Source organism: Gallinula chloropus (genome assembly GCF_964237585.1).
Source record: "Gallinula chloropus genome assembly, chromosome: 1".
NCBI classification, from domain to species: domain Eukaryota; kingdom Metazoa; phylum Chordata; class Aves; order Gruiformes; family Rallidae; genus Gallinula; species Gallinula chloropus.
Genome location: NC_140085.1, coordinates 64,968,571 through 65,112,749, shown reverse-complemented (window position 1 = coordinate 65,112,749; position 144,179 = coordinate 64,968,571). Strand labels below are relative to the sequence as shown.

At 42.3% G+C, this 144,179-nt stretch overlaps 1 protein-coding gene across 1 annotated transcript; it reads left to right on the top strand.

Moving 5' to 3' along the window:
* Window positions 1–39,883: 39,883 nt before the first annotated feature.
* On the top strand, window positions 39,884–92,008 carry LOC311196175 (ephrin type-B receptor 5; the record flags this gene model as incomplete). Its single annotated transcript, XM_084269684.1, has 16 exons — window positions 39,884–39,977; window positions 51,748–51,812; window positions 55,280–55,976; window positions 69,417–69,572; window positions 71,693–72,031; window positions 81,401–81,525; window positions 82,441–82,603; window positions 83,405–83,519; window positions 86,231–86,286; window positions 86,402–86,521; window positions 86,926–87,173; window positions 88,081–88,296; window positions 89,370–89,519; window positions 89,664–89,857; window positions 90,601–90,756; window positions 91,900–92,008. 16 exons carry the CDS (start codon window positions 39,884–39,886, stop codon window positions 92,006–92,008), a joined length of 3,003 nt encoding a protein of 1,000 aa, XP_084125810.1.
* Between the last annotated feature and the right edge of the window lie 52,171 nt (window positions 92,009–144,179).

Below are 144,179 nucleotides of genomic sequence, written 5' to 3'. Positions count from 1 at the left end.
GGAAGCTGGGAAGGGACACAGCTGGGACAACTGACCCAAACTGGTCCGAAGGGGTATGCTATCCCCTGATGTCATGCTCAGCATAAAGGGGGGGCTGCTGGGGGAAGGGCTGTGCAGCTCCAGTACATTCAGCCTGGGGACAGTTCAGCTTCATGACAGCCCCGAGGTGTACGGTCTGAGCTGCGCGGTTCGGTGAGAAACTGGGTGTGTATCACCGGGTTTGTATATTGTGCTGGAAAGTCCCGTTGTTGTTATTTCTCCCTCCCAGTTAACCGTCCATATCCCAACTCATGAAGTTTGCCTTCCCATTTTATGTTTTCTCCCTCCACTGAGTGTGTGTGTGTGTGGTGGGGGGTGGCGAGGGGGGACACAACGACGACACACACACGAGCGAGCGGCTGCGTGGTGCTTCACTGCCAGCTGGGGTTAAACCACGACACCTAGCATCTTATTTTGGATCTGCAGCGGGAAGCATCACAGCAGTCGTATTTGCCATCGCTAGCTTTGAAATGAGGCCCCGGAGATCAATGCCAAAATCAGCCACGGAAAGGTACGCACTTTGGAGACTATTCGCTGTTCTTTAAGTGAAAGGATACCACCTGGTGGAATGAGTCGGTGCTTACAGGGATCCTCACAGGCGGTATTTCCCACAGTTCTCTATCTTTCCGTTGGCAGGACTGCGTGAAGGGGCACTGGAACTAAGATAGGGATGTCTGTCATTAAACTGGTGACTGTGAAATGCTGAACTGAAAGTATTATCACAAATGCACAAGTTCTTTATCTGTAAGAGGAAGATCTCAGAGCTGATACAAAGAATACCTGTGATAGGGGCCCCATTAATTTGGTATCCAGAAACATATAAAATGTCCATCTGAGGGCATGTAAGGCAATTGTTTTGAAAAATTGCAGCACTACTCTCTGTGAGAGCAGACCATGGGCATTGCTACATCCTAACAGGCTATTATACAAAGCTGCAGCAGCATATTCAGGATAGTGTATGTCCCATGATGCGCTCAGTGCCATGCTCTGACTTGGCTGACCCGTGTGGAGCCAGGAGTTGGACTCATTGATCCTTATGGGTCCCTTCCAACTCAGGATATTCTGTTTCTACGTACCTAGGATACATACAAACACATTTATAGCCATGTCACGTAACTGCACCATTCCCCACAAATTACATGATTATCATTTTAGCCAGTTATTCGGGGATTAATTTTTTTTTGTGACTGAAATTGCAAAATGTGGGGAAGAAATATATAATTAGCAAGGTTAATATTTACAAGAACAAAACATTCTGAGAACTGCTTCAGTAAATACAAATATATTTACCAAAAAAAAAAGTATTACACCTACAATTTAAAAAAAAATTTTTAGGAAAAATATTGCTTTTTGTGAAAAAAAGTTAGTTTAAGTCTCCTAACTATGAACCTGTCAGGGGAAAAAAAAAAAAGCCAAGATAAAATGTAATACAAGTGTCCTTTTTTGTCTAAATTCCTCCAATTTATTTAAAAATCAGTTTCACATTTACCACCTTCCAGTCATAGGTATCAAGGACATTTAACACTTATGCCTATAAACCACCTATTTCAGACTTGTGTTGCCATAGGGTTTTTATTTGAAGAAGATCTGACAATAGCAATTTAATATAATTTGCTTGTTCCAGAACATCTTCTCTGGTCAATTCAATTTTAGACAAGATTTCTGGTGAGGATCAGTTACACAAAGGTTTTTAAGTATGGCTTTCCCCATGGATTTCATCTGTTTCATAGCATCAACAGAGGTTGAGAAATAATGTCTCATTTGCAGAGGTCTCTTAGCATTCTTCATTGATATAATTTTGAATGCTACTATTAATCAGGGCTGAATGATAGCTTTCCTTTCAGGAGATCCCTGACTCATTGATGGTGTCTCTGTTTCAGATCCCTGTACCTGAGGGTCATGGAAGTCTCAGCACAGCACAAGACTATTGCCATTAACATTCCTACTCAGTCCTAGGAGAAGAAACAGGTCACCTGGATTAATCCACACTGCACATGCTTCAAAGAGAAGTTCATGGAAAAGCACACTTTCACAGAATCCCTAGGGACAACCACAGCACCACCAACCAAAGACCCTCAGAGATTTAAAGCTCAAGCATAATGAATATAGAAATATGATTAGTAGTTCTGGGAAATGAAATGAATATGCATGTACTTTTGCTCTCACAACTAACGGTAATAGGTTGGAGAGATTCCCCCATGCATCCAGCGCACAGTAAAGAAGGCCTGCTTTCTAAAACCCAAAAATTGAGTCTTAAGAGTGTTTCTTAACCAACTTTTCCAGTAACACAGTTACATAAAATTATTTTTGAACAGCAAGGCTGTGGGGCTAAAGCACATTGTCTTGTTCTTACTATAGTAAAACTCATATTCAGATAATAAAGCAGAAAATAAAGCTACCTATATTAAAGAACTGTTTAAGTGAAGAGCAGTGAAAATGTTATTTACAGCTTCCTTTTTTTTTCCTACTTGAAAACCTTAAACATTTCTGTCCCTAAAACAAGCTCTGACATATCCATTCACCCTTTTGATTTGCCTTGACCTGAGGGAAGATGGTGCTGCTCCCAGCACACAGCTCATGCTGAGGCCTGATGCATTAGCCAGTATCTGAGCAGGAGCTGAGTGAACAGTCACAATGTCTAAATAAGAATATAAGAACAATCTGTTCCCTGTTCATTAATAAAATCTCAGTGCATAAATATAAGCAGGATGAGTCAGGCGCTGTTCGTCCCATACATAATTAAACTGCTTGTTCAACAGTTCTATTTTCCCCAGGGCATATAAACACTTGTGGGGGGGTGGGGGGGGAGGGGGGGATGGGGGGGGTGCTCATCCTTCTGTGGAATTCTCACTGAGCAGCATTCCTTAGACTGAGGTGGATGAACCACATTCCATACGTCCCTGAAAATGCATATCTTTGAGAACTCTCCCAAGGAGAAGGCAGTTTTACGTTTTCCATGCAAACCCCGTCTTTGAACGTGAAATAATGATGAGCAAAAGTCAGAGGTATTGGCAAAAATCAGTAAAAATCCATCTGATTAACTCAGAATTTCTTTGGAACTTGGCAGCAATTGTGACCTGAAATAAAACTTTTGAGAATACTTTAATAATGAGGGATTCCTTTTCCATCCAGCTTCCACAATTAACAAAAGCTAAAGAGCCTGTATTTATCAGGAAGTAGCCTGAGGCTCTTAGCTTCAGTGAGGATAGGAAGTGCCAGCTGAAACACAGCTCTCCTCAGCTGGGTCAGGGGTGGTGTTTGTGCAGGAGCTGTGCTGACCTGGCTCACTCTGAGGATCCAGGCACCAGTTGCACCTCTTGTGGTGTTGTCCAGAAAGCGTTACCTATTGCTCCTCCCTGTTTCTGGATTTTCAATGCAAAGGCAAAGAGCTCTTGGCTTTTAATATCAAGGGGAATGCAGAAAAAAGGTGTCTTTTAAATCTAAAACTGTAAAACAGCCTTGCTCATTTGTGAGAGTAGTTAGTACTGTATACAGATTCACAACTACCAGATGTATATCTTGTACTATCTGATTTATTGCTCTAAGATCTTTAACTAAATGGTAATTTTTCCTGTCAGCTTTCTCTACTGATAAGATAGGTGCATTGTACTTTGATTCATATTCTTCCAACAACCTGTATTAAAAAAAATTCTGAACTATTGATACCAGGCCAATTCTCACTTCTAGTTTTAAAGGATATTGTTCACTTCTTGCTGGTGACAATTCTGGCTTTAGATTGATTCTTACTTGTTCCATTCTTTTGGACTTTCCTGGAACATCTCTTGCCCAAGCAATGGGAATCACTGCATCTTCTATTTCTTGAGGTATCTCATCCTTTTTTGGGATTTGTACTCTGTAACAGCAAAGCTGTGGCCTCAACATATTTAGATTCTGGGATTAAAATTTCAACATCTCCATCCTTAACTTATTTTCAGCTTGTATCTTCTCAAGCAGGCCTATACAGAATAAAGATTTTGTAGAATTTAGTAAATACAAAAATTGGTGAGTTACCCATTGTTTTCTGAGTTTGAATTTCAAAGGTTTGAAAACAATATCTGGGTCTCACAAGTCCCAGATGCACCAGTAACATTTATACTTCTGTCACTTAAATTTCCTTCTAATGTGTCTAAGACCAAATATGAAGCTCCACTAAAAATTATAACTTCCCCCATTTTCTGCCCTTGGACCATCATACCCAGTATTAGGGCGTCCCAGCCTCTGCTCAGGGGCCACCATCAGATTGATATCATCCTCCTCTTACTCAGAAATCTTCAAACACCTTTGACCTATGCTACAGGCAGAACAACATCTTTTCGAAGTTTTTTTCCTTCTCTTCTTCCAAAGCTAAAACAAGAGGATCACTGGGTGCAAAGTTTGTACCACATTGGTTTTTGCCATTCCAGATATCTTCTCAAAATAAAGAACATATCAGCATATAACAGTTCATCCTATTTTCCTTCTCTTCTCAAAAAAACGTTAATTGCAAGAAAGAATTATAGTTAACCCAACCATTCATAAGCCACTTTCCTCTTCATCTGTTTTACAGAACAGCCACCATTGATCACAATATTTAATCAAATTTTCCTTTGCTGGGTATCCAGCAATCTATGTCCAGTGTTTTAAGATATTCCTCAAAGATGAGTTTTTCAGGATGCCCATATTAAGTATAAATACCAAAACAACTATCATATCCAAACCCCCCAAAACAAGTTCTGATAACCAAACCAAAAGTCAGAGACTGATCAAGACAATTAATGTGGGGACTCCGTTTTTCACCTGGGGGTTATCCAGAATTTCATCTGAGGTAGTTATTGGGGATTCAAACCCCTCCTGAAGATCCTCTACAGCCCAACCCTGCATAGATTTCACTGCCTCTGACAGGCAGGCGAAGAGTACACCAATATTAAAACAATGCCTTAAAACTTACTAGGGGTCTTTCTCCAAGCTCTTTGGTTGGGATTGGAGGTTATCCATGAGAATCCCTTGGTGCTGGATGGAGGTATTGTGATCACACAGATCCCTTGAGGTCTAAAAGCAGTCTCTCATCTGGGTCACCAAAAACTGTTACTGGAAAAGTTGGTTAAGAGACTGTTCAAAAATCAGTTTTGGAGTTTTAAAAAGCAGGCATTCTTTATTGCAGCGCTGGATGCACGGGGGATCTCTCCATCCTAACACGTCATGGTGTCAAGGTCTCCCATCATGACCATCACATCTGGGTCACCAGAAGCTGTTGTCCGAAAAGCAGATTCATTACCCAGTGTGGAACAAGCCAGTTTCCACACACAGAGGTATTGCTTCTCTTCAAGCCTGGGTGCTCAGAGGATTTCCACAAATCAAGCACAACCAAAGTTGGTGCTTTCATTATGCTTACACACAACCATTATACTCCCAGTTACAATTACTGGCTAGTAATTTACATGTAATTATAATAATTGCTGTATCGCCTTCTTCAGTTGCTGCACCTGTGTGAAGGAAGGGTCCGCACCTGGACAAGTCTTCTTGACCTGATGGTGTAGTTTTAATATTATAATAAAGACAGCTCAGTTATGGACTCCTGGACTCCAGATTTCACTGCTAAACTGGCTCTGTGTGTGTGTAGATATCTTGCTTGATGTTCTTGGTGTTGCAGGGCAGTTAGTTTACAGGATTTCCTTTAAACAAATCCCTTTGCTCCTTTTCTCAGCAACCACCTAGAAACAATCTACAATCATTCTTAATTATAGAGCCATTCTAATACAGAGCCATGGTTAACTTCTAAGTTTCATGGTAGATATCAGTATCATGTTTTTACATTTGTTTTCACCTGAAGACAAATCCTCAAAATGAGCTTTGAGATTATTTTTTTCTATGGCTGATCAAAAAAACCCACGTATTAATCAAGAAAACGCTGCTAAAGGGTTTTGAGGTTGTTGTTGTGGTGGCACCTATATAAGACCACAGCTAGTCCAAATGAAATTACTCTTCTCTACAGCAACTTCATTCACTGAAAAAGAAATTGCTGTTGTGGTTTAATGTTGTAATGTTATTTCTGTTTCACCAGCTGCAACTGCAATTTTCCAGTGTGTAAAACCCACAGAGATGTTCTAGGAAATGCACTGCCCTTACAGACAAAAATGTAATTGTTGTACCAGAATTTATCACCAATGCTAGCTTTAAGAAAAAATATGACAATAACTTTAAAAGCATAGCAACAAGGACATTAACATTGAGTTTTTCAGGTACCAATAAAAACAAAGGAAGGCAGCCATTTCTTCCCTCAAAAGAAAAAATGTAAGCCACAAGACAGCCAGAAGCAGCACCCTCACTGATAAGGCCACTGTGCCAAGCAGGTCTGGTGACAATGAGAGATTCCACCACCTACAATTGTGTAAACACAATGTGTTAAGCCAAGTCCATGTCCCATTCATGAACCAAATCAACAAGCCAGAAAACACAAAGGTCAAGACTAGGCACTACCTGACACACAACTCTCACAGTTTTGCATAGCTGGGTACTGGTAGAGAAGGCGGGGGGGGGGGGGGGGGGGGGGGGGAGGGGGCTGCAGAGATGGCTCCTGAAAGAAGAAGCTAGAAGCTCTCTGCAGGCCCCAGAGACAAATATTGGCCAATTCAAGGCCAGAGTCCTTGCTGACCAAGGCCAAGCCAATCGGCGATAGTCACAGCACCTCTGGGAATCTCATTTAGAACAAAAAAAAAAAATGCAAGCAGCTGTATTTTGCCACCAGAGAAGGGAGTGAGAAGATGTAAGAAACTGTGCAGACACCAAGGTCCATGAAGGGGAGGGGAGGAGGCATCCCAGGTGCCAGAGAGAAAGACCCCACCTGCAGCCTGCGGAGAGGCCCCAGGCTGGAGGAGGTGGAGACATACAGGAGATGCTGTGACCCACGTTGGAGCAAGCCCCTGCCAGCACTTGCAGCCCATGGAGAGAGACGGAGACACAGAGATGAGCGAGATCCGCACCAGAGCATGTTTGCTGTGGGGGAGAGTGGTGACCCCATGGTGGACTGGGACTGAGAGACATTGTGATTTATGACTGCCTGCCATAGCAGTGACCCACGTCAGGGCAGCTGGTGAAGAGCTGAAGCCCTGTGGGAAAGGACTCATGTTTTGTGGAGGACTGTCTCCCATAGGTGGGACCCCACGCTGCAGCAGGGGAAGGGTGTGTGGAATGAATGTGCCCCTGGCCAAGAAGGAAAACAATTTGTGAAGAACTGACTGAAACCCCCATTTCCCCATTCCCTGCCCCTCCCCGTGCCACAGTGGGGGGAAGAAGGGAGCGAAATCATGACTAAAGGGAAGTCTGCTAAGAGGGGAGGGGTGGAGGGAGGTGTTTAAGATCTGGCCACACTTCTCATTACCTGACTCTGGTGTCACTGGGTGAGTAGTGCAGTGCTATAAATTAGAGAGTTTTCTTTCCTTTATTCTGTGTTGAGTCTGTTTTGCCCGTGATGCTGATTGTGGAATGATCTCTCCTTATCTCAATGATCTGTCCTTATCTTAACTCCTAAGTCGCTCAATATATATTTTCTTCCCTGTCTAGCTGAGAAGGGGAGTGATAGACTGACTTTGGTGGACATCTGGCCTCCAGCCAGGCCTAAACCACCACAATAACTTAGACATGGAGTATGTGCCTGAAGTTTGAGCTTAAATACAGTTCCTGGAGCAACGGACAGACCATTGTTAGAGGGTGCAGGTGAGGTTGTTCAGGGAAACTTAAGGACCCTGACTGTCTTGGTTGAAAGATTTACATTCCAAGGAATTTCTAAATTTTTATACACAATGGTTGCATACCTCTCCTTCTACTAAATGGTACTCATGTGAAGCATCAGCTGGAGGTCAGTGTAGGGTGATGCCCCTACCTGCAGTTTTGGTTGTGCTTTAGGATGCTTGAAAGTTAAGCAGCATGCTGTTCTGCCCAGCGGGTGGCACCGTTCCATTACAGAAATGCAGAGTGGAGTCCTCTGGCCCTGACACGTGGGTTTTTTTTTTTTTGAATCGGCACACCTAAATTGCGTGCTTTATGTTATTTTATGCCAACACTGAACGAGAATTCAGTGCTGCCTTGAGAGAATTAAAGAAATGCAAGACTGTCCACATATTATCTTTAGCTTCTGAACTCCTGTATGCAGATTTCAGCTCAAGGAAAATGTTATTACTCATTCTCAGACACCTCCACTGTCTCTCTCTACTCTCTTGGGATCCAGTTCAGAAGTATAGTCCTCTCTACAAGTTCTTCCTCGATTCTTTTTCCTATCTTTTTCACAGATATTAGTCCTCTCCATTCACATTCTGGACTGTAATACATACAAACCTGGTGATAAGAGGGTGGAGAGCAGCACTGCAGGAAGAGATTTGCGGGTTTGGGTTGATGGCAAGTGGAACATGAATCAACAATGTGCCCTGCCAGCAAAAAGGCAGCAAATAAACACAAAAAAGAAGCTTACAGAGGGTGGAAGCAAGGACAGATAGTCTGGAAGGAATACAGAGAAACCATCCAAGCAGGCAGGGAACAGGTTAAGAAAGCTAAATCTGTGATAGAATTAATTTTGGCCAGCTACTTCAGGGACAAGAAGAAAACTTTCTGTAAGAATGTCAGTGATAAAATGAAAGCAAAGGAAAATGTGAGCACCCTCTGGAATGAAACAGGAAATCTGATTCCCTAGGATATGGAGAAGGCTGAGGTGCCCAATGACAGGTTGCTGTGTACCGTGCAAATAAGCAGTGAGGGAGTGTGCCCAGCATTTAATGGTGTCCACTCCTCAGAGGAAGACCATGCTCCTGGCACCCAACAAAATGGAAGTGGGTACTCAGTGGGAGCTCCCATGGCTGGAGGTGGCTATCCAGGTCATAGGCTGCCAGGAATGCTACATATCTTCACTGGTAACAGGGGGCAGCTCTGAATATGGCACAGCTACAAGATGAAGTAGTGGAGCTCAGGGAGGAGATGAGCAGATTGAGGAGTATCAGGAAGAGCGAGACAGAATTAGACACATTTTATCACAACCTCCTTGCCACAAAAACAGCACAGCAAGCAAACCTTATTAGTAGAGAAAATGATTCCACATGCTCTCAGCTAAATTCTCAGCCTTCTTTCATTGTTACAGGAGCACAGACAATGGGAACAGGTCCCTGCCCAATGAAACAAACAAACCAGGTGTGTTCCCTTAAGAACCACACCACTCTGCAGAACAGGTATGGGACCCTGCAGGACAAACCAGCTGTTAGTGAGGAGGATAACTCCTGAAATACAGAAGTGCCACTGAGGCAAACTCACCCTAAACCAAGCATCAAAACTGACACCAAAAAGAAAAAAAGATGGGTCATTGTGGGTGACTCCTGCTGAGGGCCCAGTTTGCGGACCAGACCCACTTCATAGGGAAGTCTGCTGCCTCCCTGGGGCCCACATAAAGGATATCTTGGCTAAACCCCCCCACCCTGGTGAGGCCTTTGGATTATTACCCATTTTTGTCTTTCAGGTGGGTAGTGATCAAGTGGCAACAAGAAGCTATAAATCGATTAAGAAAGATTTCAGGGTCGTGGGGCAACTGTTTAAGGGTTCAAAAGCGCAAACTGTGTTCTCCTCCAATGGCGGTGACAGGGAATCTATAGGTAGAGCCAATAGGTCAATTTGCATTTTGGGACTGGTGTCATTGGCATGGCTTTGGGTTTTTCAATCATGGGTTGCTATACAGGACACCAGACCTGCTGACAACAAATGGGATGCACCTGTTCCAGAGGGGAAAAAGGATTCTGGGGCAGGAGTTAGCACAGCTCATTGGGAATGCTTTAAACTAGTTTTAAAGAGGGTAAAACTGGGCCTGCTAGGAATAAGCCTGACTGGAACCATGCCAGGGTTTGTAGGATGGTGTGCTAGCATCCCAGTTGAGATGAGGGCTAGAGATACAATCAGAAACAAAGAGGCAAGGGTTACTGATTATTTAGAAACCATTGAAACACCTGAGAAGGGTCGCATAAGAATTAAGGCCCGTGCCCACAAAAACATGTTGGGATCATTGGCCCATCTGAAGTGCATCTTTCCCAACACACACAGCATGGGCAACAAACAAGGGGAGCTGGAAGCAATGATGCTACAGGAGAACTATGAAATAATGGCTATCACAGAAACATGGTGAGATGCCTCACATGTCTGGAGTGCCACAATTAATGGCTACAGACTCTTCAGGAGGGACAGACAAGGAAGGAGAGGCAGTGGGGTGGCCTTGTATATTAAGAATTGTTATGAATGTCTAGAACTTGTTTATAATGATGATATGGTTGAGCATGTTTGGATCAGGATCAGGGGCACAGCAAACAAGGCTGATATTGCTGAGGGAATCTGCTATAGTCATTCCAACCAGGACACTGAGGTGGACAAAATGGCCTGTAAACACTGGGGTGAAATGTTATATTTGTCTTCCCTTGTCCTTCAACTTCCCTGATATCTGCTGGAACTACAATACGGAAGAGAGGGAGCAGTTCTAGAAGTTCCTGGAATATGTTGAAGATAACTTCCAGACACAGCTGTTCAGTGAACCAGCTAGGGAAGGTGCCCTACTAGACCTGCTCTTTGTGAACAGGGAAGGGCTAGTAGATGATGTGACAGCTGGTGGCTGTCTTGGGCATAGTGACCATGAAATGACAGAGTTCTCTATTCTTAGAGATACCAGGAGTAGGGACAGCAAACTGACATCCTAGACTTTCAAAGGGCAAACTTTAACTTGTTCAGTAGCCTGATTGCCATAATCCCTTGGGAATCAGTTCTGAAGTGTATAGGAAGGCTGGACACTCCGAAGGCAAAGGAGCAGGCCATTCTCTTGTCCTGTAAGGTGAGCCAGCAGCATAGAAGTCCAGCCTGGCTGAACAGGGAGCTTTGGCTGGCACTCAGGGAGAAAGAGTTTATTACCTTTGGAGGAAGGGACAGACCATTCACAATGATTACAAAAACGTTGTGAGGCTATGCAGGGATAGAATTAGAAGGTCCAAAGCCCAGCTAGAAATGAATCTGGCCTCCATGGTAATGGGCAACAAGAAAAATTTCTATAAATATGTTAACAATGAAAGAAAGACCAGGGAGACCTTTCATCCTCTATTAGATGCAGGAGGAAACAGTGACGAAGGATGAGGAAAAGGATGAGGTGCTTAATGACTTCTTTGCCTCAGTCTTTAGTAATAGGACCAGTTGTATAGAGAGAATCTAACTCCCTAAGCTAGGAGACAGGGACTGGGAGCAGAATGACTCCCCCTCAAATCAGAAGGATATGGTCAGTGACCTGCTGCACCATATAGATCCAAGGGTGGTGAAAGAGCTGGCTTGGGCACTCATCAAGCCACTTTCTATCATCCAGTCCTGGCTGACTAGAAAAGGTACCAGCAGAAATCTGCCAACATAACCCTCTTCTATAAGAAGGGACTGAAGGATCATCTGTGAAATTACAGGCCTGTTAGTTTGACTTCAGTCCCGGTGTAGGTGACGGTGTAGATCATCCTGAGTATCATTATGAAATACATGCAGGACAACTAGGAGATCAGGCCCAGTCTGCATGGGTTCATGAAGAACAGGTAGTCTTTGACCAACCTCATCTCCTTCTATGACAGGGTGAACAGCTCATTGGATGAGGGAAGGGATGTGGATGTTGTCTTCCTCGACTTTAGCAAGGCCTTTGCCACAGTTTCCCACAGCATTCTCCTAGAGAAGCTGGCTGCTTGTGGCTTGGATGTGCATATGCTTTGCTGGATAAAAAACTGGTTGGATGGCTGGGTCCAAAGAGTTATGTTAAATGGAGTTAAATCCAGTTGGCGGCCAGTCATGGGTGTTGGCCCCCAAGGCTCAGTGCTGGGGCCACTCCTGATTAACATCTTTATTAATGATTTAGACGAGGGGATAGAGTGCACTCTTAGTAAGTTTGCAGATGACACTAAGCTGGGTGAAAATGTTGATCTGCTTGAGGGTAGGGAGTCTCTGCAGAGGGACCTAGACAGGCTCAAATGATGGGCCCAAACCAATGGCATGAGTTTCAACAAGACCAAGTGCTGGGTCCTGTACTTTGGACACAACAACCCCCGGCAGTGCTACAGGCTTGGGGAAGAGTGGTTGGAGAGCTGCCCAGCACTAAGGACCTGGAGTTGTTGACTTACAGCTGGCTGAACACGAGCCAGTGGTGTGCCCAGGTGGTCAAGAAGGCCAGCGGCATCCTGGCTTGTATCAGGAACAGTGTGACCAGCAGGGCTAGGGAGATGATCTTGCCCCTGTACTCAGCACTGGTGAGGCTACACCTCAAGTATTGTGTGCAGTTTTTGGGACCCAGTATAGGAAGAACATTGACGTGCTGGTGAGGGCGCAGAGAAGGCTGACTGGGGGTCTGAAGAACACATCTTATAAGGAGAGGCTGAGGGATCTCAGGCTGTTCAGCCTGGAGGAGAGGAGGCTGAGGGGAAACCTTATCACATTCTATAGCTACCTGAAAGGAAGTGGTAGTGAGGCGCGTGTTGGCCTCTTCTCCCTAGTGACTTGCAATAGGACAAGAGGAAATGATCTCAAGTTGCACCAGGGGAGGTTCAGATTGGACATTAGGAAAAAATTATTCACCAAAAGATTGGTGAAGCATTGGAACAGGCTGACAGGGAGGTGGTGGAGTCTCTGTCCCTGGGGTTGTTCAAAAAAGAGGTAGACAAGGTACTTTGGGATATAGTTTAGTGGTTTGGTGGTGTTAGCCTAACGATTGGACTTGATGATCTTGAAGGTCTTTTCCTAGATGATCTTTGAGATCCCTTCCAATCCAAACCATAGTATGATTCTGTGGCTGCACCTTTCTGTTCTGGAGCCATGGCTGTGGAGCTTATGAATTTTATTTTTTCCCCCCTTTGGCAGCTTCAGAAACTCTGTCATTCCTCCTGTCCCAGTAAGCTTCAAATTAATTTACCAAGTTTTAGCATTCAGGTAAAAAGCTGGCAGACAGCAGTCAATTTATCCAGCTGGAGGTAGGTCCAAACAGCATTGACTAAATATACCCAGCATGGAACTAGGCTTATTATAAAACCAGTCGGGCATTCCCAGACAGCTGCTTCTCCTTTCAGTTGTTGCTCAAACCCTGGTCTACAGCATAAATGTCTGGTTTTTATTCTGGGTGTTAGGATTATGACCAGCACTAAATCTGTCTGACAAGTGTGTCAAAATGCTTGAATTGTGTAGGCAGGCTGCTAGAACATGGATGGATAAACAGATACTTATATTGTTGCTCCAGTTAACCTGTCCCTGTCTAACTGTTTCTTCACTTTTGAGACTTCCATGAAAATTTGCAACTGGCCCACGCCAACTGAGGTTAGGATGCAAAGACTAGAATTACAATGGTAAATATTTATTCATGTGCATGAGGTGTCCCAGCCAAATTGGGGCAACCCAAATGTAGTGTATACATGGTTCTTACACCCTTCAAACGTTCAGATTCTACATGATTTGACTGATCACTGACACCCACATCCCTGATTACTAACCACAGTAAAACTCTGCTAAGCAACTATATTTTTACAGCATTCTTGCTGCTTTTCTACTGACCCTGAATACCCTGAAGTCAGTCTTGCTATAATTACTTATCTATGATGCCAGATGATGCTGGGAGGGTTTCAAAATTTGAGTGAGGATGCTAGCATTTTCTTAATTGTCCAGGGGTACATTTATCCTTCTTGGACGGCTCTAAGCATCCAAGAAGCAAAGACATAGAATCACAGAATGCTTTGGCTTGGAAGGGACCTCAAAGATGATCTAGTTCCAAACCCGCCCCTGCCCTGGGCAGGGACACCATTCACTAGACCAGGTTGTACAAAGCCTCACCCAACCTGGCCTTGAACACTGCCACTCTGGCTTCCATGACCTCTCTGGGTGATCTGTGCCAGTGCCTCACCACCCTCATAGTGAAGAATTTCTTCCTAACATCTAACTTAAACTTGCCCTCTTTCAGCTTGCAGCCATTGCCCCTTGTCCTGTCACTACACTCCCTGGTGAACAGTCCTTCTCCCACTTCCCTGTAGGACCCCTTTAAGTATTGGTATGATTGTGAAATTTAAGAAAATATTGAGTAAGGTAAGGCCATTATGTTTTAGCTTTAATTATTAAAGCTATTACTTTTTAGTTAAACTTAGCTGGGCTAGAATAGGCATCTAACTTGAACAGGCAATAATGAATTTATATATATAAAAGTAAAATAGGAAACTAAAATTAAAAGGGGACTAATGACTGTTCTGTATCCATGATTTATCTCTTAGGTAAGCAGTGAAGCAATGACGTAAGAAAATAACAATCAATATGTATGCAACAAGGCAAGTCAGGTCAGTTGGACCTGGATAGGTGGTCAGAGATGTATTTACTCAGATGAAAGGTGAAAAGGACAATGCGAGGAAGACAGTGAGCCTTCCTCCTGAAGACCCCCAAAGACCACCACCAGATGACAGCGCGCCTGCGCCAGAGGGAGGAGACTTCTGTTGATGAATTCTTGGAATTGCTTTGAATAACCCAACCTTGTCTCAGAAGATCTCATGTATATTCATGATTTTGTGTAATAAACATCTGACTGCTGCTTGAAACGGTGTGTGAGTTGGGAGGCGCCAGCCCCCTTGCACCCAGCACTGCAATAAACATACCTGCTTTGTAAGTCTCCCCAAGTTGGGACGTTAGTTTCCGCGAGTCAGGTAGGCCCTAATTAGGTCTCCTTGGAACCTCCTCTTCTCGAGGCTGAACAAGCCCAACTCTCGCAGCCTGTCTTCATAGTAGAGCTGCTCCAGCCCCCTGATCATCTTTGTGGCCCTCCTCTGGACTCACTCCAACAGCTCTATGTCTTTACTGTACTGGGGACCCCAGAGGTGGACTCCAGGTGGGGTCTCGTGAGAGCAGAGTAGAAGGGTAGAATCACCTCTCTTGACCTGCTGGCTATGCTGTTCTTGATGCCGTCCTTATTTCCAGGACTGACCTATCTTTTATCTTCTTTTACTTAGGCAGGAACAATACTAATGTCACCCGTAAAATTTAACTACCTAATGTCAGTATGAGTATAATGTGAACTAATACATATATTAACAATACACTGCCATACTACAAAGAATAATTGACGTAATAGTTAAGGAAGGGAGCTTTCATAACTGATACTCATGCTTAATAGTCATTAAAAATACAGGTGTGTGCATATTCAGTTAATGTAGATTGAGGGAGGGGGGGAGTTTCCCTCTCTGGTTTAGATTTATTTCCATTAAAGCTCAGGAAACAATGCTCTAGGCAGAAGTGAATGATGGCAGAGAAGGAACAAAGCAGAGAACACGTCTGCTCTGTAAGAAGAAACACGCTGTTTATTTCAAGGGAGAACTGAAACTCGTAAGAAGCCTTCTTACTTGTAGAGAATCACACTACTTGTGATTAAGATTAAAAAATAAAGAAAAAAACCCCAAACTCATTACTGTATACTAATGGCTACCAAGAGCCAGTGCAGAGACTGTGAAGCTACAGGGTCTGGTCTTTCACATTCCATCTTGGGCAGCCTCTCAGTTCTTCTGCACTTCTGAGCTTCCTTCTTTGGTTAACTCTTATTAAATTGTCTTTAAGCTTCTGTTTCTATGCTGGGCTTTCTTATGGAGGAAATGCCTTTATGCTTATACACTAAACACATCAAGAAACAAAACAAGGCCATAGTATATGGTATCCAGAAGTAGTGTATTAGAGGGTTTTAACTTACTGATATGCATGATTTAATTTTTTTTTTGAAATCTGTGAAGGAAAATGACTTTTGAAATTATAAATCTGCCCTTGACAAAATATTCTTGAAGATTTTACCAACTGAAAATAGTTCTGCTTCAAAACTGCTTGTCAAACATGTCCTCTCATGTATAAATAGTACCCTCCTTACTCTTTCCTCTGCCTGCTATTCTATTTGCTATTCACAACTCCTCCCTTTCTTCTTCACTTCCCTTTCTTTCCTTGTCTGTCTGTCATAGTCACTGTGTATCTTGCTTTTTCTAACTCGTCTCCCACCTCCCTCACTCTCAGCCTCCTTTTTCTCTCTTTTTTCCTTTGAAACTCTATTCTCCTTGTCTTATCCTCACTCCTTCCTTTTATCCTCCTCAGCTATTATCACGTGGGTGGTTTTCTTCTCTTTGGTTTGTGTGGCCTGACCTGCACATTCCAGTCCTTTTCAAGACCTAACATGTTTCACACAGTGAGGAGATTACATATGAACTGGATTATGATTTGCTGTTCCGGTCGTTGTTTAAATAACTGCACCACCTTCTTTTCCTTTAAAAGTTACGAGATCTGTTAGTGTCTCTGGATATTTGCAATTAATTATTACTTAATTAATCGTGTTTGAAATTCTGTGTCTATAAAATGAGTGTCTATGTAAATTAGAGCACGATTGTCTACATCCCTGGTCCCCAAACTTTTTTGATAATTCACCTCTACCAGCAAAACATTTCAGCATACCCTCCCCAATATACGTGTATTTACTTACACATTGTACAAATATACTATTTAAGTTCTAGTATTTTCTTCCTGTGCCCCAGTGGGTTGTCTTGCACACCTTTTTTTTCTTTATTTTTAAACCTTAATCAAAAGTAGCATGATTTTCTACAAGTAAGAAGGCTTCTTACGGGTTTCATTCTCCCTTGAAATAAAGAACACTTGGAGAGTACCAATACATACCATGTAGCCACTCCAGGTGTGCTGGATTCGTGACATTTAAGATTGACCTGAGAAGTAGTTTGGGACACAGATTATTTCTGTTTCTCTGTTTCTATCACGTCTGAGCTGTGATTGCTCGCGTTCTGAGAGGGGTGAAGTTTTTTCCAGGTATGATGTGATCATCTGCCTAGCAGAAGGAGGTTACAGAAACTGCAGAAGTGTTTGAAGATACAAATGCATGCATTGCAAAATGTTGCAGCCAGGGATATTTAAACACTGCCTTAAAATTAATCCCTAGTAAAGGACCGACTGTCCTCCTACCTGCCACCGGGGGAGATTTTAAACAGTGTCGGGATGTTGCATGTGAGTGCATGCTTGTGTTCCCTTTGCACAGGAACTTATCCCAAACTTTCCCATTCGCAGTACCAGCTCGCTCATGCTTGGCTTTCATTCCTCAAGGAGGAGGAGGAGGTTTTGGGGGGGAATGTTCCATTACAGCAAAGGGGAGGGAGTGTTTCTGCAGCTATTGAACAAAGCAGGTAGTCAACTGGTTTCCCGACCCTGGGGCAATGGTACAGTCCCACGGCTCCTTTCTAGGGGCCAGATGCTCCTCGAAGTAAGAAAACGAGGAAGAAAGGAAAACGTGCAAAAATTTACTACTGAAAGGAGCAATTTTTCCTGAAGCCAGTTCTTTTAGAATGAGGTGGTGGGGACCTGGGGGGTGGTGAGGGAGGAGGAGGTGGGGAGATGGAAGGAAAGAGGTCTGTTGTAATTGGTGTCTAGAGCCCCCCTCTTCCCCCCCCCCCCCCCCCCCCCTCCCCCTTCTCCAAGAGGATTAAGAAAGAAACTATGCTTCCTGGGAAGCTGTAGGTATCGGTGTTACTCTGCATATCTCCAGAACAGCTATAAAAGTCTATGCTGTGTGGAAAGTAGCCCTATCATTTTGAATTCTAAGATGTAGCTGGTAGTACTTCTTTTAAACAGAAGTTTATACATTTTATCATGCAGTGGGGCGTTTAATGTTCATTTGTGCTTCTGTATGTGCACTGGTATTTTACCTTGAAGGGAATCACTTTATATTGTATGTAAGGTGAAGCTTGTACTTCAAACCAAAGGGAGTTCCTTTGGGAGCAGAAGCTTAAAATCCTGCTCTGTGTTATGACAGATTAATCTGCTACTGAGTTTTCATTTGTTTTCTGCTCAGTCCAAACGGACAGACTCTGCTTGCACTGTAGCTCACAGCACGCTCATTTTCCACTGCTAGTTCGTGCAGCTACTGACTGTAGGGAGGGTTATGCCTCATCCTGTAGCGCTTCTCCTTATCCAGCCCACTGACACTGGCAGACTGAGCGGGCAGACCCTTCTTGCACTAGCAGGGGACAGGAGTGACCCAGATAGATGCTTCCCGTCTTTTGTTTCTACATTGGAAGCAGAGCTTCTGCTTTGGGAAAATCGAGGAATCCCAGTTGATTCATCTGTGCCACTGAGGGTTCAGCTGAGGTTTGTTAGTACCTAAAATCGAGGAATTGCCAAGCCTCTCTAACCCTTGATCTTGGGCATTGGGAAATAGAGTGCAACTAACAAGTAAATACGTGCTGACTTCAAGCTGGGTTGCCACAGAACAACGGAAGATGCCGTACAGCAGCATACATCTCAACAAGGTAAAGAGAAACTGCCCACAAGGACCACTAGTGCCCCCTGTTACTCCGGCACTGCCCCACTGTGCCTCCCGGCACGCACCCCGGCCGCCGCAGCCGCGCATCCCCGCGGCAGCCCGGCCGCAGCGGGGCAGCCGAGGCGCAGGCCAGGCCGGCAGCTCTGGCGCTGTGGCGAGGGAAGATCCGCTCGGAAAATCCCCCTCTGAAAAGATGCTGGGCGGGGGAAGCGGGAGGGAGCCTGAGCAGCAGGGACTTGAATCGGGGATGGGAATCGGTGCCGCCCAGTGACCCCCGGAGCCGCCCGCCCCCCCCCCCTCCCCCCCTCGCTCCATCTCGGCGAGCCCGGCCGCAGCGGCCGGCAGAGTCGAGTGCGCCGCAGCAGAGGACGAGGCACCGGGCGGGGGAGAGAAAGGATGGTGACCGCCGCGGAAGTGGCAGGAGAGGCTACTGCCGCTGCCGCCGCCTCCTCCTCCGCCGCCTCCTTCTCCTCCTCCTCAAGAGTGTGGGATCTCGCAGCCCCCCAGCCCCATCGGCCATCGCATGCTGCGGCGCTTGGCTGAGTCTCTGCAAAGGAAAGCAGGTCGGGGGGGAGGGGGAACCAGAGAGAAGAGGAGGGGCACGGCGAGGAGAGGAGGGGAGGGGAGGGAGAGGAGCCCGGAGAGAGGGAGAAGGCAGATCCTAGGATGCGAGGAGGAAAGACTCCTGTAGGAAAGGGATCCGGGGCGGGGAGAGGAAAGTAACGTTCTCGGAGAAGGGCCTGGAGAGAGCGCAAGGCTCGGGACTGCTCGGGAGCATCCGGCTTGTTGAAGGAGGCAGGGGCTGTGCTCGGCGCCGTGGGACAAAGCGGCCGTGGGTGCAAAGCCAGAGGCACCTGTCGCTAGCCCATCGGGATGGTGTAACTTCTTACACGGTGAAAGTGGCCTTTGTCCAACTTTTCTGATGCCGGTCGGCATGGCTCCAGCGGGAAGGTCTCCTGCGAAGACTGCTTGAGTCATGCTGGGAAGTAAAGGGGGCGTTGGTGGAGCCTTTCAAAAGGTATTGTGGCGGGCGAGCGGGCCGGCGGGGAAGGGCATTGTGAGCCTGGCCGAAGAGAGCTGAGGAGAGCCGCGGTCCAGGGTCTTCGGGTCTCTGCCATCCAGGGTGGGGGGAAGACGCAGAACAAACGAGTACTCCTTCCGAAAGGGATTAAAACTCCTAAGCCTGAGGGGGCTTTTTTCCTCTCCTTTCCTGGCGTCTGCTGTTTGAAGGCCGCGTTGCTTGGACTCGGGAGCGCTCAGAAGGACCCTCCACCGAGCCCACCGCTCCTGTCAGGTGGGCAAGGAGAGACAAGCTGTGAGAAACCGGCTCACGGTTTCTCTGCCGACACAAATTGCCCATCAAAACCAGGTTATCTTCCACACATGCACGGTTCGTTTGGCGTGGTCCTGTCGCTTCTCGGAGAGCCACAGTTAAATGCTGCCTTTGAAGCCCGAAGGAGGAAGGTAGGGGTATGCTTGTGTCTGTTCCCGACCCTCGTGGAGCAGCACAAGGAAGGCTTTGTGGCCTTCTCCCTGGGTAGGGTTGGTTGTTGCTCTTGGGAGGGGGGAACACGGACAGATGGCTGTATGAGTGCTTGTGGTGCTGAAAAAACATGTTAACCTATTTTTCAAGGAGATGGTCGTAAGTTACTACTACTCATGCTACAATAAATCTGTGAATGTGGGAGGGGCCATTGTCACGGGTAATTTTAAATTTGCCTTTTATGGATCCACTAAGCTGATTTCACTTACTCTGAAGTTCCTCTTGCCATTACCACATTCATTTGGCTGGGGAGAGGACTGAATATCACCTGCCTTCCTCCCCACCCCCGAGTTCCACAAATAACAGTCTAAAGATGAGAAGCAATCCTCCCAAGGGGCATCCTTCCTTAGCAGTGATTTCAAGGTATGTGCATTGGTGAGTAAGGGGAGTGAGAGGCAAATGGAAGCAACAAAGTTAAGACACTGGGAATGAGTAGCAGCCGGGAGACACGTTTGCTACAGGGACAGATCTGCAGCCTCAGCTGAGATGAACAAGGGATGCTTCCCGCTTATGTAGGTTCTAATCAGAAACATGGAAACTGGATGTGGGTGCGTGTTGGTTTTAGTCACAGCTGATCCACCTGCCCCAAGCCACTAATACATGTTTTAGTGGCTGTGTTTAGGTCTTTGTTCATTCTCAGTTTGAAATAATCCCAAGTGACAAGGTTTCTTTAGGAACAGAAAAGGAAGAGATAATCCACAATCTAACCATCCTTTGTCTTTCATGTTACCTGACCTCTGTGCCGAAAAAAATTTTAAAAATAGCTCTTTTTCTCTGGAAGTTCATTCCCTAATTTCAACATCTTACACCGCTACAGTGTATTTTGCTAGTGTTTTGGAAAGCCTCAGATAACTGCACATAATTGAATGCTGTACTGCTTTGCATGCATGTCCTCTTAACCAAATTACTTGTGCAGTTTTTAATTCCTTGACATGTATGTATGCCTTTATAGCCACCAAATGTTTCTGAGTTCTCTCCTATTTGACTTTCTTGTGCTTGCAATGAGCTGCACAGAAGTGTTTTTATGGCCATGTGCTTTGATACTTGGAAACACGATTACTTTGGGGTGTTGGAGCTCGTATGAAGCAGGATTGTATTCTAATCACCGAAACCCTGCAGAAACGCAGGCATGTTCTCTTGCTTTGTTCTAAGGTCCTCAGTTCTTCCAAGCTGTTATCTGTGGCAAGAACAGCTTGGGTTTATAGAGACTGTTTTAGGAGGGGGTTGGGGGAGAGATGTCTCCTCTCTTTTTCTTTTGCCCAAGGCTGCTACTGTCTTTGCCTTCTATATTTAACTTGCTGCTGACCAATAACACAGTGTAAATGCTTTTTGGGGGAAAGGCAGCTGGTGGTTCCAAGGAGGCAGCTGCTTATTCTCCAGCATGCTTCCCCAATAGGCTGCCAGCCGATGTGCCTGGAGAGAGCTGATCCCTCAGTCCACTGAGAACTGTCTTTATGCCTACACATTCACTGTGTACATTCCTCTCTGCACTCAGGTGCAGATGTCTTCCCCTTCTGCCCTTTGATACTGCATGTGGCATATGCAGGGAATCTTGTAAGGGATCACTATAGTTTCTAACCCTCTACCTTGTGTGTCTCCAGAGACAGTGTAAAATAGAGAGGCTTTGTGGTCAACTCTCCTTCTCTGGATACCTGCACTGTTACGAGACTCATGCAGGCTGTCCTCTGCCCTCAGGAATGCTTCACTCTATAGGTCTGCCCTCCCTAAAACCTTCTTTTCCTTGTTATCCATCCATTATCCCTCAGGAGCCCCTGTGCAGAAGGTTCTTCTAAAGTCCCTACAGATGAGTGCAAATTCAGTACTTTTAGAGCACATTCATGGTTGCACAGTTTATTTCTGTGGCCATGTTGTATATGTTTGCTGTACACACAAACAATAGAATATGGAAGAAGTATAAACTGGTATGTATGGTCAAGCTAGATCTTTATAATGTGGTTTAGCCACCAGAACAGATGTCAATATCACCCCAAAATAGTCTTTGTTAAGAATATTCCAAATCGTCTGGTCTCAGTCATAAACATAATGCTTCTTTAAAAAAACTCAAATAACAAGGCTCATTTATATGAAAAGTTGATTATAGCCTTAGAAGGAAAATGTTGTCATTATTTCCTTTTTTTTGGTCCAAACATGCTTTAAAATGTTATTACTAATACACCTTATTGTTTAAAAAAAAGGAAAATTTGTATTTTATTAGGAAGTTTTATAGCATCCTACAGCAATACAGTTGACGTACTTTTCCCAGCTACTGATTCCACAAATTCAGCAGTTTTCCACCTCTCAGCAATGTTATCGTTCTGCCTGTTAAATCTTGGGCTGGACAACCTTTTCCTTTCCATGTTTGTTCTCTTTGGCAACTGTGCAGTGTCACTGACCTTACAGGGTGTGTGCAAGTGTAACTTACGTGGGGTTTTGTAAATAATTCTGTAGATGATATACAGCAGTAGCCTAGCTCTCTGCCAACTGTGCCATGTAAAGGGACACCAGGCAGGATAAAAAGTCCTTGATTACTTGTGTCAGACACGGTACTGACATGTGAGCAGCAAATCTGCTGGGTAAGAATATGCCATTTCCTGTTGTCACTTTTCTCACATTTGTTTTTATATAAGGAGTTTTAAACTTAACAAAGAAAGCACGTGTTGTGCTTTCAAGAAATATTCCTCTGCCACCAGGAATAGTATTTTATTATTTTATTATTCTATTTTAAGCGTGCTATTGCTGTGATTTAGCCCCAGCTGGCAAGTAAGCACCATGCAGCCCCTCACTTACTCTTCTCCCCTGGTGGGATGGGGAGTAGGTTCGGAAGAAAAAGATAAAACTCAGGGGTTGGGTTAAGGACATTGCTAGGACAGCAAAGGAGTAACAACAGTCCTTACAAAAGAATATACAAAGTGGGTGATAAGTGGGTGATACACAATGCAATTGCTGATCTCCAGAGTCTGATGCCCACAGCTGCTTGTGAAAATTAACTCTATCCCAGCTGAAAACCATGACAACTATTAATATATGTGGTATTTTTTTAAAAAAAAAGTATTAAAAGTATGTACTTAATGGAGGTACTAGCACAATATTTAATATGGAAGATGCCATCTTGTCTCTTAGACAGTCTTCATGGAGGAGGCTGGTGTTCCTGTTGCAGAGGTGCTCCCTGAAGATTGTTCTCGAGACCACTTCTGACAAAAGCAGCTTTGGAAGGCAAGCTTTTTAGTCACTGGTTTCAGTTTTCCTGAAGGAAAATTTTCCTGAGGCCCCTGTGCATTCTGCTACTCAGGGCTTACTTGTCAGGAAAATTTTTATTCAAATGTTTCACATGCATGTACATGTACATGCACATGCCCCTGTATGCACACAGCAATGGGAGGAAAAAAAGTGCTATCCTGGGAGTGGAAAAGGTACTGGATGTTACCAGAACATAGCTTATCCAGTCTGAAAACTACAGCCTTTCATATAAAGGCTGGATACTTACGGTCTTGGTTCACCTTGGGATGGAAATTCTCCCCAGGCCAGACCTGTATATTCAAACATACATGACTTCATTTTCAGACAGGTTTTTTCTTTCTTTTTTTTTTTTTCTCCAAGCTTGCCAAGTAAATGATTCCTCTGCTGATTCTGCAGTTTCCAAGTGCAGGGTTGTTTTTTTTTTTCTCTGTTCCCTGTCTCTGGAAAATATCCAATGTGCCTGAATCATGTAATTAAACCCTGGAAGCTAGAGACTGAGGACTACAAACTCTTTGTACCTTATTTCTGTTTTAGCATACCAATGTTCCTCCAAGTTATTGTGAGGCTTTCAAAGCTCCCTAAATGACATGATCTCTCTCCCACTTACTGTAAAATGCTCACATGATACGAATCTGTTTGGCCCAGCTGGCCACTTCAGAGGCAGTGTGTAGTTTACAGATGCCAGTGTGGTGGCCTTTAGCACCAGCCTTACCTCAGGCTCTCTCAGATCGTGAGGATGTCTACACATGGAAGCAGGGTAGAACTCTCTTATCTTCCTAACTATTCTTTGGGAAGAGTGTGGGATGTCACAAGAGGGATCAGAGAATCATAGGGTGGTTACGGTTGGAAAAGCCCTTCAAGATCTTCGCATCCAACCGTTTATCCAGCCCTACTAGGTCCTACACTAGACTATGTCACTAAGTACATCTAGTCTTCTTTTAAACACCTCCAGGGATGGATACTTCCCTAGGCAGCCTGTTCCAATATCTAACAACACTTTCAGTAAAGCGATTTTTCCTAATGTCTGACTCAACTTCCCCTGATGTAGTTTAAGACCCTTTCCCTTTGTCCTGCCACAGGTTACCAGGGAGAAGAGACCAACTCCCACCTCACTACAACCACCTTTTATGTAGTTGTAGAGAGTGATGAGGTCTCCCCACAGCGTCCTTTTCTCTAGACTAAACAATCCCAGCTCCCTCAGATGATCCTCTTAAGATTTGTCTTCCAAGCCCTTCACCAGCCTTGTAGCCCTTCTCTGAACATGCTCAAGCATCTTGATGTCTTTCTTCTATTGAAGATCCCAAAACTGAACACAGTATTCCAGGTGTGGCCACACCAGCACTGAGTACAGGGGAAGGATCACTTCCCTACTCCTGCTGACCACACTGTTCCTGATGCAGGCCAGGATGCCATTGGCCTTCTTGGCTACCTGGGCACACTGCTGGCTCATATTCAGCCAGCTGCTGATCAACACCCCTAGATCTCTCTCCTCCAGAGAGCTTTCAAGCCACTCATCTCTAAGCCTGTCCATATCCTTCTGTAGAGCCTGCCTACCTTCTGGCAGATCAGCACTTAGACCAATTTAGGTATCATCTGCAAATTTACTGAGGGTACACTTGACAGCAGCAGCTGAAAGAGGGCAGGTTTTGGTTAGATGTTAGGAAGAAATTCTTTACTATGTGGGTGGTGAGGCATTGGAACAAGTTTCCCAGAGAGGCTGTGGAAGCCCCATCCCTGGAGGCATTTAAGGCCAGGTTGGATGGGACTTTAGGCAACCTGGTCTAGTGCGGGTGTCCCTGCCCATGGCAGGGGGGGTTGGAACTAGATGATCTTTGAGGTCCCTTCCCACCGAAAGCATTCTATGATTCTGTGACTCCCTCATCCATGTCATTGATAAAGAGATTAAACAGAACTGGCCTCAGTACTGAGCCCTGGGGAACACCACTGCCGACTGGCCTCCAGCTGGATCTAACTCTGTTTACCACAACCCTTTGTGCCCAACTGTCAGTGTTCCACCCATGGAAATGTATGCCTATCCAAGCCACGAGCTGCCAGCTTCTCTAGGAGAATGCTCTGTGAAACAGTGTCAAAGGCCTTACTGAGGTCCAGGTAGACAATGTCCACAGCCTTTTGCACATCCACTAGGCGGGTCACCCGATCATAGAAGAACAGTTTAGTTAAGTAGGACCTGTGCTTCTTGAATCCATGCTGACTGGATCTGATATCCTGGTTGTCCTGCATGTGCTGCATGATGGCATTCAAGATGATCTGCTCCATAACCTTCCCTGGCACCAAGGTCAGACTGACAGGTCTGTAGTTCCCCAGGTCCTCCTTCCGCCCCTTCTTGTACATGCGCATCACATTTGTGAGCCTCCGGTCAAGTGGGACCTCCCAAGTTAGCCAGGACTGATGATAGATGGTGGGAAGTGGCTTGGCGAGCACTTCCACCAGCTCCCTCAGCACCCTTGAGTGGATCCCATCTGGCCCCATAGACTCGTGTACATCTAGGTTATGTAGCTATGTCATAGCAGTTTCCCCCCTGCACAACAGCTTCCAGGTCCTCCTGTTTATTGCCCAGGCTGTGTGCACTGGCATAGCTGCACTTCAGTTGTCCTAATGGTCCTGGCACCTTTTTGCAGGGAGAAGGCTTAAGTCCTACCTGGCCACTTTTAGGAGCTTGCATGGTTATTAACCCATTGGTAAACTTTGCTTCTTTTCCACTGTATGGACCTCCATCCCCAGCCTCCAGTGAGATAGCAGTCCAATGAATCTCACTAGCACACCATCCTACAAACATCAGCACTTCGCTGACAGGTTTATCTCTAGTGAGTATAGTTGCATCCCCTTCCCCCTTGGAATCTAGACTCTTTCTGTGAGCCCTGCTAACTCTTGTCCCAGGAGACTTTTCCCCCTTTGAGACAGGTGTACCCCATGAGTTGTCAGCAGACCTGGTGATATATAAGTCAATGCATGATTAAAGAACCCAAAGCCCTGCCTATGGAACTAGTCTCAGAGTCAGTCTCCTCTATCCTGGTGGGATAGAGGAGAATACTACTCATGCACCCAATCCCTTAACCAGCTGTCCCAAGGCCTTGAAGTCCCTCTTCATTGATCTCAAACTACCTGATGTAATTTCATCACTGCCCACCTGAAAGATCATTAATGGCTGGTAATCGGAGGGTTTAACTAGGGTAGGGAGTTTTTCTCAGACGTTCTTAGCCCTTGTCCCAGGGAGGCAGCAGACTTTCCTGTGGGATAAGTCTGGCTGTCATATTGGGCCTTCTGTTCCCCTCAGAAGGGAATTGCCCACAACAATGACTCTCCTTTTTTCCTGCAAGAGGCAGTCTTGATGAATGGAGATGATCGATGCACAGTAGACAGCCCTCTGGGCAGATCTTCACCTACCTCCTCAGTTACCTGCTCTTCAAATTCTAGTGCCCCATATCTGTTGTGTAAGAGCAAGTGGAGGGAGAGGGAGAACAGGAGGGGATTCATCTGTTTCTTCGATCAGGGACCTGTCTCCATGCCCCCTCATCACTTAGGTCCTTCTCTTCTATCTGGTGGCAAGAGGCTAGGGGGTCCTCTACTACTTCTGGAGCCTCCATTTGTTGTCTCTTCTTCATGGATGGTAGAGCATGGCTCCACCAGTCTATCTCTGCCTCTCACTCCTTGAAACTCCCTAGCCTTTCTACCTCCTCCTTCAGCTCTACCACGAGGCTGAGCAGATCATTCATCTGCTCACACCGCACACAAGTGTTACTACTGTTGCAGAGATTTCTGGGCAGATTTTGAATCATTTCAGTTTGGAAATTCAAATTGTACTGTTTGTAAAACTGTATGAATTTCGAAATGTTAAATTTCACTCACAGCTAGGATCAATTTCATTCCAGTAAACAGAATCTGAAATGCTTTCTGCATGAAGAAGATGTTAGAAATTATTCCTTCTTGGTTTCGAGCCAGGAAGAAGCTGCTGGAAGCACAGCTGGATTGGAATGTTTGCTGGCAGTTGTCTCCCAGATGGTCCTTTCCGTTGCTAATGACAGTAGGCTTTGAGCAGGCGCCAGCAGCAATGGGAATGCAAATATGTACTGGCATTTTCACTTTTCAGTGAGTTTGCTAATCCCATTCGGAGCATGTGTTGTTCATAACGGGGCCGCCATATCAGCAGTTATTAACTGCCGTCATTATGGAGTAGTTATGTCGAAGAATGTTCATTTAATTACTAGTGCAGAGAGGATCTTAGGGGCCTTCTCATCCTCCAGTATCTAAGCGGGCTGGAAATCCGTAAAGGTGCAGTATGACTCGATTTGAAAACAAACTGTGTCGACCTGAATATAAATCAACGGTCTGTTCAAATCTAGCAGGCAGATGGAGGCCTGACAGGGAGAACTCTCTGTAGTCTGCTTGTGCCTTGGTGTTGTGTTCTGCTGGGACACATCTGTGGAGGCAGATACTGAAGGGTAATTAGTTTTATTTTGGAGTCTTGCTGTAGCACCTTTTTGCTCAGGGCCTCAGGCTGAGTACCCAAAAGACTTGTGTGGGTAGAAATCAGAGTGGGAAGGGGAAGCTTACCCTGAAACTTCAGGAGCTTCACTTAAAATTAGTTTTTAGATTATTCTTTTGAAAAAGGCTTTGCTTCCCCCTCCCCGCCCCCGCAAATCATAGCAGATCAGCCTAGTGGTTTCTACTGTGTTTTCACTTGTGCCTCTGAATGTGTGGTGTTGAAATTGGGCAATCCCTGACTTAATGGCACTCATGCAAATGCTTATGGGCTATTTGTATTGGGCTGTGTGAACCTCTGCCACAGCACTGCTGGTCTGAGACACTGGGTGGAGAGCAACAGAAGCGCTTAGGAGACTAGAGGGGATTTCTGACACGCCATGACTAGTTTAATGGTGACTGAAAAAGGGTTGCTTTGGAGTATCTACAGTACCTGGGAGAACATTGACAGGATCCTAGGCAATGTGGCTAAAGTAAAAGGACTGGCTCAAATTGCCCAAAGTAGATGATGTCAGGATCAGTATTAAGTTGTGCTTTCTTTTAACAAATGTCTGGATAGACTGTAATAAATCATGGTAACCCTATTAATTATGGCATTTAAAAATATAGCTAGGAAAACTTAAAGGAATATACAGACAAAAGTCCTGCAGTTGACTGGGGGCTGTAGGCCAGATGTTGTCTAAATGAAGATGTCCATCCCCCTCTTTTAGTTTCTGTTACTACAGTCTCACCAGCAACTGGGTGAGGGATTACTTTCCTGGCAGAAAATGCATCTTGAAAGTGCTGTATCCAAGGAAAGGAAGTGGTGTGTTGTATTTGCTCCATTTTAGGTGTAATCCTTTGGTTTTGAAGTTGGATTTGGGTGTAACAAGAGCAGTGAGGCTCAGCATCCACACCGAAATATCAATAAGCCTTTGAGACAGAGGAGGGATGATGGGTTCTGAGATTTTTATGTTACTGCTTTCATCTCTGGCATGAAAAATAATTTAAACATGCATTAGAAAGAGATGCTATGGGCCTGAAATATCTTTCTACTGTAACCTCCTTGGCCTTCCCTTTTCCTCTTAAGACATTTTTCTGTTCTGCTGAAGTATTTGTGGCACATAATGTTCCTATTTCCTGAGGGTAGAAACAATGAATTGAAAATGCAGGATGGAGGAGGCGGGAAGACCTGAGAATGGGATTGGCTGCTCTGCAGGCTCTGCCAGTGGCAAGTTCAAATTCTTGCTGGGGCTCCCTAACCCGTTTTCACTATGCTTTGGCTCCCTATGATGCTTCACTGAACTCAGCTAATTGTTCCACCCAGGTCATCCCTCTCTTCTTTGCAGCCTTGATCTCACTTCTCTTCTTCAAGCTGTCATTTCTGCCTCACTGCTCTCTCAGCTGTCTTCTAGACAAAAGCCCATTTTGGGCAACCTGATCTACAAAATCTAAGTGAGAGAGCCTGGTGTAAGTCTTGAACCAGCACAAATCATCAATGCTGCCCTTTAAATAAACAGCTATGTGTCACTGACAAAAGGTAAAAGAACATTATCGTTGAAGAGTAAGTTAGTTATTTCTGAAGTTGAGTAAGACCCTTATATTCTGTGTTCTTGTTGCTCCTTTCAGTCATTTTTAACAGTGAGACCAAGCTACTGTGAGGGAAGGAGACCAAGTCTGAATGAAGGTTATGGATTGTGAGACTGGAACTAAAGGGACTAAAACTGGATAAATAATCTATTTTCTTAAAGTTTTCCCAGAATAAGTTTGAGGTCTCATAGTTCATGTCTCTGCGTTCTTGCTGAGCCTGGAGAGATTGCTACTGTGGTAGGTCCCTCGTTGGCTGTTTCTGTACAATGCCATAACATCTGCAAAAATGGTTACAGACTGACTATTATTACTGTTGGTGTGCAGTTCTGTGGAGTATGGTTAGTTTAGTGCAGGATTATTTCGTAGTGGTTTAGTGCTTAAAACACAAGGCTCAAACTAATGGTGGAACAGACAGAACTCCCATCTAGGCAAGCAGTGGTCATACAAAGATGAAAACTCTGCGTTAGGACTTTTCTCTGAGCCATTTTCTCTCTCTCTCTTAGCTTCCTAGATTTGTGCATATATTTCCACATCAAACGCTCTAAATTACACGCTGGAACTAAAGCTTCTGTGTTGTTCAGCTTGTTGCAGTAAGCAAAATTCAAGTGAATCTGCTTGGCTGAAGATTTCTTTTTCTCATTTCCATTCAGGGAGTATGTGATGTTACAGGCCTCTGTTAGGGCAACCTTATGAACTTGAAATAGGTGTGGGGGTATAATTGGATGGAAGCTAGCTGGTAATCAACTGCTTGGGGTAGGGCCAAAATGGGGGGAGAAGATTTGGACAGCAGGATCAGGCCACTTAACAAGTCAGTAGAGTCATTATGCTTCAGTGCTTTTCTGCCTTCTTGTAGTTTTGCGTGGCTGGGTTCTGGTGGAAGAGGGGGGAGCTGCAGGGGTGGCTTCTGCAAGGAGCAGCTAGAAACCTTCCTTAGGCCAGAGTAAATACCAACTGTGCTCAAGGCCAGACCTCCTGCTGACCAAGACTGAGCCCATCAGCGACGGTCACAGTGCCTCTGGGAATCCCATTTAGGAGGGAAAAAAATGCAAGCAGCTGCTTTTTGCCACCAGAGAAGGGAGTGAGAAGATCTAAGAAACTCTGCAGACACCAAGGCCGGTGAAGGGGGGGAGGAGGTGCCCCAGATGCCAGAGAGAAAGATGCCCCTGAAGCCTGTGTAGAAACCCATGGTGGAGTGGGTGTCCCCCACAGCCCATGGAAAAGGCTGAGACCCCACCTGCAGCCCATGGAGAGACCCTACACTGGATGGAGCAGATGGAGACATACAGGAGATGCTGTGACCTGCATTGGAGCAAGCCCCTGCCAGCACTTGCAGCCCATGGAGAGAGACAGAGACACCCAGATGAGCGATAGATTTGCGCCAGAGCAGGTTTGCTGGTGGAGGAGCTTGTGAGACTGTGGAGGACCAGGGTGGAGCAGTCTGGGCCTGACAGACTGAGGGATGTTCTATGATTTATGACTGCACCCCATAGAAGTGACCAATGCTGGGGGAGCTTGTGAAGAGCTGAAGCCCTGTGGGAAAGGACTGATGTTGGAGGAGTTTGTGGAGGACTGTCTCCCGTGGGTGGGACCCCATGGTGCAGCAGGGGAAGGGTGTGAGGAATGCCCTCCTGCCTGCAGCTAGGAAGGAAAACAACTTATGAGGAACTGACTGAAACCCCCATTCCCTGCCCCTCCCAGTGCCACAATGGGTGTGGAAGAAGGGAGCGAAATCCTGACTAAAGTGAAGTCTGCTAAGAAGGGAGGCGTGGGGGGAAGGTTAAGATCTGGCCCCTCTTCTCATTACCCGACTCTGGTGTCACTGGGTGTGCAGGGCAGTGTCATAAATTAGAGAGTTTTATTTCCTTTATTCTGTGCTGAGTCTGTTGTGCCCGTGACACTGATTGCAGAATGATCTCTCCCTGGCCTTATCTCCACTCCTGAGCCTCTCAATAGATATTTTCTCCCCTGTCCAGCTGAAAAGGGGAGTGACAGAGCAGCTTTGGTGGGCGTCTGGCCTCCAGCCAGGGTCAAACCACAACACTTATTTTACAAAGAAGCTTTCTTTCCTTGCCTCTCTTAACGGGAATAAAAACAGTGATGATAAATAATGGTAATAATTAAATAATTTGAAAAATAAAAGTAGCCTCTATCTGCAAATGCATGCAGCCAACAATTTGAGAACCAAGCTCTGTGACTGCCTAAGGCTGTGAAACTGAATTTTGGAAATGCAACCTTTCACACAGTGCTCAAGAAACATTTGCTGCTGTTCCCTAGAGTTTGCAAATTACCTTTAGTTTTTTTCCTGTCTGAAGCTTTGTATCTTTCTTTTTGCACAGATAAAAGTATGCATGTTAGAGGTAAATTATGCTTGAAGTTGAAAACATCATGTTTGTTTCCACATAGATAAAAGTGCATTGCAAGGATCTGCACAGTTAGACCGAGAGGAGTGTCCTGAGAATATAAAGTAAAATTTCATCGTGCTTTTGCATAGTGAAACCATTTCCAGTAGATACAGCTCTTCCCTTCCCATCAAAGACGATAAATGTGATGATTCATTTTCCTCCCTTTACTTTCTGCAGTCTCCGTTACTGTATGAAAATTGAAAGGGCGTAATTTCTGTATCACTCCAATTCCTATTATTTTGATTAGAGTTTTTACCAAGCAAGTGATTGATAACATACACAACAATGCATTTCTTTAAATTTTTCATTCCCTAACTTTATTAATAAGCTAGAGCTGGGATTTTACTTCCAGATGTTAATGTTAGAAACTTGAGTATAATTACCGATGTTTCTATGAAAAGTACACAAATCACCATAAAAATTGTCACTTCAGTCAAATCTTGTGTGGTGGGAAGAGATTTTTGTCAAGAGCTTTGTTGTACTTAATATGCATGTAATTCAATAAGCAAGCAGCAGAAAAATTCTTATTCTTTAATTTTTTTTTTAAACTGCAACAATTTCGAGAGCTCTGTGCCCATTTTGTTAGGCATAGCACAAACATGATGGGGAGGACTTGAGAGATTCTACAGAAACACAGGGCAACAGGGAACAAATACTGGTTAGGAACACAAACTAGGGTCACAGGCAGAGTTGTGAGGCTTCTCTAGCCAAACATATGTCATAGCAGGGAAGAGATTATTTAAAGAAACACTCTTGTGGCAGCCTGTGTGGGTTGAAAGAGAGTGCAGAGGCTCAGAATCTCCCCAAATACTTTTGGGCTGCTCCTGAAGGGTCAATTGGAAGGGGCCGTTTAGCTGTCTGTAGCTCCCTTTTTTAATTAGCACAGATCTTAGGTACCTACTGAATGATTGAACTCAGTCCACTGACTGTAGAGGTTGTTTTGAGTGACTGTGTTTCTAATTTGAACACCCTATCTGAGCCTCAAGAGCTTAATAAAAATTAATGAAAGTAAACATCTCTTTCCTTTAAGAGCTGTGGAAGTCTTCGCTTGGATCCCACTAGAAAATGTGTAATCAGGGCATGGAAGATCAGCTTCAAGATGCCTGGTGTTTCCATGGTAAACAAGGAAATAAATCCCTGTCTTTGGAAAGCATTCAGAATCAACCTTTGGACTGTCATTATAAACAGAATCTCAAAAGACATAGACACAACCATATTTAGATAATCTGTAAGAAAAAAAATTATCAAACCAGCTAGAGGAAATCTTTTTATCAAGTATGGTGCTGAGGAATAATTCCTTTAAACTTAGTTATATATTAGCAACCAAGGCCTTTCTCTCAAAATTAAATTAATAAACTGCATGGACCATAAAAATCTACAAGGCTTTGATACAAATTCCACACTCCCCTCAGATTAAAAATACCTTAAGTATTTAAATGAAAATACTTAATTTGAAGTAATTCAAAATAATCTCATTGAAGTATAAAAGGAGTATTGAAATGGTTTACATATTTAATTAAGCACTTACCTGTGCTACTCTATGTGCCCCAGCGATACACTGTTTTAAGAAAGGCACATTAACCTCACAGGATTAAACCCTCAAGCCATAAATTATCTGTTGCTCTCCCCCCATTTACTTCCTGTTTGGGGTGTGGAAAGATTTCAGGGAATATCAGTTACTGTAATTATTGTCTAAGAAAGAAGGTAGACAGTATTATGTTGCATTGGCACCGAGTGACAGCCTTCCACAACAGCATAGTGAGCTTTATGCTAGTGAGAAGCATGAGTGCAAGCTGCCAGGGCACCTCAGTGTTGAAGGAGCTATTATAATAGGAGGCAACTGGGGGAAGAGGGGGGAGGAAGGCCTCTTGCTTGATGCATAACATTATCATGGTTCCCTATTTATCATGAATTAGAAGAAGCATTAATTCCACTTTTTGTGCTCTGCCTACATGTGATGAATCAGTGTGCAGCACAAATTAATTGGAATAGCAGTTTATTGACTCTCCCAGATGTGCTAATTTATCTTTTTAATGCCTTTCAGTGAGAGCTCATGCTAAGTTATGACTGTTCCGAGGCGTAGTGCAAAATGTGCAAGGGGAGGAAAGGCTGCAACAGTACAGTGTTTTCTCTGCCCTGGATAATTTTTGAGGTGCATTTATTTTGCACCTAGAGGCTTTGTGTGAGGAAGAAGTATGAGAAATATGGGGAAAATCCATTGAATCAAGTGTTGCAGAGGGAAGCTGTACCCATGTAATGATTTCTACTGTGAAATAGGCCTAGAGGAGTCAGTTAACAATGAAGAAGGAAGAAGCATTGTTCCAGTGGGAGGAAACGAGATGATCTGGAAAAGTTCTCAGGACAGATAGGAAGAATAGAAAGAGTAAATGCTTTTCATTGCTATGATTTCAGCTTCTGTGAGTGGAAAGATTTAAAATACATAAAAGTACTTTTTTGCATAGGGATAGATACAGTGTCAGATCTGTTGCAAGTTCAAAACAGGGATCAGGTAAATTCATAAAGAGACACTAAAGGGAATGGATTGAGGTACACTCTCTGGCAACCCTAGTATTGCATTTGTGGATACTGGAGGGATAGCAGGGGAGTGGAATACATAGAGGCCAGACCTGTAAACTGTCTCCCAAAAGCACCTCTTCCTGTCACTGGAGACACAGGGAAAATTTTGGTTGGATGGACGTTGATCTGCTTTAATGTTCTTTCTTGTGTTTTGAAATGTAGTTTGCACTAATGCATGAAGAATTCTTATTCCATTGACTGCACATTTAAAACCACAAGTGTTCTTCCAATAAGTAAGGTGGTCAGGAGCTCTTGATTAAAAACAGACAATTTTTTATATTGTGCAGACAGGCTCATTGTTTCCATTTGCCTCCATGCCTCCTGGGAATGAGATACTTGGACCAGTATTAGAGTTGGAATTTCCACAGACTAGTCCAGGATGGAGCGTCCTCCCTGCAGTGGCTGAAGCTCCTGTCAGCTTTTAGGGAACAGAATATTGGATCTGACCATAGGTCGGCTGTGGGACTCTCAGTTCCTTCTGTTGCCTCTGGTTTACTCTGGTTTCACAGAACTCAAAGAAAGAACTATATTCTATTCATGGAGATGAAGAACCTGTAAGGCCTTCATCTTTTCTCCAGGAGACTTGTGCAGTGCCTGAACAATCTTAGCCTTTTTTCTTAATCCTAAAGGCATTCTCCTGCAGAACCCAGGCAGGCGCATGGTTCAGATGAATGCTTAACTGCTATCTGATGTCAGGTTCTGCAGGTGGTACTGTCAGAGGGTCATTGTGCATTACTTTGTGATCTGTGGTTATCTATTTTCTGCATACTAAGCTAGAATATCCTGCAGCGAATGTCAGACTAAAGATTTATGGGAGGAATCAAAAGGGTTGGGAAACAAGGGGGCGGTTGTGTTCTTTAAAGCTTAAATCCAGCAGAACCTATGGCCAGCAGAGAATTAATACAGTTTATCTAGTTGTCACTGTTACTTATCAGTCTCAGAGGTACCAGGCAAACCTGGAGGAAAAAAAGCAGCCCGTTCTAAGGAGGTCCCTCTTAGGTTTGTCACGCGCATGACCACCTCCGTCAAGACTCCTATGCCATTGGGGTACTCTAAAATAGTGACAACACAAACCTAGGACTAAATCTGCTTCCCTTCTAATAAAATACATGCACTGGTGCAAGGTAATTTTGAATCAATGCTGTCCTGTTTAAGCAACACTGCTGTTCTGTGGCTCTTCAGGTGTGGTCATTGACAGTGCTTGAACTTTGGGAGAATTGTTTATTTGCATAAGGAAATTGTTGCAAAGATACATTAAATACTTCATGTTTTCCACAGTTTAGACACAGGATGGGCACACAGCAGCCCCTTTTGTGACAGAAATGTTACAAGAACAGGCATGTACAAGTATCACTTGTCCTAGTACATATAAATGTACTATTGCTATGTATCCCTGTTGCGCAGCAGCATTTCCCTGGAGTTAGCTAAAGTATTCCCTCTAACAGACTGAGCTTAGAAAAGGTGAGAAATTACAGCACTGTCTCTGTCTGCTAGGAAGAAACAGGAGGTAAACAGTGCATGTTAAGCCAGGCATACTTTAACATTCACAGCTTTCCAGCTGAAGTGGTTTGTGTTTGCAGTCTTGTGTAGAAGCTTTGAGATGCTGGGCTGTGGTGGTTTGACCCTGGCTAGAGGCCAGATGCCCATCACTCCCCTTTTCAGATGTATAGGGAAGAAAACATATATTGAGAGGCTCAGGAGTCGAGGTAAGGACATGGAGAGATCATTCCACAATCAGTGTCACGGGCACAACAGACTCAGCACAGAATAAAGGAAAGAAACTCTCTAATTTATGACACTGCCCTGCACACCCAGTGACACCAGAGTTGGGTGATGAGAAGAGGGGCCAGATCTTAACCTTCCCCCCACCCCTTCCTTCTTAGCAGACTTCACTTTAGTCAGATCTTAAAGCACCTCCCCTGCCACTCCCACCCCTCCCTCCACCCGCTTCTCCCCTCACTGTGGCACGGGGAGGGGCAGGGAATGGGAGTTCTTCACAAGCTGTTTTCCTTCTTAGCTGGGGGAAGGAGGGGGCATTCCTCACACCCTTCCCCTGCTGCACCGTGGGGTCCCACCCACAGGAGACAGTCCTTCATGAACTTCTCCAATGTGAGTCCCTTCCCACAGGGATTCAGCTCTTCACAAGCTGCCCCAGTGTGGGTCACTGCTATGGGGCACAGTCATAGAATCATAGAATATCCGTCAGACTCTCAGACCCAGACTTCTCCAGCCTGGTCCTCCATGGAGTCACAGGCCACCCAGCAAACCACGTCTGATGTGGGCCTCTCTCTCTCTCTCTCTTATAAGAGCTCTTCTCCCTTGCTGACTGTTTAGCTAACAAACCAGGATTCTTGAAAATACTGGTGATGATAGTATTTAACACTCTTACTGGGATCTTGAACATAATTAAATTGGGGTAATCAAGATACCATGGTGATGGTGCCAAAATAAACCGTCACGATAGGATTGGTGAGTAACATAAGCAGATAACCTGAGACTTCCATCTCCTGTCTCTTGGAGTTTGGTACTGAAGCAAAAGCAATATTTAACTGGTCTCAAATTGTGTGTAAACTTCACTGTTTTACGGGTTTGAATCATTAAAAGACACTTGGATCCTTGGGAGCTGTCATGCTTTTCAGATGTTTTACGATTTTCAGGCCTGCCAAGGAGTTGGATATCATCTGCTAGCCAAGGAAGTAAATACCCAAAAATGGTTTAGAATCCTTTGTGTGAGGGTTGGCATAAGAAGGCTTATCAGCTGGTACATGGCTGGCAAGTTCTGTGTAGCTGGAAGAGCGAGAGGATTTGAAGGGGCTATTTAAGGTTGTTTATTGAAGAATCCCGTGCAAGGAGGGTGTAATACTTTGCAGTTGGATTTGGAGGAGAACATGGGGTAGCCCATTCTGTAGCAAGGAGAGGTAGTCTGTCTGAAAGCAGGTTTGGAAGATGTAATGATCTGAGAAAGCCATGGAAAGGTGGTTGTGTGGACAAGAGAAGACAGTAGTCTAAAAGTTGGGATGGTTTGAGGTTTCTGTTTAAGTAGTTTGATGTAGGGAAGAAATATGAGAATGAAAGAATGAAGGATGAGTGTCTTTGGTGTAGTCAAACTCTGAACACATCAAGTGCTGGGGGGAAGGGCAAGGTCGTATTTAGCAATTTAAGGCCTTGGTACTCTTTAATTCTGAGAGGTTGGTGCTTCCCTCCTACTCTCCCTTAAATGCTTCCATATTGGTCTCTATCCTTCATTGTGGAGTAAGCATTTTTCAATGAGGTGTGGAAGAGACAAAATTTTAAAAATGAGTCACCTTTTTTAACTGCTAAATCAGAACCAGCTTTTTCATTTAGCCACAATTTATTTTGGGCAAAAATAATTTTCCAGTCTAATCCAGACAAAGGCTGTGTGATGTCTCATGATGAGTAGTGCAATATTGCTGGGATACAGGGTCTACTGGGAGGGAGGAAGGAGAACAAGTGGTTTCCTTGGAGCCAGAAACTATTTTGTGTCTACTTCTTGGTTGCAAGGCTTTTTAGTTCTATCCGTTTTGTGGTAGCAAACTGATCTCCTCCTTACATATTACCTGGTAATTTCAAGACTTTGACCTGAGATCCCACAGCCAGACCGTATTTGGGTTCTGTTTCCTGCTCTGCCATGCCTAAGTTACGTGGCATTGAGAAAGTCTGAATTGTGGGCTGTTTTGAAACCTTCTGGAAATGAATGCAGTCCCATTGACTGAAATGAAAGTTTTCTAAAGTTTATTTGACCTCTGTTTCTGCATTTATTTGCCTTCAAAATGAATGTTTAAAAAGTCCCCATCTGTCAGGAGTTGGCTGGCTTAAAAAAATAATAAATGTTTCAGGTGTTACAATGTTACAGATTGGCTGGCAGTACAACTGCTGAGTATTTATGTCTCCCCATAGAATAGTAGTCATGCAGACTTGACTCTGGTATACCTAGCCTTGCATTCTCAGGAAGTCGTCTTCATCCCTGTTCTGGAGAGCACTGCTATGTGCTTGAATAGTTCTTTCTGTAAAGAAGGGGATTCTGATCACTCAGCCTGGAATTTTCCCCTTTTTACAGGTTCATCCAGTGGTGGTATATACGTGCTTAATAAACTAACGTGCAGTACCTTTAGTATATCCATCCTCCCATTTAATATTCATCTTTTCTCAGTTAACTGAATTGATTTTTCCCTTTCCTAATGAATCCTGGATTGAAGTTTTTGCTTCTTCCTGTGGTCCCTTTAGTCTCCTTACATTGTAGTGATGCCCAGGGATCTTTTGGCTCATCTGCGTTTCGTGCTTTACGTTCTCATTAGGGGCGGTGTAAGAGAGAACTGCTGTAAGAACTCCTGGCCTGTAATTCCCCCCCTTCCTTAGTAAAGCAAATCAAACTGTATTCCATTGCATTGTCTTTTCTCGTACTCCCCAGGCTGCTTTTTCCTCTGCTAGGCAGAACTTGCTCAAAACCCCCACTGCTAGGTTTTCAGATAATTGCAGTGAGGCTGCTCCTTTTAATTACGACTCTTCTCTCGCCTATTGCAGCCAAGTTATTGAGCCATTTCTTTACATAGCCTGAGACATTTTTCTTTCTCCTTAGCTACGCTTCACTGTCTCACTGAAGACATTGAAGTGCTCTGAATGCTCTGTGCAAAGAGCACCTAAAGAAACAAAACGCAGCAGCAGCTTTCTGCACATAGCCTACATATTACCATGATATTTCTGTGGTGGGCTGAGAATTAGGCAGAGTGAGCCAGAAATAGCTTACTTAGCAAAATTACTGTGCTGGATTGAACTAATGCAATGCTGGATTAGGCTACATTCTGCTGCCTGACTGTGAGATAAACCTTAATGGTGGCAGTGGGGTTTTGTTTGGATTCTTTCTCACTTAAGATAATAAACTTGGACTCGGGGGCTTTTCCTGGCTGTAACACAGGCTCTGTTTGACCTTAAATATCATGATGTTTGCTTCCTCACTGGCAACGTATTAATGGGAAAATACTGTCCAGCTTCAATAGCATTGTACAGTCATACACTTAAAGGGACGAATGCTTGCTTCTGAAATGCAATTACAGGAGTGTCAGCAGGGCAGATTTGTGTTGTCACGTATGGCAAAAAACTCTCCTGTTATGGCTAGTCCCCTGCAGAATCCTGAGAAGGCAAAGTGTAATTATAAGAGACATAATTTATAAATCACACGGAGGAAAATGGAATGGAGACTTTCCAAGGGGCATTGACAAAGATACCAAGAGTCAGGACTTACCTAAGAATACAGCCTATGTTGTGGGACAGGTTAATCTTGATCTGGGAACCCCACTCTCACTGATGCCATGATTGTCTAAAAACCTGTATACTGTCAGTGTGCAAAACAACTGGGACTGAATTTGTGAGAGGAGGGAGGGGTGGGTATATGGTAAATACTGGGTCTGTGCTACTCTTTTTCACCTTTATCTCAGAAATAGTAAATAATTGAGTAGGTGTATAAAAACTGCCAGTTCTGTGTTATTGTGACCTGATTTCTGTTTCTACTATTTCTACCTTCTGTTTTTTTTTTCTTTACCAGTATTTCTGTGTAACGGCCTCTGTGCTTATATTGGAGAAGATATAAAAACATTCCAAGAATTCCCTGACCGTTTCAAGTGAGTGGCCTGTGTTTTTTGGAGATGGTGGTGTCTGTGGAGAATCTTCATGGATTCTAATGCTGGCATCAGTGCAAGAAGAGTGGTGGGGATGGACTGGCTTTGGATGGTCTGCTTCTTTCATCTGGTCAACTCTCTAGAAGGTAAGAACAGGTTTCATATATTGTGACAACTTAACAAAAAAAGTGTGATCTCTAGTATGCTTATCCTAGTCCAGGCAAGGATTGAGCATGGCTTTCAGTTTGACAGTTGATCAGTCTCATGAGGTGTAAAAAGATACAAGTATTCTTTCCAGTGGGACAGGCAAACCCTCTTATGGAGAACTCTTATTAAACATTTCTGTTAGCTACCTGAGAAGTTACATTCTCCAAGAATATTATTTTTTGTCCCAGGAATAAGCTCCTTGTTTATGCTTCACATGTATTTGACTCTTGGGTTCCTGTTCTTACACCATGTCTGTTTTATGAAACAATCTCTCCATGTTTATGCTGTTCTACAAGGCAGCATCCAATTGGCTGAAATAATGAATTTTTGTCTCTGCTATGAACTTCTCTCATATAATAGACATGGAGAGAATGCTCTGCCTTAACAAGAAGAGGCTGTTTGTGTTTAGCCAGCAGAGGAAGTGAGGGGGAGAGTAGTGAAGACAAGATAGAGAAAAGGTGGGCAGCAGAAAAAAGAGAGGCCAAGAGAACAGGAGAAGAAAGAACAAACAATAGGAGGGGGGTGATGAGAGCTCTGGGAGAGAGAGAAGGGCAGTCCTATTGTGAACAGTTTTCTTGTGTGTTCCAAAAAAGTATCCTTGCAGCTGTATGTGCTCAGTGAACTGCACTGCTTTGTGATGAATGCTCATCTCTTGCATATGTGAAAGCCTCTGAAAAAAGAGAGGAGGGAAGGAATCAAAGGGAGACAAAGAAGGAAAGACCTAGAAGGAGGGAAAGGAGAATATTGTGAGATTTAAGAAAAAGAGAGTGGAGATTGGGAAGAAAAAAATACTGGTTTCCTCTTCTTAATAAAGGAGAGGAAAGCTTGTTAAGGCATCCCTTCTCTTAATAGGAGCAAAATGGAGTGAGTTCAGAGATTAAATGACTGATAAAAGATTATACTAGAAGTTCTTACATCTCTGCACGTCTGATATCTGCTGATTTAAAAATTATTTTACCAAGTACTGTGTTATTCCTTAGTATAACTGGTAGAGGAACTGAGATAAAAAAAAGGAGAAAATGTCCATTCTCTGCAAACATGAAGTAACTCAGTGATCACTCCTGTCAGTTTGTAGTGGTAAAAGAATTTAGAAAATGCTGTGTGATACAGCTTCACAGATCACATGGTTGAATTGTCTGGGTTAAAATAGGACAGTAAAATTCTGCCTTTGGAGATCAAGGTGGGTACCTTGAGCTGAGTTTCAACTCTCAATTCACAGTGAGGGGAGTCAGCACCTTGCAAAGCTAAGTTGCATCTCAGAAGTAAGTATTTGTTGTGATGAAAAAGCAAAGAAGAAATCTGCATTAGGGGAAAGAAAGTCTGGTGATAACTACATAGTTTTGCTTTACTATAGGAGCTCTCCTTAAGGAAGAAAAAGGCCCCTGGCCATTTTGTTGACTTATTATTATATATATATTAGAAACTTGAAATTCAGGTTTCATGTTTACATTGAAGGTCTTTCCTTTTTGTAAGGTTTCTTAGAAGTTTCAGATGGTGTCTAAACTACATCTTGTCTCTAACTGAAGAAGACTGACTGAGAGGGAAAATAAGTAAAGGATTTATCTGGAATTTGAGTTAGATTTTAAAACTCTGATTTTAAATGGCTTTTTGTCTCCAGGTAGGCTTTGTTTGAAGTTTTCTAATGAGAAAAACAATACTGATAAAACCTTAATGTAAACAGTTAAGAAAAAAAGCAGAAGCTGTGGAGAGGGGAAGAAAAGTAGGCAAAGTATTCAAACCATCTTTCTGTGCATTATGAGGAGACCAAAAACTTTAGATGCACCATGCTTTCCAGTTACAAGGAAGACAGTACCCTTTTACAGGGCCTAATGGGAACTTGAACCCTTTAGTGACTCAGAAGTAAAGAAGTTCTTGTAAGCAGTTATTGCAGTTTGGCATGTCTGGGTTCTGGTGGAGAAGTGGGGGTCTGCAGGGGTGGCTTCTGCCAGAAGCAGCCAGAAACTCCCTGCAGGCCCCAGAGAGCAAACACCAGCTGGTTCAAGGCCAGGTCATTGCTGACCAAGGCTGAGCCCATCAGCAACGGTCACAGTGCCTCTGGGAATCACATTTAGGAGAAAAAAGAACGCAAGCAGGCACTTTTTGCCACAAGAGAAGGGAGTGAGATGTAAGAAACTGTGCAGGCACCAAGGCCGGTGAAGTGGGGGGAGGAGGCGCCCCTGGTGGAGAAACCCGTGGTGGAGCTGGTGTCCCCTGGCAGCCCATGGGAAAGGCTGAGACCCCACCTGCAGCCCGTGGAGAGGCACCACACTGGAGTAGGTGGAGACATACAGGAGATACTGTGACCTGCGTTGGAGCAAGCCTCTGCCAGCACTTGTTGAGTGAGAGAGACACACAGAGATGAGAGAGAGACACACCGGAGGGGGCACCTGCTGGGCGGACCTGTGACTCTGTGGGGACCTGTGACTCTGTGGGGCACCAGGCTGGAGCAGTCTGGTTCCTGAGAGTCACAGAGAGACAGTCTATGATTCTATGACTGCACCCCATAGAATGACCCATACGGGTGCAGCTGGTGAAGAGCTGAATCCCTGTGGGAAAGGACTCATGTTGAAGGAGTTTGTGGAAAACTGTCTCCCATGGATGGGACCACATGCTGGAGCAGGGGAAGGGTGTGAGGAACGCCCCTCGGCTAAGAAGGAAAACAACTTGTGATGAACTGACAAAACCCCCATTCCCCCAGTCCCTGACCCTCCCTATGCCACAGTGGGGCAGGGGGAGTGGGGGAGAAGAAGGGAACTAAATCATGACCAAAGTGAAGTCTGCTAAGAAGGGAGGCGTGGGGGGAAGATGCACGTCTCATTACCCGACTCTGGTGTCACTGGGTGTGCAGGGCAGCGTCATAAATTAGAGAGTTTTATTTCCTTTATTCTGTGCTGAGCCTGTTATGCCCGTGACACTGATTGCAGAATGATCTCTCCCTGGCCTTAACTTGACTCCTGAGCCTCTCAATATATATTTTCTCCCCTGTCCAGCTGAAAAGGGGAGTGATGGAGTGGCTTTGGTGGGCGTCTGGCCTCCAGCCAGGGTCAAAGAACCACAGCAATTGAAAATTTTCTTGTTGTTATTGGGTTTTTTTATTGCTTAAAAAGGAATCGTTAGTCAGAACTTCATTGACACAGATCTAATATTTGGACACATGGATTTCAGTGGGAGTGAGCATGTCCAAAATCTTCCACACACAATTTTTAGGCTAGAAAAAAACATGCATGGGAAGCATGATGGAAAACTGTTTTGGAAACAGAAGACATTTGTAAACTTAGCTTCCAGCTTTATAAAAGGAAACAAGATTGCGCAAAAGTTTTCCTTATGATTGCATTCCCTGATGTTTATGGCTCTGCAAGAGTTTTTGAGGTTTTTGTTTGGGAAGTATTTTTTAAGCAACATGCTGGGTGAAAAAATAGACTTTATTTTTCCTTTTCTCAAAAATACATAAAGAAATACATGTTATTTTTATTTGTGTGAGAATCTATGTATATAATTACTGTCTACAGTATATTATTTAACATTTTTGTAGATTAACCTTTCTGAATATAAAAGTTAATGAAGCATAGGGAGGTGGTGGAGTCACCACCCCTTGGGGTGTTCAAGGAAAGGTAGGATGAGGTACTTAAGGACATGGTTTAGTAAGTAACATAGGTGGTAGGGGGACAATTGTACTATATGATCTTGGAGGTCTTTTCCAACCTTAATGATTCTGTGATTTAAGAATGCCTGATGGGCTACAGTTAAAGTAGCTGAAAGCAAGTAATAAGTTACTAATGAAATAGCTCTTACTAGGGGACAGAGTTTTATTTTCAGTGGAATATTGGTTTTGGTTTGACTGAGTTATAAAAGTTTACAGCTGTAAACACAAGTGGAGTTCATTGTGCAGAACTCAAAGTTTAATATGTCCCAAAGGAATTATGTGTTCTGCATGTGAGGGACTGCATTTATTCTACAACAAACTCTCCAGCTTTTCTAAATACCTTCTGAAGTTCAAGATGCAGAGAGGATAATTCTTCTGCATTGGTAGAAACTTTTTGCATTAAAAACATCTCCTTGCAAAAGGGAGTATGTTGGAAAGGAAAAAGTTTGTGAGGTCAGACATTATTATTTCATTTTTTCCCTCTTTTCTAGTAACTGGTTGTCATATTAGTTTATTGAAAATAATATATTGATTGGTAATCTTCAGAGTAAAAAATAACATTAACTTTTATTTTATTATATATACATTTTTTTAAGAAAAGGTTTAAATTAATGTTATTTTACTTCGGGAAAAAAATGGGAAAAGTAACTTTTTATTTCAGTTGTTTGTGATTCCCATGAGTTATTAAAATCCTAGCAAAGATTTTTGATTATGTTCTTCCCAGTTCTTTCCTGACACTTCCATGCATGCCAAAATCTTTGTGACATGCTTGAAGTGCCCAGGGCAGAGGAATCTCCAGCTGTAGTCATTCAGAAGGTGAATGGGATTGGGCTGGATGTGCAGCTTGTTTGTAAGGAGAAGCGTGTCTGGGTTATCCCTTTAGTCTCAGCAGTTACACTCAACATATTTTTTCCCGTAATAAATTACCCCATGGTCCCTGTTCTAGGACATCCCCATTCCCAGGTACGAACCACAGCTCTGTGTTGAAACTGTTCACAAGCTGCAGGCTAGCTCTTGGTGCTTGGAGGGCAGTAGGACAGTAGAGGACACCCATGCTGCAACTGACACTGCTTATATGCAAAGCTAATTAAAGCTTCAAAGAAAGGGAAATAGTATTTTTGTAATATATGGTATCTGGAACTTTCAGTATGTGCTTCAGTGAAACTTTGGTAGACACAAGATTGCTTTTTAGTGTTTATGAAGCAAAAAATAAGCAGGAAAACGTAGATAAACTTTAAAAGTCACATTGTGCTGTCATCAAAAGTAGCCAGTTTGGTGGTAGTGGCAGTTGGGTAAGTTCTAGTCTTGGTAGTGGGTGTTTGCAGAAAGAATCTCTAGAGCTGTAGAAGAATCATTGAATCATAGAATGGCATGGGTTGGAAGGGACCCCAAGGATCACAGAGCACCAACCCCCCTGCCACAGGCAGGGCCACCAACCTCCAGGCCTGGATCTACACAAGGTTGCCCAGGGCCCCATCCAACCTGGCCTTGAATACATACTACATTGTATTACTATGAAAGCAAGAGGTCATAATTCAATTTGATTGCACGTGCAAAGCTGAATCTAAGCATTTAATGTCATATTTTTTAATTTCCTGATGTCTGTGTTTTCTGACATCACCAGAGTAATGAGTGCAACATGATAATGCTGGCAGTTTCCCTGAGATCTAACAAAAGAATAAGGGAGGTAAAGAGGAAAATACATTTTCCTCCTTCCTCCATGCAGATGACACCTTCGGTGTTCTGATGGTGTCACCATTTTGTCCTGACACAGCAAGTAGTTAAAAAACATTATGCTTCATGGAACTCAGTAAATACATGTCCTGTTGGCCCCAAATAGCTTTTTTTATTCGTTGTTGATGAGCACAAAAGTAATACAGGAACATTCGTTGCAGGAGTGACTTCACAATACAGATTTGCCCAAGAAAAAAAAATCACAGAATCACAGAATTGTAGGGGTTGGAATGGACCTCCAGAGATTACTGGGTCCAACCCCCCTGCCAAAGTAGGCTTCCTAGGACAGGTCACGCAGATAGGTGTCTAGACAGGTCTTGAAAATCTCCAGAGATGGAGACTCCACAACCCCCATGGGCAGCCTAAATCATACTCTTTTGTTTCATACAAGTTGGTTTTGTGCATACTTTCTCTTATTAGGAGGCACATTTTATAACTTTGTAGCTTACTTTTTCATGTTAAGTCGTAGCTGAACTTAAAAAAAAAGTGGGATTTTTGTGCTTTTATTTGTTTTTTATACTTGTCTCATCAACTCATTCTTGAAAAATAAAATACTTGTTACTGTTGCATATATCACTAGCCATTGATACATTATTTACTTCACGATGACAGATGTTTAGTTTTTGGAAGATGATCTAATTTATTTAAGGCTTCCCAAAGGTTTCACTGTATTCTGTCTCCAAGTGATAGTCCACATATGTAAATACATTTGTTTGGCTGAGTGATAAAAGGTTCATCCCACACTCAAAGGAGAACAGAGGAGCAATGAAAGGCAGGGGAAGCCAAGTAGCCTAGTAAAAAATAAGCACCCTGATGTGGTGCTTATTCTCTCAGGGCTATCACAGGAGCCTGATCAACCCTTTGAGTGGGAATGGAACCAGTGGAAGTGGAAGTCGGTGGAAGTGCTCTCTGGGGGTTACTGCCACCAGGGCATGGAACTTATTATGGGATGTAGGGAAGATCATTCAGGGCTACTGCAGAAGTTATTGTGGGTTGTTTAGGGGAGGAACCTTAGGTCAGGAAAAGGGAGGTAACAAGATGGTTTGGGGAAGGATCCAGTAAGATAATAGAGACAATAGAGATAAGGAGCTAGTTATGTGTAAACAGGTTGTTGGTCAGTATGCCCGTCAGGCCTTGAACTGCACCCTATCACTACAGTCTGTCCTATTTTCTTATTACATTCATTTTTTACTATTTACCTGGGTGAGGGGGGCTTTATTTTGTGTGTATGTGTGCATACAGATGTCTAAATGCCAGCAACTGGAGTTGAACAGGTCATAGGGGCCCATCAGCCAGTGCTGCCAACAACTGGAGAGCCTGGAATGGATGAAAGTCAAGAGCCAGGAACTGAAGCTGGACTACAGGTCATAGGATCTGTGCATCTCTGATGCCAGCATCTGGAGTGAGTGAGACTAGCTTGTTAGTAGAGTAAGTGGGTTTGTGGAGCCAGGGAGACACCAGAGAATCTGGAGGATGAATGAGACACCTGTTTGTATGTGTGTTTGTGTCTCTGAGTGAGACGGATGGAGGAGGTGTCAATCAAGGGGCTCAGGAGGTACAGGCCAAACACTGGGAAAGGAGACCATGTGCTCTGGGGGGTTCTTCAACAGCCCTGTCTGTGTATTATGTATCTCAGTGTGACCAGAGTTGAGATGATTCAAGTGCCAGCTCCTTAGTAGGCTGAGTGAGCCAAGCAGTGGAGGGATTCAGAGTGTGTGTTCCTGTGTATGTATTTGTATGTGTAAGTGGGGTTCTGTAGGGTGGGGCAGCACTATAGCAACCGACTGCAGGCCCTGGGGACTCACATGTCCAAGTACCAGCAGCCTAGGAGAACAAGAATCCAGGGCCAGCTACTAGGTAGACTGCATGCTAAGGCCAGTTAGTAGAAGAGTCCGTGTGTGTGACTGCATGTGCCTGTGTGTGGACGTGTTGAGATGTCTCAATGAGTGAAGGTGTCTGAATACTAGGAACATGAGTGGCAATACAACCTTCAGGTGGTGATATGTGCAGGTGCCAGCAGATGGAGAGGCCACAGATCCAGAGGTCAGCTACTGGAGACCGAATGCTTAAGTATGGTTATTGCAGGAATCCATATTGTTTATAAATGCATATATATTTCCCACTAACAGATCTTCATCCTGACTAGCCAGAAAGGGGAGCAGGATGAAGCTGTTGGTGGTGCTTTCTGTTTGCATGATTGGTGCATATTTCTGTCTCTGATCTGGCCATGTGTCTATGTGCAATGCCTACGTGTGTGTATGTGTGTGGCTGTTGGGAATACCCGCTCAATATTGCTCTCCGTTGGACCTGGGGACATGCAGCTGCAGCAGACTTGCTTATGTGAGGTTACTGTATTTGGCACAAGCCCAGAGAATGCTTTCTCTTTCCAGCCCTCTCAGAGAGCATTTGCAGTCTTCCTACTGTCTGTTAAGCCAGAGAGCTTTGCTGCTTGGGGCATAAGAAAGCAAACTCTCTGAATGATACCTTTTACACTAGTGCCCTTTGCCTTAACTGCCAGTGTGTCTGTACACTTGGACATACTCAGAATACAACTGGACAAGGCCTTGAACTGTAATTAGCCTGGCCTTGAGAGGGGTGTTGATCAAGATGACCTCTAGATCTCCTTTTCAGCTTGTTTCATTCTGTGACTCTATGGTCTGATCATTCTTGGCATCAACTTCTAAATCCCACAGGTAAAAGGATTCTTTTGCTCTCTTCTCTGAATCAACTTTCTTCTTTGTGGCTGTAGTTTGCCTAGACTTGGGTTTTGTAATTTCCTTCTGCACCACTCCACTGTTAAGACACCGAGGACAAATGTACTTCAATCCAGAAAGCTGTTAGGCCACCTCTGCCTTCATGAAGGATTTTCCAAGGGTCAGTCATCCTTGGGTGAACATATTGCGTGTAACATATTGCGTGTAACACAAGCACTGAAGTGTCTTGCTTGAAAGTATAGGCTAACCAAAATTATGCTTATTCCAAACAACCTGATCTATAATAGCAACTTCCAACCTCTGCCCAGTTGATCTTGATGTGGACGTTATAGTATAGCACAGCCCAAGAGATTACTTTATGGTTTAAGTATAGACTGGTACTAGCATAAGTTTTTTGGATTTTTTTCACCCTTTTTGTCCTGCAAGAACAGAGGACACTGAAACAGGAGTGTAGTTAATTCTGAATTTTGTTTTCTGAAGAGTGTAATGATCCCATTTGACTGCTATAAAATATGATTTTTAAAATTTTATTTTATTTTTTTAGTTTAGGGAAGAGAAGTACAGGAGAATCTTTTATCAGCTATTTTTCTCTTCTTAATAAGAAATTGGAAACTCATTCTTCAAAAATGTTAATTGTTGTCATTTCATGTGTTTAAAAGCCCCCAAATTACTCAGATACCTTGATTAGTCCTCATTTTTAATCCAGTGTGGAATATTGTTATGTTGGTACCCTGAGGTCACTTTAATAAGTGTTGTCTCTAGCAGCATCATGGACTGGCCTCAGCCTGGGGCTGATGTGATCTTGCAAGACCCTTAATTTTGTGCAAGATAGAAAGGATGTAAGCAGCTTTTGTTCCAGGCTGGTAAATTCAGCTGAACAAGTCATTGTTATCTGCACTGAAAAGCAGCAGAACACTGGTCTGGCCTGAGTAACAGAACACTGGTCTGGCCCAGCACAGTGAGGATGTGTTGTGTTACATCAGTACTGATGTAACGTGGCAGAGAGAAGGCTTATACCTGTACGGTGGTATATAGTCATTCATACTGCCAAATTTTTAGCACAGGCATGGGTTTGGCCCATGGCAACCAACCTTCTCCTAAACAGTGCCTAGGCTTGGTCAGAGATTAGGATGGACCAAGGACTGTGCCTGAGACATGGTTTTGATGCAGCCATGCAGTTCTGCCAGGTTGGAGCTTTTAGCCATATTAGCATAAACCCTCAGAATTAGAGAGCAGTCTAAGGGCTTGTTAGATTTCTGAGTGTCCGTGCCAGCACCGTGACCAGGGATTTGATTCGAGGCACACAGCTAGTAGGAACAGGATTAAAAAAAGAGAAAACCAGAAGGACTTTTGACCATTGGTCACCGATTGAGGTTTATGCACAAAACATTCCTGTGTCCTTTTCTTATTTTTGTAATGCTTTCTGCTTTCTATTTACTGTTAGAGGGACAGTTCTGCCTGCTTCAGGCTGCCTGTATCTGTTTGTCTGTGAAACATTCATATGCTTGATAAATTTCTACCTTGCTTACTGGTGAGAAGCTGTCTGTAGACCATGTTTCCTGCTCATTGTGGCAGAGCCCAGGTTGCTGAGCAAATCTCTTTTTCTCTCTTCTCTTTTCCTTTCTCAATTTTTATCTGGCTTTCCATGCCCTGATGGACTTTATTTTCTCCCTGAGTCTCCATGGGGCGATGGTAAATGGGAGACTTGGACCTGATTAGGAAAAATGTTCTTTCTTTGTTGAAAAATGACCTTGTATATTATTCCAGCATATCAAAACCATGTTTGGGAACCCAGTGGCAAAGTATTGACATGACAGTGTGCAACCCCTGTGCGAGAGAGTAATAAACATAGGGGGTATGCCAAGTCCCTCTGCTGCCAGCAGAGCCTAGGAGGGAACTATGTCTCAAGGGAGGCATAGGCCTTTCACAGATGTTTTGCTACTCAGATGAGCTTCTGAGCTGAGATATCCTTTAGTACTGAGCTGCTCAGCATTTCCTGAGGTCTGCAAGGCAATTCCAGTGGAGTTGTGCTTTAGCTGTAACCAGTAGCTCTTTCCAGTTCTGTCAAGCCAGCCTAGATATTCTTGCACTGTCTTTAAAGCAAGGAACTGCATCAGCTCCTCGGGAAGGTCTGAGAAATATATGATCTCCTGTAGGAATATAGGGAATATCAGTTTGGGAACACTGATGAAGCCTGAGATCTCAATAAACTTGCTCATGTAATTGTGGCTGCTTTAGGATGAGCCTAGTCTTTTGTCTCTGATGATTAACGTGGTGTGAATCCCCAGTAACACTGATGTGAATTCAGCAATCAATAATCTGAAAGTAGAAATTATTGAGGATCTCTCCTGCATAAAATAAGGAACAATCGTATCATTAAACTTTTGCAAGGGGATTAATGAATCCTGTTTGTAAATAAGCTGGATGTAGCTGTTGGGTTTTGGCTTTTTTCTGTTTGTTTTTGTTGTGGGTTTTTTTGGTTTTTTGGGTTTTTTTTTTAAATACAGTGACAAGATAGAAAATGAAAATTAGAATAAGCTTACAAAAGAGATTGACTTTCTAGAATTTAAGAAAAAGCAGTTGATATACACAGTATATCATGTTGATATATACAGTAACTATCAACACATCATATCAACCTATTTGGTTGAGTCTTTTTCTTCCCCTGTGTCCTCACTATAAATGTACACAAAAAGCACACATACTTGCATACCAGTAAGTTCCAGGGTCATCTTAGACTTTGACATTCACTTCTGGAGAATAGTATGTGTATGGCTGGGACTATCACAATCTCTTCTGTATTTCTTTGTACCTGAACAGAGAATAACATATCCAAGAGCGCTGAAGACTACTCCCTGTCTACAGTAGTATATTCAATAACAAAGGAAATGCAGACTAGTTATGGGAATAAGCTAGGCCTGTGAAGTTCTCCATATACCCTACTTCTGAACAGTATCATACAAGAGATAATTAATACTGATTTTCTGATAGAATTAGGACTTGTAAGCAGACTTGCAGCCTAATGCACAGCTCCAGAACAAAGTGAATCCATTACAGGTTCAACTGTGTCACTATCCTATACTCCCACAGAAATTTGGCTTCAGAGCTGGAAACAAAAGTAGCTTTGCCTTGCGTCCACATTTACACCTGCAAATATAATGGGCAACCATGGGCTTGGGGAGACTGGCCCACATTCATATAACTTAACTGTGTGTCCCACCCTCTCCTTTCCAAAGAGAGGGTGACCTCATCTGTGCTGCTCGTTATGATAACTCTGCTTCATGCTGTCAGTGTGCTCTCACTTTGCCTGGGAAAGTGTTCATCTGGCCAGAACATTGCCAAGTGACTTGCTAACCATGAGTTAGCATGATTATGTGCCTAGTGCCTCTGCCCCTGTCTTGGCCCTGCCTAATTTACTAGTATGGATGTAGCCTGTCATATGTAATCTTAAAATACAAATGCATATTCAGGGTGCATGGAAGCCCTGTACAAGACATGTTTTTGGAGGGGGAGTGCTTCAGGGACAGTCCTGCGAGGGACAGGAAATATTTTAGCCTGACTTGGGAAAGCACAAAATACTCTTTCTATTTTTTTTTTTTTTCACTCAAATATAAACAGAAATACTTCTGGATACGACTAGAGAGACCTCAGAGATTGGCTGGACAACCTACCCTTCTGATGGGGTAAGTATTTATCTTGTTCTCTTATTGACTGAACCTCAGCTGGGAAGGCATGCATGCAGCTGATGAAGAAAGGGAAACTGGAACCAGTGAGACTTGTTTTGTGTATTTTGTACATATGTACAATTGTATATTATACAAAGCCAGATTCTTAAGAGAAGAGGGTACTGCGTGGGATACTATTGCCACCTCCTTACAATCTTCCTTACACCCTCCTTCAAAAATACTCTTGAGGTCTTCAGCCATCCCTCCACATAGACTAGACTATTTCAGTTGAAGTGATGTACAGTGATCATCTAGCCCAACTGCCCGATCCCTTCAGGGCTGATCACAGGTTAAAGCACATTATTAAGGGCATTGTCCAAATGTCTCTTCAACACTGACAAAGTCATGGCATCAACCACCTCTCTAGTAATCCTGTTCCCAAGTCTGACCACCCTCTCAGTAAAGAAATGCTTCCTAATGTCCAGTCTAAACCTTCCCTGGTGCAACTATGAACTATTCCTATGCATTCTATTACTAGGTCCCAGGGAGTAGAGACCAGCACCTCCCTCTCCATGTCCCCTCCTTCTTGAAGCTGTAGAGAGCAATGAAATCACCCCTCAGCCTCCTTTTGTTCAAACTAGAGAAACCTGGTGTCCTTGGATGCTCCTCACAGGAGACATGCGTTCTAGACATGTCACTAGCTTTTTTGCCCTCCTCTGGATGCATTTTAGTACCTTCATAGAATCATGGAATCTTTAAGGTTGGAAAAGACCTCTTAAGATCATCAAGTCCAATTGTCTGTCCAATACCACCATATCAACTAAACCATGTCCTGGTGTGCTACATCTACAGGTTTTTTGAATACCTTCAGGGATGATGACTCTACCACCTTTCTGGGCAGCCTACTCCAATGACTGACCACTCTTTCAGTAAAGAAACCTTTCCTAATATCCAATCTAAACCTCTCCTGATGCAACTTGACACCATGTCCTATTGCTCATTATTTCACATCCTTCTGAAATGGTGGGTCCCAGAACTGCACCAAGTACTCAAGGTGAGGCTGCACCAACACTGAATCCAACAGGATGATCACCGTTTTTGACCAGCTAGTTATCTGTGTTGGATGCACCCTCAGATGTGGCTTGGCCACTTGGCTGCCAGGGCAGGCTGCTGGCTCATATTGATCTCCTGTTGACCAGCTCCCCCAGATCCCTTTCTGCAGGACTGCTCTCCAGTTGCTCTGCTCCCAGTTTATACCTGTGTCTGTTGTCACATTCAACTGTGCAGGATCCAGCATTTATTCTTGTTAAATGTCATCCCATTAACCATAGCCCAGTGCTTGAATCTGTTAAGATTCCTCTGCAAGGTCTCTTGTCCCTCCACAGAGTCAACAGCACCTCCCAGTTTGGTATCATCAGCAAACTTGCTACTGGTGCATTCAGCTCCTGCATCCAGGTCATTGGTAAATACATTGAACAGAACTGCCCCCAGAATCAAACCTTAAACCCAGACTTAGCTGAAAGAGCAGTATGACATTCCCAGTTGATGTCTGAGAAGTTGAAATCTCCCATAAGGAGATTTCTTGATGTGAACTACTAATCCAGAAATTTTGCCTAATTTGCTGTAGAATAATTCATCAGTGTTACATCCTGGCTGTCTGATCAGAGACACCCACTACAACATCTTCTTTATTTTCTATCCCCCTAATCCCCACCCAGAGGCTGTCAACCACATCATTGCTAACTGTAAGGGCTGTATAATCAAACCCCTCACACACAGTGCAACCCGTCTACCTCAGCTGCCCTGCCTGTCCCTCCTGAGAAGTCTCAGTTCCCTCTGGGAACTGACCAGTGCTTCCAGCACATGCTTTGGTGTACAAGCATTTCAGATGTGCTCCTGAGCCCTCCATCCTCCCAGGAGCAGTGTACATGCTCCCACTAGCATTGCCACCCTCATGCAATGCCATGCCAGCCCTTGGCTTACCTTCAGCTCTTCTGTTTGTATCCTCTTCCCCCACTGATTCTAGATTAAAGCCCTCTCAATTGGTCCCACCAATTTACAAGCAAAGATGCATTTCCTCCATTGAGACAGGTGGATCCCATCAGGTCCCAGCATACCTTTATTCCTGAAGAAGTTTCCATGATCCTAAAACCAAAAGTTTTGATGGAGGCACCAATCCTAAAGCCACATATTGATATCTTGGGGTTGTCTGTTTCTTTTAATGTCTCTCCCTGTTATTGGTAGGATTGAAGAAAACATTACTTGTGGATTTGAATTCTTCCCAGGGCCCTGAAATCTCTTTTGATTAACCTTTGGTGTTTTTATCACACTGTTAGCACCCATGTGAAAGAGTAGGAGTAAGTAATAATCTGAAGGCCATACTAATCTCTTTTGCCATCTGGTGACATCCCATTATCTGAGTCCCAGGGAGACAGCAAACTTCCCTGCAAAGAGGGTCCGGTCTGCAAATGGGTGCTTCTGTTTCACACAGAAGGGAGTCACCAATGATCATGACTTGCCATTGTTTCTGCTCAGCTCTTGTCTTAATGCAGGTCTTGTTGCAAGGAGTTGGTTGATCTGACCTTAGTGAGAGTGCTTGAAAGGGTTACTTCTCTTTTATCTCATTAAGCTGTAATGAAGCTGAAGTGTGACCAGCTGTACAAGCAGAGGATCATCCATGGCTTCTGCCACTTATATGATGGTCAGGAGGCTTTCTCTGTAGGGCTTGAGAATGCTATAAAATCTGCAGATCATGTGGTAACAGCTTACAGAACTCCTGGCTTTACCTATGCATGAGAGGTTCCTATTTGAGAAATTGTTGCTGAACTTACAGGTGAAAAAGGAGGATGTGTGAAGGGAAAAGGAGGATCAGTGCGTATGTATACCTAGAGATCATCATACTTGGTGACTCTTACCTGTTCTGTAAAGCTAGTTGAGAGAGCAAGGAGTTTGTCTTACAGCTCTCTGCAGTAACCTGCTTCAACCCCTTCCTCCTCACACAAAATAGACCTTGCAGCTGCCCTGTAGCGGCCATGCTGAGTTTATTTGTGTGCACCAGAGATGGCAGAGCACAGCTCCATAAAGTTGGGTAGAAGGGACTTGTGCTTTAATGTTTTCTCTGAAGAAGAGTGTTTGGTTTCTGTCTCATTTGTGTAAGTCTTGTCTCTGGAGTTAAGAAATGGGGAAATAGGAGGGAAAAAAGCGTGACTCTTAAAGAGTCTTAATGCCACGTGACAGGTTTGCATGAGTTATGTTTTCTGTCACAGCAGTTCTTACTTGTAGACTGTAACAGGTCTTCTTTATAAGGTCATGCTTTGACCTGCCTAGAGTGCTGCACATGCCATCAGCAGGTTCAAGTCGTGTCATAGACATAACAAGCAAAAGGGAGGGGAAGAAGGCCTGTCTTTTTTTGATGTAGTTGAATGATGAATCCGTTTTTTTTTTACTGTTTATTCTTCCTTTTCTCTCCCATATATCCACTGTAGTGGGATGAGGTAAGTGTCCACGATGACAAGAAGCGCCAGATCCGAACTTTTCAAGTCTGTAACGTGGCTGAACCAGGTCAGAATAACTGGCTGCGCACTCACTTCATAGAGCGACGTGGAGCCCACCGAGTCCATGTCCGCCTCCATTTCTCAGTGAGAGACTGTGCCAGCATGCGTACTGTGGCCTCTTCTTGTAAGGAGACTTTCACACTCTACTACCACCAGTCAGAGGCTGACATAGCCTCTCAGGAACTGCCAGAGTGGCGTGAGGGCCCCTGGACCAAAGTAGATACTATTGCAGCTGATGAAAGTTTTTCCCAGGTAGACAGCACTGGGAAGACGGTGAAGATGAATGTCAAAGTACGGAGCTTTGGGCCACTCACCAAGCGTGGATTCTACCTGGCCTTCCAAGACTCAGGAGCCTGCATGTCCCTGGTGGCAGTCCAAGTCTTTTTCTACAAGTGCCCAGCTGTGGTGAAAGGATTTGCCTCCTTCCCTGAAACTTTTGCTGGAGGGGAAAGGACGTCACTGATGGAGTCACCAGGGACATGTGTACCAAATGCTGAAGAGACAAGCACAACTGGATCTTCAGGTGTTCGGTTGCACTGCAATGGAGAAGGGGAGTGGATGGTGGCCATTGGACGATGCACCTGCAAGGCTGGCTACCAGCCTGTTGATGAAGAGCGAGCATGCCAAGGTGAGAGACCCTTTCTCCGCACCCTTTAGGCAGACCCTTCATTGGTTCTCTGTGTTAGTATTTGGCATTTGCCAAAAGGTGACAGAGCTAGGGGAGTAAGTAATTTCTCACACAGAACGCTCTTTTGACACTTCTAGTGTCTCAGACTAGAGTTGGTGCTAAGAACACAGTTAGAAACTCCACTCAGACCTTAGTTCAAAATGCCACAATAGCCTGTTCAGTACATACACAGGATTAGCAGGAATTGTAACTAGCCAGCACTGACATAGTTCCGCTTCTTTACTGAGAAGCATGGAGCAGAGCTGAGCCCAGAGCTAATACACTCTTCCCTTTTATCTAGTTTGGGCACTTTTGGTAGTGCTGTTGGAACTAGTGATCAAAAAAGAAAGGCAAAATGGCAGCAGCCTGGGCATGGGACAGGGAACATGCATTAGGGATCTGTGGGCCTGACTCAGTAAGACAAAACAGGCATAATGGTATTATCATTACCTCCAATGCGCTCTCTGCCCTGTCCCTCACCTGATCCCTTCCTCCCTCCCCGCCCCGTGAAATGCTAGTAGGAGTAAGTAGAGTAAATTACACATCAGCCAGTAATAGTATTGGGCCAAAATCTGGCCAAGCCTGAATACCCACTGTAGTGTCACGAGTGTCTTCCTATCTCAAGGTTAAGACTGTCCGCTAGACCAAACTGCATGTATTAGTTACATAATTTTGCTTATAATATTCTTCTGGTGCTTCCCTGGCTGGAATCTTCCCTGGTTGGATCTTCCGTGCATCCATGCAAGCTCTCTCTCATCAATGTAACATGTTGCTGCATCACTCTTGGTACTCTAAAACATTAAATGTAATGTGGAACCTTGTTTTGGCAGAATTTTAAGGTTGCACTGTAACTTATTCAAATAAGAATTTGACTGGGACATTGAGAATACAAACATTCTGGTTAACACCAAGTGCAAATGCAGTGGTTGTCAACATGTTACCTTGAATTCTCATTTCATGAAATGATGAGGGTCATGCAAAATAACTTTATTAAAATACAGTTCATTGTGCTGGAGACTTGTAAGGCAATTAAAACTGGTAAGTGCTTTTTATTTGTTTACGCTTCGAGAATAATAAAATTGTGTGTGTATTTTTATGCTGCTTATCCTGAAAGGTATGTAACTGTATCTGTACAGTGCTGCTCCTGAGACTGAAAGCTCCAACAGACAGAATGCAATAGCTTTGTTGTCTGCATCATTAGCATGACTTGTTCACAGGTAAACTGCCAGCCAGTAATTTAGTATGAGATGGTAGTACGAAGCACTTAAAAATATGGATAAAAATCAGGGTTTTAAAAAAAAAATCAATCTTCCTTTTTTTGTCTCATTCAAGGGAAGCTAATATTCCCTTGCAGCCACACTGTCACAGAAGTTGGGGATAGATTAAAATGGTAAATATTCTAAGGAATAGCTGAAATACTGACAGTCAATTAAATTTCAAATCACTGTTCCCATCATTTACTTCCCGAGATTTCATGAGCAGCTTAGAACAGCCAAAGACAATCAAATAATGAAACTTAATGTTAGAAGTTCCTTTTTCTCCTCATGTTTCTCATAAACTCCTCCAGCTTGTTCCCCATTCCTGATCTCTTCTCCTGGTAACAAGATGTTGCTGTCCTGTCGAATGGAGCCATGTTCAACTAGTGTAGTTTCTCCCCTTGGTGTTACTTTAGGTAGAGTCATTTCCAGGACTTCTCCTCTATATGTTCTCCCTTCTCCTAAGAGCAGAAATACTGTGTGATACAGAGTTGCTACAGTGTTCTATATGAAATACAGAACAAAAGCAATAGCACAGGAGCATATTCTGACTGATGATCCTGCAGAGAGCTCTTCTTATTAAGATTGAAGAATAAACCAAGGATAGGAAGGAGAAACAAGGTTCCTTCATATATTTTAGTAGAAGAATGTGTAGGCATTGCCTTCCCCCTCACCATATGAAAGCCTGTGGAGTCCTTCCTGGACCAGCTGTTACTTCTTCATTTAGAACAAAGAATCTTCCAAGAACCATACTGAGCAGATAGATAGAAAGCCCTTTTTTCCCTTACCCCCTGCCGTGAGCTAAGATACTTACTTTCATTAGTTTTGTAAGACTGTCTGCTGTTACTTATCTGATGGCCAATTTCTTCAGCTAAATAGAAGAGTGCCACAACATCTTGTAGTAAGCCCTCTAGGGGATATGGGATTTGGTGTGTGTGGGATTCACTTTGACTTCATCCAAGTAGACTTTTTTCCATGAAAGCAGTCCGAAAGGAGAATGGCAGTTTGCAGAGGAAAAGAGAGGGTTGGAATCTTAGCTCTTTTTCTTTCTGTAGATTTATACACACAGGGTGCTTTGCCTTGTTAGGTTTTCTGCAACTCTGAAGTGTTTTTCAACACAGAAGGCCAGAAACTAAAAGTTCTGGATGATTAGGCCATCCTAGGCTACTGGTTCCCAAAACTCTAGACTGATTGCCTGGTCACCCAAATCTTCTCTCAGATTAACAGATGTGTTACTGAAAATTGTTGTTCCTGGATTCCATCCCCACAAACCATTTTACCGTATAAGTTTCTTGGGATTCACTGCCCACTGCTTATCATTGCCTTTTAGCTAAAAGTCACATGGAATTTAAGTTACCAGATGCTTTAGAAAACAGTACTTAGAATTCATGATCGAATTTTTTTAAAAAATATTTCAAAAATGACAATGCGGAGAAAAAAGGGAAGAGAAATGACTGCTTGATAAAGTGCTTAGCTGACTTCCAAATGAAGAAGTAAGGCAAGCTCTTAGCTTGAAATATTGCTGAAATAGAACTATTAATTTAATAATACAGAGTTTCTCTCTCTTTTTTTTTCTTTCAAGTCCAAATACAAATTAATTCCAAGTCAGTTTTGCCAGTCAAGTTCCATGTCCATTTTTCAGTTCAGTCCCTTCCAGTATGAAGTTTGTTCCATACCACTGAGAATGTGCTGTTTTCTATCAGTATACCCCTACATCTACAATTACTCCCCAGCTACCAACCTGCTGTTTCTGTAGCTCAGAGGGCTGACTTTTCTCCCTTTATCCAGCTTTCATGTCTGAGGGAGAACAGATCATGGGACTATAGGAGCAAAGCATAGATGGAACCGTATTTAGAAGGGGATAGAGTGGAGGGAGCTGTTTCAGTCATGAGACTGGGGGCAGGTCTTTGCATATGTTGAAGTCCCCATGTTGCACTAGGACTGCTGATCCCCTTGTTGGGCATCATATTGTATTGGGTTTACGTGGCAAGGTTCTGGCAGTGGTGTGGGCTAACAGGATGGCCTCAGTGGGAGGAGGAAAAAGGCTGTCCCATGCCAGACATAGTTTTTTCCAGACAGCCCTGCACAGACCCACCACAGGACAGAATTGAGCCAGTTAGCCCAGTGGGTGGTATCTCTGTACAAGCATATGGGGGCAGAAAACGCCACCCAAGGAGAGGAGGAGGGAACAAAATGAGTGAGAAACAGCAGAGGGAACAACAAGGTTGGAGAAGGAGCAGAGGAGGTATGCCAGGTAGTGGAACAGATAGTCTCTGCAGTTTGTGGAAGAGCCCATGCTGGAGCAGATGGATATTTCCTGAAGGAATCATGGCTTGTGGAGAGCCCACATTGGGTTAGGGGAAAAGCATGGGAGAAAAGGAGTGACACTGAAACTGCACACCCCATATCCTACCCTGTGAGACTTGGGTGGAGTAGATGAATTTGGAGTGAAAAGAGTTAAATTGAGCTTGGGAGAAGGGGGAGGAGTAGTATTGGTTTTATGTTTGGTTTTGTTTTCTCATTACTCAAATCTATTTCAATCAGCAATAAATTAAATTACTTTTCCCCAAGCGAAGTGTTTTGCCTGTGATAGGAATTGGTAAACAATCTTCCTGTCTTTATTTCTACCCACGAGCTTTCTCATCCTGTTTACTCATGTCTTGCTGAGTAGAGGGAGTCCTAGAGTGACTGGGTGGGCATTTAGCTGTTTGCCAAGGTTAGCCCACCGCATGGATTTTCCTCACTTCTTTCCCTGAGTGTTTCTGTGAGTACTGAGGAAGATAAAGGTCTGCCTGGCTTCTGCAGTAGCTGTAATTTGCTCCCTTGTAGGATGCAAAGTCAGGCGAGAAAGAGGATTCCATAAAATTGCCCGTGTCCTGTGGCCATATGATGTAGTGCCTTGTGATCGCAGAAGGAATCATGCCTGTAATACTGTATTAATCATGTATTACTGGTAGCTACAGGAGCTAGTCACTGCACATGGCTGTTTTGAGGGCTCATTTGAGAAGAATATTGCATGGTTATTTCTGCGTTATTAAAAGATGCCTTTCCACACCACCCTCATAAACTTTTTTCGGAGTGTGTCAGGCTAAGTAAATGTTACAATTTGCATTAAAGCATAAACTTCAGTAGTATGCTAAAAGTACTCATATACTATTAGCAAAAACAATGCCAAAAAGATGCTTCCTTTAAGACTGTAGAATAATTTACATTGCAGGGACCTGTGACAGTCACCTGCTCCAACCAGGACCAAATTGGTTTAGGTGACTCAAGGCCTGTTCTAGTCTAGTTTTCATTATTCCTAAAGAGGAAGATTCCACAATGTCCCTGGGCAACTGTTCCAATGTTTGACAACACACATGGTGAATTTTCTTTTTCCTATATAGGAGATTGTAATAAGGTATAATAAGAGATTATTACAATTTATATCTGTTGTTGCATTTTCTGCCATTTTGTGCCTATACCTTCTTCACATCCTCCCATTAGGCTGAGGCCTGCCTTAAGTTCCCCTCCTTAGAATGAACAAACCCAGTGTCTTAGCCTCTCCTGAGTAAAGAGCTTCGAGAGAAATGGTTGATAATGTTTGGTGCCCTGTGATAGACTACTTGCTTACATTTTTTCCTTACATATTGCTCCTTTCATCAGCTTCTCTGGCCTTATTCTGCTACATGCATATACATTTTGCTGCCTTCCAAGTAGTTTGCAGCTTTTCCTATCTCCAGTGGTTGCTCTCTACTCAAATTCAATCCTTCCCCCGCCCAAATCTTTCCTCTCATTTTACCTTTTTTTCTTCACACAGTCCATTCTCTGACAGTCCTCCCAATTGCTTCAACTCCACCTCTTACCTAAAAATCCCTTACCAAACAGATCTATCAACAGTGCAGCAGGAAACAGTTCTTGGATTCTTGGTCATGTTGTTTATTCAGTCACAGTTGTTTTGATGCCCTTTTTTTTTCCATTAAAAACAAACTAAACAAACAAGAACCCAGAGCCCCACCCTTCTGTCCTTGTTTGTTTAATTTCCCACTGTATCTCCCCCACCTAAAAAGTTGTAGAAACGACGAAACTCTAGATTAACCTAGGGCCTTATCACTTCATCATGCCTTGCTTCTAACTCTGGCTGATCCCACCTTACTCCACCTTACATGATGCAAGATACATGGTAACAGTTACTGTGGAGTTGACTGCCCCAGTGGGAAATTATTTCCTATTGCCATAAGGCAGACATAGGCTTATTTCTGTGGGGATGGGAAGCAGTGTCTTATCTAAAAATTACTTAGATTTTTCTTTTCTAGCATGTCTTTTTCATGCTAATTATGCCATCTTTCTTGCATTGGTAGAAATAAATATCTAAATAGTTTTACAACATTAATACTTACTGAATTCTTTCCGTTGCCCTGCCCTTTGTAACTGCCAAACTCCATCCTTCTTTCCAGCCTATTCAGTTCCGGGCTTATTCTAGCAGTGCTTCCTATTACCCAGTTAAAGCAAGTGGTATGGCCCATACTAGTTATCTTCTCTTTTTAAACTCCATATTGACTAGATCCATTCTCATTTGGGGCCCTCTGAAGCTCTGTACACGCAATTTTCCCTAGGCCAGGAATTCAGCTATGTCCATCCATCCCTCCCAGTTTGACCCCAGTGTCAGATTTGATACTCTTCATTTTTGATACTCTCGCATCTAGTATGCAATCTTCTTGATCTTCCTGCCCCACAGTACACCTGGGAGCAGAACTTCCATGTAAGAAAAAGAAAGCTTGTCTTTGTTAAGTAGAGAGCACATTTGTGCTCTTCTAAGTGTCTTCCTATGTCCATGCTCAGTTCCAAATCATACCTGGGAACAAAAACTCAGTGTCACCTGTTACATTGCCTAAAAACACTGCTGAGGGTACATAAAGCTCTGTTGAAGTTTCTTACTGGCCTTCTTGGTCCCCCTCTTGCTATATTCTGTTTTGCTCTTGGAAGATTTCCTCTCTGTCTTTATTGTCCAAGTGAGCTTTTCATTGTCTCTTTCTCTCTCTTGACTTCTTTCACTCTTTGTCTGTCCTTTCCCCATTTTAATTTTTGTTCACACATCACACACTCCCCCACCGCTCCCCAGTTCAAGCACTTTTCTCTGCTGGTTTTGGTATTTGTTATTGTTAGAAGTCTGTCAGAAACTGTTCATCTGGCCTCCTCAGTGGAGCTTGTCTCTGGTGAGCAGCCAGACAAATACAGGCAACACAGGGGCAAGTACCGTAGGGAGGAGTGGAGGAAAACTGGTTCAGTGTCTCTAAGATAAGCTGTGCCCAGCTGAACTTTTGTAGCATCCTGACACTGTGCCAAGACCTGAAAAATGACGGACAGGCAGAGGGAAAAGTGCTTGTCTACTCCAAGCTCTGCCTTCTTTCATAGTAACCTTGGCTTGATGGGAAGTGGCAGCTTGCTCTGCCCCCTGAGGTGTTACCTCTGCAACCCTCTGTTCTTGCATCGCATCTTGTGAATCGGTGAGAGCTAAATCTATGTTTTCTTGGAAAGCACTGGGGTCTGAGGGATAATCAAGTCATACTACCCCCAGTGACAGTGCCTGTGGCTTAACTGATGTTGGTGGTTCGTGTGAGGTTTTTCTGCAGGCACACAGTGAAGGTGTTTCAGGAGAAGCTACTCTTGTTTGTGCTTTCTCTGGGATGGTCACAAGATGTTAACGTTCACTAAAGCAAAGCTTGATGGTGGGCTTGTTTCAGCTTGTGAATTTGTTATGATTGTCTCCAGTGAACACGGTGGTCATCTGCAGAGATTGTAGGACCACAGCAAGTGGACATGATGCCATGATCCAAGAAGGGAATGTCAGATACAGGAAAACTGAAAAATCTCACGGTCTGAAAAAAGGGGTCCTTCAGAAACGAATGAGAGATGGATTCTGCCTGTGTGTGGAAAGACAGCAGAAAGCTCACTGTAACTGCTGGAATAAAAGGAAATGGCTTTTGACTATTTAAATCTCCAGGGTTTTTTTTTTCTCTTTCCTCCTAACTTGACCTTTGATGTACTATTTATAGAGTCACTGGACTGAGGCAATGCCGGGAAAAGCTCCATGTCATGGGAACAATTCTTGTTGCCATTTGTGGGCTAAAGTTCTGAGGGTAGTGAGTATTTTAGTGAGTATTTTCGGCAATTTTGGAAAGGGACGAAGGTGTTCATTAATGTAAGCAGCTACCTGCCTGGATGCAGAGGCAAGGGTCATGGTTTAGGTGGAAGCATCTGTGTGACAGCTGCAGTCCCTTCATATGGAGATTATTCTTGAGCTACATGGAGGCCAGTTAGTGTTTATTGTAGTCATTACAGCCTTATTGGCTGAAATGGCAAATGTAAAATATAAGTGACTGTGAATTTTAGGTCATAGTTGTTTGGGTTTTTTTTTTAATTTTTTGCAATTATCTTTTCATTAGGATGGTGGAGGAGATATGAGTCATGTTTAATCATTGCAAATCAGCTTTGCTTATGGTATGCTGTATGATTTCATTTTGCTGCTTTTCTTCGGGAGGTAGAAATACCCAGGGGCAGAATAAGAGTTTCAAATCATGATCCTTTCTCTCTATCTGCCATCCCTTGTGTAAATACCAGCATGAGGTTATAGGTTTATGTAGTCTTTTCTTCATTTGACAACACAAAAATAATCACTGCAGAGAGCTTTCCTCCCAAGTTGCTCTGGATTCCATTGTAGTTCTGTCTGATCCACAGGGACCTGTCCACACATTTTAATTTAGATATTTCAATTTAGATCTCTGGAGGACACCTCCTCAAACCCTGTCCCCCACCACACATGCAGCCCTGCTCACAGTCACCTTGAGCACGTTACTCTGCACTTCTGAATTTCTCCAAGGAGAGAGGCTCCAGAAATACACTTGGTAACCTGCTCCCATGCTCGGTCATGCTTATGGTAAAAAGTGTTCCCCTGTGTTCAGGAGGAGTCTCCTGTGTTTCAGTTTGTGCCCATTGCTTCTGGGCCTGTTATGGGGCACCACTGAGAAGAGTCTGTCTCTGTTCTCTTTGCTTCCTCCCTTCAAGAATTTGTGCGCATTCATGAGATCCCTGGAAGCCTTCCCTTTTCCAGACTATACAGTCCCAGCTCCCCCAGCCTCTTAGGAGACGTGTTCCAGTCCCTTAATTATCTTTGTGGCCCTTTGCTAGGTTCTCCAGTGTGTCCATGTCTCTCTTCTGTTGGGTAGCCTGGAACTGGACACAGAAGACTCCCAAGTGTGGCCTCACCAGTGCTAAATAGAGGGGAAGGATCACCTCCCTCAACCTGTTGGCAACAGGTATACCCTGAGGTCCACTCCTAGGTGCTGACCTCCATCTAGACTTCATCCCACTGGTCACCATGCTCTGGGCTCAGTTGTTCAGGCAGTTTTCGATTAACCTCACCATTGATCCTTCATCCCATTGTCTATGAGGATATTATGGGAGACAGTGTTGAAAGCCATACTGAAGTCAAGGTTATCAGTATCCACTGCTCTCCCCTTACCTACCAAGCCAGTAATGTCATTGTAGAAGGTTCATAGAATCATAGAATCCTAGAATGCCTTGGGTTGGAAGGGACCTCAAAGATCATCTAGTTCCAACCCCCCTGCCATGGGTAGGGACACCCTCCAGGCTGCCCAAAGCCCCACCCAACCTGGCCTTGAATGCTGACAGGGATGGGGCTTCCACAACCTCTCTGGGCATTCTGTTTCAGTGCCTCACCACCCTCATAGTAAAGAATTTCATCTTAACGTCTAATCTAAATCTACCCTGGTTGGTTAAGCCTAAATTGCCCTTTGAGAATCCATGCTGGCTCCTCACATTTACCTTCTTGTCCTTCCTGTGCTTGAAAAAGGTGTCCAGGATTAGTTGTTGCATCATCTTCCCAAGGATCAAGGCAAGGCTGAGCTGCCTGCTTTTCCCTGTGTCCTTCTTGTTCTTCTTAAAGATAGGAGTGACATTTGCTTTCCTCTGGTCCTTGGGCTCCTCTCACAGTCACCAAAGCCATTTTATTAATATTATCAAGAGTTAAAATTACATCAGCCAGATCCCTCTTGGGTGCATGCCCACCAGGGTCCATGGAATGATGTAGGTTGAATTTGCCTAAATATTCTTTCACCTGATCTTCTGCTATGTTGTAAAAATGATACCTCTTAATGGAGACTTTAAGTGACTGTATGTAGCCTTCTTTCATCTGTTTCTTTTGGTCCATAATAGCCAAAATGGCAGAAATTCTATCTTGTCTCCAAAACAGGAGTATGTGAGGACAGAGAAATATTACTGAAATTTGTTTTGTTGGTTAAAAGGCTGCAGTGGAATTTTATTTGTCCAGTTTACTCAGCTGTAATGGAACAGCATACGTGACTGCTTCACACTCATGTTAAATACAGGACAAGGGACTGTTGGACCTGAAGACCTTGGGCAGGGAAGGTATGTTTACATTGTCTGCTACTTTGCTCTCAATGCCAACTGTATCACAGAATCACTTCAGAAACAGGACAGGTCACTTCTTAAATGTGGTTAGTCTGTTTTGGTTTTTTTTTCTGTCTGCTGCTTTTATTGGAAGTCTTTCTCAGAAGCCTGCTGATTTAGTTGATGTAACCATTCTTATTTAAAGCTGCAATTCATAGTAAGGTAACCTGTTTTCATGTTGACGTTGCTCTTCATCATAAATAAACAATTCTTCATTCCACTGACTTTTAAGGTTCTAGGATTACATTCAGAAATAGATGCTGCCTCAGTGAATAAGAGAGAACAGGTAGCAGGAAACCACCTAAGTGTGACAGCACAGAAAGGATAGCACACTGAGCAGTGCTAGACAGGACAGCAGTAACCTGCCTTTGCATATGGTGCAGGCATGTAATGGTAGGCATGGTGCATGGATGAAGAAATTGGTTTTCATTAGGCAGATATGACCGAATAGCTGTAAGCATTTGATCATTACTAGTGTTTGTTACATATAGCTTTTCCAAAGTATTGTCTCTTTATTATTGTACTATACCAGTAGTACGAGTAGATAACGTTGTTATCCATTAGCAGACACCATGTCCCTGTACAATGGTTTGTATTCTTTCTGCATTGGGTGGGGGGGTGAGCGGGTGGTTGGCTTTTATAAGCGGCCACTGAATGGTTCTGGTCAGTTGGAGTGACTGTCCACAGCATTAATGAAATCTGGCATGGCCTTTTAAGCAGTAGATTTGCTCTGCCTTATATAAACTGGCTTTCTTTATGGAGGTAGTAGTGCTACTGGCGTGTTCATGCCATTACGTAAAACTTACAACACTGCACTTTTGGTTAATACCTTTGTCTAAGTCATCACCAGTGTGGCATCCCTGCAGACCTCATCCCTACATCCCCAGGCTCAACTGGGCTAGTTGCTGGTAGACTTCAAAGCATCATGTTGAAATAAATGTTTCATTATTTTAATACAACCATGTTTACTGTGAAATAAATGTTATTTACTAAATACCAGACAAATTCTTCCTCATTCACAGCTTTGTCTAGCTTTCCATATGACTTGCAATTGGTCTAGAGATTAATCTACTTGCATTCTTTAAGCACTACCCTTGTAGAGTAAATATCTGCCGCAGGGGCAAAGTCTGTATCCTCTACAGATTTCCTTTTAGCATCACACAGACTGCAGGCATTATCATTAGCTGTTCATTTTCCTTACCGTGACTAGCAGCAAGGTCATTCATGTCATTTTGAGTGTAGGTGCATCTTCCAGGAAATGTGAAAATCATATTCTACATCTGTGGTTGTAGAGCTTTAAACCGAATGAAAGGGATATAATTCATAAAGTGGACAAAATCTTACTTACTTTTTTTGTGCATAGGAACACAGGCATAGACCTTCCCATGTGAGAATAATTTGATTTTATGCTGGATAATGCCAGAAGAAAAAGGCAGTTGCTCTTTTCTTACCATCATCCATCATGTGCAAAATCACATTCTCCCCAGCTTCCCTTCCCCAGCAGTGTATCACATACCAAATGTTGTAATTTTCTGAATGCTGGGAAGTACTGGTGTTCTGCTATCCAATACCTATCATTCAGTTATCGAAATCCCTTTTGTGGTCTGAGCTGCCACTCTCATCACAGTGCATGTGGAGGTTCGTCTGCAGCCAAGAAGACTTCTGACAGAGATTATGAGTTAAATAAGTGATTCAATGATACGTAGTAATGCTCAATAAATTGATATAGATGTAGTTTAAGAGACAATTAATATAGATTTAATGTAAGGAGAATTTGCTTGTTTTGAGAATAGACAGTATTTGCGTGGTTTGGATTTTAGTAGAATATGAGTGTAACCATGTGAGCTGTTTTGTTAGAGCAGCTGCGAAATTTAACTGTAACGGTAGAATTCCTGAGGAGGAAGGAGCACCAGAGATAATGTGTGATGAACAAGTCTCAACCTCCCATCCCTGTACTCCTGTGCTCCTCAGGGGGAGTAGGTAAGAATTCGTGAGTAAAGTTAAGCCTGGAGAGAAGGAAGGGATGTTTTAAGATTTGTTTTTTTTTCTCATTGCTCTAATGTTCTACTTGGTATTAAATGGGATGCATTTTTCCTAACTTGATTCTGTTCTGCCTGCAATGGTAACTGGTGTATGATCTCTCTCTGTCCTTATCTCAACGTATGGGCTATATGTTATCTTCCCTGTCTAGTTGAGGAGGGGAGTGACAGAGTAGCTTTGGTGGGCACCTGGCCTCTAGCATGTGTCAACCCACCACAGTCCTTTTCCAAAACAGGACAGGCTGGACTGTGGCAGCAACCGTTTCAGCTTTGTTCAGGTTAGCATACCCAGAGTCCCACAGTATGCATCAAAAATTCTACAATGGTGTTTGAAAACCCAAAGCAAAGGGAATTGAACACGTAGAAGTAGGTGGATAGATATGCAAGCTACTTTGTTCTTTTACAGTTCATTGGTTAAGAAAGATGCATTGATGTCCACTCAGCATCTATGTGGGTTAGAAACATTTCAAAATAATTGTTATTGAACATGGAAGCCTGTAACTACAGTCATAACCAGATGGAGTATTTCTGCAGCTTCTGGTGTGGTATTGCATTTTTGAACATTGTATACAATGTTTTTCTCTTACACATTTTTTTTTTTACATAAATTTTTGCTATCCACAACCCTTTGGATTGTTCTGCTTATGGTAGTCACTGGGATGGTTCTTTTAAGCGTGTTCCTTGTGTCAAAGTTTCCTATTTCCTGTAAATGCTCTTTATTGTGAAGTTTACTAACAAAATGTCAGTCCACAAATGCATTTTCACCTGAGCTTGTTAGTCCATAAAACCTGAAAGAGCCGTATCCATTTATGTAGAAATTCAGCTTTAGAAAACTTACATGAACATTGTAAAAGCTTTATCCTAGCAGTTCATTGTAAGAGCCAAGAACCTTCTCTTAGGTAATTTGGAATAGTAGCTTTGCCAGACGTAAAATGCACCATTAACTGCCATGTTGTTAGTAAGCTGAGGGTTTGGGTTTTTTTCATTTTCTTTCCCTGTAGGAAGAATTTCCATCCTTCTTTCATCTTTTCGCATAGGCATGTTCCTGTGTGCTTGCAGATTAAATTTGGTTAAATTAAAAGGCTTTTATGTGTTATTGGGAAGTTTCAAGACCTACAGGACGTCAATAGGACCACCAGTTTGAGTGCCTGCTCCTAATTTTGGTGCAAAAATCAGCTATGGTAGCTTATATTATTTTAAATAATGAAAGCATTAAAAAAAATCTGGGGTTTGTGGCTGTGTTGGGTGAGGAGAAGGAGATGTGGATAATACCTGTTACGGCTATTTCCAGACAGATCACATGACTGTACTGTTGGGCTTCTGTAATGCTAAAGCTCTTTGAGTGAGTAATGAGAAGACAATTATTTCAGATGGCTAAAGCTGTCTCCAGACTGGTTCTTTTTCATCTAGCAGTGAGCCAATTTAAGGACCTATTCTACAGAATAAAATAAACTGTTTTGAAATTGCAGCTTTAACAATCTGTACTCTGTAAAGCAACAAAACCAGTAGCAGCCACGCTGTGTAATAACTTTTCCCTACAGCAGCAGCACAAGTTAAATGTAAATAAGTTTGCGCTGTTTCTGGAATCTGAATTAATGAGTTTCCTGCTTTTGCCTCTCTCATTTTCCTCCTCCTAGCGTGTCCCCTGGGTTTCTTTAAAGTGTCTGTGGGAGATGAACCCTGCCACCTGTGCCCTGCCCACAGCCATGCTCCACTGCCAGGTTCCAGGGAATGTGTGTGTCAGAACCGCTATTATCGATCTGCTTCGGACAACTCTGATGCTCCGTGCACTGGTAAGTGATTGCAATGGCTTGTTTGAGAGCAAGAAAGGCAGTTAATGAGAAGGTGCCTGAATGATTCAGGCCGAGTTGCAGTTCACCTCTTCTCATGACCCCTGAAATAACCCAAAACTTCCCTTTGCTCCTCCAGTTGACTGCAGGGTGTATCCAAAGCGCTTAATGTAGATGAGAAAGCAGAAGTGTTCCCACATGCTTTTTACAATGTTGATACACTGGTGAAACTGTGTTTTGAGAATACTGGAGTGTTGCAATACTAGATGCTCAGAAGTGAAAACCTGCCAAATTTTAGATGACTCATGCAACTCTGAATGTATGTGTAAGGTGCAACTTTTAATGAAATGACAATATACTAATTTCTCATGAAATGCTTAACTCATTTCATACACAGGGTAAACCTTGTTTATTGAAGGAGTTAAGCAATATTTTCTTCCCTTTATCACTGAAAAAGTGAAGACCCTATTTACTACACAGAATTCAAATTCTGCAAATTTTATTTATAGGAAAAGAATTTTTTCATTGGCTTCTTTGTGGGTCTCATCAGTTATGACTTTTCATAATCATTGGTTATGAATATTAATATGTCAAGAAATAATAATTTTACACAGAAAATTAAATCGTTATTAGCACTCGAAATATAGTTTAAATAATACATCAAACTTGAACTTTCTGGAAGGGACGGGAAGAAATCAATTTCCTAAAGCATCTTGCAAACACTATGGCTCTGAAGTTAAACACTCAGAAATTAGGAAATGTGATTTTGCTTTTTTCTGTAACCCTTTGCTTCCTATACTGCACAGAATCCACTTTCAGCAGCATCAAGAAATCTTAGCTTCACAGGGATTATTTTTTCTAAGCAGTTTGCATTGACTGTCATAAAAACTAGTATGATCATGCAATTAAATACTCTACCACAAGGCAAATGTTGAGTGGCCCAGAAGATCATAAAAGAAAATTTAATTTTGACATTTCCTGGTGTACACATGCTTCATCTTCTCAGTAATACATTTTGTAAGCTATCTTCTGTGTGCAATTTTCCAGCATAATGTATTTTTTAACAATACTTGAAACGTTGAGTCCTTGGGGAAATGTAGCTATTGGAAATACTGAAATGCTCCTGCAATGAGCTGGATTGCAACTGGAGACATCTCCCACAAAAATCTTGTACACCTGTACTAATAGAGGATGTAATCCTTTATATTGAGCAGCATTAGACGGGGAAAAGGCTTTGCACATAGCTTTCATCTATATTTCTTGACAATAGAGGAATGGTGAGAATGAGGATTCTTGGATTTCATTATAGGTTTCAGAGGAAAATGTTCTGTAAAGCATGTTTCTCTTGCCCCTCCCTGCCACAGAGCTGAGCCTCTCTGCCTGTGTTCTTGCAGCCCAGCATTGTGTCTATGTGCAGGTTTAGCAGCAAAACACTGCTGCTTATTGTTACCCCTCTGAGCTTTTCATTTTCTAGGTCCAGTGTCTTGTTCCATTCTCATCTCCATGCCATCTTCTCACCCTCTACATATTTCTCCTTCTCTTCACTGTCTCTGTGTCAGCAGGGAAACTGTTGAATACATAGAATGGGTAGGTTTTCAGCTGTTAGGGTTAACTCCCAATGCCATTCAGGAATCTGAGTGGCACCAGGAATAATCAAAGGGAAGCTGGTGTTTGCTTCCTGCAATAGATGGAAAAGGCTAACTGAAGTCTGAGAGTTCATAGATATTATGTGCCGAAGGAGAGAATTAGAGGTCTCAGTAGGGACATATGTTTACTAAGCTTGTGCATGCAAAATTTAAAATTCCAAAGGCTTGGAATATCCCTAAATATTGACTGTTCTTTTATGGAAAAGTAAAAGTTATACCCTTGAAACAAAGACCCCCTTTAAAAAGTGTTGTTTCTCAAAAATGTGATAGCACAGTTGCTCACCTGTGTGTGTAAGTGTATGACTGATGTAGCAAAGAATGTGTTCCTCTGAGCCCTGTTCAGAGAAACAGCTAGAGAAGAGTAAGAATGAGAAGTGCAACTTGTTTTTCTGTTCTCTTCCCCCCCTGCTTTGTCTTCCCCTCTCCCCCACCTCTCCCATTCCTTCATGGGATTTTGATTTTCATTCTGTCTTCTAGGCATCCCCTCTGCTCCCCGTGACCTTAGCTATGAAATTGTTGGCTCCAACGTGCTCCTGACCTGGCGCCTCCCCAAGGACCTAGGTGGCCGCAAGGACGTGTTCTTCAATGTCATCTGCAAAGTGTGCCCAGCAGGGTCCTCGGGACCATGCGTGCGCTGCGGGGACAGCGTACAATTTGAACCACGCCAGGTGGGCCTGACAGAAAGTCGCGTGCAAGTCTCCAACCTCCTGGCCCGTGTGCAGTACACCTTTGAGATCCAGGCTGTCAACTTGGTGACTGAATTGAGTTCAGAAGCGCCCCACTATGCCACCATCAACGTTAGCACCAGCCAGTCAGGTGAGGAGACCCCTGCATCTGAGTCCTAAAATTTCCACTTTTGTTTCTCATTTGATTGTCTTTTATATTTTGAGCTCTGGAGGTTTGTCATCTTACTTGTGTTGTGCATTTTTTTACCTTGCCCTGCTAGTTCCATGATTTCACTTGTACCCTTTTCATTTCTGCTTCCTCTGAATAGGCTTTTCTTTCTTCTCTTGGCAAAAAAACCCAAACAGTTTAGCAGCTGATGTTGATGTATATGGAGAAGAATTTTGGGGGGAGAAGTTGCCCTGTAGTTTTGTGGGTCAGACAAAACACGTTGATTCATTGCAAAAGGCGGAAGACATAATTAGGGTTTAATGGGACTTTTGTGAACATCCACTTGCCACAGCAGCTTAAAATTTCTTCATTTCCTCTTCACCTCCTATATCTCCTGTCTTCTCTATCTCTTCTCCATTTCGTCTTCTTCAATCAGTATTTCTAGAATTTTTCACCTGTTCACTTTTCTTTTTGACTATGTTTATAGAGACTCTGTTTTCCCTTCCTTTCTTATTCCTATACAACACCTTTCATTGTCCTCATTTCATCATTTCATGATAGAATGGTTTCATGTAGAAGGGACCTCAAAGATTATCTAGCACCAGCCCCTCTGCCGTGGATTAGGACACCTTCCACTAGACCAGGTTGTCTATTATTCATCCAGCCTGACCTTGAACACTCTCAGGGAAGGGGTTGCCACAACTTCTCTGGGCAACCTGACTCAGTGTCACCACACTCAGAGTAAAGAATGTTTTCCTTACATCCAATGTAAATCTACTCTTTTCAATCTGAAAACACCTCTTGTCCTTTCACTGCATGTCTTTCTAAACAGTCCCTCTCCAGCATTCTTGTAGGCCCCCTTCAAGTAATGGAAGCCTATAATGTCTTCCCAGAACCTTCTACAGGCTGAACAAGCCAAAGTCTCTCAGCCAGTTGTCATAGGAAAGGTGCTTCAGCCCTCTGATCATCTTTGTGGCCTTCCTCTGGACTTGCTCCAACAGGTCCATATCCTTCTTATGATGGAGGCCCCAGAGTTGGATGCAGTTCTCCAGGTGGGGTCTCATAAGAGCAGAGTAAAGGGGTAGAATCACCTCCCTTGATCTGCTGGACATGCTGTTTTTGGTGCAGCTCAGGATAAAGTTGGCTTTCTGGGCTGCAAGCACACTGCCAGCTCACACTGAGCTTCTCATCCAAGTCCTTCTCCTCAGGGCTGCTCTCTATCTATTATATATATGTATATATACATATATATATAAAAATATATTTTATATTTGAGCTTGGGGTTGTGCTGACCCATGTGCAGGACCTTGTGCTTGGCCTCGTTGAAGTACATGGGGTTCACATGGGTCCATCTCTCAAGCTTGTCAGGGTCCCTCCAGTGTGTCAAACGCACCACATAACTTGGTGTCAACAAACGTGCTGAGGGTGCATTCAATTCCACTGTTCATGTTGCTGTCATAGACATTAAACAGCCCCAGACCAAGTACCAGTCCCTGAGGAACACTGTTCATTACTGGTCTCCACTTGGACATCAAGCTGTTGACAGCAACTCTTTGCATGTGACCATCCAGCCAATTCCTTATCCACTTAGTGGTCCTTCCATTGAATCCATGTCTCTCCAATGTAGAGGCAAGGATATCGTGCAGGACAGTGTCAAATGCTTTGCACAAGTACAGGTAGGTGATGTCAGTCACTCTTTCCTCGTCCATCAACATTGTAACCCTGTCAAAGAAGGCCATAAAACTTCTCAGGCATGATTTGTCCCTAGTGAAGATATGTTGGCTGTCACCAATCACTTCCTTACTTTCTATGTGCCTGAGCATAGCTTCCAGGAGGATCTGCTCCATGATCTTGCCAGGTACAAAGGTGAGACTGACTGACATGTAGTTCCCCGAATCTTCCTTTTTCCCCCCCATTTTTAAAAATGGGAGTTTTGTTTCCTCTTTTCCAGTCATCAGGAACTTCATCAGTTCACTGTCACTTCCTAAATATGTGGCTTAGAAAATCCATCTGTCAGTTCCCTTAGGAATTGAGGGGTACCTGCAGACGCATCTCATTAGGTCCTTGGACTTAGGTACTTTCAGGTTCCTTAGATGTGCTCACAGCCAATCTTCTCCTGTAACGTGTGGTTAAACATTCTCCCAGTTCCTGCCTTTGCCTTCTGAGACTTGGGTGGAGTGGCTAGAGTACTTGCTGTTCAAGACTGAAGCAAAAAAGTCGTGGAGTAACTCAACCTCCTCAGTATCCTGGGTAACCATATCTCCCATTTCCTTCTGGAGAGAGTTCACATTTTCCCTAGTCTTCCTTTTATCACTGATCTACCTACAGCAGCTTTTCTTTCTTGGCTGCCCTTGACGTCCCTGACCAGATTTAATTCTATCAGGGTTTTAGCTCTCTTAACCTGATCCCTAACTGCTCCAACAATTTCTATTCTTCCCAGGATACCTGTCTTTGTTTCCAGCTTTCTTTTTGTGTTTGAGTTTGTCCAGAAGCTCCTTCTTCATATATGCAGAGCTCCTGGGGTTTTTGCCTGACCTCCCCTTGGTGTATTGTTCCTCCAGCACATATCAGGGTGCCTGAAGTACACCATGGTGACCAGGGGTTGTGAACATGAGGCAGCTTCTATTCATCTCTGAAGGCCTCACCAATAAGATCATAGCCCTGCAGACATACACCCGTCTTCAGCTCCTCTTGTTTATTTCCCATGCTGCATCCACTTAGAGACATTTAAGTTGGGCCCCTGATGAGTCTGACCAACTTGCTCAAGTGGCTGGAAGTCCTTTGTGCTGCACTTCAGGTATTCTCCTGCTGACCTGTGATCCCTCTCCAGGCCCTGCATCTGTTGTTGGCACTAACATCAAGATGGTCTGAGCAGAATTGATTGAGGTTTCCCTTCCCCCAGCAACTCCAGTTTAAAGCTTGGAAAGTTTAGGTTCATACTCTAATGCACTTCCACAAGTGCTATTGAGTGGTTCATGATATAATCCATCCACATTTGCCTTTCTGCATATCAAAGTCAGACAGGTGGATGTCATGCAGAAGGCTTATGTATCTGGAGGAAAATGGAGAACAGCACCAAGCAAATTACGATTTTCTGTGAGTATCATAAAGGACTGGAGCTGGAGAGAGCCACAGGCACACAGTTGTGCTAAATGTCAACAAGAAGAGTCTGGGCATATGTCATTCTTCACAAGCACGTATAAGCTGGTATGGAAAGGAATTGTACACAGCTTGTTTAAGAGGATATAATGAGAAGCAAAGTGATAAGGAGGAGAAAGAGAGGGGAACAATTTGCACTGAGTGAGAGAAAAATCTCTGTAAACATTTAGAGATGTGTAAACTGAAACAAATCCCTAATGACTTTACACAGCGTAGCTGTGGAAACCCCTGCAAAACTAGGCTTTGCTTCAAAACCAGATGCAGCATCATGATCTTGGTTAAATCACATCTTTTCATTTCTGCTTCTGTGCTATGGAAAGGAAAGGAATATATTTAGACCCAAGCAATTTCCTACTGTTAGCAGATGCCAGGGGTTTGACAACATCTGTTTCTTCCCTTTAGAATGTTACTTGACAGGCATCGAGTAGCAGAACATGTATAGGACACCCAGTCCCCTTATGAGGCTGGCTACAAGTGGGTGATCAGTTTTTGTTTACAGTAAAAGATACATTTGGGTAATTCATATGGTAATTCCAGGCAGTTCCTTTGGCTTCTGCTGGAAACAGGTGGGTGTTCTATTAAATTCCTGAAGAATTCCCTTTGTGCTTTCCATCTTAGCTTCCCTCATCTATGTCTGAGGTAGTGTGATTACATATCTGCTTCCTTCTCCTGCCTGGAATCACCAAATCTATCCTCTTCTTTAGCTCTGACTTTTCAGACTACCTCTATTTTTCCCAGTGTCTCTTGGTCTCTCTGGCTGTGTTGGGTATGTTGAGTGTCTTTCTTTAAGATGCCTGTCTTGTGCACTGAAGCAATTCCAGGGGAGACCAATTTTCTTAAACAGCAATGTGTACCGAATTGCTTCTTTTTGTGTTCAGTGGTTAGGATTTTTTTTATTTTGTTTGTTTTCTTTGCTTTTCCTCAAGATTTTTAGGAGTGAGTTTGAGATGAGCTGCCCTCAATTCATAGTGACAGCTCAGACTAACAAGGCCCTGCTTCCTCCATCACATGGCCTGTCTCATCTATACCCCCTCCCTTCAATCCCTTCAGCAGCCTTTTGCTTTACCATGGCTTAGTGTTGTGTTAATATAACAATTATTGCAGAGATGGACATTTCAGGATCCTAAGTTCTGAAACAGACAAGGAGGGGACAGGAAGGCATGAAAGATATGAAAATAGCAAACAGGAGAAAGATAATATTTCAGAATAAATGGCCATGACAAACATTTTTTCTATTGAATTAGAGGTGACCAAAGAAAAACCCTCCAGCTCTGTCGGTTTTCAGGTATTTCGCTTACTCATACGTCAGAGTTCTCTTGCTCTTCTATTTGCTGATCCAAAAAATCCTCTTTCCTACCCTCTGCCCCTTTGTTACAGATGTCTTAGGAAGTATTATGTGCTGGAATAGTTGTATTTTTTCCTTTTCCCTTGCTACCTATTCGCTCTTCATCTTTGTCTCCAAAACACTGTTCATCTAAGAGTTTCCTTATCCCTAAATCTGCTAGCCCTGCTTCAAAGTATGATAAGATCCTTTGGTTACAAAATCACATTTTTCTGTGGTAGCCTGATTATGATGTTCAGTGACCACGTGTTTGAAGACAGAATAAGAAAGGTTGGCACTCAAAAGCTTCCTTTAATATAGCAAAACTTAACCCTGTATAGCAAAAACCTGTTTGGATAGTAATAGTATGACAGGCAAATATGATACACACATTACCAGAAGAAAAAAATAAATGTCTGGAGCTGAGACAAGAGAAGGGAGTTGCTTTCAGTCTGTGTTTGAGCTGCTGAGGGTGAACGCTCTGAGAAGGGGCAGGATATATAGAAATATGTTGGGAGGCTGTTCCAGATAGCATAAACTGCATGAGGAAAGGTTATTATGTAATTGTAGTGGAGTTAGCTTTCTCACAGAGGGGAACCTCACAGAAAAAAAAAAAAACAAAAACCAAAGAACTTGAAATCCAACCATTTAACTATTTGGAAAAAAAAAAACAACCCACCTTTAACGGTTATTTTAACATCTCTTTAAATGTATTTATCAGGGTAAACAAATAATCTCACGTCTCAGGGCAGAAGTCAGGTTTTCATTTAAAGGATTGAGAAAAAACTTTCTGTGTGCAGCTGTTACTGCCTGTTTTTTCCTGAACCTTCTACTGAAAGATGTAGTAATGTCAGGCAGTTGTGACATTCCTAGAAAGAGCAAACAATAAAGATGGCAGAGACTCAAATGTTGGTGCAAATCTATGCAGACTTGTAAAAGTACCCATGAAAACATATGTAGCAGCCCTGTACATCAGTGGGATTCAGAGCAGTGGGACCTGACAATAACAAAAATCTGTAGCTGTGGAAATGAAAATGAGACAGTCTGAAGGCTTGTGTAAGAGGCTGAATGGGGACAAGGGCACTTATGGGTAGTGCCAGGAAATTTAAGAGAACCTGACAGAAGATTTTCAGGTGAAATGGTGTGAGAAGAGGAAGAGAATTAAATGCCAAGTATGATTATGACATTATGAAGGAAAAAGGATGAGATGCTTGAAGATGTTTGCTTTTCCAAAGGGCGACAACAGAGTCCAATAGACCTAGCTGGCAAGACTAAGGACACAGGCAAGGTACTTTCTTTATCAAAACAGGAAAGGAATAAAAAGAGTACTGTCAAAGGCTGCATATGGCCTCAAGATGTGCCAGGGCAGGTTCCGATTAGACATTAGGAAAAAGCTCTTCATGGAAAGGGTTATCAGACACTGGAACAGGCTGCCCAGGGAGGCGGTTGAGTCACCATCCCTGGATGTATTTAAAGGTCAGGTAGATGAGGTGCTTAAAGATATGGTTTAGTAGAGGACAGGCATGGTTGGACTCGATCTCAAAGGTAATTTCCAGCCTAGTGATTATGTAATAATACTGTCTTTTACCAGGCTAAATCCAACAGGTAGAGCAGTGGAGTGTAAACTGTGTTCGTCGTCCTCTGAATGAACTACATTATTTTCAAATTAACAATCTGTTTGTTTCCAATCTAATTGTCAACACTGAGCACTCACCAGAGGTGCCCAAGAATTTAACCACATTGTTTTCTTCTTGCATAAGAACAACAAAAAGACTTTTGAGGTTTATTTTTTCCTTTAGGGGCATTTGTCAACTTTGCCTTTTTCAGCAAATTTGCCCATTTATGACTTGGGACTTAAAAAATTTTGATGTGCACTCAACAAAAAGAAACTCTTCTAGTTTCTCTTTTTACTGTGCCCTATCTCTGCAGCATGAAGAGAAACTGAATGTGTTTGTTTCCACACTTCAGATTGTGGTGGTTCAACCCCAAGCAATGGCAGAGCACCACATATCCCTCACTCACTGCCAAACAGACAGAGCTTCCCTGGGCTGGGATAAGGACAGGGTTACTGACAAAAGCACCATGAAATCGAAATTGTAACAGCCCCTGGCAAATTTCACTCACACCTGCTGATAGCACAGAATACGTTACCAACCCACTGATAACACAGAGCATGGCACTGATACAAGGACTGACTGGACACCCAGGCTGCACTCAGACTGCCCTGGAGGCACCCAGGAGCACCTCTACCTGACCAGCCCCTTTTATCTGGGAGTGTTGTCAGGTGGTGTGGAAACAGCTCGGGCTGACTCAGCTCACCTGTGTGACTGCTTGGGGAGGTTAACTCTGAACAGGCCACAGCCAGGACATTATCCACCCCTTTTTCCACAACATCTACATTATGCCCAGATCTTACCTTTTCAGTTGATTTGGGTGGCACATAACATATCATCTATAACTTATTTAGACCATCTGCCATGGACTGATTTTGCCATACACCAACAAATTAGGAGCTGTCCTCACCTAAAATTAAATCCCCTTGGGGTACACACTGGGCTTCCCCATCCTTTCACATCATCCACCAAGTGCACCCAGGTCCCTCAGCAAAAGCAGTCCCATGAATGGGTTTGCCTTTGCTTGAAGCAAAGACTGCCTTCCCCAAGAGGTTTGTCATGTGCAGTACAGAGACTTTACTTCTAAAGATAGGAGTGACAGTTGCTTTCCTCTGGTCCTCAGGCACCTCTCACAGTCACCATGGCCATTTTATTAAGATTATCAAGAGTGACCTTAAAATTACATTAGCCAGAACCCTCTTGGATGCATCCCATTAGGGTCCATGGGTGATGTGGGTCCAGTTTGCTTAAATATTCTTTCACCTGATCTTCTACCAGGAGGAAGATCTCCCTTGCTCCAGACTTTCTCCCAGTCTCTGTCATTTGGAGGTCCTAAAGACCAGTCTTGCTAGTAAAGGTTGCTGTGAAGAAGACATTCAGTATCTCATCCTTTTCCATGTCCCATGTCACCAGGTCCCTGCACTGCCCAGCAGTGGTCCACATTTATTCTAGTCTCCCTTTTCTGGGGCCACTCTTCCCTCCAGTGCCTTATCCCAGGGCAATCCTCCAAACAGAAGTCCAAATCTGCTTTCTTGATGTCCAGTGTTGTGAGCCTGCTTTTTGCCCTGCTCACTCCTCTCTGGACCCTGAGCTCCACCATCTCATGGTCACTGCAGCCAAGGTGAGTCCTTCCTTTATTGTGAGCATGAGGTCCAGCAGGGCACCTCCCTGCAATTGCATCCTCCATTGCTTGGGTCAGGAAGTAATCACCTATGTTTTCCGGGATCTGGAATTGCATATTGTGGTGGGATGACCCAGACTAGAGGCCAGGTGCCCATCAAAGTCACTTTATCGCTCTCCTCCTCAACTAGACAGGGAAGAGAAAATAGAATGAAAGCCTCCTGGGGTGAGATAAGGACAGGGAGATATCATACACTAATTGATGCCAAAGGAAAACCAGACTCAGCTTAGAGAAAAAAATCTGATTTATTACCATGCCAAATAGAGTAGATCAATGAGAAATAAAAGCAAAACACCTCCTCCCACCCCTCTCTTCTCTCCAGGCTTAACTTTATTCCCCTGCAGCAAGACAGCTGGACAGGGAATGGAGTTTGAGGTTTGTTCATCACACATTGTCTCCACTTAGGAAGGAGCCTTCCTTTTCAGTAGGATGGCTCCTCACATCATGCCCCTGCTCAAGTGTGGGATCCATGAGACAATCCTCTATGAACTCTCCAACTGAGTTCTTTCTATGGGATGTACTTATTCACAAACTGCTCCAGCATTGTCTCCTTCCACAGGGTGCAGTCCTTCAGGACCAGACTGTTCCAGGGTGGGTCCCCCATGGGATCACAAGTTCCCCCAGCAAACCTGCTCTGGCATGGGCTCCTCCTCCACAGAGCCATAAGTTCTGCCAGGGGCTTGCTCTAGTGCAGAGCCATGGGTCATAGCCTCCACATGCCTCTTCCTGTTTCAGTGTGGGGTCCTTCATGGTCTGCATCTGGAATCTCTGCTCCACCATCATCCTCCATGGGCTGCATGGGAGAACCTGCTTCACTGTGATCTTTTCCACAGGCTGCAGGGGAATCTCTGCTCTGGCACTGGAGCGACTCCTAGTCTCCCTCTTCACTGACCACGTTTCTCACACCTTCTCACTCCTCTCTCTGACTACAAAATATTTCTACTAGGTTTTTTGTTGTTTTTTTTCCCTTCCTAAATATGTTATCACAAGGGCTGATTGGCTTGGCCATGGTCATTGGTAGGTATGTCTTGGAATTGGCTGGCATTGACTTTATTGAGCATTGGGGAAGTTTCTAGCAGCTTCGTGCTAGAGGAGGGGAGGAGACAGAAAGTGAGGGAAGGCCAAGGGGAGGGAAAGAGTTGGTAGGAAGCTACAAAGATCATCTATTCCAGCTGCACAGATTGGATTGAATCAGGCCTGTGATTTTGTTAGACACAGACCTAGCATATCTCCATTTATAATTCTCTTGTGAAAAGAGCAAAATTAATAAAAGTGACAAATCAATATAGGACTGGACACCTACATCCATGAAACAAGCTCTGAAATAAATGTTCTACTATAAACATATTTAATAGCCTGTATGCATACAAAGGAAAATACTCATAGTATACTTCCATGGACATTCTAGATTGCTGTGGTGAAGAGGTACACACAGTGTAACTCTGGATAAAAAGTAATTCATAATGCAAATTAAGGGAAATCTAAGGAAAAGCTAACCTAATTTATTAACTCAATGTAATGAATACTCACTTGTTAAGCTTATCTTGGCAATCTCTCCTTCCTTTCTTTTATTCCAGTCCCCTCAGCTGTCCCTATGATGCATCAGGTGAGTCGTACTACCAGTAGCATCACACTATCATGGCCTCAGCCAGACCAGCCCAATGGGATCATCCTGGATTACCAGCTGCGCTACTTTGACAAGGTGAGCAGAAAGTGATGCAGTGCTGATTGTGTATCTGTTATGCAAAAGAGAATGGGGAAATCTGTCTGGAAGGAGCACCCCTGGGTCAGGATGGATATGGTGGAGAATATAGCTTCAATTATAAGGGAAGAATAAGCTGTAGCTTCATCTAACATCAGTTCGTCTGCATTTCCTGACTTGGAACCATCTAGGGACAATGCAAATACATAAAGACATTTGTAGCTAAGATAAAAAGTTGTGGCTAATCTGGTAAATTCAGCACCAGCTGACACATAACAATGAAAGGAGCTGAAATTTATGTGCTGGGATTACAAGGTGGCAAATATAAAGCTGTTCTCCTTTCATGTCTTTCATGACTTCTATTCCAACAGTTTTGAGGTGAAGGTGCGTAGGGTTGCTCAGACAAGCTCCCATTCCCAGTTTGTGATCTTTCACATAAATATTTTTGTAGGATTGTGCAGACATACTGTTTTGCTAGCAGTTAAGAGGCCTGCTATTGTAAAATATTTGACAGCTTCCTGGGTACAACATAACATATGTTCTTGCTCTGAATTCTCCCAGGAGAATACATGAGTTTGGAGCTTACAGAAAGGAAAATTTCACCCCAGCCAGGGCTTTCTTTTTTTTTTTGGGTGGATGTGTTTAGCAAGGAACCACATGTTGTCTCTCACTTTTGTGTAAGTCAGGTCTGAGGGTCTTGGGGAGAGCTTTGTGGAAAGCCCAGGTCTAAGGGAATGAACAACAGTGAGGAACAACGAGTAGTGTCTAAGGAAGTCTGGTCTTGGTTGTGGTTGGGAGGCTCTGTAACAGATTGGAAGAATATTGGGCCAACATGGAAAATAGCATTCCTTGATGAGGAAAGCCAGCAGTGTGGGCAGAAGTTTCACATTCCTTTTTGGTCACTGACATTCACAGGCAGAAGATGAGGATAACTCATTCACCTTGACTAGTGAAACCAACATGGCCACCATATCAAATCTTAGCCCTGGCAAGATCTATGCCTTCCAAGTACGAGCTAGAACAGCAGTGGGCTATGGCCCATACAGTGGAAAGATGTATTTCCAGACTTTAACAGGAGGTAAGTGCTACCATTTTGTACTCAGATCTGCATATGACCACTTGTCTCTGTCCCTGAGTGTATTAGCTTATCCTCTGGAGGACTGCTACCAGACACACCTACTCAACTTCTGTATATCATAACTTGCATATGCAGATGTGTTCACCTTAAGAAGCTTCATGCTGTCAGAGTGTATTGTTTATTCCATATTCCTCAGTCCTACTCCTTGTTGCCTCTGTGCCTCTAACCAGCCAGAGCACAGAGTGTCAGTAAAGCTCTCTTTAGGAGGGTCTTACAGTTATTTGCACAATACGCTGCTGTAGTGTGGTCTTCAGCTGTCACAGGACATCTTATAGCTGAATGCTCTGTGAAAGACAGGTGGTACATAGGACATGCTGAGAAGCTTGTCTTCCAGCAGTATCACCATCTATTCATGCAGAGTACAACATACTACCTTTGGTCTGGATCAGAGGTGATCATGTATGTCATCTACAAGCTAAATAGGGGACAATGGGATCAAAGCCCAGATGTAGAGCTAGCCTATTCTTAAGTGGCTAATCAGTTGCCAGTGGACCAGGGAAAGGAAAAATGGATTCAGAGGGAGCACTGGCTTTACAGAACTAGGAAGTCAGGCACTGGAGAAGCACAGTGACTGAAGGGGGTAAACAAGTCAAGCATTTGTTGAACTGTCAGGACTAGCCTGGGAAGCAAAGGAATGTAAGGGATGGAATTATGGATAAGAACCAGTTGAGTAGAAGGGAAATGCTAACAGTTCCTGTCCTCTGCATTTGTGTGTGTGTATGCATGTGTCTTCCTTGCTAGGGGAGCGCTCGGAGATGGTGCAGGACCGATTGCCGCTTATCGTGGGCTCAGCGCTCGGTGGTCTAGCCTTCTTGGTAATTGCTGCCATTGCCATCCTTGCCATCATCTTCAAGAGGTGAATTCCTTGACCTGCTCATGTGCACTGCAGACAGTGGAACTTTCTTATCCCTGCTACATAACCCCACCCCAAGGGAAACAGCCTGATGTACATTTATCCAGATGTTCTTGAGATGTCATTTTCTAATTAAGGAAAGATTTTGCCCCATTACTCTTAGCTGAGGAGCCTCTCCTTTAGTAAATCATTTATGTACTTAGCTGATATTTGGCTAATTAGCAATATGAACACAGGGGAAGCATTTTCAAGATGGTGCTGAAGATACTTAAACGCATCACTGTAAAGAAGGGACTGTAAATTGCATTTTTTACACAAACAATCGGAGAGTGAAACAATGTAGTGAAGAAGGACTGGTGGAATAAGATCCACTTCTTTAGAAGGTGCTAAATACCTTTTAACCAAGGACCAAGAGACAACAGCTCATTTGCTGAAGAGTAAAATCTGTATAACCCCAGTGCTTCCATGGAACACTGTCATAAAATACAGGTTAAAGAAAGGAAATGCCACTTTCCATTTTGGAGAGAAAAGAGGTCAGATGAGCATAGAGATAATCTCTTATGGCAAAAAAGGACAGATTTTTTTTTAAAAAAAGAGAGAAAAGTAAGGGTTGCTAATTTTGTAGACATGCAGATGTAAACAATGGGGGTTTTGTTATTTGAAGAAAATAACCGTCATTACCTGCTCCTTGAATTTACTGAGGTTTGAACTTAATCCCCCAGTTGTTAATGGAGTTTTGTATCTTTGCTCTACTCTGCCTCTGCAGAAGAGGGACTTTTTAGCTTTTTCTAGTGACCTAAAAAAAAGTATAAGCTACTTAATTTTAGAAAGTGACATCTAGTTTTAGTTATATCTTTTTTTGTTCTCTTCCATTTTCTACATTTGTTTTCTCCTTCAGTGTATATTCTCTTCTAACATTTTTTTCTTTTTTGAAAGAAAAGAATTATAAAATATTGTTATATTTTCAATGTTGCCTTCTTTTGTAGATTTGAACTGTTAAAAATATAATTTCATGTTACAGTTGGAAATGTGATATTATGTGCCCAAATCAATAAAGTGTATATTTTTATAAAAAAAAATAAACCAAACCCAGAATAAATTATTGTTGCCAAAACTATGTTGGGGAAAAACATGAATGGGTTTCTGTAAATGTACTTACATAAAAGGAAATTTTATAAAAAATAGATTCATTTCTACTTGAAGGATGATGTGCAATTAAAAGTTCAGAAACAATGGAGAGAGCAAATTTCTATTTTGAATTTGTCCTTGACAAGAAAAGTAAGATTGAAGGTGTAAGAAGTAAGGAACACCACATGAAATGAGTACTTCTTGAAAAATTTGAATATACATAGAATCAAATGCTATAATTTTAACTTGTTTTTGTAAATTTTTTGTACACATTTTCCAGACAATATACAATGTGAAACATCTATTTTAGCTAGCTGGCTATTTTTTTGAATGATGGAAAACCATTACTATGTCAGATAACCTATTAAAAAAATATATACCCGACTTTCAGATGAAACAGCGGAGTTGCACCTCTTAGGTATAGGCCCCCTGGAAGACTAGTTCTTTCTACAGCAGAAAAAAATGTGAATGTAGAACTGTCTGAGGTTTTGCAGTCGTAGCAGAATTTAAAGAGATAAACCTGACAAGGATAATACACGAATTTACGTGTTAGAATGACAAGATTAGTTATGTTAGTTAACAAAAATAAGATAATGTTTCATGATACTCTGGCTTTGGATGCTGAGTCAGAAACTAGAAGGTCTTATATTGAAATAACAAAGCATATGAGTAAACACAAATCTATGCATACAGCAGGGATATTACAGGGTGTCACAGGGTTTGTGGTACAGTTTGATCTAATTAATGTGATTTAGAAAAGATTGTAAACCAGCATGAATTGTACAAAATAATGAACAGTGTTGGTAATGAAGTGACTTGGAAATGGAAAATATGTTTAGACCTAACAAAGAATGCAATGAAGCTTAGAAAACCACTAGATCATGTGGAAAAAAAATTTGCTTGAATCGCAAACACTTTAGAGGAGAATGAAACCTGAGAAATGCCCATGCTAAGAAGGACCTATGCTTACTGGAGATTAGATGCACATACGCCATAAATATTACCACAATAAACCTGTTTTGATCTACACATGAAAAAAAATCACATCATGGAATAAATTTCTGTCCAACTGGCTCTGTGTGGTTGGTTTGGGGTGCCATATTTATGAAAAGGTAGTCAAAGTAAATGCTATTAAGAGACCAGAAGGAAAAAAAAAAATGGGGGGGGGGAGATTTATGCAAATTAAGCATTAGAGTAACTGGATCTGAGAATGTCTTTGAAGAACTTAAAAGGCAACACAAGAAATAGCTTAGATTAGTATTGAAAATAAGAATTTGTCGTAATTAAATGAAATTTAAATGCTAATTTAGCCTGGTTAGCAAGAAAAATTAAAAAAAAAAAAGCCAAGATAGTGCTGGAGGCCCTATCATTTGTCCTATCTAAAGTGGGGATGTAAACGGTGGTATAAAAACCACCACATAGAAAATAAGCATGCAATGGTTGCCAAGAGATGAGCAGGATCTTAACACCCACCTTCTATCCCTAAATTCAAGGATTCTCTGAGTCTTGCATTGAGAAGCCTACCTCAACATCCTATGAGAGACTCTTCTTCATGTTTTGACTTTCCTTTCCTTTATGTCCTGCAGTAAAAGGCGAGAGACTCCATATACAGACCGTCTGCAGCAGTATATCAGTGCACGAGGTAAGTGCTGTTGAGCAATAGATGACAAGGGCCTATCTCTTTTCAGGACTCATTAACACACATGCCTCTCAGGGTTTGATTCTGGTGATATTTTGGGCTGTCTCATCCACTACAGGACTTGGGGTGAAGTATTACATTGATCCTTCCACCTATGAAGATCCTAATGAAGCTATTCGAGAATTTGCCAAGGAGATAGATGTGTCCTTCATCAAGATTGAGGAGGTCATTGGATCAGGTACTGTGAGAATGCAGATTTTGAAATGTCTTGTTCAACTTGAGACCTGGCACACTATTGATCTGAAACGGACCTAACCATGGTACATCAAGTGTCAGGGTGACTAACCTTCATTTTTACCAAAATTCATCTTAACCTACTTACCCTTAGATGCTGGCTCCAAACCAAGTTTAAAACACCCTTTGAAGACTCACAGTTCCTCCTTTGAATTCTGAAGATTCAGTCAGTCCAACCTGACTGAATTTAGAGCCTTCATTGAGAACTTTACCTTAATCCAAACAGTCCTAGTAACCCTATTTCTAAGCAGTACCTGGAGTCCCCCTCGAGAGAATGTTTTAGTGCACCTGACTAAAATTTTTTGCTGTGTTTCCTTACTTGAGGTGTGTTTCTTCCCTCCCTGACAGGAGAGTTTGGAGAGGTGTGCTTTGGGCGCCTAAAACACCCAGGGAAGCGTGAATACACAGTAGCTATTAAGACCCTGAAGTCAGGTTACACAGATGAACAGCGGCGTGAGTTCCTGAGCGAGGCCAGCATCATGGGGCAATTTGAACATCCCAATGTCATCCATCTGGAGGGTGTGGTCACCAAGAGCCGACCAGTCATGATTGTCACAGAGTTCATGGAGAATGGATCACTGGATTCCTTCCTCAGGGTACCACAACCAGAGTCTCCCACAACTGTTATCTCTTCATCTTGCTCTGTGCCAGTCTCAGATCTGATAATTTTACCTGTCATTCCTCTTCAGCCCTGTCTCTATAAGTCCTCAGTTGCCCTCTTCAGGTGCAATAGAAATAATACCATAATACCAGAGTAAGTGCTTTTGGGCCAACATGGTGAAATATTCCAAAAGCTCACCCATCATATAAAAGTCTTCATTATTTTAGACATCTCCAGCTCAAATGAATAAAGATAATCAGTACTAAATTGTTTATTCTTGTACATAGCCTTCCAGTTATTATGTGCACACTTCAAAGTTCATCTTTGTAATATTTTCCAGACTATTCCACTGAATGTTTTCAAGTTTTAATATTGTAATGAACCTCATATTTATTTTTTGATTCAAGAGTTTTTCCTAGTAAGGAAACATAAATACAGATATTTTTGTACTACAGAAGTTTCACTTATTTTTTTTAAAACTTATTCATACACTAATTCAACCAGAAATGCTTTGGCAGGTAGATTTTGAAGACCACATGAACCTAATATGTAGAATTAAATAGAACCCATTGTAAAGATCTTAAAGGAGTAAGAGCAGATCAGTCTGCTCTCATCCATTTCGTCTTTGTAGCTAATGAGAGTAGGTGTAGAATGTTAAAGGAATATATGGTCACAAGTAGAGTTTTGACTTCAGAAAAGGTTCACCAGTGTCTGACTTAATTTGAAATTCATTGCCTTAAGCTCACCCTCCTTTGCTGTCCCTGAACCTTCAGATTTTGGCTGAAGGTAAAATGCATGCTCTTTAACTTCTAAATCCTCCTTGTTACTTTGCTCTCTGTCAGTCTTTCCCTTTGGCTTCATTCTGTGGTAGTAAAAGCCTATGCTTGCCTCCTCACTTGCAGCAAAAGGAAGGACAGTTCAGTGTGTTGCAGCTGGTGGGAATGCTACGGGGGATTGCAGCTGGCATGCGCTACCTCTCAGACATGAACTATGTGCATCGTGATCTGGCAGCACGTAACATCTTAGTCAACAGTAACCTTGTGTGCAAGGTGTCAGACTTTGGCTTGTCCCGCTTTCTGGAGGATGATGCTTCAAATCCCACCTATACTGGAGGTCTGGTGAGTTACAGCTAGGCAGTGTACTACTGCTATGAAGTGAGTTTCTACAGTGCTGCCAGCTATCATTTTCTTCTGTGTTCCTCCTTGATTTGGTGTGTTCTACTTAGTCCTTCCTGAGACCAGAGAGACCAGTGGCATAGAGCCTTCTATCTTGCCAGCTGTATGTTCCAAAACAGTAAAACCCCCAAAAAAGGGAATATCTGATCCACATTGCTATGTGAAATGAAGTCTCAGTACACTTCTTTGTGGAATGATGGTGAATAGGACAAGCATCATAACCTGATGTAGGTGTTACCTTTCCCCTCTCATTAGCGTTTTATAGAAAGTATAAAGAACTGAAGGAGACATTGAAGTCCAATACTACCACCCCTTGAGTCGGGTTTTTTCCTACAGAAAAGATAACTGGCACAAGTGTATTTGTGGGCAATCAACCATCAAATGAACTTACCGCCTCTGAAGTTCTGATACCTGCTATACATACCACAAAAGGGGTGGGACTGTAAAAGGGAGATTGAAAACACCATTTGGCAAGCAGGATAGAAGAGTTCAGTTACGGAAAAGTAAAACAAGTTTTGGATGTATGTGTTTTTAAGAACAAGCACCTGAATGATATTTTGTCTGACAGGTCGTACCTACAGTCAGACAGGTCAAGATGGGAAGAGGAATGAGTCAATGCTAGACACTCATTTTATATGCCCTCGGTGTTTCATATTGGGATTGTTTAAATGGCTTTAGGTTTCAAAATAGACTTTTGGGAGGATTTTACTAGCTGCCACCTCTCAAATGCTGCAAAGAAGAGCTACAAAAGTTAAAATCTTATTGCATTGTGGGATTTGTAACAACAAAGAGGAATTATTTTGGTTTTTCATCAGTATTTGTCAATAGAACACTGTGGAAAGTTTTAACATATTATGAATTTAAGCCAACAGTCTCTGCAAGAGAACATCAACTGGACTGGCAGCCCATGCTCAGAGTTGTGTCATGCTACTAGCATCTGATCTGTTTACTGATGTCATTTCCACAAGAAGTCCTTATCTCACTAACATTTTGGTTCTTCTCTGACTGCTTTCTAGGGCTGCAAAATCCCCATCCGCTGGACTGCCCCTGAAGCTGTCCAGTATCGCAAGTTCACCTCCTCCAGTGATGTCTGGAGCTATGGTATTGTCATGTGGGAGGTGATGTCCTATGGTGAGAGGCCTTACTGGGACATGTCCAATCAGGATGTAAGTTTTAGAAGTGGTGAGAATGTACATCTGCCTCTCTGTCCTGTATCAATTAAAGTAGAAGGAAGTCATACCACCAAGTGATTAAAGATTGCCTGTCTTTTCTTTTCCCAGCTGTGATAAAGCTTTGTTCTTTTCCTGCAGGTAATTAATGCCGTTGACCGGGACTATCGCCTGCCACCACCCCCAGACTGCCCAACGGTTTTGCACCTGTTGATGCTTGACTGCTGGCAGAAGGAGAGGGTCCAGAGACCCAAATTTGAACAGATAGTCAGTGCCCTAGATAAAATGATCCGCAAGCCATCTGCCCTAAAAGCCACTGGCACTGGGAGCAGCAGGTGAGATGAGGATTTAGTGCACAATAATAGGGCATCGTGAGGAAAAGAAAGCAGTAATTCATCCTATACAGCATTTTTTCCCAACCTTCTCTCCTGAGACTGGGAACAAATAGGAATGGGAAAAAATTGAGGGAGGTGATTGGAAGAACTGTATATCCTAATTCACTTAGTGGGTGATGAGAGATTGGGAGAGCTGAATGTAAAGGGAGACAAATCATTTGATGAGGTGCTCTGAGGATGAACGTAAGTGAGGAATGTTAGGAAATGAAGGGAGGGAACCATCTGTGTGCAACTACACAACACACCCTGTAATCACACAATACTCTGTGACCACAAAAAGTGCTGAGAGAAGAGAACACCTTAGTTTATTGAGGGAAGAAGGTCTGTAGCTAAGACTAATTATAACTGCAGTTTGCATGACATCACTGCAACTCTTTGCCCAGCTAATTGGTATAGACCCAGAAAGTGTGGAAACTTCTGAGGCAACAAGAAGAGAATCTTGTGTCTGGGAAGGAAGGATCAGTTTTTTGGGTTGGCTTGATTGTTTTCAGGCAGAAAAGTGAAAGCAGGTAGTGTAGGAACAGGGCATCAAGGGGGGAACAGGACATGGAAAGCAAATAGTCTTCTCCATTCTGTGCTCTTCAGAAGTTGCATTCTCTCCATCTCTTAACTCTTGCCTTACTAGTGTGGTCAGTTGATACTGACAACTTGGCTTTTTAAAACCTGCCTCGCCTCTTTTGCAGACCATCTCAGCCTCTCCTGACCAACTGTCCTCCAGATTTCCCTTCGCTCAGCAATGCCCATGAGTGGTTGGATGCTATCAAGATGGGCCATTACAAGGAGAATTTTGACCAGGCTGGGCTGATGACATTTGATGTCATATCACGCATGACTCTAGAGTAAGTAGAGGGGTGGAGAGCAGAAGATGCCAGACACTGAGTTTTCCATGAAGAAAGTGAAAGCAGTCTGAGAAATATTTAAAGGCTTTATGCAGAATACATACACATGAAAAATGAGAGGGAAGCCACAGAAAAGTAGCTACTGTTTTTATATCTTATTAGGCACACAGGACACTCTCCATACAACTCTGCACTTGTAATCTGGTTCTATGGTCTACACTTTTGAGGGGAAGTGTAGAACTATCCATGCCATATACTGGGTTGACATGTTAGGTAGAAGCAAGGAAAATGAACATTCTTAGAATCATAAACTGGTATGGGTCAGAAGGGACCTCATATATCGTCTAGTCCAACCTCCCCTGCTACGAGCAGGGACACCCTCCACTAGACCAGGTCACTCAAAGACCCATCCAGCTTGACTTTGAACACTTCCAATGATGGGACATCCACAGCTGCTCTGGGCAACCTGCTCCAGTGTCTCAACATCTTTATCATAACAAATTTCTGTATTATATCAAATATAAAGCTACTCTCTTTCAATTTAAAACTGTTGTCCCTTGTCCTGTCACTGCAGGTCCTGGTAAAAATTGTCTCTCCAACTGCCTTGCAAGCCTCCTTTTTATGTATTGAAAAGCTGCAAGAAGGTCTCTCCAGAGCCTTCTCCAGGTTGAACAACCTTCATTCTCTCAGCTTTTCTTTATAGGAAAGGTGTTCCAGCGCTCTGATAATTTTCATGGCCAATTTCCATTGCTTCTTTTTGAATCATAACCTAACCAGTTCTGCCAACACTGCCTTCACCTACACACACTTTCCAAACTAAAACAGAAGCATTGTCAACTGTTTCTCAAACAAAGATGATATCCATACACATTCATTTGGATCTGCAGGGAAATGGACTGGGACTGTTCAGACCAAGAAGCCCATTTTAACACCTTCATAGAATCATAGAATGGTCTGGGTTGGAAGGGACCCCAAGGATCATAGAGTTCCAACCCCCCCTGTAACAGGCAAGGCCACCAACCTCTAGGCCTGGATCTACACAAAGTTGCCCAGGGCCCCATCCAACCTGGCCTTGAAGACCTCCAGGGACGGAGCATACACCTCCAGGAATGGGTCATAACCACATCCTTTATTCTCTTGCAGAGATATCCAGCGTATTGGCATCACCCTTGTTGGACACCAGAAAAAGATTCTAAACAGCATCCAGCTCATGCGAGTCCATTTGAATCAGCTCGAACCAGTTGAAGTGTGATGTTTACACCATCCATATTCCACTAGTCTCAAATTCCAGAAAGGTTCTGGGGGAATTCAGAGGGATTTATGCTGTAAGAAAAACAGATCTCAACATGCTACTTGAAGACTTAATGCACCCAGAGAGTGCACACTACATGTCCTGTTCCATGAACAAAAACAAAGCCTTGCCATGAATTGAAAGCAGAGCTAAAAAAATGGTGTCATTGAAAAGTGGCTGGCATCATACATTGGGAATGGGTTGGGGGAGGGAAAGTTATAGTAACCTAGGAAGGAGATGGAATAATAGCTTGGACAGTTCGCAAACACCTGTTGCCTCTTCTTTGTCAACAAAAGGTATTGGACAACTTTACAAAGCCATCAGCAGGCTTTATCTGTGGCTGGGAGCCCAGCAAAGCTACAAAGGCATAATAAAAGCAACAAAAAAACATTTTTTTTCCCAGAAGAATCCCATCATGGTGTGGAAGATTATTACTTAGGTGGAGATGAGCATCAGTCTGTAACTTGGTATGCCAGCTTGGTGGGGAACTCAGGTTCTAGTTAGTGTACAGATATGTGATAAGCAGTAAGACATGTCACTTGATAAAGAGGTTGAGAGTAAAAGGCTCAAAATTCATTGTTACTTTATGTGCAGTTCTTGAGTCTGCTCCATGATCCAGGAGAGGAATTTAGTAATCCATTGTGCTGGCACAAGGAACAGCAAGTCCCTGGTGCTATGCAACTCTGTTTATGGGACTAGGACAGAATGGAACAATAAGGATTCCTAGAATCCATCCTGCTGGATCTGCAAGTGGAGAGACACACGTTCTGGTCCTGACAAGTCCATTCTTGAGAGGAGGAAAGGCATAAGTTATGATGTTCAGAAATCCTCAGCACATGAAATTTGGATTCTGTTCTGACATTAAGGAGCATGATAGAAAAAAGCTCTGAAGCCTTTTACTATTGAAAAATACTTACTCTTTTTCTCACCCTAACCAGCTACATCAATGGCCATAGTTGGTTGAATATTGTTTCTGAAGAAAATGGAGACTTGCAGAAGTCAACTACGAGTACACAATTGTAGCAAGGGAAGTGAAGCTTTTTCACAAGTTCTTGTCAAGAGTGATCAGGGAAGGGTACCAGTCCTACAAATCACTCCAGTCCTTTAAAAAGAAAGCATAACAATGTATTTGGAATCAACCATATTGCCTGTTAGAAGTGAAGGAGAATGACCAGAACGACAGAACTAATGTCTCCCTTCAGACAGACTAGTGCCTCCTTAAGGAGTGCTCTGCTTTGAGCAGCAGGGGAGCTTCAGGACTGTACTACACAGGAGTATGAAAACATAAAGCTGAGCTTGAGAGGCAAACTCACAAACTGTACATTTCTCCAGCTCAGCAACACATAGTTACGCTATAATACCCAACACAGTTCTGACTCTATTACATTGTCAGAGCAACATACGTTGGGTTTTTTTAGTTGAAGAGGGATTATTTCGAGATATAAGAAAGTCAATACAAAAACAATAAAAGGAAACAAGAATAAAACAGTGTGCAGATTAAAAAAACACACCCCACCACATCAGACTAAAGTGAAAACTTAGAAAATTGTGTGCTGCTTTATAAGGGATTTCTGCAGACTTGTAATATTCACAAATCCAGTTACAAGTATGCTGATTGACTGTCAGCTCCACATACAGCATCTCAGACTGAGCAAGTGTCCTCTTCAGAAAGCATATTGACTACAAGATGATGCGGGGAACCTGTGGTCTCTAGCACCTTCCACGTGTATTCTTTTCACCAGAGAATGGCAATGCATGTATGTGCATCCATATACGAGTGTATTCTTGAAGTTCTCTGGGCCATTTGGGCCCACACCAGGCTATGTTTTCTACGCCTTGGGTTAAGATCAGTGGAGAAATCAGTGTTCCAATTCAAACAGTTCAAAATGGCCTCTTTTCAGCATGGTGAAAACTCGCATCCAGAAAATACATTCTATTTATGCAGTGGAAGACAAAATGGGAGCCTTGCCTAAATCTCATACCAATGATAATGATGTTTAGTAGCCCCTTATGGAGAGCTGCAGTGAAATGAAATGCTTTGTGATATTTCTGGCAATAGGACATTTACTTTTGTATTTGAAGTCTATGGGAATATTGTTTTCACAGTCAGAGGAAAGGGATTTACTTGCTATACCAAGGCAGGCAAGTAGTGATTGGATATCACAGTGTGGTGGTTTGACCCTGACTGGAGGCCAAGTGCCCACCAAAGCCGCTCTATCACTCCCCTTTTCAGCTGGACAGGGGACAAAATATATATTGAGAGACTCAGGAGTCAAGATAAGGACAGGGAGAGATCATTCCACAATCAGCATCACGGGCACAACAGACTCAGCACAGAATAAAAAAAAAATCCATCTAATATATTACACGTGCATGTGTATTGCACACACACACACACATGCACACACAAACACACTCACACTCTGAAAACAGAGTAGGATAATGAGAAGTAAAACAAAAGCACAGGGGGAGATGAGGAATGGGGGTTTTGGTCAGTTCATTGCAAGTCGTTTTCCTTCTCAGCATGGATGGGGGCATTCCTCACACCCTTCCCCTGCTCCAGTGTGGGGTCTCACCCACGGGAGACAGTTCTTCATGAACTTCTCCAATGTGAGTCCTTTCCCATGGAGTTTCAGCTCTTCACCAACTGCTCCAGTTTGGGTCCCTTCCATGGGATGCAATCCCTCAGGCCCTGACTACTCCAAGATGGTCCCCCACAGAGTCACAAGTCCCAACAGGAAACCTGCTCTGGCGTTGCCCCCCTCTCTACACAGGTCCTGCCAGGAGCTTCCGCCAGTGCACATCACAGCGTCTTCCATATGTCTCCATCCACTCCAGCATGGGGTCTCTCCATGGGCTGCAGGTGGGATCTCTGCTCCCCAACATCATCCATGGGCTTCGGGTGGACACCCTCTTCACCATGGTCCTCTCCATGGGCTGCAGGGGAATCTCTCTCTCCAACACCTGGAGTGCCTTCTCCCCACACTTCTTCACTGACCTTGGTGTCTGCAAAGCTCCTTACATTTTCTCACTCCCTCCTCTAGTAGCAAAAACTGCCATTTGTAGATTTTTACCTCTTAAATATGTTATCACAGAGGTTCTATGACTGGTCATAGACTATGGGCTTTGTCATGGTCAGCAGCAGGTCCATCTCTGAGCTGGCTGGTATTTACTCTGTCAAGCCTAGGGGATGCTTCTAGTAGCTTCTTGCAGAAGCCACCCCTGCAGCCCCTCCCTTCTCCACCAGAACCTTGCCACACATACCCACAACATTCCACCTGTTGCCTCTGTGAATCACATATTTAAGACTTACCATTCAAATCCCCATACCAACAGAAATTCCCCACAATTATTACACTCAGCAGCTATGTTCAGTCTCTTTTGCCCATTCCCTCTTCAAATTACTGTCCTTATCTCAAAATAAGAGCCCCACTCTGGACACCAAAAAGGACTGTGGTGGTTTCACCCTACCTGGCAGGTGAGCACTACACAGCCACTCTCTCTGGGGGAACTGGGGGGAAGAGAAGGGGAAGGAAAAGGAAAACAAAGGCAAACCTCATGGGCCAGGATAAGGACGGTTTACTGGAACAGCAGAGAACGAGAAATAACAATAATGGGACTTTATAGCAAAATATATGAGACGGGTGATGCACAATGGAGTTTCTCATGAAACTGCACAACTACAGCTCAGAGCTGTCACAAAGCCAAACAATCCCCAAACCATGTGTCCTGGAGCTCCACCAGCCCCACCTTTATGCTGAGCATGACATAACTGGCATGGAATACCCTCTTCAGCCAGTTTTGATCACCTGTACTGGCTGTGTCCCCTCCCAGCTTCCTGGGAATTCCCTGCCTTCTTGCCTTCTTGTTAGAAGGGCACTATGAGAATCTGAAAAGTCCTTGACTGCTTGGCAACAACAGAAAACATCCGTTCACTGCTCTCATTCTAACTCCTAAACACGGATACTGGAAAGAAAATTAACTCTATCCTGGCTGAACCTAGGAGACACAGATCTCTTTTTCCTCCTGTCCTGAGGGAAGCTTGACATGTATCTATGATAGTTCCAAAGGGTCAAGTGTCAAGATGTCCCAGGTGTGGCTAGAACTACACTGGAATAAGCTTGGGGTCACAGATGGAGTGCAGATGGGTGACTGTTTTCTGCAAGAAGTCTCTCCATTCTCTTTTTTCTTAGGGTGTTCCCTATTTTCAGAGTATTTTGTCTGTAAGTCATGATACAAAGGCTTTAATGTCACCACATGCCTTGTGTTATCGTTCAAATTGTGGCAAAACATTAGAAATATCATCATCTCACTTTTCTCAATCTTTTGTGAAAGCAGAAATCATACATTCTGAGCTGTCCTGCAGTATATGGCCATCCTTGAGACATAGGAATGAGAATCAGGATGGAGAGGAGTGGGACTCAATTCACCTGGGCACCTGATAGCTGTCCTTCAAAAGAAGAGTGAGAAACAATGCAAAACAGAGACATATTCTTTGCCTAAGAAGCAATTGAAATTTTAACAAGTTATTGCCCATATTTACTCCATGTGAGTAATATTCTGTGCTTAAGAAGACTTCAGAAAATGAAATAGACAGATCTCAATGCATAGGCACATGAAGGCATGAGGAATTTGTATGAAAATTCTTCTGAGTCATAGCTACAGCTGGAATGAATGTATTGCAAAGACTAACAGCTCTTCTGCTTGAACACCAACTTTTCACTCCCTAGAAAAAGGAAGAAACTTCACCTTATGGCAAGATGTTCTGTAATTATTCCTGATGAAGTTCCTTGTGACTGCCTTTTTGGTGGTCCATTGCTGGACAGTGTCCTAGACAGACAGTTGGGTCTGCCCCAGTATGTCAGCTAATGTATTTTACTGCCAAAGACCACGTCAGACAAGCACATTTCCACCTGTGCTGCTTTGGCAGCCAAGCGGAGTTCTCAGCCAGGAGCTACAGGTCTGTGCACCCTCTGCCTCACTAAGCCATGGCATGCTTATGTCAAAACCAGGGCCTGCTCCCCCAGAATACTCAAAAGATAAGCTCTTAAATGAAGATTTTTGCACCCATACCTGAAGTGATGTTGAGGAAAGGCCCAACAACAGTATTGACTTACACAGTGATTTCTGTGTTTGGCACCAGTGTATCTTCAGCGCATGTGCAGATGACATGGTCTGCAGCTCCCATATTTTGTATTAAATTTCAAAATTTAAATTTTAAAATTCAAGGATGCATACTTTGACAGCACTATATTAGGGCACACAGTGCTTAATGCTACTGAAGGAGAACTGAAAGAGTCTGTTTGTTTAGTACAAATATATTTAGCACCTGGGACTATCTGGAAAGAAGAAAGGTGCTGTAGCTTCCCTAGTCCCAGACAAGTTGCATGTTAATGAAACCTCCAAGTGTGGTGGGAAATAATGAGCAACATCAAGGAACTTAACTTCAATAAGCTAACAAAGGTAGATCTGTTCCTACCTCTGGATCTTCTTTCATCAGGGATTCCAGCCAATGAAACTACCTGAGGGCTAATCTAATTGAAAGTACCCAGCTTGAATCCAACCTGCCTTTGGCACACTTTCTCACACAGCTCTTACGCACTCAGGTCCAGCTAGGGAATAGATTTGAATTCCAGACAAAATGAATCCATTCACATAATGAAATCCAAGTGGAAGCATAGCAAAGAAAAGAATTATTTACACAAATCAGAAATGACAAACAAGAAGGGAGAGGAAAGGGATTAACTCCTGTTTATAATCTTAGCTCCTACTTATGGTCTGTATTGACAGGACAAAACAGGACCTGAGTGGATGTAGCTACTTAGCATTCATCTCAGAGAAGTTCATCATGCATGGAGAAGCAGTGCAAGGCCTACGTTGCACTTCAATTTTATTTTGTAGTGTAAGCAGGATGTAAAAGAGATCATCCAGCCTCACAATGGCTCTATTTAAATAGATCATTTTTTTCCTCATTGAAGTAGTTCACTTAAAATGTCTTTGATTCAGGAGGGATAGGCAAGCAAGGAGAGGTAGTGGGGTGGCTTCATATGGCAGGGAGTGTTACAAATGCCTAGAACAGAATGAGGGTGACAGTAGGTTTTGGTGTTTATGGGTGTAAGAATCAAGGGAAGAGGCAACAAGGCAGATACCATGGTGGAAGTCTTCCCTGTGTGCCAGAAGACAAACTGTTGGGGAGAAATACCAGTCTGGCTGAACAGAGAGCTGGAGCTGCAAATGAGGGAGGAAAAGAGGATTTATGGCCCTTGGAGGGAAGGGCAGGCCACTCACAAGGATTACAAAAAAGTAGTGAGGTTATGCAGGGAAAAAATGAGAAGGGCAAAAGTACAGCTAGAATTTAACCTGGTCTCTGATATTAAGGCCTGTGCTGGGACCAGTTCTCTTTAATATCTTTATTAATGACCTGGACAAGGGGATCGAGTGCACCCTCAGTAAGTTCACAGATGACACTAAGTTAGGCGGGAGTGTTGATCTGCTTGAGGATAGGAAGGCCCTATGGAGGGATCTGGGCAGGCTGGATTGATGCACCAAGGCCAATAGGTTCAACAAAGCCTAGTGCTGGGTCTTGTGTTTAGGTCATAATAACCCAACGCACTCCTGCAGGCTTGGTAAAGGGTGGCTGGAAAGCTGTCTGGAAGAGAAGGACCTGGGGGTGTTGATGGACAGCTGGCTAAATATGAGCCAGCAGTGTGCCCAAGTGGCCAAGAAGGCCAACAACACCCTGGCCTAAGAACGGTGCAGGAGGAGGACTAGGGAAATAATTGTCCCCCTGTACTCAGCGCTGTTGAGGCCCCACCTTGAGTACTACATACCAGCACTATAACCCCACTGTAGAATGATAGCAAGTTTGTTAAGGACGATTTGCCTCTAGTGAAACCATGTTGGCCGTCACCAGTCATCTCCTTACTTTCCATGTGCCTGAGCATAGTTTCCAGAAGGATCTACTCCATGACCTTGCCAGGCATAGAGATTAATCTGATTGGTCTATAGTTCCTTGAGTCTTCCTTTTTCCCTTTTTTAAAAATGGGAGTGATGTTTCCCCTTTTTCAATTAGCAGAAACTTCAGACTGCCAAGACTTCTTAAATATGATGAAAAGTGGCTTAGCCACTTCATCTGTCAGTTCCTTCAGGGACCTGCAGATGCATCTGGTCAGTCCCACAGACTTGTGCATTTTCAAGTTCCCTAGATATTCTTCACCTGATCTTCTCCTACAGAAATGAAATATGGAAATGAAAACAGTTCTGGTTTTGCATTCTTCTCCATCTGTCCTGCAGAGACTTTCTTCTCTTCAGGGGTAATTCAGATTAACAGTACAATGAAAAGATGATTCTCTCCTGCAACAAGGCACCATGCTGATCTCACATCTCTACCTTGGCAGTAGATGTGTTCCAACATTTCAGAAAGAATTTTTTTATGATAGACAATTTGATATTTTGTGTCAAGAGAGAGCTTTACTGACTGAGAGCAAACATTCTTTACTTTTTTCTGCTCTGTTTTTAAGGGAACAGTGCTTTAAAATGTCTGCTAATTGCCTAATACTTTATATTCCAAGTTCTATACAGTCACAGATATTTCATGGTACTTAGCTTATCAAATTCAAATCCTTCATTTTTTGTTATATTTTCTGAGACCTTTTTGAAAAATTGATTGGTATGGCACAGATGAGATAAGGTTGGATGAGATGAGATGCAGTGACATGATGTGATGTGATATGAGGACTGTAAGAGAGAACAGGAGAAATACATACATTCACATGAGAAAAGAATAGGAAAGACAGATGACTAAATCACAGATGACTCTGAATCCTCAACCAATGATCTTTAATTTCCAATGGTAGATAAGAAATTGTATGAAGAATAAATATTTTTTCAGATAATTATATTTTTTACAAACAATATCACACAGAGCCATCTATTACTTTAAGAGACAAACCATGAACCCATGGTTGATGTCACATACTTCCTTACAACGTTTAGACCTAGAGACCAACAGTTCCACCTAAGAAGAAAACATTATTCAACAATATGGATACACTTGTACAATGTGCCCTTTTGTTCTTCAGATCCTTTTTATGCTGACTTTGCTTTCATAGAACTTTCCACACACATCCAAAGTTCATAATTCCATTCACAGTTGAGGTTGCTGAATTTTTTCATAGTTGAATGTGGAAGAGCTTATGTTCTTGGGCACAAGAAGAAACATAGTATGAATTTTCAGTTTAATTGTATTAGTGCTGTAATGCATGATAGTGAAGTCATTAGCAGCTTTTGTCAGTACTATTATATCACAAAGTTAACACCCAGGATTAAAGTCTGGTGTTTCTTTTAACTGGATCAAGCTGCCTGCAGGCTCAGACAGGCATTTGCCCACAGGTAACAGCACCGCTTTGGTATATGAACGAAAGACTACTTCCTTTTTAAATGAAAACCAAACTCCTGGAGCAAGGTTCTATGAGAAGATGTGTCTTCCTTGGCAAGTCTGAAGTTAGGGCTTATGGAAAACACACGGACATGCTGCTGAGTAGACAGACTGACAGAAAGAGGAAGGAGGGCAGATGGAAAGTCACCCAGCTAGCATGTCAGAAATAGACATCACAGCAGTTCATCTCACAGCTCATTAACAAAGAAGATGAGATTGTTAACTGATGTGTCTGAAAACTTACCCAGTGGCCCAAGGATTCTTGGTACCAGCTCCCTTTTCCATTATTGCCTTCACCAAACTGATTGTTTCTTTCACCGCAGCAATGTGAAGCCCATTCTTCCCTACACCACACAATTTCCTTGTTGTCTATCATACCACACTAAATGTGCCTGAAGCACTGCAACAATTAGAAATTTACAGCACAGCCACAGGTATTTTATTAGCAAAAAACTGAGAGATGCTTGGGAAAATACAGGATTTTTGTATTTCCTTGGGAATGAGTAATAAATATCCATGGAACTAGGGAGATAAAGCATATGCTTCCTTTAGCATCAATTCTCAATTCAGACTCTCATCTGATTTACATGTTAGGAATGACTTTGTAGAAGATATTTTGGGTTTTGTCCCCTGAGAAGGACCACAGGATCTGGCCTAATTTCTCATTCATTCATGCAGTCTTTAATCTTTTTTGACCCAACAACTGTGAAATGAAGTGCCATGCAGAATGAACAATACTCTACCTCAGTATTTCTCATTAAAGTGTTTTAGCGCCTTGTTGGTTCCTTGTGTTTTACACTTCTGTAACAGCTTCTATGTGAGTATCTCAAACACTTGGAAATGTTACTTCACCAAATTTTATATCAGCCTTTGCTTATAGCTCTGAGACAATTAATGATATTTTACAGATAGAGAAACTGAGGCACAGAGAAATGAAGGCCTTTGTTCAGAGCAAGGCAAATGTCCATAGGTAGGTTTACCACATAAATCACTATATTTCCTATTTCTTTTTTTTTTGTCTTTTTCTGAAATTGCAGGATGCAATTCATAGAATCATAGAATCACAGAATTGTAGGGGTTGGAAGGGACCTCGAGAGATCATCGGGTCCAACCCCCCTGCCAAAGCAGCTCCCTAGGACATACAACACAATACACCAAATTACCAAATTACTATGAAATCATTCTAAAAAAGTGACATCCTTCTTGAAAAAAATCACAGAGTTAATGCAAGGTTCACCCTGAAATTTAGGCAAAACCAACAGAATCAATATTGCTGCTCCTGAGGACTACATGAGTGAACAAGAGCTTCAGATGCATTATCCTCTCACTGCATTTGGTCAGGGAGGAGGTTCTTCCCCACGACTGCTTACATTGCTTCCTCTGGCATGTGTAGCATCTGTGAGAATGAGCTTCAGGTGGAAAAAGCATCTTCTGAATCCACGCTGCTTCTCACAGCACTGAAACAGCCCTGCAGAGGTTGTCATAAAGTGATTACTAAATTATCAATCCAGACAAATCAAATGGAAATGAGAAAAGGAGAAGAAGGGTTGAGAATGGGATGTATTTGAAGGGAAAAAATAGCTTCTGTATTTTTATGTCAGCACAGCTACACAGTTTACTTCTTAGGGTGAAAACAGAGTATCCAGAAGTGTCAAGCAACTGAGTCAGTCAGCTAAAATAGAACACCTTTGAGTAGGTAATTTTCACGGGCTGTTTGGGGTCCTGGATAAGTCTCTAATGTGGATCTGGACCATTATTGGACCATTTTGGACCATTTGAGTGTCCTGACACTGTCCTTTCAGTTCAGCATTTTTACTTGCTTTCAGCTCAGATATCTTTACTTCATTGACAAGTTCCAGGGCTGCCTCCATCACAGCCTGAGCAGCATCCACATTGTCAAACAAGGCAGCCACATGCAGGGCTGTGCCTCCCTCTTCACCAAGAGAGACAATAATAAATTAACTATGTAAATGCTGAATCCACCTCATTCAGCTCTTTCTACTCCACCCTGTCAAATGTATTCTTTGCTACAACCCTGTTATTGAAACATGAAGACCTCAGAAGTTTTCTTCTCAAACGCGTTTCAGCCACAGCTAGTATGAGAAGGGGCACTACCTTTCTGATGAATACCACAGGCTTTACAAGCAAGAAGTTTCTGAGTAGTTTGCACATCATTATCCTTCAAGGCCTGGAGCAGGCGAGATTTCCAGAGCCTTGAACAATAAAAATTGCTCATTCATAGTGTTAAAATAAATAAAATTATTATAGAATCACAGAATCACAGAATGTTTTGGGTTGGAAGGGACTTCAAATATCACCTAGTTTCAACCCCTCTGCCATGGGCAGGAACACCTGCACTAGACCAGGTTGTCCAAAGACCCATCCAACCTGGCCCTGAACACTGCCAGTGATGGGGCTTCCACAACCTCTCTGGGAAACCGGTCCCATTGCCTCACCACCCTCATAGTAAAGAATTTCTTCCTAACATCTAATCTAAACCTACCCTCTTTCAGCTTGAAGCCATTGCCTCTTGTCCTGTCACTACACTCCCTGATGAACACTCCCTCTCCCACTTCAAGTGTTAGTATGCTGTAATTAGGTCTCCCTGGAGCCTTCTGTACTTGACTAGACTTTATACAAGGTGTCAAATTACCTTCAGATCCGCCAGGCCTCAGCATTTTCTAGTAAGCAACATCTGAGATCCCTGCAGGAATGTCACATACTCCCTGCACTATTACTGGAATTCCCTTCCCATTTTGGGTTTATCGACCAACCTCAAATAGGCTGGATTGTAGATTCTGTCACAATACAAAATTCAGTAACCAAATTGTTTCTTTCTGACAGATGGAAATACACTGGCAGAACACAAAACTCTCTCTTTCACTGCCAGCCTGCTGTTCTAATCAGGAAACTCAGATAGCAAAAGAATCCTAATTAAATATTCAAACCTCTCATCTTGCACCGCCCCAGCATGGGAGCCTCAGCTGAATGCAATACCTAATGATCCCTCAGGAAAGTTTGAAAATAAAGAAAGTATTGTTAACAGAAATAAATAAATTTTAAGAAAAATAAAGGTTGGCTGCATGCCCTTTGTAATTATCTCTGATGGTGAGAGCCACAGGGATTCTTCCTGTATATACCCAGACAGTTTAATCTGCCAAACAAAAAAAAAAAAAGGATTATTCTTATTCTTCTTCCTCATCTTATTAGGTAAAATAAGGTGATACCCTAAAGAAAAATACTAGCAACATGCAGCATCATGCTTTTCATAAGGAGAGGATGAAAAACTACTTTTAATGGACTGGGCTGGGCTTGAGAAAATGAGATGTCGGTGCTGCAGTTACTGATAAACCTGCTGAAAGGGCAAGATTGGGATAACATAAATCTTTCCAACAAGTATTACAGCACAGCTATACAAGGTTGAAGAACTAAACTAGGAAACGGACTGTGTCTCTGCTGATGGGAATCCGCAAACTGGTGTGCAGAAGCCAAAGGGAAGCAGAAAGGATATAGAAGAGGGCTGGAGTATGCTTGAATATATGGTCAGCGCCTGTTCAGCATTCACTGGCTCTGCATTGCACTAGGTGGTGCTGCCAGGTACACACCTTTACCAACAACACAATACCTGATTTATTAAAAAGATAGTTGAGATAAAATGGTCTAAGAGTTCTTTATTGGTTCAGTGGGTAGCATAAACATCTGCAGTTACAATCCAGGACCTCTGTTTCTCTGCCTCTGGATGCACAAGGAAACAAAGTTATATGCATCTGGATGCTAGTCTCAATGAAACACAGAAAGACAACATAGGGCTCATCATTTGCCCTAAATCAGTTGTGGAAACGGGGCCTTGATCCTCCATAAGTATCCCATAAAATGATGGGAGAAAGCCTTCTTTTGGTTTTGTAGGTTCTGTTCATATGATTCTCCTCCATTTCCATGCACTTCATAGTAAAGGAGACTGCTCTGAAATCTTTGCAGTTTCTTTCTATCCATACAACGATGTCTTCAGTGGCTAGGAACAAGCAGCAATGTATATGACAGAAACTCTGTCTCCTTCAGTAAGGGAGTAAAAGGGTTGAAAATGGGATAACGGAATAATAGTTCAACAGATCAAATAGCTTTTCTTCTTTGGTGAGTCACAGTGAAAGTTTTGGGCTGAGACTGCAGCTGCAGAAGGCATGCAAGATATGCAGAGTGAAAAAGAAACAGTTCTCCCACAAAGCACAATTTTATGATTCCCCTTCAACCTGTAGTTAGTTGCCTGAGCTAACTGCAGAAGGAACAATTTGCTCATACAAGGCAGGTGACAGATGGCATTTCTCACTACAAAGTCTTAGAAGGTTCTGCGGTTTAGTGGGTTCCTCAGGAATGTGGACGAAGCTTTCACCATCGCCATCCCCTCCTGTCAGTTCTAGAGAAAGTAAAGAATGAATTATGGGGCACTCAACTTGAATGTCTGCAAAAGAGGTGGTAGGCTGGAAATCTGTATTGTGTCTTTATGCAGTGGAATGCAGGGCAGAGATTACAGTCTCAGTTCTCAATTGGAGTCCAACAGTTCAAAATAAAGTATATCTAGAAGGAGTATGGTCAGTCTACAAAAGGAGAACGGAGTCGTATAGTAGCTGTTCACTATATAGAATCTGCTCTGGACAATTTCTGGTCAGGGAAATATCCAAAGCATTTTTCTATACTAGATGGAGATACGCAGCCCTTGCGCTGTGCGCAGTAAGACTTGAGCACGCCCTGAGGCTGCTGGCTGAAATTCGAGGGAGGAAGATGGCCCAAGGAACACTGTAGGTTACTACACCTCTGAAAGGTGAGACTGAGAAATTAGAGAGTTGATAAGAGTCAGCTTCTCTGCTGTTAAGGCTGCTTTTACACTGTCTCCAGAATCTAAGAACCTCTAGACTCTAAGAAGGCTCTTAGAACACTGTAATATCTCTCTAAAACTAACATAGTCCAAAACTATTCTCACCACCTGAAAATGAATTCCCAATCTTCACAATGGATTGCATCATCTGCAGTTTTCCATGAAGACACAAAGAAGAAACGTCTTTCCTCTCTAGCTAATGCTTTCTAGAACCATGCTACAGATGGTCTGTCTCGCCATGCTTAAGGAAAAAGTCATTACCTGTAAAGGGAACTGTTGTGGTTCTTCTGTCCCCCCAGGAGCCAGTGAATAAGGTGGGATGCTAAATAGCATGAACCAATCAAGCAGAAATTTTAGAAATTAGACTAGCAAATCTGTGAGATTAACATGGATTTGATGCCTTGATGAAATTGTCTGAACTGCATTAAAGATAAGGAAGGAAACTGGAGCTGATTGCAGAAGAAAAAAGTATTTTAACATGGAGTTGAAGGAATTAAAAAATGGTCAAAAGTCAAGCTTGAGAAAACAATTTATCTCAGAAGAAAATATACATGGAAGTCTGGAATATAATTTCATTGTGATCTACACTGGATAGCCCAAAATCACTCTTTCTGCCATTTCTGAAGTCTAAATCATTTAGATTCCAAATGTTTGGGCTTTGCTTGAGGTGACCATTTCATAGCCTTACACAGCTATAAATGTCCAGAAGGATCTCTTATCATCCTACCTTAATCTCCTGGTTTTACCTAATTGATTCCTTTGGTTCTCTCTGTTCTTTAAGGCCATCCTAAAACAACCTTTATCTTTAAGGACAAGAACACTGTCTGTATAACTCTTCTTCTGTCATAACACTGTAGCTGTGCCTAACCTGCTCTCCCTCTTTATTCTCAGTAGGTTGTTCACGATGCTAAAATGCCTAAAATTATTTTTTAAATCCTACCATTAAAAATTTGTAAAAGATACAGAAAATGTAATATCATTTAATTAAAACATTAATGAAATTTCCATATAAGGGATTACACATATATTATGTGGAATACTTTTTAAAGCAGGAGCTCATCACCTTATTGGATATGTCCCCATAAGGCTGGATAGCTATACAGATGTGATGAATGTGTCTAACAGAGCTCATGGATGTCATGAAAGCAAGTGGCCTGTTTATCATTTACATGCTAAATAGTCCATTTTCACAGTTTTCCTTCTCTTTGACAGGGTGGTCTAACTTCTCCAGACAGGCTAACTAGCCTAACAGCCTAAATATGACTGTTCTTACTGGGGCAATTTTCAAACAAAAAAAAAAAAAAAGAAAAGAAAAAAAAAGCAAGTTTAAATCAAATAATATCTATCTTCTCTGATAACTGGGTAGAAATAATGCTCTTGCTTAATGAAGGGAAGAATTTTGAAACATTATAGAGAAAACTTTCTTCCTACTTATTTTTATATGTCTGAATAATGGTCAGGAAAAAAAGCAGTCTTAGCACTAGACAAAGTACCCAGAGAGCCTGGGGAATATAGGTTCTTTGAGTTGTTCAGAATTCACCTGAACAGCCTCTTCTGGCTTTAGAGATAATCCTGCAGTAAGCAAGGATGTGGAGTAGAAAATTCCAGAGCAGAAACTGTCAGTAGTCCATTCCTACCTAAATATTTTTATAATTGCAACTAGATTATTTTTTTTTCTTCTTTCATTGTGTTTTAATTTTCTTCTTGAATCTTGTGTGTAAAAAAAAATCTTTTTTTCCTTATAACAAAAGTCCAATTTTTAGAGTGGTTAAAAAAATACAATTTCAGTGAAGAAACATTTAACATATTTTGAAGAGGATCAAAGTACCACTTCCATGCTCTAAAATAGTATAGTTCATCTGTATTAAAGTTCCAGTCATTGGAAGAAGAGGGAGAAGCTCCCTGCTTTTTGGTCCTTCTTACCTTTCAAGAGAGGATTTGATCTCAGCTCATGCCTCACTAGACATACTCTCATTCTTCCTAGGTAAGTTTGATTCATTGTGTTACTCATCAAATACACATGTAAGGTGACACAGGAAACTTCTCTTGGAAGCACATACAATAAAAATGTCCTATATTTTCATTATTAAAGTGATTCTTATAGCAATTCTTAAAGCCTGAAGGTTGGTCACTAATTATGATTTCAGCTTGACCGTCAGATAGCCTTTCCAGATTTTGATGCTATCATTCCATGTACATTTGTTTAAATACTGTGACATTGTTACAGTATTTGGACAACAACAGAATGTGAAGCCCCACAAGTTGCACAGCTGAGCCTTGCTTTTATTTGAACAAACAGAGGATCTACTCCCTTTGGTGAGAAAGTTGCATTTTCTACACAGCACTTCAGTGTTGGTCTCAGAAGTGAAGTAATGGAACTACATTCACCTATCCCTTACCCAGCCACCTCGTGAGAGCCACCTGGCATTGGCTTGGCGGGTAGTTTAGGTAAGAAGAGTAATTTAACCATGACAGAGCGCTGAGCAGGATGGATTTTGTGACATTGAAATAGCAGCAGATGGGATGATCAAAGGAAAAGGTACCAGATACAGACAAATGGATGTGAACTTCACAGGACTGCAAAAACTTGAGTTTCACAGAAATACTCTTGCTCTGCACAAAACTTGTATTTGCTTTCTCCCACTGGGTCTGGGAGACTCTACGGATGAAGTTGCCTCCGTGCAACCAGGCAGAAGAAATGTGGGTAGATTTAATGGCTTGTTGGCCTGAAAAGGAGACCATTTTAAACAAATTTCTACAAATGCAAAGCCAGGTGCAGAAAGTATAACAAAATTGACATCAAGTCGCTAACCATCCAGAAAAGAACCCTACATATTGCTTTCAGAATGTAGGTTTTGCAGTGATTTATTTTTTGGAAGTAAATTTAATGGTTTTGGTCTCAGACAGGAACAATAGTCTGTTATATGTTTTAACATTAAAATCTGCAAAGAATTTCCTGAACTGAGGAATTTCTGGCATGACTCAGCACAAAAAGGCCTACTTCCGATGACTACCTCAAATGCTTCTCTTAAGCCTGAGGGTCTCAATTTTGATTATTGCACTAAGATCCTGTAAATTTTGTGGTGAAAGTACGATAGCCATTGCGGTGCAGAGAAACGAAATGGCCACAAGATAGCAGCAGAGATCTGAGTGGGGAACAAGAAGGGCTTCAGGAAGTTGGTCTCTGCCTGAACACGATGTGAAGAGTTGCTCAGTATATATATGTTTAGAAAAGATGTGCAACCTCAATTACATACCAGCCGTTTGAACTAGGTTTTATTACAAACTGCTACAAATATCCAGCTTAGAGGGCTGGGTACCCAGCTATTAAGGACTGAGGGAAAGGTAGCATGAAGTACCTCAGCCTTTTCCTCATCATTTGTCACCATGTTTCCCCCCACATCCAACAAAGGATGGGGATTCTCCTTAGTCCTCCTTTTGTTGCTACTGTATTTATAGAAACATTTGTATTGTCTTTTATGGCGGTAGCCAGGTTAAGTTCTAGTTAGGCTTTCTCCATCCTCATTTTCTCCCTGCATAATCTCACAACATCCTTGTAGTTCCCCTGAGTTTCCTGTCTCTTCATCCAAATGCCATAAACTCTCATTTTTTTCCTGAGTTCCAGTCAAATGTTCTCCATTCAGCCAGGCCAGTCCTCTTCCCTGCTGGGTCATCTTCTGGCGCATGGGGAGAGCCTGCTCCTGTGCCTTTAAGATCTCCTTCTTGAAGAATATCTAGACGTCTCCCTGTATCAGGGATCTGGCTAAATGTGTTCAGTTAGAGTTTATCTTCCAGAAAGTGTGGGAGATGAAAAATCTACCACTTCTTGACGAAAATTTGTTCCCCATTTAGCCAACATCACTGTTACAGAAAATAGAACTTCTTGTGTTTAACATTGGCTCAAGCTCCTAGGCACCACTTCCTGTTATGTCACGCTCAGCCACTTTATAGAAGTGTTACAAACCTGGCATTTTCTCCTTATGAAGGTATCTACACTTTTAAGGTGGCACTTCTCATTTTTATTTTTTAGATGTAAGTACAGAGCATACTTGGAAACTTCTCAGTGTCAGGCATGTTTCTCTGATCATTAATTCATTTTTAGGGTTCCCTTTAACAAGTATTTTTAACTTTTCAGATACTTTAATAATTTACATATTCATTAACAATTTAGGTTCTTTCTCCCACTTAATGTTATCAATATGCATGCCAAGAGATTGCAGTAGTGCTTTTTACAGTTTCACATTGACTAGCATGTTGATTTCTTTGTCCTCTACTATCCCAAAACAGTTTTCAATGGCAATGCTTACCCCCACACCCAGTCTGTTGCTATAGATAGCTTTCTTCTCAACAGTTATATAACTTTGGTTTCTTTGGATATATTATTAAAAATAAAATTAAAAAAAAAAAATAAAAGGCCCAACCAACAGCAACCCCCTCCCACCAAAAAAAACCACCGCAGTGTCTTGTAAAACTGCTCTGTTTTAAGCTTTTTTTTGTTTCTCATTGTATTATTGATGCCATATTGAACGGCAGTTATAGGCTCCTTGTCTCTTACCAGTTTCAAACCAGGCTTGCAATGAAAGCTGAAAGAGAACCCTAAAGCAAAATAATATGGCCTCCTTTCCCATTCTCCCATCTTCCCAACAGACCAACTGAACAAGAATGGGAGTAATGCTCTGGACCTAAAGGGTTTGTGCACAGATACTGTCTGCTGCCTTCTTACCTTACCTCCAGCTATAAACAAACGCTGTCCCAGAGTTTTTGTGTTTTTCTACACCATGTATTCACTCCACAGTATGAAGCCAGGTTAGAAATAGTTCTTTGTCCCTCTGGAATAAAATAATTAATTCTAAAGAATGGTAGTTAGTGTCTGCTCTCAATTAGGAGCCTTGTAATCTGTGTACACATGTGGTCAATTATGGTATTAATACATACTTCTTTCTTTACATAGGTCATTATAGAGACTAAGCTGAATTTTAAGCCTTTTTCTTCACCTTTTATAGAGGCTTTGCAACAGACCCTTGAAAGGTTTAAACACACATGAAAATAGATGCATTTCTTGGGCTTGAAAAATTGCACCCAAGGTAAACAGGGCAACCTGTTTTAGGCCAACCACGTCCTGGGCTGCATCAAAAGAAATGTGGCCAGCAGATTGAGAGGGATGATTCTGCCCCTCTGCTCTACGCTGGTGAGACCTCACCTGGAGTGCTGTGTCCAGATGGGAGTCCTCAGCACAAAAAATACATGGACCTGTTGGAGCACACCCAGAGGAGGGCCACAAAAATGACCAAAGGGCTGGAGCACCTCTCCTGTGAAGACAGGCTGAGACAGTTGGGCTTGTACAGCTGGGAAAAGAGAAGGCTACAGGGGGATCTTATAGTGAGCAGCCTTCCAATACCTGAAAGGTGCCTATAGGAAAGCTGGTGAAGAACTGTTCATGAAGGCATGTAGCGATAGGATGAGGGGTAATGGTTTTAAACTAGGAAAGGATAGATTTAGGTTGGCTATTAGGAAAAAGTTCTTCAATATGAGGGTGGTGGATCATTGGAACAAGTTGCCCAGGGGTTAGTGGAGGCCCCATCCCTGAAAATATTCAGGGCCAGGCTTGATGGGACTCTGAGCAACCTGATCTAGTAAAGATGTCCCTCCTTACTGGAGGGAGGTTGGACTAGATTACCTTTATAAGCTCCTTCCAACTTTATACATTCTGTGATTCCATGATTCTATAACCAATGGAACTGATGTGCCTGAAGTTCTGTTTGTTGATGTTCTTTTGTTTAGCAAATAGAAAAATAATTCCATGGGGCTGTAGCTAAACTTCTTGAGAAGAAGAAAGGAAGAAAGAAAGAAAGATGTAAGACAGAGGGAAAGGCAAGAAGGAAAAAGGTCTTGAAAAATGATCATAGAACAGACACTGCTTTGATGATGTCTGTCAAATAATTCTCACAAAATAGAATATATATCCCTTCTACATAACATCCTAGTATCTTCAGATGGGGAAACTCATATGTATAGAGGCACATGATGTGCCTAAATCTATAGATATATCTACTACATGTATTAGAATGTGACCATTTCTAAATACCAATACAGGGCTGCTCCCATAACCTGCCTTGGTTATGCCTCTCGAGGCCCAAGGGCATACAATTACGCAGAATCAGAACTTGCATGATAAAAATATGACTGATTCTTTTTTACACTACCTCAAATTCTGCTTCATAGTGTTTTCTTTGAGACTTGATACTTTGGAATCAAATCAGTTAAAGCAGTTTGAAGAGCTGTGGGAAGGAGAGGAGCTCAGCACAGGAGTTTTCTCTGGAGCAATTTCCTACTTTCACTTCTGTATCTATACCTCAGACCAGGAAAATGGCAATTCAAGAATGATAAAGCAGCATATTGAATGGATATTTTCCTTAGTTTCTTTCCATTCTCTATCACTACTCATTGCTACAGATCATCTCCCAGCACAGAGCTGAAGCCAGCACAATCCTATTTTCTATCTATGACTTGTTATTGCTACAATGCTGTTCGGCAGATGCTCTGGGTGCACATAAACAAAGTCACTTTGTGACTTCAAAAAGGTGTAGATCTACTTCTGATACTCTTAATAACAAGGGGCATTTGAACTCAGTGGATTGCCTGATGGCACGCTGAAATTGCTGCTTTTCTGGAATTTTTGACCTATACTTTCTTCTCTTGCATAGCACAATCCTGCTATTGTTCCATCTGAAAGAAGTATCACTAGTGAGAGACAGTGAAATCTAGAAATGACCAGGTAGCCTAGACTGGGACTGAATCATATCATGTACCAACTCTACCTTACATTGGCCTCCCAGTGCTTAAAGGTGGCTTAATAGAAATAATATAGGATTCAGAACATGATATGAATCAAAGTCTCAGGAAATGGCCATGACCAGAGTCCTACCAAGTATTCTATATTAAACTCCTCTATGTATCTCCAGGTGGAAGACAGTTTCTTTTTTTTTTTTTTTTTTTTGTGACTAATTGTAAGGGAATGTTATAAAGATGGAGAACTCCTAGTTCTGGAAAAATCCTATAGTTCAGTAATGTGAATCTTTCCTACCAGGAAATACTTTTACCTATATCGAATCAAGGACAATGAATATTAGAACCCAACTTTCCTACATCACTGTGGAAGGCCATCTCCATGGTGCTCATAAAGTTGTCCCTCAACCATCATTAAAAAAAAGTAGATCTAATAGATACACCTTTTTTGTAAAGTAGGAAAACTGTGTTTAAGTAGATTTTTTCCCACACACATTTATTTCAATTCACTGAACTGACTATGCATGTCTGTTTACCTGTTGAAAGGTCTTGCAAGTCTGTAGAGCTCATCACTGGCTGGAAGGTGGAAGCTACTCCGCATTATTCCAATATTCAAGAATATCTATACCTGCCCAGTGGTATAGATTTTCTGGAAAGGCAGTGGATGTAGTTTTTCTGGATTTTAGTAAGATTTTTGATACTGTCCCTCACAGCATCCCTCTGGACAAGTTGTCCAACCATAGGAAGAGCAGGTAAATGATGCACTGGGTGAAGAACTGGCTGAAGAGCAGAGCTCAGAGTGTTTCAGTGAATGGGGCTACATCTGGTGGGTGACTGGTCAGCAGCTGCATTCCTCAGGGTTTGATTCTGGGGGCAGTTCTGTCCAATGTATTTATGAATGATTTGGACGCAGGACCTGAATGCACCATTAGCACGTTTATTGATGATACCAAAGTGTGAGATCTTGCAGAGGGATCTTAACAAATTCAAGCATTAGGCTATGATTAGTGGGATGAGCATTCTGCACATTGGAACAGAGTAACACCAGACACAGGTATAAACTGGGAGAGGAGTGGCTGGAGAGCAACCCTGCAGAAAGGGGTCTGGGTGTGCTAGTCAACAGAAGGGTCAGTAGGAGTCAGCAGTGTGCCCTGGCAGCGAAGCAGGCAAACTGCACACTGAGGTACATCATACACAGCAAAAACAGCCAGTTAAGATAACTGAAAAGAGTTTATTATCCTGCTGTATTTAGTATTGATTCAGCCTCAGTTTGAGCACTGTGTGCAGTTCTGGGCCCCATAATTTAAAAACTATGTGAAGGTCCTTGAGTACATTGAGTTGTGCAGCGAAGCTGGTGAAAGGAGTGGAAGGCATGTTCTGTGAGAAGCAGCCAAGGACACTGGGTTTGTCTACTGCGGAGAGAAGGAGGCTGAGAGGCAACCTCATTGCTCTCTACAGCTCCATGAGGAGGGAACATGGAAAGGGAGGTGCTGGTCTCTTCTCCCTGGGACCCAGTGAGAAGACACACAGAAATGGTTGAAAGCTGTTCCTGGGCTGTTCAGAATTGACAGGAAACATCCATTTACTGAGAAGGTGGTCCAACACTGGAACTGGCTTCCTAGAGGCGCTCCATGCCTGTCAGTGTTGAAGAAGTATTTGGACAATGCTCTTAATAACATGTTTTCACTTCTGATCAGCCCTGAATTAGTCAGGCAGCTGGGTTAGATGATCATTGTACGTCCTTTACAACTAGAACTATAGTAGTCTATTCTATTGTCATTTAAAAAAAAATTAAACTGGATTTCAAACATGACCCCCCCCCAACTTTTCAACTATTTGTGTAGTTTCAAAGGACAACACAGAAGGAGGTGAAGGTTAAAAGGTCATCTGTTCCTGAACCCACTTGGATGGTCTAACTGAAGTCAATGGGGTTCGACAGTGTCACTGTGTCACTGAGAGTAGGATTTAGTTCATAAAAATGCAACAGCTGTAGGCTGTTTCTGTTACATAATAAACATTTAGGTAAACTTGTTAGAAAAAGTCACTATTAAAAATGCAGTAATTTGTGGTAACGACTGCTTTCCTAATACTCTATTAGCAGTGCTGCATTCCTCGACATGTTATCTATGCAATCATCTAAAAGAATGTACCAGACAGTTGTACATGAAATTCCAGTTCCTGCTAGGCAGTGGGGTACTTTTTCGATACCTGAATAAACAAAGTTGGTGTGACGTGAAACATGAATGCACCACTGATAGCACTTGGCCTTGCCTACATCAGGAATGCATTTCTTGCTGGAAAATGTTACGTGTTTTCTAAGGATATATGCATAACATAACCATATATAATAATTTTCACATGCATAATAAAAACATATATATTAACTTAAAGAAATAAAAACCTTTGGGAGACCAACTCAGTCCTATTCCTAATGCAAACAAGAATTACAATATGTTACCCCTGATGTTATAGCCAAAGTTTTTAATCAGTATTGATCTAATGTGAGGCATGAATTAACCAAAAAGGAAGTTCTACCCTGCAGATCATAAGGTTGAAAATAGGGAGAGGTAATACATGTTATTCAAGGTTACAATTAAAATTCAGGTTTACCTGATACTTGTAATGATTTCCCTTTTTATTGTGTGAAACCACAATAAAAACAACTACAATACATAGCCTTGGCCATACTGTGACACAGTGGCTGCTCGTTAATCCAGTGTTCTTTCAGAGAACGTGGCCAGTGACTTGTACTATGTAGAGTGATGCCAGGGGTTTTTTAAACGCTAATATCAGGATCAGATCCGCTCACGAAATATCTAAGGCAGTTAAGTGTGCCTGTTGGGGTGGGGGTGTATCCTGTACCAGCACTGATGATAGGATAATCTGCAGAATATCTAACTGTCCCTGTCCTGCTAGAGCTTCAACTTGAGACTGCCAGTACACAAGTCTCTTGCATCTATAACTGCACAGATTTATGCTATTAACCAAGTTAGGAATGTACTTACCTTAAAATAACCCCCAAACTCTAGATTCTCTGCAGTTGGCAGTTGTTTGGGGTTTTTGTTGATTGTGCTGTGCTTTTTGCTTGACTATATCCTGTTGCAGAAGTAAATTTCACTTTCCTTTTTTAATTTTTTTTTTTTTTTTTTAGTTGGCAATATCTCTTCCCTTATATGACCCATTAGGCCCCATCTGGAGTACTGTGTCCAGGTCTGGGGCCCCCAATACAAGAAAGATGTAGAACTGTTGGAGAGAGTTCAGAGGAGCCACGAAGATGATTAGAGGGCTGCAGCACCTGTCCTATGAAGAGAAGCTGAAGGAGCTGGGCTTGTTCAGCCTAGAGAAGAGAAGGCTGCGGGGGGACCTCATTGCAGCCTTCCAGTACCTGAAGGGAGCAGAGAAACAGGAGGGGAATCAACTTTATAAAAGTACAGACAGTGGCAGGACAAGGGGGAATGGATTAAAGCTAAAGGAAGGAAGGTTTAGATTAGATATTAGGGAGAAGTTTTTTACAGAGAGAGTGGTGAGGGACTGGAATAGGCTGGCCAGAGAGGTAGTGGATGCCCCAGCCCTGGAGGTGTTCAAGGCCAGGTTGGATGGGGCCCTGGGCAACCTTGTGTAGATCCAGGGCTGGAGGTTGGTGGCCCTGCCTGTGGCAGGAGGGTTGGAACTTTATGATCCTTGGGGTCCCTTCCAACCCAGACCATTCTATGATTCTGATTCTGTATGAAGGATCATCCCCCTCTTTCTCATTCATTGCTTTAGGAAATCTCTGTGCACATGCCCTCCCTCTTAGTGATCATTCTAAACTGTACAATTTCAACTCTGCTTCATATCACACTTTCTTCATGATTTAAATAAATTTTTGTACCCATTCTTACATTCCCCTCTTTTTTTTTAAAGACAGGATAACCAAGGCTGAATGCACTTCCAGCAAAGAGTTCTCTTATTTACAGAATGGTACAGGAGCAAGTTTTCTGAAGGATGTTGGCACTGTGACTGTTCACTTCTCTCATTCAGCTTGTTGCTACTTCTAGCCCTAAGCATTACAATATTCTCATTGTTCCTTTTAACTTTTAAATAGGCTAAAATTTAAAAAAGGACGTTGCTAACAATGAAAATATTCTAACATCTCATGTCTTTCCTGTTTTCAGACACGTTCCATTAATTTCTTTATTTGTTGTGAACAGTTCATTAATTCAGTGGTAGTCAACATTGGTAATAGAGCAGGAGAGCTTAGAGGAAAGGTTTCCAGTTGCTAACCTTCTAGTTTCTGTGCAATTACTGGCCCTCTGGACTTCAGTTCTCAAGCCAAGTTTTACTGCCTTCAAGTGCATTAATTCCTCGGGTGCAAGCTATGATGATTAAGCCAAAAAGAATTACAGTATGCACACCCTAAGACTTAATAGAATAAATTACTGATCAAGCCAGTACCATGATTCACCTATTTGGCCACCCACATGAAATAATCATCCACACTGCAGTACTCGGTTTCCCCAAATACCTTGCAAGAGATATTACCCCAACAAAAGTTGTTATCACTTGCTCTATTCTGACTGCCCAGCTACAGAGCAGCATTTCACCTTGATAATCCACTCTCTCTCCTAAATATCATTTAAGTAGCCTAGATTCAATTTCCCCTATGCTATATATCCTTAAAATTAGTGAAAATCATGATTCTTACATGTAGTACTCGGCAGATAAGGATGTGATACTTCCCAGACAGCTAAAACTCAGAGGAACTAGTTTGCTACTTAGTCACAAAGCACAATTCAGTGTTGAAGTGGTACTTTGTCTGTCAGCCTAGTTTCAGACTGTTTTGCTATTCCTTCACTTCACTGGACAGCATGGTCAGAAAAGAAGGATGTCAAAAGCATGGCAGCAAAGCAAGGTGCATCAAGATGTGTGTTGTATCTTGGGTTGCAGCTACACAACCGGTTGGGGGGAGGGGGAGGTAGGGTGCAGAGGGGAGGCTCAGCCCCACCCTTGTCTGTCCCTGGTCCTGTACCTACTTGTGCTGGGGTTAATTCTGGTTCAATTCACAATGCATCAAGAATCCCTCCAGCTGAAAAAAACCCGTTCTTCTCAGGTTCCTAGTCTTGAACCAGCTTAGTCTCTGATTCACAGCACAGCCATATTAGCATCAGTGCTGGCACAAGGAAGGTGAAGGAGTAGAGGCAGAAGGTTTTGAACACAGGACAAAGACAAGTCTTTGGACAAGACTTCTGCTTGCAGTGGCAGCCCAAGAACATACAGCTTACTGTAGCCACATAAATTCAGTTTAACTGAAGAAGCTATACAATTTCTCATTGGCTGACATTCTTCCTCATAGGACTTTTGAAGCGGATGGCAGAAGATTCCTGTGGTCTCCGTTTCACTCTTCTCCATAGTCATGCAATTTTAAAATGCTTTAAATATGTGTCCCTCTTCATAAACATTTCATAGAAGAGACAAATCAGAGAGGACATGTAATAAACATGGGTGTAGCACATCAAATTTCTGGTTGTAATTGGGCCAAAGGTCAGAGTATGGCTCTCTCAAGACCACAAACTATTAATGATGGAAAGAGATTCCTATGACCTGTTTGCTTTCCCTGACAATTTGGAGCTGCTGAATTCTCAGTTGTCAAATCTGCTATACCATTGTGTTGTAGTGCCTTTTAGTTTGTCCTTAGCATCTTTGGAATGCCCATTTCTTAACACCAATGATATATGAAAGGAAGAACTTTTTCCAAGCTGTCTGAAGACAGCAATTATTCTCTGCTTCCAAGTCTAGGGCAGAAAACAGGTAAACACCAGGTGGGGGCATCAGACAAGGGAAAAATCCAAGGCAAATGGCAGAAAGGAACAGCAGGTCTTTGACACACCTTTTTTTCCTGCTTTAGGTTGATTTCATCCAGGCAGTTAGCTTGAGTTCTTTCACCCTATAAGGAGTGTGAAAAAGAGCTCCAGAGATAGAGGAATGTCCTGGTTTCAGCTCGGATAGAGTTGAATTTCACAAGGAGCCAGCACAGGTGAGCTGACCTGGCCAAGGGTGTTTTCCATACCTTGTGAGGTCACGCTCCCCATAAAATGGGGCTAGGTGGTGTGGCTGTGGGACAGTCTGAGCGTGGGCTGGGTGACTGGTTGGCTGTTGGGTTGGTAAAGTGCTTTGTGTTACGACTGTGTATTCTATCATCCTGTTGTTAATGCTTCCCTCTCCCTGTGCTGTCTCGGTAAACAGAATTTATCCCAAGGCTGCAGTTTGCCTTTGCCTGCCCATTTCTCCTCCTGCTCCCACCAAAAGGGAGGAATGAGTGAGCGTAGACTCGTGCTCAGCTACTTGCTGGATCATGCAGTACAAGGTGTAGTGCATGATCATCAGGCAGGACCATCCCCATGGCTCTGTGCTCTCCTCAACAGAATTCAAATTGCCATCTCCATCTCTTTCTCCCTCTAATGTGCATCTGTAAATGGCACTTTCTCCTCCTCTTCCACCTGGCATAATCCAAATGGGAAACAGGTGGTCCTGCAGAAAAGGTCAGTGCAGAAGAGTGGCAGAGTTGTAACGCCTGGCTAAGGCAGGCAGAGTCCCAGAGATAGACAGCCTGCTAGAGAGTTGCTGAGTGAAAGAGCAAGCATCCACCTGTTGTCCAAGCTACTTCCTGATTTAAGGAGAAGTGGCTTTCTTCAGAAGCTGTAAGAAGTCTACTGTGCTCCACAAATAGTCTTGTTTAATATGAACACATAGCAGCTCCACCACATATTTTCAAGAACAGACTTTTTAAGAGAAACAGTAGAGAAGTGCCAAAGGTTGTTTGCGGCTGCTTTTGCCTCCTTTCCGTTTCAATCACTTTTGGGTGTCTTTTGTCCCTTTCTGCAGAAAAGGGAGCAGTGGTAGTGACAGGAGACCAAATAAGGATGTTTTCTTCAAGCTCTTTGCTTTAAGTTCCAGGCAAACTTCTCTCTTCTGTTACTGTCCACCACAAGCAAAGCCCACGTACATATACTTAAGACCCAGCCCTGAGTAACAACCACCCATGTAGTTCTCTTTAATGCAGACCTCTGTTGCACCTACAAATATCCTTGCAGGTACTCACAAATTAATATTTCATCTTGCTACAATGGTAATAAAAATATTTGAGGACTCAGGAATCAGGCAGTCATCTCTTTTCTCCCATGTTACTCAACTGAATGAGCATGAAAGGCACACCAACCTGAAAATGATACATGAGGCTGAGTTAGGTCACAGGTCTCTCATTAAACAGAATCCTCTAGCTGTCACCATAAACCAAGAATGGCAGGCTCACTATCTAATCGTGACCAGAAATCAAAGAAAACTTGTTTTGATCCATAAAGCATGAGTTGGAATGATTGTTATCTACTGCAGGTTTGGCAGACTGGCTCAAGCCAGGTCTCTGGGTACAGTCTGCCTGCTAACTGCATGAGGATAAACCCTGTGAACTCAGAGGCTCACAACTCTGGTGTAAGTAAAACCATTGTTTTCCTTTGAAAGGGATTGTGGACTAGTAGGTAGGAGAGTAGGGAGGGTTTATGATGGCAAGTGTGAGAACCTTAGTGACTGGGAAGATGAACTTTTATTTCTTCTTAGTGTTAGGGACAGTGAGGATGAAACATCTCTCATTGTGAACATGGATGAAAGGCTTTTAGGTGTTGGAGGGAACATATGCAACAGCCTATATAGCTGACTGTCATCTTTCTCACATGAGGATCATTGTAAGTGGCCTCAGGTTAGGTAGGACCATGTGTTCACACCAGCAAACTTTCTTGACATATAACTGCTCTGCTGGTGGTTGTAACCAGCCTTTCCTTTAAGGACAGCAGTGCTCTCAGGTGCACATAAAAATATCAGATAAACAACTTTTTTTCCAGTTATCTCAGCTGCAAAATAGTATTTTGAAAATTTATTAAGTAGCAAGGGCCTGACTTCTGACAAAGAAAAGGTCAGCAGGGAGTAAAACCTTGTATTTTCCTCTCAAGACAAAAAAATATCTCTCACTCCCTATCAAACATTTAGGTGCCTTGAAAGAGATGGCCTGTTCTCTGTACTCAGAAAAGTCAGGTCAGACACAGTAGATCTACAGAATTTGTTTTCCTCACAGTTCAGCACCACCAAAACAAAGTACAAGTTTATCCACAAGAGGACACAAACAACTCTGGATGTTGCAGCATTCACATTGGTGTATACACCAAGGGGGATTTCCTACAGACCAGTGATGGGGCTAAAGTACTTGTTATAAACATCTCAGTCAAACTAAGAATTATTGCTTTAAATAATATCACTCCAACACACACACAGGAAAAAATGGAAATTTTTCCAGACAAATAAGATTATGAAACAAATGGTCATGAGACTGATTGACTGATTTGCCTACAGTTTGGGGGGGGATATTGCAGAATATAAAAATATTTTTCTAGTGTTTTCAAAAAACATTTCAATTATTTGAGCACAGAACTCTTTGTCCTTATAATTTAAAATTGATCCTTTTCATTCCTACAGCAGGCTGCACGGGTTCACATCCAGACTGCTTTTGAGTATCTCCGAGGATGGAGATTCTGCAAACTTGCTGGGCAACCTGCTCCAGTGTTTGGTGACCCTCAAAAAAACAACAACAAAGAAAAGTTTTCTGAAGTTCAGACAGAGCCTCCTGTGTTTTAGTTGTGCCCATTGCCTTGTCCTGCCACTGGGCACCACTGAAAATAGCCTGGCTCTGTCCTTCTTGCATCCTCCCTTCAGGTATTTGTGCACATTGATGGATCCCCCTTTTCTCCAGGCTGAATATTTAGCCTCATAGGAGAAATGCTCCAATACCTTAATCTTCTCTGTGCCCCTTGTCTGGACTCCCTCCAGTATGTCCATGTCTTTCTCGTACTGGAGAGCCCAGAACTGTACACAGGACTACAGGTGTGGCCTCACCAGACTGAGTAAAGGGGAAGGATCACCTCTCTTGACCTGCTGGCAGTACTTTGTCTAATGGAGCCCAGGGTACCATTAACATACTTCTGTGTCAAGGGCAGATTGCTCACTCATGGTCAGCTTGGTGTCCAGCAGGTTCTCATTGCCTTTTTTCTTCCACCAAGCTATTTTATAGCTGGATGGCCACCAACATGAATTGGTATTCAGATATTTGCTGGGCAAGCAATACGGCCAGTCGTATGCAGTCCAGGCAATTTCTGCGGCATATGGAAGACAACTTCCTGATACAGATGGTGCAGGAACCTACGAGGAGAGGGCGGGTGCTGGACCTTGTTTTCACTAACAAGGATGGGCTCGTTAGGGAGGTGAAGGTCGGGGGCAGCTTAGGACAAAGTGACCATGAAATGATCGAGTTCAAGATCCTGAGTGGAAGAGGCAAGCCAAAAAGTAGGACAGCTACCCTGAATTTTGGAAGAGCTAACTTTGATCTCCTCCGAAATCAAATAGGGGCTATCCCTTGGGCTGCTCTGTTTGAAGGAATGGGAGCCTGCGAGAGCTGGCTAACATTCAAACAGCACTTCTTCCAAGCACAGTATAGGTGCATCCCTTTGAGTAAGAAATCGGGAAGGAGAGGTAGAAGACCTGCGTGGATAAGCAGGGAGCTTTTAAGTAAACTCAAAGGGAAGCAGAAGACCTATAAACTGTGGAAACAGGGTCTGGGATCATGGGATGAATATAAGGAAGTTGCCAGGGCCTGCAGGGATGCAACTAGGAGGGCTAAAGCCTGCTTAGAAATTAAGCTGGCAAGGGACATAAAAGATAATAAAAAGAGTTTTTTCAGGTATGTGAATAGTAAAAGGATAACCAGGGATAATGTAGGTCCCTTGTTAAATGAGGCGGGTATCTTGGTAACGGGAGATGACGAGAAGGTGGAGATACTGAATGCCTTCTTTGCCTCGGTCTTTACTCCGAAGGCTTCTCGGGACCCACAGATACCAGACGAAAGTAGCAGTGGTTGGGGAATGAACGGCTCACCTCTAGTTGAGGTAGGGGTAGTCCAGGAGCGACTCAAAGGATTGGATGCACACAAATCCATGGGTCCAGATGGGATACACCCACATGTGCTGAGAGAACTGGCGGAGGTGATTGCGGAGCCACTCTCTATCATCTTCAATAGGTCCTGGACTACAGGAGAAGTGCCTGAAGATTGGAGAATAGCCAATGTGACTCCAGTCTTTAAAAAAGGCAAGAAGGAGGATCCCAGTAACTACAGGCCAGTCAGCCTCACTTCTGTCCCTGGAAAGGTGATGGAACAGTTTGTTTTGGATGCCATCTCCAAACAACTGGAAGAGAAGAAGGTTATGAGGAGTAGTCAGCATGGATTCACCAAGGGGAAATCGTGCTCGACCAATCTCATAGCCTTCTATGATGTCATCACCAACTGGGTGGACGGAGGGAGAGCAGTGGATGTCGTCTACCTTGACTTTAGCAAAGCTTTCGATACTGTCTCCCACGACATCCTGATAGAGAAGCTGAGGGAACAAGGGTTAGATGAGTGGACAGTGAGGTGGGTCGAGAACTGGCTGTCGGACCGGTCTCAGAGGGTCGTGATCAGTGGAGTAGAATCTGAATGGAGGCCTGTGACTAGTGGTGTTCCCCAGGGCTCGGTGTTGGGTCCAGTCCTGTTTAATATCTTCATTGACGATCTTGATGAGGGTATAGCATCCACCCTCAGCAAGTACGCCGATGATACAAAGCTGGGAGGATTGGCTGACACGCAGGAACACTGCGCTGCCATCCAGCGAGACCTTGACAGGCTGGAGAGCTGGGCTGGGAGAAACCAGATGAGGTTCAACAAGAGCAAGTGTAAAGTCTTGCACCTGGGGAGGAACAACCGACTGTATCAGTACAGGCTGGGGGATGACCTGCTGGAAAGGAGCTCTGTGGAGAAGGACCTGGGGGTCCTGGTTGATGACAGGTTGGCTATGAGCCAGCAGTGCGCACTGGTGGCGAAGAGAGCCAATGGGATCCTGGGATGCATCAGGAAGAGTATGTCCAGCAGGTCGAAGGAAGTGATCCTCCCCCTCTACTCTGCGCTGGTCAGGCCCCACCTGGAGTACTGTGTCCAGTTCTGGGCTCCATGGTATAAAAAAGACAGGGATCTACTGGAGAGAGTCCAGAGAAGGGCCACGAAGATGATTAAGGGCCTGGAACATCTCCCATATGAGGAAAGGCTGAGTAAGCTGGGTCTGTTCAGCCTGGAGAAAAGAAGGCTTAGGGGAGACCTAATTAGTGTTTATAAATATCTTAGACTTGGGACGCAGGGGGATTTGGCCAGCCCCTTTTCAGTGGTCTGTGGGGACAGGACTAGGGGCAATGGCTGTAAGCTGGAGCATAGGAAGTTCCGCACCAACATGCGGAAGAACTTTTTCACAGTGAGGGTGACGGAGCAGTGGAATAGGCTGCCCAGTGAGGTGGTTGAGTCTCCTTCTCTGGAGATATTCAAGTCTCGTCTGGATGCCTATCTGTGTAATATGAGATAGCGAGCCTGCTTTGGCAGGGGGGTTGGACCCGATGATCTCTTGAGGTCCCTTCCAACCCCTAAGATTCTGTGATTCTGTGATTCTGTGATTCTGTATGTGGGACTGCAGGACTTATACTTCCCCTTGTTGGACTTCATGAGGTTTCTGTCAGTCTATTTCTCCAGCCTGACAAGGTTCTGGTTGCATGAGCCTGAAGGTTACCTGAGCCCATCCAGCATACATTGTGGATGTATGCTGGATGTATGTGGATGTGGATGTATGTAGATGTATGTGGATATATGTATTGTTCATCCAGTAGGATGAACTAAGGAAAGAATGTTTCTTTTACATACTACACTACTGTATCTATTTCAGGTGTTATATTTAAGTGACAATGTGACAGAAGGTGTGCTGCCAAATACGTTTATTTCCTTGGGCAGCTGAACTCTGTATCTCAATTCCATCCCATGCAAAATGGGAGCAATAACACTGACTTTTATTTGTCTTAGTGTGACCAATTAGCTCCCAATCTTAAATGATAATCTCAAATACTACTATGGTAAATGGTTTTTATGGCCTTAATATTTGCAACTCTCTGTAGTTAAGAGATGCTAGGAAATGCTTAAGAGTCACTGTGCAAGGCACAGAAGGAATGCTGATGGTAGGAACTAGGGATTGGGTCTTTATAATGCGTTAGCTAACTTCAGGTGAGAATTCACTCGGGCATTTCCATTTCCTCTCCTCACATCATAAAACACAGCCAAGTCCAAAAGTCTGTTACTTAAAGATATTGATTTTATTATTTTCTTATTCAAGCATTTTCAGGTGTAGGCCAGCTTTGGGAAGTGAGCCCTAAATATGGAGCCTACACAGAACTCCATGCTTATCATACACTCTTTGGTAGTACCCTCTCTGATTCAAATTCTTTATTTGAAAAAGTGTCAGTAAGTTCCCTCTGTAATTTAGAGAACCTCTCAAGGTAGGATGAGTTCCTGTCTGAAGCAGTCTCCTACTGTTGACCATTGAAAAAATCTGAGATAGAGCAGCTGCCTCATATTCACGTGATTAAAGTTAAGGGTGATCTGCCACTTGATGTTACAAATGAACTTGAGTAGTTTTAGTTGGAATCAGGTAGATGATCTTGTGTACAGACATACACCCATTTTTTCCACTGTAACTGTTTGGTAGGTTTTTCATGTTCCTGTACTTGCTTGTGAGATTATTATTTATATTTTTTCCCCTGTGATTTATTTAAACCTGAAGTTTGTGTAAGGGATTATATGGTATGGTCTAGTGATAATGAGCAATCAAACTCTGTGATCCTTCCTGACACGCAATACATAGGAATTTTGCACCACTCACCATTTTACATGTCTGTTCTAGCAAAAAATCTTACATGCCTTCCAGCTTTGAAAACAATCTCTAGTTATAGTTGTATAAATAAAGGCTGACATCATCTGTATGTCGGTTATGTTAATGTGTTCTTCAATTACATCAATTTCCTGAACAAAGAGGCTTTAGACCAGACAATTACAAAGGGACTGTTGGGGAAAAAAAAATCACTTGAATGAGTTGTTAGGTCACCACTGCTCTGAAGAAAGAAACACATTCATTTAGCCAGCAGAACAGAATACTTACTTTCCAGGAGCAGCAGGTAGGGGTTAAGTCAGATGCCATGGGACAGGAAAGGCTAATTTCTAATAGGTATCATAATCTTAGACTAGATCAACTTGGCTCTTCATAAAAAAACACATTAAAAATTTCACTGAAGTTGGGCCACAAGACATTGCCATAGAAAGTCGTAACAGGAAGACAGTTCTGTGGTTGGAACATGTAAGAACAGAGAGAAGAGCAATTTTCTGTGTTGAGATCTAATAATAGCTCCTCATGCAATTTTTGTCATCATTTATGTTGAACACTCTTCTGGTTTTGTGTGTATGATTTGACAAACATTAAGCTCCCTCGAAACAGGGGGAATTTTAAATTGAGTATTCTTTCCAGTTCCCTAAAATTTATAATTACTAGGATGAATAATTATTTATTACCATTATAAATTTATAGGGTATTTCAAGTGTTATTGACAATGTAACATCCAAGATAACGTTATGGGAAAGCAGGTACAAGCCTGCTATATATTATACACACCAGAAATAAAACACAGTGGAAGGTTTTTAACTGAACTAACCATGTGATCTGGTCTTACAGAGCAAGATGCAATTAGAAATTGGAACCATATGTCCAGCATTGTAACTCTGAAATCTTCTCTCCTCATCCTGGAGAGTGGATGCTTCTACTCTCCATAGGAAAGCTACTTATTTATTAAAGGAAGCCTTTACCAGAATGGTCACTGAGTGTCTAGAATGACTACAATACATGTCCCATTTCCAGAAAGGCTGAGCAGTTTAATGCCTAGAACATCTTATCATCAATCCTTTGGGATTCAGAGAATAGACATCATGACAGCTTGAACAAAGGCTGAAAGATTCCACTACTTGATGGTAGTTCTGTTGTGCTTGCTTTGTGCTGGCTTGAGCAACTTTGAAACTCTATGTACAAATAGATTCTGTGTAACAGAATCAATGCCTACACCAAGAACAGATGTGGGGGCATCAGACTGAAAAGAAGGAATACAAAGGCCTCAGATAAGAATGCATCCAAGGACAAAATTCCAGAACCATTACTGACACATCCTGGAGGGAGACAAATAGACAAGTGGGAAGCAAAGTGATGAACTACGGAAAGACCATATAAGAAAAGACCCAGAGTACATGGAAAGAACATCTTCAAACAGTCACTAGGGAGTACCAAAGGGCCCCCAAAGACCCCCATAGAAGACCATCAGAGACTGAAAGCACATCTGTGATTAAGATGAAACGTTATATTTAGTTCCAGGAAATAGACCAAATCTGTATGACCATTCTGAGAAATCTGATGCATATGTAAATGACCAAATGAATATGCAAACCATGACATGGTATAAAACTACCTGCCTCTTATGAATTGGTATGTGCATTAGGTTGGAGCTATCCCTCATGCATCCAGCGCTGCAAGAAAGGATGCCTGCTTTCTGAAACTCAAAAATTGAGTCTAAGTTTCTTAACTGACTTTTCTGTAACAGAAGACTTTTAATGAGCTTAATCTGTTGCCCAAAAGCACTGATTCTGCCACTGTTTTCTTCCAGACAGACACTGCAGAATAGTTTAAGACAAAATGCTCAATGTTTTCCAGACAATGCTTGACCTTTACAAAGCAACTTCTCTCGAATATATTGAAGAAGTTCCAATGAAAGACACAAATAATGGAGCTATGTAAAATCATTGTCTTCTCTATTCCACTCTTCAGCTACCTCTGTAATAGCTCCTGAAAGCAGAGGAGTCTTAACAGTATGGAAAGGCAAGAAGAGCTGGCATACTGGTAAGATTACATCAGAAGGTCATTACTTTCATTACAAAACCAAACTTTCAGTTTCACGCTGACCTTCAAAGTTGGTTTTGCAGCTCTAACTCCTAAGTTATTTGATTTAGCAAATACATTTCTGTCTTTTTTTTTTCTTTTGATAAGTTCCATTTATCCATTACCATTCTGCAGCGTTCATGTTTTCACAAGAGTAAAAGTTTGACTCATACATTGTTGTTTCTCTCTGAATACTAACATGACCCAACACAAACAGGTACTGAAACCGTCAGCTGTAATTTAAACATGTTATTAAGTAAGCTAGCTGTTAGGAGAAAGCTTTTGATATGACACCACTCAGATATAAATGTATCCCTAATAAAGCTCTACCAGACTGGTATCCACTTTCCACAGTGCCACAGAAGCTGAAAACAAATTCATACTCATGAATATGCTGACATGAACATTCACAAAGCAACAAGCACAAAGATACGGGTAAGGCCAAAGCTCAGAGTACTTTACATCACATTTTTTTTTTATTTTATCTTTTGTAATAAAATTGCTGTCCCTGGTAAGCACTGTGGAAACATCTAGATAGACAGAAGTCTTTTGCTCTCCAAAGAGTCAATCATTTCTCTAGTTGTTTTTTTTCTATTTCATTCCACGTCCTCATAGCCACTCCTTTGTCTGTAATGAGAAATGAGAGCAATTTTCTACTTCTACCTTTTTCAGTTCTTCGCATTCTTTGGAGTTGCTGAGTTCATAGGGAGATACTTTAATAGTTTACCTGCCTTTGACCCCACTGATCCTTTATTATCTTGTCTTATCTTTAAGATTTTAAGGTTAAACTGAAAGAATACTTCATACTAGGTCTGGCAGACCAATTACTGAGGACTGTTGTCTTCTATTTCTGCCTTAAGCAGAAAACATAAAAAGACTTGGCAGAATCTGGTATGTGCATTGCATTGGATCCATTCCCATGTCACAATGTTTCAGGGTTTCCTGTTGCATTTGCTCCACTTCTCTGGTAACATTTCTCTTTCACATATGAACTGTAAGTCTCTGAGCTGGGGAAACAACTTTAAAGCTTCCATTGCTCATTTCAGCCATAGGTTGGCCAAGACTCCCAGTCGGGAAAGTCTCAGCCACAAGTAGAAATTTCAAAATCTATTTTAATCCTGATTCACTTGGGTCTCTGCTGTGCTAGGATTTCAATATATGTTAAGGAAAATAATTCACACTCCTAGCAAATCTGGACAATGGCCAGATTTGAAAACTACTGATTTTCTCTTTTCCAACTTTTTTTTTTTTTTGGTGTTTTTATTTTGTTTTGGTTTTTGTGATGTAGCTTGAAAGAGTAATTAGTGATTTTATTTTCTAAGTACTGTGTACTTCTGGTAATACTAGGAAGTTTTACCTAAAGCAATACTTTTATTTTTTCTTTTTTAACTCTGAAATTGTAGCTGTATATCACAGTATCACTAGGTAGAAATCCAACCTCTTTATTTTTAGTGGAAACACTCATCACTACTCCTTTCACCTCTGTGATCACATGGGTGGTATGCAAACAGGCTTCGAGCTATGATTTAGAGAGCATTCACTTCCTGTGATGATGTTAGAGAATCTTTTCCTTATTTACATTTTGACATAAAGTCTTATAGATCTAATCTAAACCTTTTTGGAATCACTTAACACTTGCATTTTTCCATTTTTTCCTCTCTTATTTCTATCTGTCCTCTATTTCTCCTTTTCTAGTTCTCTAAGGTTTTTTTTTCTTGTTTTCTTCCCCTCACCATCTCCCACATGAAGAAATATATTTATTAGAAACGTGGAATGTCAGAAATTAGAAAGACAGAATGGAGAAAGTCTGATTGTCCTCACAAGACAGTGCTCTGGACCAACAATTGCCCTTTTACAGTTAAAATCCCTCTAATTTTGAGCCTAGTTTCTAGACAATTAGATTGGAGAGCAATTGACTATTCCAAATTTCCTGTATATCAAAACTGTTGGTAGAGTGATTTACCTTAAGGTTTTCAGCAGTCTACTTTTAAGGTAGAATTCTTTAGGGATCTGTCTGGGCCATTGTCCTGGTTCTAACCAGATCAGGGTTAACTTCCCCAAGCACCCAACACAAGTGCAGCAAGTTGGCTGGGGCTGTTTTCCACACCACATGACATCACACCCCAGTAAAAGGGGCTGGTGAAGTGTTAGGTTGGTCCTTGTGTTGGTGCAGTGCTCTGTGTTACCACCTTGTTAGGTGTGTAAAGTGTCACCGAGTGTGTATATATATGTATATTCTGCTATGGACTCTGCTGTTCCCCTCGCTGTGCTGTGTCAGTACCTCTCCTTATCCCAAACCATGGGGCTTTGTCTGCTTCTCCTCCTGGGAGGGATGAGTGAGTAGCATGTGGTGCTCAACCCCTGCTTGGGCTGACCCACGACAGCTATGGGCATTACTCATATGTCACAGGAAGTGCAAGTATACTAAAGCATGTGAGCCCATCAGATAATCTGGTAATAGAGTCTTAAAAACAATCAACAAGGTGGACATTTCTTTATAGATTTTAGAAAATTAAAAGATTTAAGTATTTTAGGTTTAAAGTCCATAAAATAATCTTGTGAACTACACTGAAATGAACTAGATTAAAAAATAATTTACAGATGTCTCAATTTTGTCTTCTCAATGTAGGCCTAAGCTTAGCTTAGCAGAAAATTTTCCATTACAGTAAAAGTGATTGTATGTTTAGTTCCACAGTCACAAAGCCCTCTGAAAATATCCAAATACTACTATGACTGTGTGCAACAAGGTTGTTCTCAAGTACAGTGTTTCCTGAATGAAGCAATTGGAACATTCGACCCAATTTCAAACTGCATTTTTACTAAATGAACAAAAGTTAAATGAAATCTCAAGTGAAGGAGTCTCTGATGTCTTGAGGAGGTTTGATAATAACTAACTTCCCTCCTTTACTTGCTAAAAGTTAATTTTAACTGATTTTGTCTCATAATTCTGTTTTTTTATGTGCGTTTCTAGTTAGTAGAAATGTCGTAAAATAACAACATTTCCTACTTTCTAGAGGCAAGACTTGACTTACTGAGCTGCGATAACGTGAGTAGCTAGGCTAATGTCAGAGGCCCACAGTCTAACCTATATGGGAGGTATAACCTTCTACTAGGGAGGTAACCATAACACAACTGGAAAGGTGTTATGGAAAAACCCCCACACCATAACTGAGTGAAGGAAATCTGATACAAGAAAATTTGCCTGGCTACTTGCCATTACCAGTCAACAAACAGCAGCTTGAAACAGTTTACAAACTACTAATGATGAAACTATTTGGAAGATGTTCTCCACCTGGCAGAAATGAATCATCTCAGTGCAGAATAGGACAGTACACCCCTAGCATTAGGGATGTCTTTGGAGGGTATCTAGGGATGTCTGGTATCCAGCCTTGATCAGGCATGCTTAACACCCTGCTATTCCAAGCTACTGGCAATTGCCATCATGATTACTCAAGATGCTGTAAAAGAGGACCTGAATGACCCCCCCACAAATAGGTTTTAGTGTCAATATTAAGACTTTCATAGCTGAGAAGCTCATTCAGCATTATGAAGTACCTGAGGCTGGTATTCATGGATTATCTACTTGCTTTCTCACCTACCTTGAAAATTTCCTGATAATATTTTAAGAGAGATGTCCTCTTTTTGAAAACCTAAAGTCTCCTTTGAAAACTAAGTTATCTCTTATCTTGACCCAAGTGGAACACCTTCCTGAGTGGAACACCTTCCTTATGAGAAGAGGCTGAGGAAGTTGGACCTGTCTAGCCTGTAGAAGAGGAGACTGAGGGGTGACCTTATTAATGTTTATAAATATATAAAGGGTGAGAGTCAGGAGAATGGAGCCAGTGATGGGTGGCGACAGGACAAGGGTCAACAGATGCAAGCTGGAGCATAGGAAGGTCCATGTTGAATATAAGGACGATCTTTTTCACTCTGAGGGTGATGGAACACTGTAACAGACTACCCAGAGAGGTTGTGGAATCTCCTTCTCTGGAGACATTCAAAACCTGCCTGGATGCATTCCTGTGTGATTTAGTCTGGGTGATCCTGAACTGGCATGGGGCTTGGACTAGATGATCTTTTGAGGTCCCTTCCAACTCCTCATATTCTGTGATTCATACCATGAATCACATATTCCATACCCAATAGCTCTACCTGGTTAGGTTTCTTTACTTTTGACTTTTCAGTGCCAAGACAATGGATTAAACATCACCCACAGAGAGGTTAAATAGTGCTTAACCACTTTTGGATTTGTTTCACCTGATGGCTTTCCTTAAAATCACTTTTTAAAAACTCTCCCATCCATAATGGATTTTTTTTAATTTAGTGACATATAGAACTAGTCAAACAGGACTCTCACTATTGCTGACTTTTTTTTAATGTGTGACAGGACTTTCCTAGTCTTAAAGGTGAATTATACAACTAGGTGACGAATACAAACAGGTAAGGATTTTAATGCCTCATTTAGAAATCTCAGCATACTCAGTGGTTATAAAAAACAATTCTTACATTGATAACATCAAAACTAATAGAAATATACAAAACAAGTGCCTCCAAAGGTTCAGAAATCTTGTGTCACAATGATTCAGATCATAAAACAAACATACCAATTTGAAAATGAAAGAAAACTAGAAACTGAAGATCAGTTGCAGATAATAGAACTGAAACATGACTAGGGACCACCTTGAAAACATACAAACCTTAACGAGAGGAGTCTGTGAAGGTAAATGGGAATAAGGAGTCCAAAATAATAAGCTACCTCAATTATTCAGAAGAATGGAAAAAAAAAAATCAAAGACAGCAGGAATTCAGATACCATTACTCAAGTAACAAAAACTACTGAGATGTAATATTGCACTTCTCTTTACTAGATCTCATAGGATTTTATAAATAATGATGAATTTAAATAAAATTAAATTGGAAAAAAAACACTAGCAGGTTTACCCTGTGGTTTGGATTTTTAAAGCACTTACTTGGTGTTCAAAAGGTCAAATCTACATTTATTTTTTCAATGACAAATTACAAAAAAGTTGAGTAATTTTGTAAGGACAGGCTGGAAGACCCACAACCTCAGTGTAATGTCTTTCTTTTCTGGTTTTGTATCTTGAAAATAAGTTTAATTATTTTTAGATCCATAAGTCCAAGGAATTTTTAAGAGTTGTTGAGGTATCTCCCTCTGATTTGATATTATCTGCCAAGAATATGTAGTACTGTCTGGTCATTTCTCCTGTCCTAAGCATCTTTTGTTTGCCTACTCAGATGGTTTTCCAGCCAGGTTTCTGTGTAATATGATTTTTTTTTTTTTTTTGTTTGTTTGTTTGGTTGGTTGGTTGGTTGGTTGGTTTTTGTTTCTGGCATTTCACTGTTGTGGGCTAACCCTAGTAGGCAGTGAAGCCCCACACAGATGCTTGTTCACCAACCCCACCCACCAGTCAGACAGGGGAGAGAATTGGAAGGTTAAAAATCAGAAAACTTGTGAGCTGAGAGAAATACAGCTTAATAGGTAAAGAAAAAGCTGAATGTGCAAGCAAATCAAAACAAGGAATTCATTCACCATTTCTTATCAGCAGGCAGGTGTTCAGGAAAGCAGGCCCCCATCACTTGTAACACCTACCTGGGGAAATAAATGGCATCATTCACCCTCCTTCCTTCCCTCAGCTTTGAATATGAGCATGACACTGTATGTTATGCAGTATCCCTTTGTTTGGTTGGGGTCAGCTGTCCTGGCTGTGTCCCCTCCCAACTCTTTCTTCACCCCCAGAATACTCACTGGTAGGGTGGGAAGCAGAAAAGGTCTTGGCTCTATGTAAGCACTACTCAGCAGCAATGAAAGCATCCCCATATTATCAACACTATTTTCAGCACAAATCCCAAATATAGCCCCAGACCAGCCACTATGAAGTAAATTATCTCTATCCCAGCCAAAACCAACACAAGTTGTTCCTTGTGTAAGTGAGGACTCTCTCCGAAGTTTGAGATATTTTCTGTATTTTAGCCCCATGATAAAATCTTCTTCTAAAATCTCATTTTCTAACAAGCTATCCAAATCAGTTTTACTATCAGGTTGCACGTGATATTAATAATGAAGCTTTTATCTGTCACAGAGCTGCAAACCTCTCTAAAGCAGCTTGTGAGTGTATCATGTAATAAAACTAGGGAAATTCTTAATTGTATTTTTTCCTGTAACAGAGTGGCCCCAGCATTACTGATCACCAAAGCCATTTGGGATAAAATAGAGAGTTTCAAAAGACAAGGTGGCAGATTATTCCTTACTCAAAGGATTATATAGAAGTATACAGAGAAGGAGATGGGATAGTAAACAAAAATGTCAGAAACAGGAAAATACTTTCTTCCTACTAAAGAAAATCCAGGCACATGGGAGGTTAAAATACAAAGACAAACACACATCTAGAGAAGGGATTTCTTAGCACAGATCTTCAAAAGGGGTGTCAGAACCACTAATTAACAGCAACACAGACTTGACTTGTGAATGAAAGGATTGATTTAATTAGCTATTAGCAATATCATCCGACCAGTCAGTTGGAGAGCAAGTTTCACATAGGCAGACACATGGAAATATAAGAATTTTATTACTTTAATCATATGCCTGAATCTTTGTATTTAGGTATTTGAAAAGTAAGCTTTTAGAAAAGATCTTCCCAAGAAAATACTGAGTTTGTGACTGTATTGCTTTACCCTTTTTGCTATTATTATTGAGGAGCTGTGCTATAGTTAAAAATGCCCTCAGTTTTCAGCATTTGTATGTATTCAAGTTTAAATAGGTCACCTGTTTTGTAAAGGTGAGGAAGTTGTTCTGACGCTGTCATTTGGTCTGTATAGATTGTTTTGCCAGTAAGAGAAGCACCATTGTGGCTGCACTTGTACCTTCCTAAGAGAATGTTGCCCCAGCCTCTCCTAGCATTCCATTGACCAACTACTGACATCAGAAAACCCTCTTAAAACCACTCAAAAATCACTTCAAATGGTGCACGCTTTACCTGAGCACTGTTCAAGGCTACAGGTCAGATATTCATGAAGGAAAAAATTGAACCAAGCCATAAATGGCAAATAGTGTTTGGAGTGATGAAGAGTGATGAAATGCTTAAAAAGCATTTCAAAATAGCCTATCTTTGCCCTTCACAGAGATTAAGAGAACATCTAGGCTTGTTGTGAAAAGGTGATGACTAAAGATCTTAGCACAGCCAAATAACCTGGACTGAGCACATGCCTTCTTTCAGAATGGGTTCCACCACATCACGACTGATGAAACTGTTACGCTGTAAACCCAGCTAGAATCACCACCTGCAAACTGGTGAGCCACTCCTCCATCAGCTCCTCCCTGTTGAGATTAGCATTTGTTAAAGGTCACCTGCTTTAGAATTATGATTGACACCCAGATATGTTTGTGCCGGCTGTCTCCAGAGTTAGTGCCAGCTGTTGACACAATGCCGTGAAAGTAACCTTTTGCACACTGACAGTTATGATCCATTCCATAGTATTTCATATGTGGAATAACTCTTACCAGTGGGAGTTGGTGAGGCCCATCCCAAAAGTTCAGTCATAAGAGAAATAAGCATGCCAGTGTTCTTAAGCACATCCCCACTGGATCACATTAGAGTGGGCCAGTCTCTATGGATTCAACAGTCCAGGGCACTGCCCCAGGAGACCGAGCAAGCTAACAGTACCATGAGCATAACCTGGGTATAGAACTAGCTCTTGTCTGGAGGGTAATATGCAGAATATGTACATCCAGGTGCAGAAGCAACAGAGATGGAGTTCTGAGAAAATAATGAGCAGCTGTGATCTCATTTCAGACACATAGTTCAAATTCATCTGCTTGCATCTGTCTTGCACCTCCTTAAAACATATTATTGTAACTTTATTATCTTGCAGTTGAAGTGCAAGAAAATGAATTATATGCCACTCAGTCTTTTCATGCTCTAGCATTTCTCAAATAAAGTTCTAACATTTGCTATGTAAGTTGTCATCATCATCTACAGCTAACAGTTTATAGCAGGTTTCTTTGGAAACTTAGAGCTCACAGCTTATAACAAATTTAAACAAATTGTTGGAGAGAAAAGTTTCATGAAGGGTAGGGGCTTAGTGCCTGTTAGACAGTTTGAGTGTGGCTGAGGTGTTGGGCTAGTCGGTCCTTGCATTGTGCAGCACTCTGTAATTGTTGGGTTGGTAAGGTATCCTGTGTTACCCTCTGCTTGGGGCTGAACCACCACAGTCCTTTTTGGTGCCCAATGTGGGGCATGAAGTGTTGGGATAACAGTAAGATCTGACCCAATTGTGTTAAAAAGCTGTGATAAATTGTTTATTGTGTTATTTGAAGAGGTGATGGTAACAATGATGTCTTGTCTGTTCACCTGGCTTTGGCATGTGAACCTGCACCCGTCTTATGGAATCTCTGCCCAGCTGTTCATCACCTTGGGGAGGGGAGTCAGGTTCCTAATTCTGTTATACTGTATCACACTGATTTATGAGAAGATATCATCTGTGTTTGTTAGCCTCAGAGGGTACCTGCCAGGAGACTTTCCCTGTGTCTGAAGTTTCGGGGGTGGCATAGTGCATGGGATGGTATGAGCAAATATCCAGACAAGAAAAACAGACCCATAGGCACTGTGGCTACCCGAACCTCAGAAACTGACACTGTAGCTGAGCCAGAAAGAACCCTTACAACAATCACAGTAGCTACAAGCGTTACGGCTACTCAAACTTCAGAGACTGCAGTTCATCCAATCCCCACAACAAGCTCTGCAGCTACTCAAAGCTCAGAGGCCAGCCCTGTAGTGGAGTCAGGAAGCCAACTGATATCAGTATCAGTCACCCCTATAGAGAAGAAATACGTGAGGAAATCAGTCTGCATGGTGAAAGACACTGATGAACTGGGACCATCACGAGAACCTGAAGAAGAGGCAATACTAAAGGTTATAACCTGATCCTTGTCCTTGAATGAGCTGAGACACATGACAAAAGATTTCAGCCACCTCCCAGGGTAGCACATCATCATCTGGCTACTCCAAGTAGTAGCCACTTCTATCAAGTGTAAGGGAAAGGTATCCATGCATTGAAGATGTCATGTGTCAGCCAGGTAAGTGAACAAACATGGAGCAGGGTATTTAGTATTTGAGGGATTTAGCTGTGTGAGAAATGGTTTACTATGATCCTGATGATTCACAGCTGCCCACTGGTCCTGATGAAGTCCAGTGTTCACAACCCATGTGGCATAAGTTTGTGCAGAACGCATCAGCATCAATTGCCAACTCACTGGCTGTAATAGATTGAGGAAAGGAAGAAGAACCAACCATGGATGATGTGGCTGGCTGACTCTGTCTATTTGAAGAAAGTCTTTCTTCCCCCCTTGTCTCAGCTGTGGTGAAACTTTCCTAGAAGGTCCAGCAACTTGAAGAAAAGTTGTCCTACTGTCCACCTGTGCAGACTGCAATTTCAGCTGTCAGAAGCAGGCGTTCCCCTGTTCCAGAAAGAGCTAATAAAAAATACACACCATGAGGTATCCAGTGATTCTATGCATGACCATGGTGAAGACATAAGGAGGTGGGATGGGAAATCCATTGGATTTCTCAAATGAGAGAGGGAAAAAAAAACTTTTAAGGAGATGTGGACCTTTTTTGTGGAGGTGAGGTACTTAGTGATTTAGCAGGAAGCCCTCACATTTTCTTTAATGCAGGCTAAGCTACTTACTTCTTACCTTCTGTAGTATATAAATTGTGACCTTTGCAAAATATGGTAAGCTTAACACTTCAGAAAATCATCTTTGAGACTACAAAGCAAAACCAGCCTTCCATTGTCTTGTCGATATGCCTTAAAGACTCTGGGGGAACAGAGTTTTCAAAATTCTTGTCCTAATTACTAATATATGACATTTTCTTTGAAGTCCTCTAGGAACTTTATGAAAATCCATGCCCTTCAGCTGATGTCCTGCAGCAAGTAAGGGCTTCACAACTTACTAGTTTGTAAAGTGACCCATAAGGCTATCTGAACAGCACTATCAAGTATATTCTTAACCTCAGGTGGTACAAGGTTATTGTTCATACTGGAGATTAGAAAAATATCAAGATGAATGTCCAGCTTTATGCTATTTGCTAAGTGGCATTAAGTATTTTTAGCACAATTTTTCCACCTATAAATATAAAAATCATCTTTTAATACTGTAGTAATTAATGGGGATGGTATATAGAATCACTTGGGTTGGAAAAGACCCTTTAGGAAATGGAGTCTGACCACAGACTAATCCTGACTAATCTATCTCTAGATCATGTCCTTAAGGACTTCATCTACATGCCTTTTAAATGCCTCCAGGGATGGTGACTCTGCTACCTCCCTGGGCAGCCTGTTCCAATGCCTGACAAGCCTTTCAGTAAAGAAATTCTTCCTGATATCAAACCTAAATCTCCCCTGGTGCAATTTTAAGCTATCGCTTGTCACCCAAGAGAAGAGACCAACCCTGACATCTCTGCAACAGCCTTGCAGGTAGTTGTAGAGAGTGATAAGGTCTCCCCTCAGCCTCTTTTTCTCAAGACTAAAAAGCCCCAGCTCCCTCAGACGCTCCTCACAGGACTTGTGCTCCAAACCCTTCACCAGCTTCATCACCCTTCTCTGGACGTGCTCCAGCATCTCAACATCCTTCCTGTAGTGAGGGACCCAAAACTGAACACATTACTCAAGGTGCAGCCTAACCAGAGCTGAGTACAATGGAACTATCACTTCCCTGCTCCTGCTGGTTACACTATTCCTGATACAGGCCAGGATGCTGTTGGCCACCTGGGCACACTGCAGGCTTATGTTCATCTGGCTGTCAACTAACACCCCCAGGTCCTTCTCCTCCAGGGAGCTCTCCAGCTACTCTGCCCCAAGCCTGTAACATTGCCTGGGGTGATCGTGACCAAAGTGTAGGATCTGGCACTTGGCCTTGTTGAATCCCATAAAGCTGGCCTCTGCCTATCGATCCAGCCTGCCCAGGTCCCTCTGCAGAGTCATCCTGCTTCCAGCAGATAGACGCTCCCACACAATTTGGTGTCTTCTACAAACTCACTGAGAGTGCACTCAATCCTCTTGTCCACATCACTGATGAAGATGTTAAACAGGACCGGCCCCAGCACTGAGCCCTGGGGAACACCACTTGTGACCTGCTGCCAGCTGGATTTAACTCCATTCACCGGAACTCTTTGGGACAAACTGTCCAGCCAGTTTTTAACCCAGCGAAGAGTATACCCGTCTGTTCCATGGGTGGCTAGTTTCTCTAGGAGGGTGCTGTGGGAGACAGTGTCAAAGGGTTTACTGAAGTCTGGGTATACAACATCTACAGTCTTCCCCTCATCCATTGAGCAGGGCATAGAAGGATATCAGGTTGGTGAAGCACAATCTGCCTATATATATGTACAATATGTGTATATCATGACGTATATTTCTAAGCCTATACAATTTCATACTGATCTCTAAAATGCTGGTGGATGAGAAAATGCAGGCAGAAGACCAGATGGGAGTCATGATATTACAGGAGGCAGTAAAGATAGACTTGCAGTCTCATTTTATTTTAAATCTTCATTTTCAGGGGTGGGAGTATGTATGTGAGGATTCAAATAAAGAACCCTATTAATATCTAAATAATAAGTGACAATGACCAATTGTGACTTGAGAGGTTCAGGTTGGATATTAGAAAAAATATTTCCATTGAAGGGGTGGTGCAGCACCGAAGGAGGTCCACAGAGGAGTTTTGGATGTGCAGCTTTAAGACTTTCAGTTCTCTGGAAAACAAAGTCATGGCAGACGTGATCTGATGTTGGATGATCTCACATGCCCTTTACAACCAATTCTTCCATGACTCAATGGATAAATCTCACTAGAAATCCAATAACCTCAAATCTTTCAACCATTTGTTTAATCATTTGCTTTTCTTATATCTTTCAATCTAAGCTGACCTGTAAAATTCTCCTCTAGACAATGCCACTGATTTGTGATTGGAAACACCAGTATTTATTTGTGGGAAGAATTACTCCGGTCTGTTTCACCTCTAGGTGAAACCCTAGAGCTCTATTTGTCAAGCACTGAACACTGAAAGAAAGGGTGAAGGAGTCAAGTTTCTTCCCAGAAGAGGGTTTTTTTTCTGGGTAAGCTTGTGAATTTTCTGTTATTTATTAAAAGAGTAACGAGGAAAGCCAGAGAATAGTTTACAATATAAAAGAGAACAGCACTAGGCAGGTAGCTTTTGTAACTCACTCTTCTGAAAGGCAGGACTGTTTATTCTGCTCCATAGAATTTACCTTAAAATTCTGGTTTTATGCAGAATCAGATCTCATCTTTTCCTATTTGAAAAGTTTACCAAATGGAGATAATCTGAAACAATGAGGAGACATTAACCAGTACCCTTAACATCTGGCTGGGCCTGTGGGAAGCACAAAACCACAGCCAGAGGTGTAAAGTGCCTCACTCATCTTAGTCAAAGACTTAGACCTTCTTTTATACTTAAACAGCTGGGAGGTTTGAAGATATTTCTCAAGATGTTACCAAAATCAGCACACCTGACAAGGAAGCTGTAGCTTTTTCCATCTGGTTGCTGACAATTCATTTGCCCAGATATTCCCTTGGGAATTACAGGAAGCTACCACTTTCTCTTCAACTTTCCATCCATATCCCAGACAGAAGTGGGGCTAGAATCAGTGCACAGCATGGTTGTGCTAAGTGGCTGTCAGTCCAGCTTGACTATGCAAGTAATGTAGCTGATTAGTATGTGTTGCAGATTTTACCCCCCCTAGAAATTTTAATTTTAAAATTCTTTGATCAACTTAGCTCTTCGCAGAAGTTTTAAAAATTATTAATTCTGATATTGTATAGGCTGTTTGAGCTTATGGAACACTGTAGTACTTATTTCCCAGTCCTGTTTCTGAGATAGAGTCTTGATAAGTTCTTCATAAGAAAAAGAGGACTTCAGCCAACCAATGCATTTTATTAATAAGTAGGAAGATGTTCTGAGGACAAGTTTTTTATGTATGCAGAGGGATCATGGTAAAGTATGTTTTTGTTTGAGCAGCGGAGAGAGAAAAATAGCAGCAGATCTTAAATACTTTGCAATTATCAACCCAGCATAAACAGTAGCAAGATCAGAGGCTTATCATATTTCAGATACTTGCATACACCTTCCCCAGATTCTTGGTTTGCAGACTTCTCAAGGCAGGTCCAAAACTCTTAGCAAACAGTTCTCTGTGCACAATTAAGAGCTTGATTAAAATGCTAGAATTTCAGAAATAAAAATAATCTTATTATTAAAATCAATAGTTAATGGGCCTAAATGTTACCCTGATCTTCTATGAACCAATTAGTTTTGGATTCATTTATTCCATTTAGAAAGCTTGTTTAAACTTGTGTTGTTTTAAAATATTGTTTTAACTTGTTTACTTCTATACAAGGTGTAGTTCAGAATCGTTTTGTTGTTACATTTTCATAAAAAATCTGAAAAATAGTTATTACTATGACTAAGGTTAAATACTGCAAACAAAAGGAAAAAAAAAGTGCAAATACATAGTCTCACTAAACTATTGTTTCGTTATATTAGCAATTTTATAAATATCTCATAAATAAGCAAGACCCTTTGTTTAAACCTGATTTTCTCAAGAGTCCAGAGGGCACTTCAATAGGAGTTTATGTAAATGCATTGGGATTCATTTCACAAGTATGATTTGAACTTTCTTTGTCTAGTTTGCTTTAGCATGTAATATAAGATGGAGGCTTAACCAGGTTAGAAAGGAAATTATAGTAATTAATTAAGAAATGGTGTAAATATCAAATTCAGTGAACCATAATCATGCATGTAAAACTGTGCTATCTGTATCTTTTTTGCATGTATATTACTGAGAAAACCCTTTGTACCTATGTGCATTTCATTGCAAACAGCTATAGGAAAACCCAGGTCATTCCACCAACATGAAAATATGGCTCCTTCTCAAAATAGCATGTACTGCCATTTTCACAACACACTCAATGATTTTAAAAAGTATGGGCCTTGATCTTATTTTGAACTCTAAATCTATATTTGAATTTCTATACAAATTTTGTATAAAGAAATTCCTGAAGTGGATTGCTATGTAAAAAGAACTTTAATCCAAAAAATTTAACATGGACCCAAACACGACAATTCAACAATCTATCAACTAATGTCCATGACTGCTACTAGAAAGCAAACACAAAAATTGGCCCATGATAGATATTTTGGACTCAACGAAACAGACAAGACACTCCATATATTTACTTTTATTCTCACTTATTTTCCAACAGGCAACTGGATCAAGACATTCATTCTTATCACATCATCGTGAACTTGGAAGTTGCTTCAGTAATACAGAAGACAGTTTGAGGCTAGTAGTTTCAAGGAGGGAAGAAATGCCTGCTTTGAAACTATTGTAAAATTGTTAGGAGGGAAAAGAAAGACACCTTCAGACACCAAGAAGGAGCAATATTGTTTTGGAATTTTAGGATATAACACAAAATGGAAAATATTGAAGCAAATCCCGAAGCACTTGCTTTGCCTTTGTGCAGTTGTAGTCACTGCTGTTTCCAAGTCTGAGCCAGATTGCACTGAACTAGCTCAAGTCTTAGTCTAGTGCCTCCTATTAGTTCATGATCTGATGTTCACATGAACACAGCTCATATGTATATGTCATAATAGAAGACAGTAGACATTCCATGTTTACATATTAAAATTAATATTTCCAGTTTCTGGCATGCCAATTATACCTGCTGACTATTCCCACCTCAAATTTTCTTCTATGGCTATTTATCCTCCAGATGAAATAAATTATGCTAAAGTAGGTCTACACCATTCATCATTAACACAAAGATTATGCAAAGTTTGTTAGGAATCATTTACAGTTGGTAAAATATTCTGCTGTTTTTGTGTAAGGTCTTTTCTGCAAGGGTTTGTTTTTTTTTTTTAATATGCAAGTCACCTCAGGAGTTTGGGAGCCAAATTCCAATAGCAGTCAGGAAGAAAGTTTTTATGTTGAGGGCAGTGGTAGATGCCCCATCCCTGGAAGTATTCAAGGTCAGGTTGGATGGGGCTTTGGGCAACCTGGTCTAGTTGAAGATGTCCCTACTCATTTCAGGGGGGTTGCACTAGATGACCTTTAAAAGTCACTTCTAACCACCAGCATTCTATAATTCTCTATTTTATTTACATGAGGCAACTCCAAAGACAGAAAATAAATCACACAATTTTGATCTTGTTCTGCATCATGGGTTCTGTATAAGGAGTTTGAAAGCTGTTACAGAATGTAATTTTACAAGAGAGGGTACTTTCCTTAAAAATTTCTGCTACAGAGTTATTTATTTTCTTTTTATGGAGAGCAGATACAGAAATCTGTAAAGTTTTAGCACTGATAACTGAGTTCCGTTCTGCCTCCTGCAATGTCAATACGTTGTTTTCAGTTCCAAAATAAAAATTCTCATTATTGTTTATAGCAATGAAAAACAACACAAAATCATAACCAGGGCTTATAGAGCCTATACTTCAAAACAGGGGATGATGATGATGATATCACAAAGAAGAGTCCTTGTGTAGAAAAGTCTGCATATGGCTTAATTTTAATTGTATTTCTGCAGGATTTCAAACTAGTGAAAAGACTACTGTACTTGAGGTGGGAGGAGGGAAGCCATCAGTTCTCCCCTTCCTGCTATTCATGTACAGTTAGAGCATCGATTCACAGTTCTGATTCATGTCCCATATTATCTGCATTTCAGTAGACCACCAGTACAAACCCCAAAGGTTTTGGGAAGGACTGACAATACTTAAGTGAGTGAAACGAAGCAACACACTCATTTGAACAAAATCAGTCAACTCAGAAGTCTGCAGTTGAATTCCAGAGAGAAGTCTTCTGTCAGTCTTCCATTGGAGCATAAGTACACATTCAAGTAAGAGATTGAGGACATTTAAATAAACACACATAATTAATTGCAAAGATCATGAAGCTTATTACCACATCTGCAGGAGAGGAGATTTAGGAGATATTTGCCATGATTTTTCAAGATAACAGAAATCCACTGGATTCAGCTTTTTTGTTATCTGCTTTGGTTATCACAGGGTGATTCGGCTCAAATTCTAGGGATCAATAATTCCTGGTTTCTTAAAAACCAAAGTTTCTGTTACTAGTCCTGTTGAAATGAAATGTTAAGACCACAGAATGCTTTCCACTTAATTCTATTGTTGGAATGAAGCTCCACACTCCTGAAAATAGAGGAAAACCTCTGAAATCACAGTCCATTTCTTTGAACATGTATCCATTTTTTTTTTCCTAAAGTGGCCCTAGGCAGATGACAAACTCACAAACTGGTGCATGCCTGGAAGGGAACTGTGTGGATGACTCAGCTGCTCACTGGATAGTTTTAGACTTTCTGAGAGAGAGCACACCAGTTTCTGAAGTGCTGATGAAGTAACTCTTACTAATTTATCCAACATTTCCTCTCCATTTCTTTCAGCGCTATATTGTAGCTCATTATCCAACCTTGATGGATCAGTAATAAGTCATGAGAACTATGGTTCAGAGTTCTAGTCTTCCACAGAAAAGACCAGCTTCAGCTCACTTGAGAGATTAGTGCCTCTGCTGAAATTTCACACTGCTGGAAGTCTGCAAACCTCAATTAGGAAGCATTCCGACTTCAGATCCTCCAGAATCCTCTCAGGAATAGCAATAACTTCTCAAGTGCTTAAAGTGCCTTCATGTGACAACAAAATCAAACGAACGAACACCCCTTAGAAAACCCAAACAAGGAAGCCATGCCAAACCCAAGCCAAAACCCAAAACAATCCCTCTAAGGTGACAGTGTTGAAAACACAGTTAACAGAGACTGCCTTGTTTCAGAAGGCAAAATCTGTCAGGCCCTGAATGCCAGCTGAGTAGCTACAGTCCTTTTAATCGTCACAGTGTCAGCAACTGCCTTCTGTTCTGAGCTCAGTTACAGGGGTTTTTTTTTTTTCAGTTCTGTACCAAATCATAAAACAGAACTCGAGTCAGCCCTCTTCATCATGACAGCTTTGGGATTTTATGCAACTGGAGAGGGAGATTATACTGTATGTACCAGTCTGGGAGAGGGCTTACTGGTCATTTCTTTGTAAATGGATGAAATCCCATTGCTGGC